The 144,179-nt window shown below is 43.0% G+C and overlaps 4 protein-coding genes and 1 non-coding gene across 9 annotated transcripts; all 5 read left to right on the top strand.

The window, feature by feature from the left end:
• The first annotated feature begins 3,387 nt into the window (after positions 1 to 3,387).
• LOC115179981 (ATP-binding cassette sub-family C member 9) lies at positions 3,388 to 66,735 on the top strand. Of its 4 annotated transcripts, none has more exons than XM_029741805.1 (42): positions 3,388 to 3,698; positions 4,479 to 4,520; positions 5,669 to 5,843; positions 9,457 to 9,665; positions 10,749 to 10,870; positions 11,097 to 11,263; positions 11,531 to 11,666; positions 11,848 to 11,954; positions 17,931 to 18,116; positions 22,373 to 22,537; positions 23,025 to 23,180; positions 25,421 to 25,555; positions 25,818 to 25,980; positions 26,707 to 26,747; positions 26,878 to 27,020; positions 27,205 to 27,313; positions 28,537 to 28,644; positions 30,167 to 30,239; positions 31,830 to 31,935; positions 33,327 to 33,362; positions 34,406 to 34,444; positions 36,514 to 36,615; positions 37,459 to 37,543; positions 37,759 to 37,839; positions 40,222 to 40,359; positions 40,606 to 40,731; positions 41,018 to 41,120; positions 41,210 to 41,655; positions 43,932 to 44,095; positions 44,882 to 44,951; positions 45,579 to 45,736; positions 45,872 to 45,964; positions 46,736 to 46,838; positions 47,088 to 47,198; positions 47,898 to 48,018; positions 50,599 to 50,729; positions 53,093 to 53,171; positions 55,742 to 55,850; positions 58,837 to 58,940; positions 60,147 to 60,280; positions 61,502 to 61,564; positions 65,491 to 66,735. In XM_029741805.1, the coding sequence occupies exons 3-42, from the start codon at positions 5,766 to 5,768 to the stop codon at positions 65,626 to 65,628; spliced, it is 4,938 nt and encodes a 1,645-aa protein (XP_029597665.1). In that variant the 5' UTR covers positions 3,388 to 3,698; positions 4,479 to 4,520; positions 5,669 to 5,765; the 3' UTR covers positions 65,629 to 66,735. The 4 variants fall into 4 exon arrangements, with proteins under 4 accessions (XP_029597665.1, XP_029597662.1, XP_029597664.1 ...); XM_029741802.1 differs by having other exon boundaries at positions 9,524 to 9,665; XM_029741804.1 differs by lacking the exon at positions 3,388 to 3,698 and having other exon boundaries at positions 4,303 to 4,520; positions 9,524 to 9,665; positions 17,934 to 18,116.
• A 4,188-nt stretch (positions 66,736 to 70,923) lies between these two features.
• LOC115180340 (ATP-sensitive inward rectifier potassium channel 8) lies at positions 70,924 to 77,656 on the top strand. Its single transcript, XM_029742356.1, has 3 exons — positions 70,924 to 71,273; positions 73,427 to 73,633; positions 76,395 to 77,656. The coding sequence occupies exons 1-3, from the start codon at positions 70,924 to 70,926 to the stop codon at positions 77,101 to 77,103; spliced, it is 1,266 nt and encodes a 421-aa protein (XP_029598216.1). The 3' UTR covers positions 77,104 to 77,656.
• Positions 77,657 to 82,056: 4,400 nt separating this feature from the next.
• LOC115180647 (U4 spliceosomal RNA) lies at positions 82,057 to 82,197 on the top strand. The gene has a single exon (XR_003873122.1). It is a non-coding gene; the product is annotated as a U4 spliceosomal RNA (small nuclear RNA).
• A 1,496-nt stretch (positions 82,198 to 83,693) lies between these two features.
• LOC115180552 (N-acylneuraminate cytidylyltransferase) lies at positions 83,694 to 96,919 on the top strand. Its single transcript, XM_029742724.1, has 8 exons — positions 83,694 to 84,466; positions 85,424 to 85,566; positions 86,102 to 86,257; positions 86,762 to 86,895; positions 89,203 to 89,297; positions 89,700 to 89,871; positions 93,351 to 93,516; positions 95,539 to 96,919. Exons 1-8 carry the CDS (start codon positions 84,246 to 84,248, stop codon positions 95,751 to 95,753), a joined length of 1,302 nt encoding a protein of 433 aa, XP_029598584.1. The 5' UTR covers positions 83,694 to 84,245; the 3' UTR covers positions 95,754 to 96,919.
• Positions 96,920 to 105,475: 8,556 nt separating this feature from the next.
• On the top strand, positions 105,476 to 118,217 carry LOC115180553 (N-acylneuraminate cytidylyltransferase). 2 transcript variants are annotated; one of them, XM_029742727.1, is made up of 9 exons: positions 105,476 to 106,078; positions 107,689 to 107,831; positions 108,705 to 108,860; positions 111,253 to 111,383; positions 112,101 to 112,195; positions 113,481 to 113,652; positions 115,139 to 115,304; positions 117,292 to 117,535; positions 117,576 to 118,217. In XM_029742727.1, exons 1-8 carry the CDS (start codon positions 105,858 to 105,860, stop codon positions 117,504 to 117,506), a joined length of 1,299 nt encoding a protein of 432 aa, XP_029598587.1. In that variant the 5' UTR covers positions 105,476 to 105,857; the 3' UTR covers positions 117,507 to 117,535; positions 117,576 to 118,217. The 2 variants fall into 2 exon arrangements, with proteins under 2 accessions (XP_029598587.1, XP_029598585.1); XM_029742725.1 differs by having other exon boundaries at positions 105,477 to 106,078; positions 117,292 to 118,217.
• The last annotated feature ends 25,962 nt before the right edge of the window (positions 118,218 to 144,179 follow it).

Below are 144,179 nucleotides of genomic sequence, written 5' to 3' on the forward strand. Positions count from 1 at the left end.
CACAAATTCACAATTTTCTGACAACTCCAAGCATTGATTATGCAAGAATGGGCTGCCATCAGTCAGGATGTGGCTCAGAAGGTAATTGACAGCATGCCAGGGCGGATTGCAGAGGACTTGAAAAAGAAGGGTCAACACTGCAAATATTGACTCTTTGCATCAACTTCATGTAATTGTCAATAAAAGCCTTTGACACTTATGAAATGCTTGTAATTATACTTCAGTATTCCATAGTAACATCTGACAAAAATATCTAAAGACACTGAGGCAGCAGACTTTGTGAAAATTAATATTTGTGTCATTCTCAAAACTTTTGACCAGGACTGTACACACACACACTCACACACACACACACACACACACACACACACACACACACTCACACACACACACACACACACACACACACACACACACACACACACACACACACACACACACACACACACAGAGAGAGAGAGAGATGCACACACACACACACACACACACACACACACACACACACACACACACACACACAGAGAGAGAGAGAGATGCACAGACACACACACCAGAGGAGGCAGGTTGGAGGAGCTATTGGAGGATGGGATCATTGTAATGACTCATGAGTCATGGAACGGAGTAAAACACATTGTTTTCCATGTGGTTGATGTGTTTGGTACCATTCCATTGATTCCATTCCAGCTATTACAATGAGCCTGTCTTCATATACCTCCTCCCACCAGCCTCCTCTGACACACACACACACACACACACACACACACACACACACACACACACACACACACACACACACAGTAAGAAAATGAGAAATGACCCATCAAACTCTTTTCGGGTTGTTGAGATGAGTATAATTAATTTGTGGACATTCCTAATGACTTTTTCTCTTAGTTATTCTCAATGATATTGGACCACCACAGAGATCAGTAATTACAATCCAGCCTCTGTGTGCTGCTGTGCATGTTAAAGCATTAAAACCAGCAGGTAGGAAACCACTGATGAAGGTCATTCTCCACCAGAGATCAAAGCAAAATCAGAGATGAATCACCTGGTGCATCCCAAACGGCAGCCAGCGCCCATCTAATGAATCTCCTGCACTTAGCCTACCTTTTAAAAGCTTTATGAAAAGATCACCTATTGAGAGTGAGAGGACCTTTTTAATAACGGCCTAATACTCCACCAGGGGTTTCTACCTGATCCAGACAAATTGATACTGACACACCATCAAAACAAAGCAAAACGAGCACATCCTCAAAGATCCTAAATCCTTCTATTAATATGGATAACAGACTATAATCTCTCTGGGGGAAATGTAGAATATATTTCTTTGAAATCAGATAAAAAGCTTTCCAAGATACAGCAGACGTGTATCTCTTAATCCTCCTTAAAAACCAGAGGAGCTTTCATTCAAACAAAAAGGGTTAGAGGGTTACACACACACATACACACACACACACACACACACACACACACACACACACACACACACACACACACACACACACACTACGGGTATGGGGGCTAAGAGGAGGAGTTAAAATAAGACATGTTCCCAGAGTGTGAGTTTTATGGAGTTCTCAGGCTACTGAAGTGGTGTGTGTGTGTGTGTGTGTGTGTGTGTGTGTGTGTGTGTGTGTGTGTGTGTGTGTGTGTGTGTGTGTGTGTGTGTGTGTGTGTGTGTGTGTGTGTGTGTGTGTGTGTGTGTGTGTGTGTGAGAGAGAGAGCGAGAGAGAGCGAGAGAAAGAAGGAACAGTGTTTTCTTGGCTGAGGCAAGCAGGATGGTTGGTACTGATTCAGTCATGAGGGTACAGAGAGGGTCAGTAGCCTACATGAGGGTACAGAGAGGGTCAGTAGCCTACATGCGGGTACAGAGAGGGTCAGTAGCCTACATGAGGGTACAGAGAGGGTCAGTAGCCTACATGAGGGTACAGAGAGGGTCAGTAGCCTACATGAGAGTACAGAGAGGGTCAGTAGCCTACATGCGGGTACAGAGACGGTCAGTAGCCTACATGAGAGTACAGAGAGGGTCAGTAGCCTACATGAGGGTACAGAGAGGGTCAGTAGCCTACATGAGGGTACAGAGAGGGTCAGTAGCCTACATGCGGGTACAGAGAGGGTCAGTAGCCTACATGAGGGTACATAGAGGGTCAGTAGTCTACATGAGGGTACAGAGAGGGTCAGTAGCCTACATGCGGGTACAGAGATGGTCAGTAACCTACATGAGGGTACAGAGAGGGTCAGTAGCCTACATGAGAGTACAGAGAGGGTCAGTAGCCTACATGAGGGTACAGAGAGGGTCAGTAGCCTACATGAGGGTACATAGAGGGTCAGTAGTCTACATGAGGGTACAGAGAGGGTCAGTAGCCTACATGAGGGTACATAGAGGGTCAGTAGCCTACATGAGGGTACAGAGAGGGTCAGTAGCCTACATGAGGGTACAGAGAGGGTCGGTAGCCTACATGAGGGTACAGAGAGGGCCAGTAGCCTACATGAGGGTAAAGAGAGTTATGGTGTGTGTGTGTGTGTGTGTGTGTGTGACAGGGTTGATTATGCTTCCACTTGCCACTGCAGAAATATGTATTAAATGTTTATGTACAATAGTTGTATTATTTGGTTCAGTTAGATGTCAATAAGGTGTTATGTCATTGGCTACAGGTGCAGATAGGGGGAGGTCCACAGATACCCTAATGAAATCATTCCTTGGTCTATCGCAGGAGAAACCAACATCTTGACCGTTAGACCAAGATGAAATTTGTTTGGGCCGACACTGATTTTAAAATCGCAGGACTACCTCGTCACGTGACCATGAACAACCATGACCGACTCATATCAGCTACATGTGTTTGTGTCAGAATCAGGTTTCCGTTTAATTAGGGTAGCAGTCATAACTCATTACTGTCAGTGCCCAGGGTAAGACATGGTCATCTATGATCATTTAATATCACTGTTATAATAAAGCATTATGGAAAGGCCGATCATGGCAACTGGCATAATAATGAATAGCCATGAACCAGAGGCCTATGCAGGAGACAGCGAGCAAGTGTTGTCTGCAAGAAATAGTCTGCTCAATCAGTAATCTTAACCAGGAGAAATCAGTCATCCATTAATGAGGAAACCTGGTCACTGTGTAGCCTGGTGTAGACTATTACATAATTCAACAATGTAGCTTATATCTGCATATTATCACACTGATAATGCAACGACATAAATTCATATTTGCTGCTGTTGGTTGCTTTATGTCTGTCGGCGTAATGGGCACGTGATCCATCCATCATTTATTACCAATAAACGTTTTATTTTACCTTAACGAGAACAGAACTGTCTGAAACATTTACCTACATAATTTGGGTAAAACGGCGGAATAAAACACAACCGTTAAGTGATCGCTCCCGGTTTTTTTTAGGTGACCTAAATAACGTGATATTGTTTTTACGCACTCCTCTGTCTGAGTGATATTTCTGCAGAAAGCCACGTCTATCCACCGTGTACGAGTGGACGCAATAATCATACGACGCTGCTACTGATGATGCGAGCGCAGATCTAATGGAATGAATGAATTCGCTTCAGAACGGCAGCGTCCTCCATTGCATCGTTTCACAAATCTCACCAGGAGAAAACCAATGACCGGCCAACACAAGACATCCCACAACAGGACGCGTCTAAAAAACTGACGGAACACAGCGGAGCGGTAGATAAGGGTAAGTAATGCGGTTAGCCTACTAACTGCATGCATGGTCTCAGAAAGACTAATATTTATTTCATTTGACTCGGTCTGATGATAATATTCACACATTGTCATGTCACATGATGTGTACCCCTTGTCATCTGTAAACCGCGCACCTAGAGATATGAAACGGTTCCAAATGATACAATGATTAGTATAGAACACGAAGTTCTTTTGCCTACAATAATTGCACATTCCTAAGGTCAATGACAAGTGCTTACTTCACATATAGGTCTGATTCATCGTTGTAACTGCTGACCGCATACATCAGTAGCCTACTGGTTCATTGCACCTAACAATAGAATTGTAGCCTAGAGGTCAGTTGTAGACTTGCCTATCCAAGGTCCTCCCATGTCCTTGTAGGAGACATGTCAAGTCCAAGTATAAACTATATGGACAATGCGTATATTTATATTCAGTCACAAAATACAGTTTGTGTGTTCATAAAAAAATATGTGAATATTTACTTAAGACTTTGCCTAAAAAATGTAACCCTCTTAAAAATATGAATCTGTTTTATAAAACCGCACCCTTACGTTGTAGCCTGCTACAGTATGCCTACCACTCCTACACATGTACCTTACCCCACCACATGGTTGGTGGTGGAACCTAGCCGCAAGGGAAGTTTGCCTCACCAGACTTGGTCAAGTTTTGAAATCCGATAGGGGGGAGCAGTATGGCCAGCTGATGCGCTAAAAGGCTAAAAATAACCACCTCCAATAAATGCTGTGTGGTTACTGTCTCCAAAAACCAGGCGACCTGAATGAAACCGCGTCAATAAGGACACTTCTCTGAGGTAAGCTACATTGATCTCTATTATTATTCTGTTATGGCCGTGTATGCTATGTTGTGCCATGTGTTCAGCTACAGGGTCATTTAACTCATAGGAGAGGTCTGAAAACGACTCTCCTGTGAGTGTTGTTGAGTTCTTATCAGAATAACTGTCGGATAACTACTTTCCAGCTTCAATTTGACAACTCCTTGTATAATATGCAGTTTGTATAAAAGCCCTATAGAAATATTTAACCTATGAATGTTAACATCGTTTGGCAACATTTGCTTGTTTAATTATTTCATGTGATCGGCTCCATTATTTTGAGAGCCAACAGGACTTTTATTTAGAAAGGGCAGGAATAAGATGAGCAGCTTTGGATGTCAGTAATGCTTCTCTAGAATAATCCGCAACCTTCTCTATCATCAGACTAGATCATTCCTTATCAAGGTGTACCATCATTTCATGTCTTGAACAACAGAATAAAGCAGAGGTATATTTGTGTAGTAAGATATTCCAGTTTGACTTGTGGCGACAGTGTTGTGCCTTGAAGAATTGGTGTCGGCAGCTGGATAACAGTGCACCGCTGTTACTGTCAGTGTTGTCAACCATGTCAACAGAGGTTAGTGAGGTGTCTGTTGTCAAGGACAGGCATTAACACAAATGACATTAGAAAAAGTCAAGTCTTGGGAAATAGTATGGTGTATTCCTCCCTTTAATGATTATTGATCCATGGAAACTCTCTAAGCAATGTTTATTTTAAATGTTTTATTTAACCTTTATTTAACTAGGCAAGCCAGTTAAGAACAAATTATTATTTACAATGACTGCACACCAAAAGGCCTCCTGCGGGGACAGGGGCTGGGATTAAATATATATATATATATATATATATTTTAAAAAAATAGGACAAAACACACATCAAGACAAGATGCCACAGCACTACATAAAGTCTCTATATTGAAAGCACCGTATCCGTTGGCTAATGTTATTTGAATCGTAAAAGCACTTTAGTCTTACTAATGTATCCTGTGTTTTTTAAAAGCTGATTCACCTTTAAAAGAGCATTACGGTTAGACCACTTTCATTGTTTACCTCTCTATTGTCCAGCCACTAGACTGGCTAGTGCTCCTGACTTGACTGACAGTTTTGGGGCTTGGATCCTCCCCCAGGCTTCTCTGGACCAATAAGGTGGCATGGCTGGCCTGTCGTTCTGTGGCAACAATGTGACCAAGAATGCCTACAGTGTGGATACGGGGATGTTGAACAATGGCTGCTTCGTGGACGCCCTCAACCTGGTCCCTCACGTCTTCCTGCTCTTCATCACCTTCCCCATCCTCTTCATTGGTACGTGGACCATGCATAGTCCTTTACCTTCATAATGTGTGTGTGTGTGTGTCTGTGTGTGTGTGTATATGTGTGTGTGTGTGTGTGTGTGTGTGTGTGTGTGTGCACGTGCGTGCACGTGTGACCACTTTTAATCCTAGAGATCACACAGAACACTGATCTCTAAAGGTTTAACAGAAACAGGGACAGAATAGGCCCAGAGGGGAACACAACGGGATCAGGAGACAGAATAGAGTCAGAAGGGGAGAGAATAGGCTCAGAAGGGGACAGAAAAGGCTCAGAAGGGGACACAATAGGCTCAGAAGGGGACAGAATAGGTTCAGAAGGGGACAGAATAGGCTCAGAAGGGGACAGAATAGGCTCAGAGGGGGAGAGAATAGGCTCAGAAGGGGACAGAATAGGCTCAGAAGGGGAGAGAATAGGATCAGAAGGGGACAGAATAGGAACAGAAGGGGAAAGAATAGATTCAGTAGGGGACACAATAGGCTCAGAAGGGGACAGAATAGGTTCAGAAGGGGACAGAATAGGCTCAGAAGGGGACAGAATAGGCTCAGAAGGGGAGAGAATAGGCTCAGAAGGGGAGAGAATAGGATCAGAAGGGGAGAGAATAGGCTCAGAAGGGGACAGAATAGGAACAGAAAGGGAGAGAATAGGCTCAGAAGGGGAGAGAATAGGCTCAGAAGGGGAGAGAATAGGCTCAGAAGGGGAGAGAATAGGATCAGAAGGGGAGAGAATAGGCTCAGAAGGGGAGAGAATAGGCTCAGAAGGGGAGAGAATAGGCTCAGAAGGGGAGAGAATAGGCTCAGAAGGGGAGAGAATAGGCTCAGAAGGGGAGAGAATAGGATCAGAAGGGGAGAGAATAGGATCAGAAGGGGAGAGAATAGGTTCAGAAGGGGACAGAATAGGATCAGAAGGGGAGAGAATAGGCTCAGAAGGGGAGAGAATAGGCTCAGAAGGGGACAGAATAGGTTCAGAAGGGGACAGAATAGGATCAGAAGGGGAGAGAATAGGCTCAGAAGGGGAGAGAATAGGCTCAGAAGGGGACAGAATAGGTTCAGAAGGGGAGAGAATAGGTTCAGAAGGGGACAGAATAGGCTCAGAAGGGGGCACAATGGAAAGAGATATAATTGCTTTAGCTCTGATGGTCTGTGTTTGTGTTTGTGTGGGTGATTATGTGGGTGTGTGCGTGACAATCCCAAAGCAACATGATTCAAGGATGCCTTTGGTAACAGTCCTTTCATCCCCCACACATGCTCACCAACAGAAAGCAGTATTATGTTGCTGCACTATATTCAAGCCACTGTCATCCCCCACACATGCTTTACCAACAGAAACAGTATTAAAATGCTGCATTATATTCAAGCTACTGTCATCCCCCACACATGCTTCACCAACAGAAACAGTATTAAAATGCTGCATTATATTCAAGCTACTGTCATCCCCCACACATGCTTCACCAGCAGAAAGCAGTATTAAGATGCTGCACTGTATACAAGCTACTTTTCATTCTTTCTGAGCTTTCAGTCTCACCGTTCAGATAAAGCCTTGAAGCAAGCATAACCCCTACTGACCACAGACTGGTTTAATCAATTCCACTGTTACAGATTCACAGTCCTGTGTAGAAGATAGGAAACTCTGTGTAAAGCCCTATGATTAATATTGTGTCAGACATTCAGCACTGGTCTGTACGTGGGGTGGCAGGTACCCTGGTGGTTAGAGCGTTGGACTAGTAACCGAAAAGTTGCTAGATCGATTCCCTGAGCTGACAAGGTAAAAATCTGTCATCCTGCCGCTGAACAAGGCAGTTAACCCACTGTTCCTAGGCTGTCATTGAAAATAAGAATTTGTTCTTAACTGACTTGCCTAGTTAAATAAAGGTAAAATAAATAAAAAATGTGTTCTTCATTGATCTGCTGGCTGTCAGTCTCATTTTCACCAGTCAACATAAAGCAGCTTTCCCCAGACCACAGAACAGCTGGTTCGACTCCTGGCTCTGGCCCAGACTTTATCTAACTGAGCAGGAGGACTGTGGGACTGTGGGATTGTGGTCTCTGAGTTGTTGTGGGACTGTGAGAAAACATAGAAAAACACATTTTCTTGAAGAACAGGTCAGATGCAAAATTTGGTAACAGAATGACGGCACCAACAGCACAAGCCATTATTCTGTTTCCAAACTTTGCATCTGCACTGGTGTAAAAGTGTTTTAGTAAAATGTTCAGTGGATGTTGTTAAAAGTAGTCCTTGTGCATATAAGGGTATGGTTTATTCAACTTGGCAATCATTGTTTTTTGTTTGACATACATTTTAAAGTGAAAAATCTGACTCTCAGCATCACTCTCTTATCGTGTAATTTCCCCAATCACATCAATTTGGCTAGCTAACAGCTAACAGCTAACAGCTAACAGCTAACAGCTAACAGCTAACAGCTAACAGCTAACAGCTAACTTTACGTGGATATATTAGCTAGCAAATTATCTCTAAATATTGTTTGATTTACTTGCCAGATGTAGTGATGAGTGTCAGACAGACAACTTCACCAGGACGATTTTAGACTCAAAATATAGGCTACTAGCCGATTTCAAGCTCTTTCCAAAAGTCTTCTCTGATGAAGTAAGCTAAAAACACACGTTCTTTCATTAGCTAGTTAGCTACATGCCGAATCGATATGCTACCCTCACGTACTGTAACTGAAATGACATTAACTATGTTTACTAATGGTGAAAAGTATGTAGTTACTGACTGTGTAACTATAATATGGAGCTAAATGTGCACATCTAAAATGAATAGGTGATCCTATTACAACCAAATTTACTTGGTAACATGCAGTTGGCAATTCCTTGAAAATGGCATGCAGTTGTCAATGGTTTGTCAAAGCAGACAAACCCAACGTTCTGCACCTTAACACAACGTTTATGGATAACCATCTATTGTTGTGTTGTTCTAGAAGGCCTACTCTGGGGAACTGACTGGGTGTGTCTGTTGCTCGTCTGCTTAATGGGAATGGCTCTGACTAAACAGCCCAGTCCCTGAGGAAAACATTAATTGATGCTTCCTGGTCAAATCTTTGTGTGTGTGTGTGTGTGTGTGTGTTTTATTTCTGTGTTACTGTATGTTCTGAGTGTTTGCTTTGACCATTAGATTTAAAGGTTTACAGACAGTTAAAGTTGACCATTAGTCTTAAAGGTTTACAAACAGTTAACATTGACCATTAGTCTTAAAGGTTTACAAACAGTTAACGTTGACCATTGGACTTAAAGGTTTACAAACAGTTGACCATTGAGGGCACTTGCCAAAGTTGCCTGCATTATCCAAGAGTCACCCAGAACATCCATGACTTTCATTGTTTGGCAGGAAAACCTTAATAATGCAGAGTGCTTTAGAATGAACTGCTGTGTTTATCTGTTTACTTCATATGTTACTGATTTATAGATTACATGACAAATAAAGTTATCATTAATGTAATCCTTTGGATTACTCCAAATGAGTAAATTCATTACTTGGATTACTTGTGGATTACTTTACTGCCCAACCCTGTGTGTTTGCATGTTCGTGCAGGCGTTCTTAGGCGTGTGTGCTTATGTTCCTGCTTATCTGAGTGTGTGTGTTCTCCTAGGCTGGGGCAGTCAGAGCTCTAAGGTTCAGATCCACCATAACACCTGGCTCCACTTCCCTTCCCCTAGGCTGGGGCAGTCAGAGCTCTAAGGTTCAGATCCACCATAACACCTGGCTCCACTTCCCTGGACACAACCTGCGCTGGATCCTCACATTCACTCTGCTGTTTGTCCACGTCTGTGAGATCGCCGAGGGGATCGTCTCCAACAAGTAAGAACCCCCCCTAAAACTACTTCCTGTTACCAAAGAGGTAGTCTACTGTGGAAAACGTAACATTAGTAGCTGGCCAGAAGCCAGTGTTCACATGAGATTTTGTTCTGGGTTGCTGAGATGACAGAAGAAGCGTTATTCCTCTCTGTCATTGTTGTATCCTAAAATGAATGGCTCCCAAGTTTCTGGTGCAGTGAACTATTGAATTTCCTTGCTTCCCTCCAGACCAATGTTTATAGAAAAATTAGACCACTGTCCCTCAAAATAACCCCATTCTCCAGTTTATCCAGACTGCAACCAATAAGATCCTCCAAAATTCTGCAGTAACACAAGCTATGATCGGAGACAATTTTTGGTTGCATTTATTGGTTGTATTATTGACTGTATGTTTTATTTATTCCATGTGTAACTCTGTGTTGTTGTATGTGTCGAACTGCTTTGCTTTATCTTGGCCAGGTCGCAGTTGCAAATGAGAACTTGTTCTCAACTTGCCTACCCGGTTAAATAAAGGTGAAATAAAATGTTAAAAATAAACATCGCCTGATTCATCACAAACCCTGCATCAAAACCTGTTGATTGCACAACGTGCTTATTTAGTGGCTGAAGCCAGCAGCTTCCTTCCATGAACAGTTTCAGTGTCGCCCAAAATTTGATACAAATATATATTTTTTTAAATTGGGGGGAACAAAAATTTTAAGAGTACAGATTATTGTATGGTACAGTATACAAACGTTTTTGAGAAGGATCATTTGAAAAATACAATTGTGTTGATTAAATGTATTTATTGGTTTCTTTTAATTTGAAAAGAAGGTTATTTGTTGATGTAAAAATCGAAATGTACTGATTTTAAGCTTGTGTCATTAGATCTGGGGTGGGGTTGTGATAAATTATTGCGAAAAATGGGGTCCCCAGAAATTCTGGCGAAAAAGATTGCGTCCCCGCTGAAAAAGTTTGAATGCCACTGGGTTAACTGTATGAAACTGAATACAATGCCAACCTATAAACCAGAGATACGCTATGCATACCAAAGTGACTTTGTTTCTTTGAATATTGATGCTATCTCCTGTCTCTCTATCCTTTCAGACAGATGGACACCAATCACCTCCACCTCTTTATGCCAGCGTTTATGGGTTTCATAGCAGCCACTACATCTGTGGTGTACTACCACAACATAGAAACCTCCAACTTCCCCAAACTACTGCTGGGTGAGTCAAAATGATACCATCAGTGCATTCATTACTCCAAATGAACAGTTAGTGTTTGAGCAGCGCTGAATTAGCCTCCCTTTGCTGCAGTAGTTTAGAGGTTATGGCAGATGGCCCAAACACAGTTAGCTACACATGAACCGTTCTGCTGTAGATAATAAAGTATACTTGTAATACATCTCTGGGAAAAGTAGTGCACAAAGTGACCAACCTCCTCCTTCCTCAGCTCTGTTTATCTACTGGGTTCTGGCGTTCATCACCAAGTCCATCAAGCTGTGGAAGTTTGCAGAGTACGGTGTTGGAGTGCTGCACCTGAGGTTCTGTATCACAGCCCTGCTGGTCGTTCTGTACGGACTCCTCATGGCTGTAGAGATCAACGTCATCAGGGTCAGGGTGAGTTAGAACACTGGTGGGCTGACTGCTTCCTGGGTCAGGGGTCATAGAGGTTCTATATGAAGAGAAGAAGGAAGAGGAGGATGTGATGTGGTGTACTGATGTGATCTGATAGCAGATGCATGGTCTTTATTTCAGCCCCTGTTGGCTTTTTACTTTTTTACCTGGTGTGTGTGTGTGTGTGTGTGTGTGTGTGTGTGTGTGTGTCTCCCTCTGTCTTTGTGTATGTGTGATCATCTCTGTCTGTGTGTCCTGGTGTCCATGCAGAGGTACGTGTTCTTCGCCAACCCCCAGAAGGTAAAGCCTCCAGAGGACCTTCAGGACCTGGGCGTGAGGTTCCTCCAGCCCTTCGTCAACCTCCTCTCCAAGGCCACATACTGGTGGATGAACCCCCTGATTATAGGTTTGTTTCCTAGGTTCCTTCCTTCCAGGAGTTTTTCCTGGCCACTGTGCTTCCGCTTCTGCAATGATTACTCTTTGGGATTTAGGCTGGGTATCTGTAAAGTACTTTGTGACAGCTGCTGATGTAAAAAGGACTTTGATTGATGTACAATTATTTTGATGGATTGATGGCTTGATCACAGGAGCCCATAAAAGACCCATTGAGCTGAAGAAGATAGGCAAGCTCCCCATCGCCATGAGAGCCCTCACCAACTACCTGAAGCTCAAAGACGCCTACGAGGATCAGAGGGTGAGTGGAGGAGGGAGTGACAGAGTTTCATATTCTGCTTCTGACAGTGACATACCATTCAATGGATCCCCAGTGCAGTGACATACCATTCAATGGATCCCCAGTGCAGTGACATATCATTCAATGGATCCCCAGTGCAGTGACATACCATTCAATGGATCCCCAGTACAGTGACATACCATTCAGTGGATCCCCAGTGCAGGGACATACCATTCAATGGATCCCCAGTAATGCTGAGCAATTAACTGACATTTCGATAATTTTTCGTTTTTTTAAACAACTAATTGCTTGACGTCCGTTCAATAATTTGAATTCCATTTCGTTCGTTTTTTTTCTTTGTGAGTTCGATGTGCAGTTTCTGTAGAGATAAATCAGATCAAGCCTGAGCTGTGCGATGTAGTAGGGAGTTGTAAATTCCAACAGGCCAATATTCTACACAGTTTAGCGCAGAAAACATGGTAATTAACTACAATGATCATAATTCATTGCGCTCCCGCTTAAACATGTCCGGTCTGTGCGGAGCAGACATGGAGACGGAAAGAAGAGAAAACACTATCTAGAGGATAGAAAACAGTTATCCTGATAATACATGATCTAGAGGATAGAAAACAGTTATCCTGATAATACATGATCTAGAGGATAGAAAACAGTTATCCTGATAATACATGATCTAGAGAATAGAAAACAGTTATCCTGATAATACATGATCTAGAGGATAGAAAACAGTTATCCTGATAATACATGATCTAGAGGATAGAAAACAGTTATCCTGATAATACATGATCTAGAGGATAGAAAACAGTTATCCTGATAATACATGATCTAGAGGATAGAAAACAGTTATCCTGATAATACATGATCTAGAGGATAGAAAACAGTTATCCTGATAATACATGATCTAGGGGATAGAAAACAGTTATCCTGATAATACATGATCTAGAGGATAGAAAACAGTTATCCTGATAATACATGATCTAGAGGATAGAAAACAGTTATCCTGATAATACATGATCTAGAGGATAGAAAACAGTTATCCTGATAATACATGATCTAGAGGATAGAAAACAGTTATCCTGATAATACATGATCTAGAGGATAGAAAACAGTTATCCTGATAATACATGATCTAGGGGATAGAAAACAGTTATCCTGATAATACATGATCTAGAGGATAGAAAACAGTTATCCTGATAATACATGATCTAGGGGATAGAAAACAGTTATCCTGATAATACATGACCTAGAGGATAGAAAACAGTTATCCTGATAATACATGATCTAGAGGATAGAAAACAGTTATCCTGATAATACATGATCTAGGGGATAGAAAACAGTTATCCTGATAATACATGATCTAGAGGATAGAAAACAGTTATCCTGATAATACATGATCTAGGGGATAGAAAACAGTTATCCTGATAATACATGATCTAGACCAGGGGTGTCAAACTCAAATACCCAGTGGGCCAAAATGTAAAACCTGAACAAAGTCGCGGGCCAACATTGAACAAATGAACCTTTTAATATGGACCCAAACAAGTTTTGCTTTAACACTGAATATGGAACAAGCATCGCTTATTACCATACAATATATAATTTAATAGTGGAGACATGCAAAATCGAATTTCAAATGAAAAAACACATCAATGGCATTCATTTATTAAATAAATAAAATTTAAATAAAAATCGTATGCCTCTTCTATTTGCAGCCTTCTGATTTAAATACCAAAATAAACTTTTTCCACTGGCTAATAATTTTACAAATAAAATGATAATAAATCAATCAACCATTCAAGCCCATGCCTTGTAGCAAGAAAAAGTGCACAAAGAAAACGTTAATTATTGCACACTGATCTAATCTGATGTGCCCATTTTCGCCATTTTTGGGAAGGGATAGCGCGCTGACATGAATCCTACAGACGAAGAACCATATATGTGACAATTTTTCCATTTTAAGATAATCAGTTATTTTTATATTATTAATTGTGTGTACCACATTAGGTGTTTTATGGTTGACAAATAATTCACCATACTCATATCTTCCAACAACAATTGATATTTTTTTGTTATTTCAAAAAATACTTATTTTATTGCTGTTTTAATTTTTAGAATGTGGAAGAACAGTATATCTCCAGCGATGATTTCAGTTTGTGGAAGAACAGTATATGTGACATTTTGCATGACACTTGTAAGATGTCCTTTTTTAACACCTGATATGATGTTTTAAGTACTTTTAAGTACAGATGCCCTTCATGTAAATAACTTAAATGCAATATGTAGTTAATTAATTTGTATGGAGGTTCATTTAAAGGTGGTCTATCAACTTTAGCACTGATGACTTTTCTTAAAAGTTGAGTCATGAAATCTTAATCTCATTTAAAATGAAGCCCTCAATGTGAACATACCATAGAATAACTACAAAAATAGAATACAATTAAATTAATTCAATCAAAAGAAGCACAACTTGTACATATCAAATATGGATCAATGTGATGTGCCAATATGCATGTCCATTATGCAGGTCCCTAAGGTCAATATTACAAAACGTTCAGAAAACCATTCTCTTTGCGTTTAACACTATGATCAGCAATTAAGTTTTGAATTGCGTTAAACCCATGCTAAAGGCAATAAATGTCCTTCTGTACTGAGGTGACAGCAGTAAATAAGTTAACTGCTTAGAGTTAATGCTAAATGTGGTAACAGAGAGATGTACTGTATATTGTAATGAATAAAAAAAGGGAATCATTAGGATATTTTATTGTTAGAACAACATGTTGCATGTTGATGGGATGTTAGTAAACTATTTTCTGTGCAATACCTGTGACTTTTAACCACCTCACTGAGGTGATCTGTAGTCCAGCTGGTCGCTTGAGGACAGAATCTGGAAGGTGCCTGAAGTCTTCACATTGCATCCTCATCACCTTGAATGGTTTCGCTGGTTGTGCTTCAAGTATCATCTTTGAAACATCATCAGGTGTATGAAGGACTGACTCCTTGCACCTCTTCTCGATGGTGGCAAAAGATCGATCACAAGGAAGAAAAGAATGACCAGAGACCATGAGCTTCTGCTCAACTTGGGTAAAGTAACCCATAGAGACGAGCATCGACATCAGATTGAGCATCCGCCAGTTGTTATTCTGCCCACAGCATCTGTCACTGAAGATGATCAACTTGCGCACCTCTGGTTTGGTGAGTGGCGTGAATTTTGTCTTCACCCACTTCAATATGCAGCTTGCTACCTCAATGGACCCTCGGTGTGCAATCCCCTCATGCCAAACACACATGTATGCAGGATCTTCTTTTCCAAGTTCCTGGATGCAAAGGTTAAAATTTGACAGCTGCCGCTGATAGTAGACATTGGAGTGGGTCAGATTAGGGGTGTACATCACCCCCTATAGATCCACAGAAATGACATGGCAGTCAGCATTGGCTTTAGCCCACTCAGTGTCACTTTGAAGCTGTGTGTAGGCCTTTTCGGCTTTTCGATGGTGCAACTCACTTTCAACTGCAATCTTCCTCTTCTCCTCTTCAGATGTTGCTGCTGACATCTTAGTGAAGAATGCGTCACATTTGCCACAGGTGTCACTCCTGGGTTGGCCGAAATTGAGACTGCTGTTTGAAAATGTCCCTATAAACCCAGAATTTTGCAGATGATGTGGTATTCTTCTCTTTGTAGAACATATACATTTATTGATAGTAAAACATATACTGTAGCACATTCAGGGTATTGCTTGATCAGGACCCCCATCTTTCACACACTCCCAACCTATACACAGAATGAGTTTGTATTGCACCATTGTGTAACACTGCACTTTTAGAGTTAACGTTAATGTACGTATCATTACTGTCAAAGTTAAACTATGCAAGTGTTCAATATAGCTATTATAATAGGAGTTTTGTCCTATTTCTAACCTGTTCTAAGCCGGAGAGAATCAACGCTTGTTGTTTCTCGTATGGGACAGTGTAGAAACTGTTGAACAGATGCAGCTTGCGCTCATCAGTCAACTTTCCACAATCCTTTCTGCACGTCGTGGAACACGCTCTTCCCTGCAGGATACAGTGTAACGTTACATATAACTAGCTAGCTACTGTAGCCATGTCGAATCATCCGGTGGATGGACAAAAAGTAGCTAGCTATGTTTCTTCTATAATCTAGCAATAACATTTGTAACGATAGTGTATAAATTAGTAGCCAACGAACTTTAGCTAATATGTTTTCTCTATAGTTACAAATTAGACAACCCAGAACATACATGTTAGTTACTGTACTCTATAGCTAGCTAGCTTGATTGTTTGATATACGGTTCTTCCACATACCTCTTTTGGACAGCTTTTCACAGTTTTTTCTTGACCCTTACGATTTGTATAGGGTTTTCCCGCATTCCGTAAGATCTTCCTTTGCCTGTCTTTCCATTCTTTTAGTTTTGTTTTACGTTTCTTTCCCACATTTCGGCGATTTTCATCAGCAACAGAAAAGTTGTGCGCTTATCCGTCCATTCTGAGTGGTGCACATAAACGGTTATTCCACGAGAGCTGTTTTTTGAAAAATGTCACATATACGGTTCTTCGTCTGTAGGATTCAGTTGTAGCGTCTATGTTGCTATGACTACTGTCACAGAGGACAGGGCGTTTCTGGGTCCTGTCCTGATTGGCGCGCGAAAACAACAGCAGAGCATTATGGGATTCGTAGTATTAGCGGTGAATGCGCTGTATAATACCGGCGGGCCAGCTCCAGTAGTAATTTGGTATTGTCTCGCGGGCCAAATATAATTACCCCGCGGGGCCAGAGTTTGACACCCATGATCTAGAGGATAGAAAACAGTTATCCTGATAATACATGATCTAGGGGATAGAAAACAGTTATGCTGATAATACATGACCTTGAGGATAGAAAACAGTTATCCTGATAATACATGATCTAGAGGATAGAAAACAGTTATCCTGATAATACATGATCTAGGGGATAGAAAACAGTTATCTTGATAATACATGATCTAGAGGGATAGAAAACAGTTATCCTGATAATACATGACCTAGAGGATAGAAAACAGTTATCCTGATAATACATGATCTAGAGGGATAGAAAACAGTTATCCTGATAATACATGATCTAGAGGATAGAAAACAGTTATCCTGATAATACATGACCTAGAGGATAGAAAACAGTTATCCTGATAATACATGATCTAGAGGATAGAAAACAGTTATCCTGATAATACATGATCTAGAGGATAGAAAACAGTTATCCTGATAATACATGATCTAGAGGATAGAAAACAGTTATCCTGATAATACATGATCTAGAGGATATAAAACAGTTATGCTGATAATACATGACCTTGAGGATAGAAAACAGTTATCCTGATAATACATGATCTAGAGGATAGAAAACAGTTATGCTGATAATACATGACCTTGAGGATAGAAAACAGTTATCCTGATAATACATGATCTAGAGAATAGAAAACAGTTATCCTGATAATACAATGGATCCCCCGTGCAGTGACATACCATTCAATGGATCCCCCGTGCAGTGACATACCATTCAATGGATCCCCCGTGCAGTGACATACCATTCAATGGATCACCCGTGCAGTGACATACCATTCAATGGATCACCCGTGCAGTGACATATCATTCAATGGATCACCCGTGCAGTGACATACCATTCAATGGATCACCCGTGAAGTGACATACCATTCAATGGATCCCTGCTTTAATTGAATTAGAACATTCTGATCAGATTCTCTACAGTTAAAACTCTGTGTGTTAGATATATTACACTTGTATCCTATACACATGTCAAGCCCAGGATAGGTTTGAATACATCTCTAAAGACTGTCCATTATAATATAGTCTCGCAAACCAGACTCTGTAATCAGGGAGTCTCATCTTCACTCTGAGGTTCATTGTAGTGGAACTGTCCTGTGTGGTTGTAACCCTTCCATCCCCCATCCCTGTCCCTCCCCCTCCTAGCAGAATGCCGAGGACCCAGAGAAGGCTCCATCCATCTGGCGTTCTATGTACCGGGCGTTTGGCCGACCCATTCTCCTCAGCAGTACCTTCCGTTACCTGGCTGATCTGCTGGGCTTCGCCGGGCCGCTCTGCATCTATGGCATCGTCGAACATCTCAACAAAAAGCCCGTCAAGGAAGGGAGTGTGGTGTGTATGTGGCTGGAGTTGACAGGACTGCATAATAACATAACTGCCTCGTCAACGTTGGACCCCGTGTTTTTTGCTACACCATAATTACTGTTCCCATCAGCCCATAACTCTGCTCCTGGACCATAATTACTGTTCCCATCAGCCCATAACTCTGCTCCTGGTACCATAATTACTGTTCCCATCAGCCCATAACTCTGCTCCTGGTACCATAATTACTGTTCCCATCAGCCCATAACTCTGCTCCTGGACCATAATTACTGTTCCCATCAGCCCATAACTCTGCTCCTGGTACCATAATTACTGTTCCCATCAGCCCATAACTCTGCTCCTGGTACCATAATTACTGTTCCCATCAGCCCATAACTCTGCTCCTGGTACCATAATTACTGTTCCCATCAGCCTATAACTCTGCTCCTGGAGCATAATTACTGTTCCCATCAGCCCATAACTCTGCTCCTGGACCATGATTACTGTTCCCATCAGCCCATAACTCTGCTCCTGGAGCATAATTACTGTTCCCATCAGCCCATAACTCTGCTCCTGGACCATAATCATAATTACTGTTCCCATCAGCCCATAACTCTGCTCCTGGATCCCACCACTCAGAATGTACGGATAAGCGCACAACTTTTCTGTTGCTGATGAAAATCGCCGAAATGTGGGAAAGAAACGTAATTACTGTTCCCATCAGCCCATAACTCTGCTCCTGGTACCATAATTACTGTTCCCATCAGCCCATAACTCTGCTCCTGGCACCATAATTACTGTTCCCATCAGCCCATAACTCTGCTCCTGGTACCATAATTACTGTTCCCATCAGCCCATAACTCTGCTCCTGGTACCATAATTACTGTTCCCATCAGCCCATAACTCTGCTCCTGGTACCATAATTACTGTTCCCATCAGCCCATAACTCTGCTCCTGGACCATAATTACTGTTCCCATCAGCCCATAACTCTGCTCCTGGACCATAATTACTGTTCCCATCAGCCCATAACTCTGCTCCTGGTACCATAATTACTGTTCCCATCAGCCCATAACTCTGCTCCTGGTACCATAATTACTGTTCCCATCAGCCCATAACTCTGCTCCTGGACCATAATTACTGTTCCCTTCAGCCCATAACTCTGCTCCTGGTACCATAATTACTGTTCCCATCAGCCCATAACTCTGCTCCTGGACCATAATTACTGTTCCCGTCAGCCCATAACTCTGCTCCTGGACCATAATTACTGTTCCCACCAGCCCATAACTCTGCTCCTGGACCATAATTACTGTTCCCATCAGCCCATAACTCTGCTCCTGGACCATAATTACTGTTCCCATCAGCCCATAACTCTGCTCCTGGACCATAATTACTGTTCCCATCAGCCCATAACTCTGCTCCTGGACCATAATTACTGTTCCCATCAGCCCATAACTCTGCCCCTGGCACCATAATTCCTGTTCATCCCTCCTATGTTCTTATGTCCCGTCCATTACAGCTCAAGTGATTCAATTTGATACAGCAGACGTCTTGTTTGTGTGACACATTCCTCCATGTTGTTGTGACTGTTGGCTAGTTAGCTCCATAGAGATAAATAGTTTATTATATAGTTAGCTCACTGTCTGACGCTGTGGGTTGTGTCATCGACATCATACCGCCATGAGGGCGCAGCAGGGTGGTCTGCTCATCTTCTCATGATGACTCACTTCCTCTGTGATGTCACGAGGCGTCGACAGCGCCATTGTTCCCAACCCTGTCCCTGTCCCAGCCACCACGTCACCCCCATTAGACCAATTATATTATAGACACAAATGATCACACAGCATATTTCACACCCTCACACACACAGATACAGAAACACACACACACTTTCCTCAACTAACTTTTAAAGGAACACCAGAAATCCATTTAGGACACAGAAATAAACTATCCTGGGACCTGTGGGGAGTCAGCAGCACTGAACTGATGAACTAAGGTAGAGCATCATGTTAGAGGGATGAACAGAGGAATGTCTCTCTAAAGTAGAGCATCATGTTAGAGGGCTGAACAGAGGAACGTCTCTAAAGTAGAGCATCATGTTAGAGGGCTGAACAGAGGAACGTCTCTAAAGTAGAGCATCATGTTAGAGGGCTGAACAGAGGAACGTCTCTAAAGTAGAGCATCATGTTAGAGGGCTGATCAGAGGAACGTCTCTCTAAAGTAGAGCATCATGTTAGAGGGTTGAACAGAGGAATGTCTCTCTAAAGTAGAGCATCATGTTAGAGGGCTGAACAGAGGAACGTCTCTAAAGTAGAGCATCATGTTAGAGGGTTGAACAGAGGAACGTCTCTAAAGTAGAGCATCATGTTAGAGGGCTGAACAGAGGAACGTCTCTAAAGTAGAGCATCATGTTAGAGGGCTGAACAGAGGAACGTCTCTCTAAAGTAGAGCATCATGTTAGAGGGCTGAACAGAGGAATGTCTCTCTAAAGTAGAGCATCATGTTAGAGGGCTGAACAGAGGAATGTCTAAAGTAGAGCATCATGTTAGAGGGCTGAACAGAGGAATGTCTCTCTAAAGTAGAGCATCGTGTTAGAGGGTTGAACAGAGGAACGTCTCTAAAGTAGAGCATCATGTTAGAGGGCTGAACAGAGGAACGTCTCTAAAGTAGAGCATCATGTTAGAGGGCTGAACAGAGGAACGTCTCTCTAAAGTAGAGCATCATGTTAGAGGGCTGAACAGAGGAATGTCTCTCTAAAGTAGAGCATCATGTTAGAGGGATGAACAGAGGAATGTCTCTAAAGTAGAGCATCATGTTAGAGGGCTGAACAGAGGAATGTCTCTAAAGTAGAGCATCATGTTAGAGGGCTGAACAGAGGAACGTCTCTAAAGTAGAGCATCATGTTAGAGGGCTGAACAGAGGAATGTCTCTAAAGTAGAGCATCATGTTAGAGGGCTGAACAGAGGAATGTCTCTAAAGTAGAGCATCATGTTAGAGGGCTGAACAGAGGAACGTCTCTCTAAAGTAGAGCATCATGTCAGAGGGGTGAACAGAGGAATGTCTCTCTAAAGTAGAGCATCATGTTAGAGGGCTGAACAGAGGAACGTCTCTAAAGTAGAGCATCATGTCAGAGGGCTGAACAGAGGAACGTCTCTAAAGTAGAGCATCATGTTAGAGGGCTGAACAGAGGAACGTCTCTAAAGTAGAGCATCATGTTAGAGGGCTGAACAGAGGAACGTCTCTAAAGTAGAGCATCATGTTAGAGGGCTGAACAGAGGAACGTCTCTAAAGTAGAGCATCATGTTAGAGGGCTGAACAGAGGAACGTCTCTCTAAAGTAGAGCATCATGTCAGAGGGGTGAACAGAGGCATGTCTCTCTAAAGTAGAGCATCATGTTAGAGGGCTGAACAGAGGAACGTCTCTAAAGTAGAGCATCATGTCAGAGGGCTGAACAGAGGAACGTCTCTAAAGTAGAGCATCATGTTAGAGGGCTGAACAGAGGAACGTCTCTAAAGTAGAGCATCATGTTAGAGGGCTGAACAGAGGAACGTCTCTAAAGTAGAGCATCATGTTAGAGGGCTGAACAGAGGAACGTCTCTAAAGTAGAGCATCATGTTAGAGGGCTGAACAGAGGAACGTCTCTCTAAAGTAGAGCATCATGTCAGAGGGCTGAACAGAGGAACGTCTCTCTAAAGTAGAGCATCATGTTAGAGGGCTGAACAGAGGAACGTCTCTCTAAAGTAGAGCATCATGTTAGAGGGCTGAACAGAGGAACGTCTCTAAAGTAGAGCATCATGTCAGAGGGGTGAACAGAGGAACGTCTCTCTAAAGTAGAGCATCATGTTAGAGGGTTGAACAGAGGAACGTCTCTAAAGTAGAGCATCATGTTAGAGGGCTGAACAGAGGAACGTCTCTCTAAAGTAGAGCATCGTGCACAGTGCCGGTGTCAGAGGGCTGAACAGAGAGTTTAGGCTGAAGTACTGCAGGCGTGCATTTCTGAGTGACATGGAAAATTCCTCACTCATCTCACACTCTCTCACTCTCTGTCCTTCTCTGTGTGTGACATGGTCTGGGTAGTGACGGGGTCTGGGTAGTGTCAGGTCTTACTTTTTACCATCCCCTACATCTGCTCTAACCTACTATCTGTGTGTGTGTGTGTGTGTGTGTGTGTGTGTGTGTGTGTGTGTGTGTGTGTGTGTGTGTGTGTGTGTGTGTGTGTGTGTGTGTGTGTGTGTGTGTGTGTGTGTGTGTGTGTGTGTGTGTGTGTGTGTGTGTGACTGTCTATCAGGTCCCCTATTTCGAGGTCTACTTCATGTCGTCCAACGAGCTGCTCCAGAATACATCAGTGCTGGCTGTTCTGCTGTTCCTGGCCCTGGTGCTACAGCGAACCTTCCTACAGGCCTCCTACTATGTCACCATAGAGACCGGCATCAACCTCCGTGGAGCCCTGCTGGTGACTGACTGGAGGATTCTGGGATTTGTAGGATACTGCGTTACCGATTCTCCATCCTTTACCCAAAGTGTTCACTTGTTCAGTCTCTGTCATAGATTTAAAAGCTTTAGGTTGGCGTAGTCATTGGCTGACGGGAGTTTCCGCCATTGTTCAATTCATGACGGGGAGTGGGGAGGTACAAAAATAAAGTGGAGAATTGGGACAGCCGTAGACAGTCACAGAGGTGGAGAATCTGGACAGCCGTAAACAGTCACAGAGGTGGAGAATCGGGACAGCCGTAGACAGTCACAGAGGTGGAGAATCGGGACAGCCGTAGACAGTCACAGGGTGGAGAATCGGAACAGCCGTAGACAGTCACAGGGTGGAGAATCGGGACAGCTGTAGACAGTCACAGAGGTGGAGAATCGGGACAGCCGTAGACAGTCACAGAAGTGAATGTACTGTATCTAATAGGTTGCTAATGTCCTCTGTCCTGTCCGTTTCCTAGGCGATGATCTACAACAAGATCCTTCGTCTATCCACCTCTAACATGTCCATGGGAGAAATGACCCTGGGCCAGATCAACAACCTGGTTGCCATAGAAACCAACCAGCTCATGTGGTTCCTCTTCCTGTGTCCCAACCTCTGGGCCATGCCAGTGCAGGTGGGTTTTGACTAGATAGAATTCAGCTTATGTCGAAATTGTCAACAGTGTGTGCAACTGGTTAACTGAAGTCAGGTGCAGGAGAGCAGAGATGAGTGAACAGGCACACTTTATTTGGCAGAAGGAAAACAGTTGGACGCAACTGCGTAACGACACTCCCGCCAAAGGCAAAAGCGAATAGCGCACTCGTCACACAAATAATGTACAGCATACAATACCACAGGTTCCAAACAAGACCCGGCGAGAAACCAGCATAAAGCGCCACACAGGACACGTAACGAACAATTACACACACAGAAATGGGGGGAACAGAGGAAAATGTACACGTAGAGTGATGAGGGGATGTAAAACAGGTGTGCGGAAAAACAAGACAAAACAAATGGAAAATGAAAGGTGGAGCGGCGATGGCTAGAAGACCAGTGACGTCGACCGCCGAGCGCCGCCCGAACAAAGAGAGGAGCCGACTTCGGCGGGAGTCGTGACAGAAATGTACTTTTCGTAGCAGGTTAGGAGAATTTACGCAGTAGGTTAGAATAATTAACATATCAGGTTAGGAGAATTAGGTTAAGGTTAGGAAAAGGGTTAGGGTTAGCTAAAATGCAACATTATCAAAAAACTAAATCTAAATCTTAATCTAAAGAAATCAGCCAAGACCTCTACAAGCCAATTGTAGACCTCCACAAGTCTGGTTCATCCTTGGGAGCAATTTCCAAACGCCTGAAGATACCACGTTCATCTGTACAAACAATAGTACGCAAGTAGAAACACCATGGGACCACGCAGCCTCTACAGATGAACGTACTTTGGTGCGAAAAGTGCAAATCAATCCAGAACAACAGCAAAGGACCTTGTGAAGATGCTGGAGGAAACAGATACAAAAGTATCTATATCCACAGTAAAACGAGTCCTATATCGACATAACCTGAAAGGCCACTCAGCAAGGAAGAAGCCACTGCTCCAAAACTGCCATAAAAAAGCCAGACTACGGTTTGCAACTGCACATGGGGACAAAAATAGTACTTTTTGGAGAAATGTCTTCTGGTCTGATGAAACAAAAATAGAACTGTTTGGCCATAATGACCATCGTTATGTTTGGAGGAAAAAGGGGGAGGCTTGCAAGCCGAAGAACACCATCCCAACCATGAAGCACTGGGTGGCGGCATCATGTTGTGGGGGTGCTTCGCTGCAGGACGGACTGGTCCACTTCACAGATTAAAATGAAGTGGTGATCCTAACTGACCTAAAACAGGGAATTTTTACAAGGATTAAATGTCAGGAATTTTGAAAAACTGAGTTTAAATGTATTTGGCTAAGGTGTATGTAAACTTCCGACTTCAACTGTAAGTGCAGGTGGGGCCATGCTGTTAAGATACAATCTAGCTGGACATAGTCTCTATGTATGATCCGGCCAACAACCTGATCTTAAATTGGACGCCAAAGCATGATTTTGTTCCAGAATATGGGTTAACAAGTATGTATTTTTTAAGCCATTATCTGCCAGTACCAATATGACCGTAATATTGTGCATCAATAATATATCCCTAATATATCACTAATATATCACTAATACATCCCTAATATATCACTAATATATCACTAATACATCCCTAATATAGCCCTAATATATCACTAATATATCCCTAATATATCCCTAATATATCCCTAATAACTCCCTAATATGTCACTAATATATCCCTAATATATCCCTAATAACTCCCTAATATCCCCAATAACTCCCTAATAACTCCCTAATAACTCCCTAATATATCCCTAATAACTCCCTAATATATCCCTAATAACTCCCTCATAACTCCCTAATAACTCCCTAATATATCCCTAATAACTCCCTAATAACTCCCTAATATATCTCTAATATATCCCTAATAACTCCCTAATAACTCCCTAATATATCCCTAATAACTCCCTAATAACTCCCTAATATATCCCCAATATATCCCTAATAACTCCCTAATATATCCCTAATAACTCCCTAATAACTCCCTAATAACTCCCTAATGTATCCCTAATATATCCCTAATACCTCCCTAATATAGCCCTAATATATCACTAATAACTTCCTAATAACTCCCTAATAACTCCATAATATATCACTAATATATCACTAATACATCCCTAATATAGCCCTAATATATCACTAATATATCCCTAATAACTCGCTAATAACTCCCTAATAACTCCCTAATGTATCCCTCATATCTTTGTGTTGTGTTCCTGCTCAGATTGTGATGGGCGTGATCCTGCTGTACTACCTGCTGGGAACCAGTGCTCTGATTGGAGCTTCAGTCATCGTGCTGCTGGCTCCAGTCCAATACCTGATCGCTACCAAGCTGGCTGACACCCAGAAGAGCACCCTGGTGAGTCACCCTCTGTTCACGTTGAGCCACTCAGGTTGAACACTGCCTGCACCAATCCCTTAGATCGTAGTTTCACTGTCACTTTAGGTATGAACCTGCAAGCTTTACCATGAATAAATAGCCTACATTTGAGTGATTTCAGTTATTTTCTGTATATGTATATGATAAGGAAACAATAGCCTTTAAAAACAGTTGAAATTAGAAAATATTTATATTATTTTGTAGTTTAAATCTTCACTAAGGCATCGCCCTCTTCTGACAGGACCAGTCTACGGAGCGTCTGAAGAAGACCACAGAGATTCTGAAGGGGATCAAGCTGCTGAAGCTGTACGCCTGGGAGAACATCTTCTGTGACAGTGTAGAAGATACCAGGGGCAAGGAGCTCACCAGCCTCCGCACCTTCGCCCTCTACACCTCCATGTCTAGTGAGACACACACACCTTCGCCCTCTACACCTCCATGTCTAGTGAGACACACACACCTTCGCCCTCTACACCTCCATGTCTAGTGAGACACACACACCTTCGCCCTCTACACCTCCATGTCTAGTGAGACACACACACACCTTGGCCCTCTACACCTCCATGTCTAGTGAGACACACACACACCTTCGCCCTCTACACCTCCATGTCTAGTGAGACACACACACACCTTGGCCCTCTACACCTCCATGTCTAGTGAGACACACACACACCTTCGCCCTCTACACCTCCATGTCTAGTGAGACACACACACACCTTGGCCCTCTACACCTCCATGTCTAGTGAGACACACACACCTTGGCCCTCTACACCTCCATGTCTAGTGAGACACACACACCTTCGCCCTCTACACCTCCATGTCTAGTGAGACACACACACCTTCGCCCTCTACACCTCCATGTCTAGTGAGACACACACACCTTGGCCCTCTACACCTCCAATAAGAAACACACCCCTCCTCTGTTACTTTATAATAGATATCACATCCTTTCTTTTGAGCTGTGAAGTCACCTTCATTTTGTCCAGTAAGACACTCACACTGCTTATATTCTATATTCCTCATTTATATTTGGGGCTCAGCTTGACTTAAGTGCTTTGACGTTTGAAAATGTCTTTGTTCTCTCTAAATGCTCTCTGTTGTTACAAAATATGACCTCTTTTGCTCCCCAGTTTTCATGAATGCTGCTATCCCCATCGCTGCTGTGCTTGTGGTGAGAGTTCTCATCATTCCTGTATCCTGCAGGCCATTTTTAGGCCAATTGTAGCTAGTGTTTTTCCAGCTCTGAAATCTGGTAACAATACCAAACTGAGTAACTGTGTGTCCCTTTGTGTCCCTGTCAGACGTTTGTCAGCCACGCCCTGATCAACAAGTCCAAACCCAGCTCCTCGGAGGCCTTCGCTGCTCTGGCCCTCTTCCACATCCTGGTTACCCCACTGTTCCTGCTCTCCACCGTGGTCCGCTTCGCAGTCAAGGCCATGGTCAGGTGAGAGGCCTACTGAGGACGCCCAGGGATACTGAATACTGGATAGCTACCAGCTAGACAATCTGCTGGGATCTTATGTATCATAGAAGGGTTATTTATGTGTGTGTGTGTGTGTGTGTGTGTGTGTGTGTGTGTGTGTGTGTGTGTGTGTGTGTCTGTGTGTCCTATCATGTCCTATCCACAGCGTCCAGAAGCTGGGTGAGTTCCTGCAGAGCGATGAGATTGGCGATGACAGCTGGAGGAACGGAGACATGTCTGTGTCCCTAGAGGCCTGTAAGAAACACCCTGGGGCGGTGAGTACACACACACACACACCACCACTATTACCAAACACTGCCCCAATACAGGCCTGAGTCGTGTTTAGTAGGGCACACTGAAGCAAAATGGAAACTAAATGGTGTGTTTCGAGGTAGTCTCTTAGCGTTTCAGTCTGTTTATTCACTTTGGTCCCTAATGAACATGACCCAATGACTTATCTGTCCCTCTGCCAGAGCAGCTAATGCTAGCCATTCAGCCAGCACAGCACAGAGCCTAATCCAGGAGCTATTCATTTACACCCAGCATGGAATACAACTACTACTGTGTTACTACAGGGTTTAGACAGCTCCCAACACGGCTAATGGACTCATCAGGATGATATGATGGTTATGATGGTTTTCATCTGACCAAGTTTCAGATCCAACATGTGTTTCTAACTTCAAGCTTTTGGTGGAACTGCAGAGAAAGTGTCTGTTTGGCCAGAGCAGATCTGGTCTCTGTAAAAGGAGTAACTGTAACTACACACCGTGTCAATCTAGCAGCAGTGTTTCATGGGGAATCTCTCCCAGGAGTCGTTAAGTAGCTGGTTGCTGCTAGTCTCCTCATGTCTTCAGCTGTTCTCTGGACTTTGACAGGTTTATTTCTGTGTTGGACTCCTCAGAAGGAGTGGAGAGAGACAGAGACCAAGTGGTGGAGGGGTTAGTGTGAGATGGAGGAGCCATTTGTTTAGGGCTGAAGGAGGGAGGGAGGGAGGGATGGACGAAGGGAGGGAGGGAGGGAGGGATGGATGGAGGGAGGGAGGGAGGAAGGGATGGAGGGAGGGAGGGAGGGAGGGAGGAAGGGATGGAGGGAGGGAGGGATGGATGAAGGGATGGAGGGAGGGATGTCTTGGGGACGAGGGGTAGGGGATAAGAAGCTCCCTCTGGAGACAGTCTCAGTCAGGGTCTGAGAGGGGGTCCTCCCTGGAGGTTACAGCGGATGAGGGTTTATCACTGAATGCAATCCCTCTTTCTCTTTTTCTCACCCTCCCTTCATCTCCCTCTCCCCATTTCTGTCTTTCATTCAATCCCTCCCTCTCTCTCTCTCCCTCCATCTCTCCCTCCCTCCCTCTCTCTCTCCCCTCTCTCCCTCCCTCCCTCCCTCCCTCCCTCCCTCCCTCCCTCCCTTCCTCTCCCCTCTCCCTCCCTCCCTCCCTCTCTCTCTCGCCCTCCCTCTCCCCTCCCTCCCCATCTCCCCCTCCCTACCTCTCTCTCTCCAGACCAAGGCTATAAACAGGAAGCAGCCCCTGCTCTACCAGATGGACAGCTATGAGCAGCCAGCACGCAGACCACTGCGACCCAACGAGACTGAGGACGTGGCTGTCAAGGTCAGGGGTCAAAGTTCAACACCTCAACAAGCTCATTGGCCCTTCTTCTCAGGACCTGTGACACACACAGCACCACACACACTCGCTGACTGCATGCACGGACACAGGAACAGACACGTAGGCTATCAACTCACAGACAGGCTGTAGCTCACGTACATGTGCAGCCACGTGCACGCACGTAGACACATACACACGCAGAGGCTTCTGAGCTAGAGTCTGACAGTTGTCATCAAACCTTTACACTGGCCTTTTTGTCACATCCGCCCAGGTCATGTGACACCACAGATGTTACCACTGCCTATCTCTCACAGCAGATGTTTCATCTCTTGGCCTGTCCATTGTGTGAAACACACCCTGAGGAGAAGTCAACATTTACCGACGGTTTAAACTCTCAGGACCCACATCATGAGTCAGAGGCAGGGGATTCTCATGTGAACGGAGAACCCCGTGCCCTGTGTCATTAACTGACATGTTCTCAGCCCCTGTTCTGGTCTCTTTGGGGTCCACATCCTGTTGCTATCCCTGTGGACCCACAGCATTATTGTAGGCAGTCTGTTAATTAATGAGCTTGGGGGCAGCAGGAGGGTCCGAGGGTCAAATGAATGGGCTGCTGCTGTGTGTGAACCAGACAAATCTTCTTTCTCTGTTTCCTCTCTCATCTCACCCGCTTTCTCTCTCTGCCTCTCTCTACCTTCCTCTATGTTTCCAATCACCCCTTCTCTCTTCCTCTCTGTCTCCCATCACCCCTTCTCTCTGCCTCTCTCTTCCTCTCTGTCTCCCATCACCCCTTCTCTCTGCCTTTCTCTACCTTCCTCTCTGTCTCCCATCACCCCTTCTCTCTGCCTCTCTCTACCTTCCTCTCTGTCTCCCATCACCCCTTCTCTCTGCCTCTCTCTACCTTCCTCTCTGTCTCCCATCACCCCTTCTCTCTGCCTCTGTCTTCCTCTGTCTCCCATCACCCCTTCTCTCTTCCTCTCTGTCTCCCATCACCCCTTCTCTCTCCCTCTTTATTCCTCCCTCTCGCTTCTCTTCCATCTTATCCCCCCAACTCTTCCTCCCAGCTCACCCCTATCTTCCTCCACTCCCCCTCTACCTCTCTCTACCCCTATCCCTGCCTCCCTTTCAAGACTCCCCATCCCCTCTGGTCCCCACCCCCGTAACATCCGCTCTGTCTATTTACAAACTTAATTTACCAAGTCTCTTTTCTCAGCGGTAATAAGACGTCTGTCTTTCATTTTTAACTTGTATTTATTAGTTCTGTGTCACTGAATCTCAGATCTTGTGTGGTTTTGCTGTAGGGGATGAAAGGGGGGGCGATTACTGGCTATAATAAACAGTAGAATCGGACAAGACATAAAACACAACATAACTATGTAAACATGCTATTATATTTGCCTTAAAGATCTAAATGGTTAATTATTTCTATGTACACATACATATCTAAACCACCAGCTGGAGACCATAACATGTCCATGTCTAATGCTTTTCTGTCAGCCTGCTAATCCCACTGTTTCCTGTTCAGGTGAACAGTGGATTCTTCACATGGGGAAGCAACTTGTCAACGTTGTCCGACATCAACATCTGCATTCCAACAGGTAACCCGATCCTGCTGGGAACACTATGGCAACACCAGGCTGCGTCCTGTTTAGGAGGTCGTCGACAGCCAGTGTAGAATATCTAACACCAGCTGTGTGTGTGTTTGTGCGTGTGTGTGTGACAGTGTAGTAAATCTAACACCAGCTGTGTGTGTGTTTGTGCGTGTGTGTGACAGTGTAGTATATCTCCCTGCTATGACCTCATGGCCAGTGGCCCGTCAGATATGACAGCTAGTCTGCTAAGACAAACAGGATAGGCTGGTCCTGGTAGACCACTATTTGCTGCAGCTGAGGGAGTAGAAGCGTTATGTAGGATATGTGGAACAGAGGAGGCTGGTGGGGGGAGCTATAGGAGGACAGGGACATTGTATTGGCTGGAATGTAATAAATGGAACAGTATCAAACACGTCAAACATATGGAAACCACATGATTGATACCATTCCATTGATTCCATTCTATCCATTATAATGAGCCCATCCTCCTATAACTCCTCCCACCAGCCTCCACTGATGTGGAAACGTGACTGCTCTAAATTGAGTGTGTAAAGATATCCCAATATCCTATCCTACTTTTAAGCTTTACCCAGGGCTGTAACAGACATTATCAATGTCAGATTGATCAATCTGTTGTCTCTAATGCTTTATATAGTCTTCTTACCTTTATATAGTGTCTTCTTACCTTTATATAGTGTCTTCTTACCTTTATATACTGTCTTCTTACCTTTATATAGTGTCTTCTTACCTTTATATAGTGTCTTCTTACCTTTATATACTGTCTTCTTACCTTTTATATAATGTCTTCTTACCTTTATATACTGTCTTCTTACCTTTTATATAGTGTCTTCTTACGTTTTATATAGTGTCTTCTTACCTTTATATAGTGTCTTCTTACCTTTATATAGTGTCTTCTTACCTTTATATACTGTCTTCTTACCTTTATATACTGTCTTCTTACCTTTATATAGTGTCTTCTTACCTTTATATAGTGTCTTCTTACCTTTATATAGTGTCTTCTTACCTTTATATAGAGTCTTCTTACCCTTTATATAGTGTCTTCTTACCTTTATATACTGTCTTCTTACCTTTATATAGTGTCTTCTTACCTTTATATAGTGTCTTCTTACCTTTATATAGTGTCTTCTTACCCTTTATATAGTGTCTTCTTACCTTTATATAGTGTCTTCTTACCTTTATATAGTGTCTTCTTACCTTTATATAGAGTCTTCTTACCCTTTATATAGTGTCTTCTTACCTTTATATAGTGTCTTCTTACCTTTTATATACTGTCTTCTTACCTTTATATAGTGTCTTCTTACCTTTATAGAGTGTCTTCTTACCTTTTATATAGTCTCTTCTTACGTTTTATATAGTGTCTTCTTACCTTTTATATAGTGTCTTCTTACCTTTATATAGTGTCTTCTTACCTTTATATAGTGTCTTCTTACCTTTATATAGTGTCTTCTTACCTTTATATAGTGTCTTCTTACCTTTATATAGTGTCTTCTTACCTTTATAGAGTGTCTTCTTACCTTTATATACTGTCTTCTTACCTTTTATATACTGTCTTCTTGTCCTGTGTCTGATCTCCAGGTCAGCTGACCATGATCGTTGGCCAGGTGGGTTGTGGGAAGTCGTCCCTGTTGCTGGCCATGCTGGGAGAGATGCAGACCCTCAGTGGAAAGGTCTACTGGAGCAAGTGAGTGGTACCAACCAGCATAAGCTACATGTTAGAAGGTCTATAATAGGGTGTACATCTCTGGGGTCCTCATATTTATTAGGTACTGAACATGCTGAGGTCCACTCAAATACCAAGATGGACACACATTTAATTTCCTCTTTATCCGTCTCAATCTCGTTTTGGGATCGTTGTGTCTTTCTGGAGTTGACTATCTGTCAGACTCGTCCATTAAGTCCATTTGAAATGGCTGTTTCACTGTGCTTCTCCACCAATGCTAATCAAAGCCTTCATCTGTGGAATAAGAAGCCATTCCACCCTCCATCTTGTTGGTCCTGTATATTGTTCTTCCTGTGTCCTGGTTGTGTCTGTCTCTGTGGCTGTGGTTGTTATGGAAGGAGAGCTGGCTGCTCCTCTGTCTCTCTGTACATCGCTCACTGTCTGCTTGCTGGTGTCAGCTTTGCCTGAACTTTGACTGTCTAACATCATCTATCTATCTACTCATCTCTGTAACACAACCTCACAGTCACCATCACTTTTAAAACTGGACTTTTCCATTTTCAACTCTCTGTCTTCACATATCTCTGTTATTCATATTTTCACAACAAAACAGAAAATCTATGTCCATCTCCTAGGGCCAAATCTTAATTTGAGATCTGCACTCATATTAATGTACGTTAATGTCAAATTAAGATTGGGTCGTCTGTGATGTTGTGGAGATGGATCTCTGATTAGCATTCATAGTATTAGCATTTAGATTGAAACCTGAGAGGAAGAACAGACACATGCTAATTGCTAACGAACTGGGCGTTGTGGTATTTTCTTGCCAACAACATATTGGCTGGGAGTTAGCGTGATTACTTGTCCAGGAAGTGTTCAATTGTATAATTGAATTAGATTTGATTGGGTTAAGTCTTTGTTTGGTTTATTGGATGAATAATACACTTCTGACTGGAAGGTTTTCATTTTGAGCTAGATTGAATGAAAACAGTGGTATTCGTTTGTTGTAGGTTTAGTAACTGTTGATTTCATTGTTCTCCATTAAGTCACAGCCTGTTAATAAGCTGTAATATACCCTATCAATCTATTAAACACTTCTCTCCCTTCATACACTGCTATGAAACATGGTCCATATAGTTCTTTAAAGTTCTCTGTGATACTGATGGTGTACCACAGTTACCATTAGAACCACTATGTCTCCTCAGTCTGTTTAGAACCATAACGGCTGCTCTTCTTCGCAGTAATCCAAAAATGAAATTGACCTGCCAAATAAAGTCCACTCTTATGTGAGCGAACGAAGGTGCCAGTCAGTACCATAGCAGAACAGGTAGTCATCACGGGCCGTAGACACTAACCTCAGCCTTGTCTGTGTTCTGTCTTCTTCTGTCGTGGTTGTTTTCTATCTAAATCAGACTGCCTGTGAGTGAGATGCTGCACGAGGCCAACAGGTATTTTCTCCCCCTGGGGTTCACTCTTCCCATCTCACCCCTGTACACTACATTCTACATTTACAAGTCAGTTGGCTATTAGTTGACCATATCAATCATTTAGGTCTCAACACTTAAGTCATTTGGCTATTAGTTGACTAGTTGAATCATTTAGGTCTCAACACTTAAGTCATTTGGCTATTAGTTGACTAGTTGAATCATTTAGGTCTCAACACTTAAGTCAGTTGGCTATTAGTTGAATAGTTGAATCATTTTGGTCTCAACACTTAAGTCATTTGGCTATTAGTTGACCATATGAATCATTTAGGTCTCAACACTTAAGTCAGTTGGCTATTAGTTGAATAGTTGAATCATTTTGGTCTCAACACTTATTAAGTCATTTGGCTATTAGTTGAATAGTTGAATCATTTAGGTCTCAACACTTAAGTCAGTTGGCTATTAGTTGAATAGTTGAATCATTTAGGTCTCAACACTTAAGTCGTTTGGCTATTAGTTGACTTGTTGAATCATTTAGGCGGGCTAGTTTTGAATAAACACCAAATATGTGAAAGGACTAGTGGCCCCAAGGACTGGGTTGAGAATGGTTGATTTAGCAGACGCTGTTATCCCCACTGAATCCCACCCTCATGTAGACCTACATCATTCTAGGAGAAGCCATAACACTATTAGAGCAGACAGTGCCCTGGGCCTGAGACAATGACAGTATCATGACAGTATCATGACAGTATCATGACAGTATGCCTGCACTGTTGAAGGAGGTCATTCTGTAGATAACGCTGGATTACATTGACTCTTGGCTCTCTGTCAAAATTTCTTCGCCCCGATACACAGTTTTAGGGCTGCCCTACAAAGCAGGGCTTTACTGTAAGGACACTTCTGCTAGGTTTACATTTGAACACACATATGCAACTCTGTACACACACACACACACACACACACACACACGTGTGCAGTTCAGCTCTTCATGTGTAAAGGAAGGTGAAGTCGAGGTGGTTGTGTCTATCTGGCTGTACGGACTCTAACACATTGAACGTGACTTGCAGTTGTTTTGAGACGGACGGGTCTTTTGAAGAAACCAGGAGGTACCCCTTTTTAAACTTCCTCTGAAGGGACCCTGCCGTCACCCCCTTCCTCCATTCCCCTGCCATCATTCCCTATATCCCTCCCTCAATCCCTCCATTCCCCTGCCATCATTCCCTATATCCCTCCCTCAATCCCTCCATTCCCCTGCCATCATTCCCTATATCCCTCCCTCAATCCCTCCATTCCCCTGCCATCATTCCCTATATCCCTCCCTCAATCCCTCCATTCCCCTGCCATCATTCCCTATATCCCTCCCTCAATCCCTCCATTCCCTGCCATCATTCCCTATATCCCTCCCTCAATCCCTCCATTCCCCTGCCATCATTCCCTATATTCCTCCCTCAATCCCTCCATTCCCCTGCCATCATTCCCTATATCCCTCCCTCAATCCTTCCATTCCCCTGCCATCATTCCCTATATTCCTTCCTCAATCCCTCTCTTCCCCTGCCATCATTCCCTATATCCCTCCCTCAATCCCTCCATTCCCTGCCATCATTCCCTATATTCCTCCCTCAATCCCTCCATTCCCCTGCCATCATTCCCTATATCCCTCCCTCAATCCCTCCATTCCCCTGCTATCATTCCCTATATCCCTCTATCAATCCCTCCATTCCCCTGCCATCATTCCCTATATTCCTCCCTCAATCCCTCCATTCCCCTGCCATCATTCCCTTTATCCCTCCCTCAATCCCTCCATTCCCCTGCCATCATTCCCTATATCCCTCCATCAATCCCTCCATTCCCCTGCCATCATTCCCTTTATCCCTCCCTCAATCCCTCCATTCCCCTGCCATCATTCCCTATATCCCTCCCTCAATCCCTCCATTCCCCTGCCATCATTCCCTATATCCCTCCCTCAATCCCTCCATTCCCATGCCATCATTCCCTATATCCCTCCATCAATCCCTCCATTCCCCTGCCATCATTCCCTTTATCCCTCCCTCAATCCCTCCATTCCCCTGCCATCATTCCCTTTATCCCTCCCTCAATCCCTCCATTCCCCTGCCATCATTCCCTATATCCCTCCCTCAATCCCTCCATTCCCTGCCATCATTCCCTATATTCCTCCCTCAATCCCTCCATTCCCCTGCCATCATTCCCTATATTCCTCCCTCAATCCCTCCATTCCCCTGCCATCATTCCCTTTATCCCTCCCTCAATCCCTCCATTCCCCTGCCATCATTCCCTATATCCCTCCCTCAATCCCTCCATTCCCCTGCCATCATTCCCTATATCCCTCCCTCAATCCCTCCATTCCCTGCCATCATTCCCTATATCCCTCCCTCAATCCCTCCATTCCCCTGCCATCATTCCCTATATCCCTCCCTCAATCCCTCCATTCCCCTGCCATCATTCCCTTTATCCCTCCCTCAATCCCTCCATTCCCCTGCCATCATTCCCTATATCCCTCCCTCAATCCCTCCATTCGTCAGTCATGGTGATCATTGAGTTGTTACTAGCTGGTCGTGGAGTGAGTCGTGGAGTGTTTGTGTGCTTCCATGCTGGGAGTCTGGGTCTGAAGTAACTGACTGAAAAGGCAGTTATAGGGATAGAGATATATTTTGACACTGTGGATTCGCCTCCACAGTATGTTTTCAACAGGAGACAATAGGAATACTGTACACAAAGAGACCAACATCCTGGTCAGTGTGCATGACCCATAGCTAACGTCTTCATTCTCTCTTTCTCTTATATCGTGCAATTACTCAGCCATTAATAACCAGCTAAGGCTAACATATGGAGGTGGGAGCACTGGTACACAATGGTACACAAAGCACTGTGCCTTCAGACACATAATGCTCTTATCCTCAAGCATATCCTTTGGGTCTTTGGGTAGTTCTGCTGCACATCCAACAAGATCAACAAACTGGACTCCCAGCACATTGTTGTTATTTTGGTTCAACTCTTCCAGCTCATCATTAACCTGTGTTAGAAACCTAAACCCACTTCCCCCACTCACCGCTTGATGTGCCTCAGTGTTGACGTCCCAAAGATTACCCGCTCCCCTACCTCCATGTTTGTAGTTTCAGCTCTCTGTCTTCTGCCTCCATTTCCCATAATGCCTCAGTAAGAACAGGTACTCTGTGGGCTACGCTACCCAGAAGTCTTGGCTGCTGAATGCCACCGTGGAGGATAACATCACGTTTGGCAGTCCCTTCAACAAACAGAGGTAAAACACCACTCTACTCTAACCTACTTTACTCTTACCCTACTCTACTCTACCTTACTCTACTCTACCCTACTCTACTCTACCCTACTCTACTCTACTGTACCCTACTTAACCCTACTTTAACCTACTCTACTCAACCCTACTCTAACCTACTCTACTGCACTGTACGCTGCTCTACTGTACTCTACTCTAACCTACTCTACTCTACTCTATTCTACTCTACTCAACCATACTTTACCCTACCCTACCCTACTCTACTCTACTCTACTCTACTCTACTCTACTCTACTCTACTCTACTCTACTCTACTCTATTCTACTCTACTCTACTCTACTCCACCCTACTTAACTCTACTTTAACCTACTCTACCCTACTCTACTCTACCATACCATACCCTACTCCACTCAACCCTACTTAACCCTACTTTAACCTACTCCACCCTACTCTACTGTTCTCTACTCGAACCTACTCTACTATACTCTATTCTACTCCACCCTACTCTACCCTACTCTACTCTACTGTACTCTTCTTCACTGTATTCTCTACTGCTCCTCAACACCCTTCATCAATGTAATTAAGACTAGACCAATGTTTGTGTTTGGTTAATTCACTTGGTCATGCATCAGCTGAGATGTACTTTTAATGACACTAATTAGATGGTCCATCAGATTGCTATCACTCTTGATGCTTCTTGAGGCTGATGCTGGCTTATATCTCTTCTCTGATGAGGACTGTTTGGCTGTGCTGTTGAATCCCTTAGTATCCAAGGCAGCCATGTTTCTAACTGTGTCTTGATAGAGGGTGTTGTCTGTCTGTCAGTCTGATGCCCTGCTGTGTGTCTCAGATACAAGACTGTGATTGACGCCTGCTCCCTGCAGCCTGATGTAGACCTCCTGCCCTTCGGAGACCAGACGGAGATCGGAGAGAGGGTACTGAAACACTGGCTAAATTATTACACTATTATAATCACCTCATTATTACTGTTGTTTTTTATCACTGTCTATTCTTATCTTTTTGGGCACAAGCCCCATCTCTTACCTCAGACACATTGACATATTTTACCAAGAACTAGCAGTGAACAGTGATTTGTGTCAGATTCCTTGTGTACCTGGCTACTCTTCTTAACGGTGTGTTTTTCTCCCAGGGCATCAACCTGAGTGGAGGCCAGAGACAGAGGATATGTGTGGCTCGGGCTCTCTACCAGAACACCAACATAGTCTTCCTGGTGAGTCAATGAATGATAAAGTGCTTTATCTATTGACTTCAATAGAAGATCAATTTCCTATTGAGTTCACTGGAAGAGGCTAGAAGCTCTCCCTCAAAGATGCCTTCTCAGAATAGTCAGACAGAGCCAGGGTTCTCTTTGTGTTCTAGGGTGTTCTCTAGGTGTTCTAGGGTGTTCTCTAGGTGTTCTAGGGTGTTATCTATGTGTTCTAGGGTGTTCTCTAGGTGATCTAGGGTGTTCTCTAGGTGTTCTAGAGTGTTCTAGAGTGTTCTCTAGGTGTTCTAGGGTGTTCGCTCTGTGTTCTAGACTGTTATCTAGGTGTTCTAGGGTGTTCTCTAGGTGTTCTAGGGTGTTATCTATGTGTTCTAGGGTGTTCTCTAGGTGATCTAGGGTGTTCTCTAGGTGTTCTAGGGTATTCTAGAGTGTTCTCTAGGTGTTCTAGGGTGTTCGCTCTGTGTTCTAGACTGTTATCTAGGTGTTCTAGGGTGTTCGCTCTGTGTTCTAGACTGTTATCTAGGTGTTCTAGGATGTTCTCTAGGTGTTCTAGGGTGTTCTCTAGGTGTTCTAGGGTGTTCTAGAGTGTTCTAGGGTGTTCTAGGGTGTTCGCTCTGTGTTCTAGACTGTTATCTAGGTGTTCTAGGGTGTTCTCTAGGTATTCCACAGTGTTTTCTGTGTTCTATGGTGTTCTCTGGGTTTTCTAGGGTGTTTTAGGGTGTTTTCTCTAGGTGTTTTAGGGTGTTCTCTAGGTATTCTAGGGTGTTCTAGGGTGTTCTCTAGGTGGTATAGGGTGTTCTCTATGTGTTTTAGGGTGTTCGCTCTGTGTTCTAGACTGTGTTATCTAGGTGTTCTAGGGTGTTCTCTAGGTATTCCACAGTGTTTTCTGTGTTCTATGGTGTTCTCTGGGTTTTCTAGGGTGTTTTAGGGTGTTTTCTCTAGGTGTTTTAGGGTGTTCTCTAGGTATTCTAGGGTGTTCTCTAGGTGTTATAGGGTGTTCTAGGGTGTTCTCTATGTGTTTTAGGGTATTCTCTAGATGTTCTAGGGTGTTCTCTAGGTGTTCTAGGATGTTCTCTATATGTTTTAGGGTGTTCTCTAGGTGTTCTAGGGTGTTCTCTTGGTGTTCTAGGGTGTTCTCTAGGTGTTTAGGGTGTTCTCTAGGTGTTCTAGGGTGTTCTCTAGGTGTTCTAGGATGTTCTCATGGTGTTTTAGGGTGTTCTCTATGTGTTCTAGGGTATTCTCTAGGTGTTCTAGGGTGTTCTCTAGGTGTTCTAGGGTGTTCTCTAGGTGTTCCAGGGCGAGCCAATTAGAGCCAAAGACAGGGACACCCTTTTCTATTCCCTAAACAGTACACTGCTTTTGGGACAGTGTGTGCATAAGGATTGAACTATATCGGGAATAGGGTGTGATTTCAGAGGCAGCCAGGGAGATCCAGGGAGGGCCAGCCAGCCTCCCTCTGTATGGGAGCGGGAGGAGCAGCAGGTGGGATGGATCTCTGTCTGCAGGCCTCTCTTGTAACCATACCATACTGCTGACAAGAGTTGTCATGCCGTTTACAGGAATCCCTCTGCTCTGCCATCTGGCCTGGCTAGCCATACACACACACACACACACACACACACACACACACACACACACACACACACACACACACACACACACACACACACACACACACACACACACACACACACACACACACACACGTAATCACACACACTTTCCCGTCTCTCGCTGCTACAGACAACTCTATGTCCATCTACATCCCATTTCTTCCTACTCCTGTGTGATGTCATCATGTGTTTGTGTTCCCACATCATTTCCTGTGGCAGCTGTTAATTAGATGTCTAACCCCGCCCCTGATACAGCATCTCTGTCATGGGATAGGAACAGGCACGTTTCTCCATACGTAGCTCAGCTCACACTGACAAATGTGCCAAATAAGGAAATACCACTCTAAAGTGCTGTATTAATACACAGTGGGACGGCAGAGTGAACACCCAGCTAGAAGCAACATCTATTAGCTAAGGACGTCTTTATGACGTCTTGCCTCCTAATGAGGTGTCTATCATGCTGTGTCTGATGATCTCAGACCCTCTGCCCTCAGGACTGTTTACGTGTCTCAGTGCTGTACAGTATAAAGACTAGTTCATCCTAGGGTATTGGTGTTTATTCAGGTTCCGGGGTCCTCTGGGAGCTAGGTTTGATTGACTGTATGTTCTGAAGTCATCTGAGACCTGTGAATTAAACGTGCTGTAACTTAATATGAATAAAGGATGATCTGTTAAAAAAACATAATTTAATCCACGTCTTTCACTCCGATACGCTCTGATCTAATTGGATCGTCCATGTTGTCTCTGACCCCTGATCTCTGACCTTTACCCTCAGGATGACCCGTTCTCAGCGCTGGACATCCACCTGAGTGACCACCTGATGCAGGAGGGCATCCTGAAGTTCCTACAGGATGATAAACGCACTGTGGTCCTGGTCACACACAAACTGCAGTACCTCATCCATGCTGACTGGGTGAGCATCCCAACAGTCTTCTGTGGATTCCTCTCTCAATGTACTCTACTATTTGCACCGGGTCTGTATTCATAAAGCATCTTAGAGTAGGAATGCTGCTGATATAGGATCAGTTTTTCCTTTTAGATCATAATAAAGAGTATTACACGGACGGGGCAGGGGGACCTGATCCTAGATCAGCATTCCTACCCTGAGACGGTTTCTTTATAAGGGTCCTGATTTTACACTGTTCTCTCTGTGTCCCAGATCATAGCCATGAAGGATGGCTCAGTGCTGAGGGAAGGCACTCTGAAGGACATTCAGACTCATGATGTAGAGCTGTATGAACACTGGAAGACCCTGATGAATAGACAGGACCAGGAACTAGAGAAGGTCATATTCACTTCTTTCTCTCCTACTGACAGACTGTCTGTAACAGAGGAGGCTGGTGGGTGGAGTTATAGGAGGACGTGTAGGAGCTCATTGTAAAGACTGGAATGGAATAAATGGAATGGAGCCAACACATGGAAACAACGTGCTTGACCATTCCATTTATTCCAGCCATTACAATGAGCCTGTCCTCCTGTAACTCCTCCCACCAGCCTCCTCTGGTCTGTAATGTGTAGTGTAGCTAATTTACCTGCCAACCAACCAAACAACAGTTGTATCTGTACTGCAGGACACTGAGATTGATAACTGTCAGACTGCTCTGGAGAGGAAGACCCTGAGAAGAGCTTTCTACTCCAGAGAGGCCAAGAACCAGGTCGACGATGACGAAGAAGGTGAAATGCATTGCCAACACTGTCTCTCATACAAGTTAAGTTCTATTACGACATGTGACAATAATCCCTCATTCTCTCGTCCCTGACAGAGGAGGAAGAGGAGGAGGAAGATGACGACAACATGTCGACGACCACCAGTCGGCGCTCTAAGATCCCGTGGAGGGTGTGCTGGCAGTACCTGTCCTCTGGTGGCTTCCTCATGGTCTTCCTCATGGTCTTCTCCAAGCTGCTGAAACACTCCGTCATGGTCGCCATCGACTACTGGCTGGCTGAATGGACTGCTAAAGGCAATGTCCCAGTCAATGGGACTGCTTATGGCGATGTCCCAGTCAATGGGACTGCTTATGGCGATGTCCCAGTCAATGGGACTGCTTATGGCGATGGCCCAGTCAATGGGACTGCTTATGGCGATGGCCCAGTCAATGGGACTGCTTATGGCGATGCTAATGGATATGCCCCAGACTTTGGAAATGTTACAAGAGACTTTGTCAATGCCTCTGCAGCAGCTGTCTTCTCCAATTGGACAAACTCAGCGGTGAGATATGAACACCTTTCACTACCAGTACTCAGTGTTAGTGGCAGTGAGTAAGGCCTGTTGAAATCCTGTTGTCTGACAGAATGTGTCTTTGTGGTGTATTATGTGGTTACTAGGCTGGTCAGCCTGACTCCTACTATGTGTTTTTGTGGTGTATTATGTGGTTACTAGGCTGGTCAGCCTGACTCCTACTATGTGTCTTTGTGGTGTATAATGTGGTTACTAGGCTGGTCTGCCTGACTCCTACTATGTGTCTTTGTGGTGTATTATGTGGTTACTAGGCTGGTCTGCCAGACTCCTACTATGTGTCTTTGTGGTGTATTATGTGGTTACTAGGCTGGTCTGCCTGACTCCTACTATGTGTCTTTGTGGTGTATTATGTAGTTACTAGGCTGGTCAGCCTGACTCCTACTATGTGTCTTTGTGGTGTATAATGTGGTTACTAGGCTGGTCAGCCTGACTCCTACTATGTGTCTTTGTGGTGTATTATGTGGTTACTAGGCTGGTCAGCCTGACTCCTACTATGTGTCTTTGTGGTGTATTATATGATTACTACACTGGTCTGCCTGACTCCTACTATGTGTCTTTGTGGTGTATTATGTGGTTACTAGGCTGGTCAGCCTGACTCCCACTATGTGTCTTTGTGGTGTATTATGTGGTTACTAGGCTGGTCAGCCTGACTCCCACTATGTGTCTTTGTGGTGTATTATGTGGTTACTAGGCTGGTCAGCCTGACTCCTACTATGTGTCTTTGTGGTGTATTATGTGGTTACTAGGCTGGTCAGCCTGACTCCTACTATGTGTCTTTGTGGTGTATTATGTGGTTACTAGGCTGGTCAGCCTGACTCCTACTATGTGTCTTTGTGGTGTATTATGTGATTACTAGGCTGGTCAACCTGACTCCTACTATTTTACATTTACATTTATGTCATTTAGCAGACGCTCTTATCCAGAGCGACTTACAAATTGGTGCATTCACCTTATGATATCCAGTGGAACAACCACTTTACAATAGTGCATCTAAATCTTTTAAGGGGGGGGGGGGGGTTAGAAGGATTACTTTATCCTATCTCAGGTATTCCTGTGTCTTTGTGGTGTATTATGTGGTTACTAGGCTGGTCAGCCTGACTCCTACTATGTGTCTTTGTGGTGTATTATGTGGTTACTAGGCTGGTCAGCCTGACTCCTACTATGTGTCTTTGTGGTGTATTATGTGGTTACTAGGCTGGTCAGCCTGACTCCCACTATGTGTCTTTGTGGTGTATTATGTGGTTACTAGGCTGGTCAGCCTGACTCCCACTATGTGTCTTTGTGGTGTATTATGTGGTTACTAGGCTGGTCAGCCTGACTCCTACTATGTGTCTTTGTGGTGTATTATGTGGTTACTAGGCTGGTCAGCCTGACTCCTACTATGTGTCTTTGTGGTGTATTATGTGGTTACTAGGCTGGTCAGCCTGACTCCTACTATGTGTCTTTGTGGTGTATTATGTGGTTACTAGGCTGGTCAGCCTGACTCCCACTATGTGTCTTTGTGGTGTATTATGTGGTTACTAGGCTGGTCAGCCTGACTCCCACTATGTGTCTTTGTGGTGTATTATGTGGTTACTAGGCTGGTCAGCCTGACTCCTACTATGTGTCTTTGTGGTGTATTATGTGGTTACTAGGCTGGTCAGCCTGACTCCTACTATGTGTCTTTGTGGTGTATTATGTGGTTACTAGGCTGGTCAGCCTGACTCCTACTATGTGTCTTTGTGGTGTATTATGTGATTACTAGGCTGGTCAGCCTGACTCCTACTATGTGTCTTTCTGGTGTATTATGTGATTACTAGGCTGGTCAACCTGACTCCTACTATTTTACATTTACATTTAAGTCATTTAGCAGACGCTCTTATCCAGAGCGACTTACAAATTGGTGCATTCACCTTATGATATCCAGTGGAACAACCACTTTACAATAGTGCATCTAAATCTTTTAAGGGGGGGGGGGGGTTAGAAGGATTACTTTATCCTATCTCAGGTATTCCTGTGTCTTTGTGGTGTATTATGTGGTTACTAGGCTGGTCAGCCTGACTCCTACTATGTGTCTTTGTGGTGTATTATGTGGTTACTAGGCTGGTCAGCCTGACTCCTACTATGTGTCTTTGTGGTGTATTATGTGGTTACTAGGCTGGTCAGCCTGACTCCTACTATGTGTCTTTGTGGTGTATTATGTGGTTACTAGGCTGGTCTGCCTGACTCCTACTATGTGTCTTTGTGGTGTATTATGTGGTTACTAGGCTGGTCTGCCTGACTCCTACTATGTGCCAGTGTTTATCATCCTGTGTGGAGCGGGGATAGCCCTGTGTCTGATCACCTCTCTGACCGTGGAGTTCCTGGGTCTGTCTGCTGCTACCAACCTGCACCACAACCTGCTCAACAAGATCATCCACGCACCTATCAGGTACCCACGACACACCCCACCCATCAGGTACCCATGACACACCTCACCCATCAGGTACCCACGACAAACCTCACCCATCAGGTACCCATGACACACCTCACCTATCAGGTACCCACGACACACCTCACCCATCAGGTACCCATGACACACCTCACCCATCAGGTACCCACGACACACCTCACCTATCAGGTACCCACAACACACCTCACCTATCAGGTACTCACGACACACCTCACCCATCAGGTACCCACGACACACCTCACCTATCAGGTACCCACGACACACCTCACCTATCAGGTACCTACGACACACCTCACCTATCAGGTACCCACGACACACCTCACCTATCAGGTACCCACGACACACCTCACCTATCAGGTACCCACGACACACCTCACCTATCAGGTACCCACGACACACCTCACCTATCAGGTACCCACGACACACCTCACCTATCAGGTACCCACGACACACCTCACCTATCAGGTACCTACGACACACCTCACCTATCAGGTACCCACGACACACCTCACCTATCAGTTACCCACGACACACCTCACCTATCAGGTACCCACGACACACCTCACCTATCAGGTACCCACGACACACCTCATCCACAGATTCTTATACTCTTTATGACATCATCCGTGTTTAAATAGAAGGGAACTGAATATAGTTGAACCAGAAAGAATGTGTTGAATAATTTATTAATTATAAACATTTTCACATTTTATATATTTTTCAGACTAATATTTGAAATAATGTATATTTTGAATCTCTTTTCAGATTCTTTGACGTGACCCCCTTGGGTCAGATCCTGAACCGTTTCTCAGCTGACACCAACATCATAGATCAGGTGATTCTGAAAATGATGTTCACCCTCAGTAGACTGATCTGTTGACTTATTTCAGTCAGGAGTATTAGGGTAAAGTACCCGAGCGGTTAAGAGCGTTGGGACAGTAACCAAATGGTCGCTGGTTCAAATCCACAGCCGACTAGGTGAAAAATCTGTCGATGTGCCCGTGATCGAGGCACTAAAACCTAATTTCTCCTGTTAGTCGCTCTGGATAAGAATGACTGCAAAATGCCAAACATTTAAATGTTAAATGAGTACTGTGGGAATCCTCTACTCAGGAAGCTGTCATCTGTCTGATGAAGGATCTGTCTTTGGCCATGGTGTGATTGGACAGACTCCAGTGCTGCTCTCCAGCTGGGCTTGCCCTGAGTGGCCTTAAGATTACAGCTCACACAAATATTAAGAGTTTGTCAGTCATTTGCAGGCGTCAGAATTAGTCTACTGTTGAGATGAGTCCACCTCCCACGTCATTATATTACGTCCCTCAGGTGACCTCAGATGGTTAAAGAGGACGACATTGAGGTCCAGAGCGTAGGTCAGAAATGTAGCACTGACATGATACTATCTCCTCCCTCTCTCTCTTTCTCTTCCTCTCTCTCTCTCTCTCTCTATCTGCCCATTCTCCAGCACATCCCTCCTACCCTGGAGTCTTTGACCCGCTCCACTCTGCTCTGCCTGTCAGCCATCGGGGTCATAGCGTTCGTCACCCCAAGCTTCCTCATCGCTCTGATTCCTCTGGCTGTGTCCTTCTACTTTATACAGAAGTACTTCCGGGTCGCCTCAAAGTGAGTTCACTGGGCAGACCTGGTCCATTTCAGCTCAATGTAGTTTCCTTTACACTATCAGAAAAAGTATATATTCCACGTGCTTTTCGTCTCTGTTTCCACATTGTCCAGACTTTTCTTCATTTTCTCTCTCAGGGACCTTCAGGACTTAGATGACTCCACCCAGCTTCCTCTGCTCTGCCACTTCTCTGAGACTGCAGAGGGACTCACCACCATCCGAGCATTCAGGTCAGTGTACCATACACACACACACACACACACACACACACACACACACACACACACACACACACACGTGTGACAGAGTGGAAATTTCGCCCAGAGCATCGTTACACAACATACTCAAGAAGCACTTATAGGTTTTAGGAAGGCAGTAACTCTGTACTTAGCCATCCGAAACTCGAAACAAAGTGGTGGATTTGTTGACACTGAAGGTTAGTTCCTTTGCTTATATGTAATATTGGTGTGAATTAAACAACTTGAATCCCATCTAGAACTCTTCCAACCCATCCAGAACCATTCATTCATGGAGGAAGGAGGATATCACAAACCCAAATCTTTCTCTTGATCCAGAATTACATGAATCCCACTCTAAACAGTTCACAAACGTTCCTCCTTTTCCCCAGAATCGTGGTAATGCAACATTAAACAGCTCTCACGGTTACTACCCCTCAGACAGCCTCTTCCTCCCTGAAGACTTCCTCATCTTGGCAGCACCGTGGCTTCTCTCTCTTTCTCTCGTGGTCCAATGTTAGATGTCACTTAGCTGTGTAGCAGCCATGGTCCAACTCACATCATCAGGTACGATGGTCCAGTCCTGAAACAATCCCACTTCAGTGTTTGTCTAACGGAGGTGTTTCTATGAACCATAACCAGGACTGGGACCTGCAGACGTGCGGGCTAACACAGTCTAGACGCCGGGTTCAAACCTGGTCACATTTTCAGATGGGAAAGAGTCTGGTAGGTATAAGCTATATTTATTTTCCATTTGTTCTTCAGACATGAATCTCGATTCAAGCAGAAGATGCTGGAGCTGACAGATACCAACAACACAGCCTACCTGTTCCTCTCTGCTGCCAACCGCTGGTTGGAGGTCAGAACGGTGAGAGAATATTCATGTCCACGATTCAACCATGACATTATTAATACCACATGGGACTATTGTAATACTAATGGTATCCTACTGAATATTCAACACAATACTCCCTGGTTTCTTATCACACTGAGCTGCAGAATTAGAAGAAATTACTTTTTGAGATTAGAGTTAAATGCTGTGTTGAATTCACAACTTCAAATTCTCTCTCTCTCTCTCTCCCTCTAACTATCTTATCTGTCTCTCTTTCTCTCCCAGGACTACCTGGGTGCTGTCATTGTGCTAACAGCAGCAGTAGCCTCAATATGGAGCTCTGGCAAGAACCTTCCCTCTAGCATGGTGGGGTTAGGCCTGACCTACGCCCTTACAGTGAGTCAACGTCTCCCCAATGTCACCTAAACATGAACATACCCACAGCACAGAAACAACGTACAGGATCAACTTCCTCAGATGACAATCTTTTTAATAACAGGCCCTTATTCACCTGGATCTGAGTGTAGTTGTATTGCCCATTCAGACGTTTACAAGATGTCAAGGCAGCAAGTATTTAGACAACGTATTCAGTAGACCATTTATGGAACTGTACAGAGAAGGACTGCATCAGTCACATTAATGAGAGGAGTATTGTTGCCAGTCCTTCGTAGAGAAGGGATATTTTTAATAGATGGATTGTATTCCTCTCCCACTGCCAGAAGATGTGAAACAATAGAAGCTGTATTGTCCTCAGCATTCATCTTTGTTTTTACTGTAACAAAAAGCCACAGTATTTTTTTCTGTAGGCTTATCACTCCTCAGAGAGCATAGCCCATCCACGACTCTTCTCCAGAATACTCTCTTCTGACTCATCAGCCTTTTATGTATTCTTCTCAACCATTAAATACCTTTGGTTAACCTCATATTGTCCAAGGCAATGAGTAAAAAGACTCCCACTCAGACATATTACAATAATAATAATAACAATTATTATAATTAATAGTATTATTAATAGTAGTATTATGTCTATACCTATTTATGACACTTCATAGAACATGTAAGAAATATATATTGTGTTTACCTCTCGTTACCCAGGTGACCAACTACCTGAACTGGGTGGTGAGGAACCTGGCTGACTTAGAGGTCCAGATGGCTGCTGTCAAGAAGGTCAACAGCTTCCTGAGTACAGAGTCTGAGAACTACGAAGGCTCCCTGGGTAAACTAAACACACTCCCACACCAAATGCTGCTTCCCAATACCCTGGAGTCTCTTGTGACAGAAGCTGGACAGTGCCCACGCAAGATTTGGTTTAAAATAGTCAGCAGTAAATAGAACAGGGTAATGGAATCCTGCTGAAACACACAGTTCCAAATATGATCATCATCTCTGCTCATGCTATTTGAAAAGTTCCTCACAAAATGAAATCCATAGATGTTCAACTAAGCACTCTCCCATGACAGACTGTAGCTGGCCAGTGTGCTGCACAATTTGGTTCTGTGTTCCGAGATCAAATCAAATCAAATACAATTGTATTTGTCACATGCGCCGAATACAACAGGTGTAGACTTTACAGTGAAATGTTTACTTACAAGCCCTTAACCAACAATGCAGTTAAGAAAAATACCTACAAAAATAAGAAATAAAAGTAAAAAATAATTAAAGAGCAGCAGTAAAATAGCAGTAGCGAGGCTATATACAGATTAAGTATATAGTAAAGGGGCAGCAGGTAGCCTGGTGGTTAGAGCGTTGGGCCAGTAACCGAAAGGTTGCAAGATCGAATCCCTGAGCTGATGAGGTACAATTCTGTTGTTCTCCCCCTGAACAAGGCAGTTAACCCACTGTTCCTAGGCCGTCATTATAAATAAGAATTTGTTCTTAACTGACTTGCCTAGTTAAATAAAAATACATTTAAAAAAGTAAGCACTGATTGAAGCTTCCATTTATCAAGTGTCTTCTCCAACATGTAACAGCGAGGATGGCTCAACATAGTCTACACATCTATAAGGACTATATTTAAAAATCCATGGCAATAGAACAGTCAACTGCACATGGCAACAATCTGACAGTATGGTAATGTCTTCAGATTTGCAGTATGGGGCAGAACGACTTGACACATACAGTGTTTCTCCTCCCGAATTCCAACATAATTTCTCTAGTGTGTCTCTGTGGAGTTTACAATAGTCCCGTTACGGGTCTCCTTCCAAAGCAGCATGGAAGTTTAAGTGATGTGCTGTTGCCATGGCGATGTTAAAAAAGAAGAGAAGGGGTCATGTCTCTTGGGGGAGGAAGATAAGAGGGCTAGAACTAAGGGAGGAGGAGGGGGGAGAGAGTTGATGAGGAACAACTAGGAGGTGAGATTGAAGAGGGAGGAGAGGAGAAGGAGGAGAAGGGGGGAGAGAGTTCTTGTGGAACAACGAGGAGGTGGGATTAAAGAGAGGGAGGAGAGGAGGAGGAGAGGGAGGAGAGCTTCTAGAGGAGGAAGAGATGGATGAGAGGGAGGAGAGAGTCCCCCATCTCTAGAGCCGTGGCCCTGCTAGAGTCCTGTGGTTAAAGAACCCCTGCCAGAGTGGGCTGTCCTCCTACACTGTGACGTAATGGAAAGTTTGGCCCTGATAGCAATACAACGATAATGAGTGGAGCTTGTCCAAGCAACGAGCTGTCATCTTGCCCTGTTTTATCATCCTTCCCTTTGATTCATTTAGTCCTTTTGTTTCCTCTGCGTCCGTTCGAAGCCCTTAAGTCATGAGGAGAAAACCACCAACCCTTATTTTAAGGACTGCATGCATGGTTTTAGCAGTAAAACACAGACTACTTTTGAAGTAACCAAATGCTGCAGTCTAAACACACCAGAGCCTGGTCACAGTAGGAAGAGTGGTCCTGAGTAGCACTTAGGGCACCACCTTTGACAAAGAAACCTCTGTTTACTGCATCGTCAGTTGTGTGACTGTCCCCAAATTCACTACTGTATGACTGTCCTGGATGTCCTACTGTATGACCGTCCTGGATGTCCTACTGTATGACTGTCCTGGATGTCCTACTGTATGACTGTCCTGGATGTCCTACTGTATGACTGTCCTGGATGTCCTACTGTATGACCGTCCTGGATGTCCTACTGTATGACTGTCCTGGATGTCCTACTGTATGACTGTATGACTGTCCTGGATGTCCTACTGTATGACTGTCCTGGATGTCCTACTGTATGACTGTCCTGGATGTACTACTGTGTGACTGTCCTGGATGTCCTACTGTATGACTGTCCTGGAAGTCCTACTGTATGACTGTCCTGGATGTCCTACTGTATGACTGTCCTGGATGTACTACTGTATGACTGTCCTGGATGTCCTACTGTATGACTGTCCTGGATGTCCTACTGTATGACTGTCCTGGGTGTCCTACTGTATGACTGTCCTGGAAGTCCTACTGTATGACTGTCCTGGATGTCCTACTGTATGACTGTCCTGGATGTCCTACTGTATGACTGTCCTGGATGTCCTACTGTATGACTGTCCTGGATGTCCTACTGTATGACTGTCCTGGATGTACTACTGTATGACTGTCCTGGATGTCCTACTGTATGACTGTCCTGGATGTCCTACTGTATGACTGTCCTGGATGTCCTACTGTATGACTGTGCTGGATGTCCTACTGTATGACTGTAGGCTATAACTAGGGCCCAGAGTTTTTCTGTTCGTGCCAAGGAAAAACTGCTAGCCCTAGTTATTGTGTGTGATCACAGTATATAATTACACATCACATTCATGTTTTGTTAATGGTGGACTATATGTGTTCTTTCCAGATACCTCCCAGGTCCCCGAGGACTGGCCCCAGCATGGAGAGATAAAGATCCAGGATCTGTGTGTCCGTTACGACCCCCTTCTGAAGCCTGTCCTCAAACACGTTAATGTCTACATCAACCCTGGACAGAAGGTAAGTAACAGCCCTGTGTCTTAATGCAACTGTGAGATGGTACATTGTTGCTGTAGCTTCAATAAAGATCACATTTAGGGAGCTAAGCAACCCTGGACAGAAGTCACACCTGCTCACAGAGCCCTCCCTTAACGCAACTGTGACTTCACACGTTGTTCCTGACTATATCGCTGAATAAAGATCACATTTGAACGCAATGAAAGCAGTGAAAAGCAAGTGGCCGTTTACTTTCTGTTTGAATCACAGCCCTGTGCCTAAACTCAACTGTGAGTTGACACATAGTGAAGAAACGTACTAGTTGGTCGCGGCGACTCCGTATGGCATGCGTCTTCCAGCTTTCAGCACACACATGTCCGTTCTCTCAGGGCAGTGTTACTGTATCTCAGCAGACTCCTGCTATCTGACCTGACTGATGAGGCTGCTTCACTTCTGCTGTGGGGAGCCTGAATGCAGATACACAGGTAGAGAGAGATACCCAGTCCAGAGCAGAGAATCAGAGATACAGAGCTACTAGAACTCCTTCTCAGACCGTGTTCTTCAGTCCTGGTCCTAGAGAGACACGGGTTGTGCAGGCTTTTGATCCAGCCCAGTACCAACACACCACAGGAGGTTGGTGGCACCTTAATTGAGTAGAACGGGCTGTTGGTAATGGCTGGAGCGGAACAGGTAGAATGGTATCAAATACATCAAACACATGGTTTGATGCCATTCCATTGACTCCATTCCAGACATTATTATGAGCCGTCCTCCCCTCAGCAGCCTCCACTGCAACACACATTATTCAACTGATTGAGTAGTTGAATCAGGTGTGTTAGTTGATGCTGGGCTGGAACAATAGCCAGGACTGAAGTAGGTGTTCTAGTATCTCTCTTTGACTCCGTGCTCTGTAAGCAGGGCTGGATATTAGGTATCTCTCTATCTGTGTATCTGTGAGTGCTCTGTAAGCAAGGCTGGATTTTAGGTATCTCTCTATCTGTGTATCTGTGAGTGCTCTGTAAGCAGGGCTGGATATTAGGTATCTCTCTATCTGTGTATCTGTGAGTGCTCTGTAAGCAGGGCTGGATATTAGGTATCTCTCTATCTGTGTATCTGTGAGTGCTCTGTAAGCAGGGCTGGATATTAGGTATCTCTCTATATATGTATCTGTGAGTGTTTTATAAGCAAGGCTGGATATTAGGTATCTCTCTATCTGTGTATCTGTGAGTGTTTTATAAGCAAGGCTGGATATTAGGTATCTCTCTATCTGTGTATCTGTGAGTGTTTTATAAGCAGGGCTGGATATTAGGTATCTCTCTATATATGTATCTGTGAGTGTTTTATAAGCAGGGCTGGTTAATATGTATCTCTCTATCTGTGTATCTGTGAGTGTTTTATAAGCAAGGCTGGATATTAGGTATCTCTCTATCTGTGTATCTGTGAGTGTTTTATAAGCGGGGCTGGATATTAGGTATCTCTCTATCTGTGTATCTGTGAGTGTTTTATAAGCAGGGCTGGATATTAGGTATCTCTCTATCTGTGTATCTGTGAGTGTTTTATAAGCAGGGCTGGATATTAGGTATCTCTCTATCTGTGTATCTGTGAGTGTTTTATAAGCATGGCTGGTTAATATGTGTCTCTATATCTGTGTATCAGTAACTGTGTCTTATAACCATTCCAGGGCTGGATATTATGTCTGGAAGAGCATGATGAGTTTAGTGTCTCCTGCTGAGCCTCAATTTCTACAACCACCCTGTATTCCCCTTTTAATCTGACTCAGTTTAGATATCACATTAATCCTCATATACTCAAACATCTTAAATCTGGGGATATAAACCCTTAGTGGAGAGGCCTGGCTGTGTGTGTGTGGTGTCTTTGACCCAATGAGAGAAAACGTGAGTGTGGAACTGTGTAATTCGGTCCAGATCTAAGAATAGTAATGTACTGTGGTTGAGTGTGAGGCTGACCGCGTGTTTATGGGTAGCTCCATCTTATACAGTAAGTACACTGTAAAAAATACAGTCCTGTTGTTTTTAAGAACATTTACTGGCAGCCAGTTACGTGTTAGTTACTGAAAAAAAGGGACACTATGTTACTGTAAACTTTACAGTAATGTACTGTTAAACTAAAGTTTCTGTAGGACTCTGAGTTTTACCTTGTGAGGAAAAACTCCTAGTCCTGTTCATGAGAGTAGAGGGCCAAGCTGACAGATTGTGTCTCCCACTGGCTTGTAATGCACAGGAAAAAAAAAAAATGTATGAAATTGTATGAAATGTATGCATTCACTACTGTAAGTCGCTCTGGAAAAGAGCGTCTGCTAAATGACTAAATGTAAAATGTAATGTAATAACTAATCAATCCCCTCTTTCTCCCTCTCCTCTCTCTAGGTGGGCATCTGTGGACGCACAGGAAGTGGAAAGTCCTCCCTCTCTCTGGCCTTCTTCAATATGGTCGATGTGTTTGAAGGTTAGTCTGTCTCTCCTGTGATTCAGGTGTAGAAGGCCTCTGAAGCTGTGGACAGGAGCCTTGATGCTCAGGCCTGGCACTCGTTACACAGCTCCCTCAAAGTGACTGTCTGGTTTTATATTACAGTAGATTGAAAGAAGTGGTTGTACAAAACCCTCTCACAGTCCTCCTCACAGTCCTCCTCACAGTCCTCCTCACAGTCCTCCTCACAGTCCTCCTCACAGTCCTCCTCACAGTCCTCCTCATAATCCTCCTCACAGTCCTCCTCACAGTCCTCCTCATAGTCCTCCTCACAGTCCTCCTCACATTCCTCCTCATAGTCCTCCTCACAGTCCTCCTCACAGTCCTCCTCACAGTCCTCCTCATAGTCCTCCTCACAGTCCTCCTCACAGTCCTCCTCATAGTCCTCCTCACAGTCCTCCTCACAGTCCTCCTCATAGTCCTCCTCATAGTCCTCCTCATAGTCCTCCTCACAGTCCTCCTCACAGTCCTCCTCACAGTCCTCCTCACAGTCCTCCTCATAGTCCTCCTCACAGTCCTCCCCATAGTCCTCCTCACAGTCCTCCTCACAGTCCTCCTCACAGTCCTCCTCATAGTCCTCCTCATAGTCCTCCTCATAGTCCACCTCACAGTCCTCCTCACAGTCCTCCTCATAGTCCTCCTCATAGTCCTCCTCACAGTCCTCCTCACAGTCCTCCCCATAGTCCTCCTCACAGTCCTCCTCACAGTCCTCCTCACAGTCCTCCTCACAGTCCTCCCCATAGTCCTCCTCACAGGCCCTCCGACTCTTTTTCAGTAGGGAAGTGCTAGTGGACATAACATGACTATGGTGACTGCAACCAAACGCTGACACCAAAGGTCAAACTATTTCCTTGACCTTCCTGTCCCAAAGTGCCCTTTCAAAAGTCAGAGGGAGGCTGATGTTATAATATGGTAGTTAGTTTGAGTGGAGCTGTGTTTATTCTCATCTGATAAAGGGAAATAGGTCCTCTGCTGAAATCCATAGCCTCCTTTTAGTTTCCTGTGTTTACACAGTACGGCCCTGTGGTCACTGTCATCCTGACATCCTATGATGATGTCATATTTAGTTGTCCTTTGTACACAACTTTCTGCAGGGGGCCTGTTATTGTTAGTATGCATATCTCCAGCCTCTGGCCAAATGCCATAAATAGAATAATCAAAACATAATGTTCTGGATTCATTTTCCTACGTTGAACATCAGTTTGTCAGAATCCATTGATAAACAATCATAGGATAATATTCAGGTTTTACTCTGCCTGAATAATCTTTGTATTTACACCGCTCCTAGTCAGCCAAGTCAGACAAACCAATCTTTCACCAAACCCAACAATACATGCTCTCTTTCCACACGAGCACTGCTGCCGCAGACAAATGTATTATACTTAACAATGAATGAAGACACATTTGTTCCCAGTGTCCCCTTATAAAGGCAGAGGGAGCGAGCTTGAACACTACGATGTTGACTGTAGTCGTACTAATAGACTCACCAGTGGACATTCTTGGGAAGATAATGTCCCCAGAAATAGACTAAATAAATAGAGTAGAAACATGAAATATGTTCAGTGAGTAATGATAATAAATGTGATGTTCAGTTTACTTGTGTATTCTCCTACAATATACAGAACAGAATGGCATCAACAACCAGACCATATATGCTTTGATGCTCTCTCTCTCTTTCTGTATCTCTCGCTCTCTCTCTGTCTGTCCGTATCGCTCTCTTTCGCTCGCTCTTTATCTCTCTCTGTCTGTATCCCTCTCTCTTTCTCTGTCTGTATCTCTCTCTCTTTCTCTGTCTGTATCTCTCTGTCTCTCTGTATCTCTCTCTGTCTCTTTGTCTGTATCCCTGTCTCTCTGTATCTCTCTCTGTCTCTTTGTCTGTATCTCTGTCTCTCTGTCTGTATCTCTCTCTCTGTCTGTATCTCTCTCTCTCTCTGTCTGTATCTCTCTCTCTCTCTCTGTCTGTATCTCTCTCTCTCTCTCTGTATCTCTCTCTCTCTCTCTGTCTGTATCTCTCTCTCTCTGTCTGTATCTCTCTCTGTCTGTATCTCTCTCTCTCTGTCTGTATCTCTCTCTCTTTCTCTCTCTCTGTCTGTATCTCTCTCTCTTTCTCTCTCTCTGTCTGTATCTCTCTCTGTCTGTCTGTATCGCTCTCTCTCTCTGTCTGTATCTCTCTCTCTCTCTGTCTGTATCTCTCTGTCTGTATCTCTCTCTCTGTCTGTATCTCTCTCTCTCTGTCTATCTCTCTCTCTCTGTCTGTATCTCTGTCTGTCTGTATCTCTCTCTCTCTCTCTCTCTCTCTGTCTTTCTGTATCTCTCTCTCTCTCTGTCTATCTCTCTCTCTCTCTCTCTCTCTGTCTGTCTGTATCTCTCTCTCTCTCTGTCTGTCTGTATCTCTGTCTGTCTGTCTGTCTGTCTGTCTGTCTGTCTGTCTGTCTGTCTGTCTGTCTGTCTGTCTGTCTGTCTGTCTGTCTGTCTGTCTGTCTGTCTGTCTGTCTGTCTGTCTGTCTGTCTGTCTGTCTGTCTGTCTCTCTCTCTGCATCTCCTCTCAGGGCAGATCATCATTGATGGAATAGACATCTGTAAGTTGCCCCTTCAGACCCTGAGGTCTCGTCTGTCCATCATCCTCCAGGACCCGGTGCTGTTCAGCGGATCCATCCGGTACGTTGGCTACGTGTAGAACCTTAGAATGTTAGAACCCTTACCAGGACACTGTACGTGCAGTGAAGAACCAGGTGTGTGTGTGTCTGTGTGAGAGCCAGCCAGTGTGTGTGTGAGCCAGTGTGTACTTGCAGTGAAGAACCAGGTGTGTGTGTGTCTGTGTGAGAGCCAGCCAGTGTGTGTGTGAGCCAGTGTGTACTTGCAGTGAAGAACCAGGTGTGTGTGTGTCTGTGTGAGAGCCAGCCAGTGTGTGTGTGAGCCAGTGTGTACTTGCAGTGAAGAACCAGGTGTGTGTGTGTCTGTGTGAGAGCCAGCCAGTGTGTGTGTGTGAGCCAGTGTGTACTTGCAGTGAAGAACCAGGTGTGTGTGTGTCTGTGTGAGAGCCAGCCAGTGTGTGTGTGAGCCAGTGTGTACATGCAGTGAAGAACCAGGTGTGTGTGTGTCTGTGTGAGAGCCAGCCAGTGTGTGTGTGAGCCAGTGTGTACTTGCAGTGAAGAACCAGGTGTGTGTGTGTCTGTGTGAGAGCCAGCCAGTGTGTGTGAGCCAGTGTGTACATGCAGTGAAGAACCAGGTGTGTGTGTGTCTGTGTGAGAGCCAGCCAGTGTGTACGTGCAGTGAAGAACCAGCTGTGTGTGTGTCTGTGTGAGAGCCAGCCAGTGTGTGTGTGAGCCAGTGTGTACGTGCAGAACGTTAGAACCAAGATACTGGGTCAGCACCACGTGCTCTGGCTGTTGACAATCACAGACATGCAACAAGAACTCGCCCAGAAGCTGACATAAGAGACACATTATTGCGAGCACACACACACACTCACACACACACACACACACACACACACACACACACACACACACACACACACACACACACACACACACACACAGGCAGTGAAGGATCCAGTGTAACACAAGCAGACAAGGCCAATAAACAGTAACTTCCTCATGTCTCTCAGTGGAGAAATAGATCAGTAGATTATAATCAGTGTATAATCAATGTATAATCAATGTATAATCAATGTATAATCAATGCCACCTTTGTTTACACACAGCGACTGCCATGAGGACTACAGTGTTGTGGGTTAGAAGTTGAACAGATAACCGTCTGCCTACACACGGGTAGAAAACAACTTTAGTGTTCTATGATATATTGTTCAGAAGACAATAACAGAACAGTAACAGTGGGCCTAATTCAGTTTACTTTATGAAGTAAAAATGAAGCTATACAAATGTTTGGTTAAAATATGAAACTCCTCAGCAGATGTCATGAAAGTTCATCCCGCTCCCAGGACATTGGATAGTCTCTCTCTGCTCTCTCTCTCTCTCTCTCTCTCTCGTGCCACAGCTTGAAGATGTTTGGAGTATTAGCAGATAACTGAGCTGCTGTGTTTGTTATAAAACACAAAGAGCCTGTGGTGTTTATTTAGAAAGACGTTCTCGTCCCGATAAGAAATAACAACCCATCCAATGTGGCAGTAAGTGAGAGGACCGTGCGCTGAGCCAGCCCGTTGCCATGGCGATGTTTCCATGAACAGAGGCCTTGGGTGATTGGTCCTACAATAACAGTGTGTCGATGGCAGTTAGAGAGAGACAGCCAGAGCTACTAGAGATGCCTCACCATGGTTAACGATTGCCACATCATTAGACCCAGTGGAACAGTTGTAGTACGAGATAGTGTGGCAGTGAGTGAGGATTCCCTCTGGCTGTGTGCTGCGGGAGTTTTAGCTAAGAGGATGGGCCCCAGTCCAAACACTGGGCCATTGCCTGTTATGGTCATCCACAGACAGCAGTGGGTTCTCTCTCTCCTGCCTGGTCTCTCCCTGTCTGTTTGTCTCTCTCTTCCTCTCTTTCTCTCTGTCCCTCTCTGACTCTCTCTCTGTCCCTCTCTCCATCGCTCTCTCCGTCGCTCTCTCCGTCGCTCTCTCCGTCCCTCTCTTTGTCCCTCTCTCCGTCCCTCTCTCTGTCCCTTTCTGTCCCTCTCTCCGTCGCTCTCTCCGTCCCTCTCTCCGTCGCTCTCTCCGTCCCTCTCTCTGTCTCTCTCCGTCTCTCTCTGTCTCTCTCTGTATTTCAGAGAGTAGCTGTAGTGATGTAATGTCTCCCTGGCAGGTTTAACCTGGACCCAGATAGTACCTGTACTGATGTAATGTCTCCCTGGCAGGTTTAACCTGGACCCAGATAGTACCTGAACTGATGTAATGTCTCCCTAGCAGGTTTAACCTGGACCCAGATAGTACCTGTACTGATGTAATGTCTCCCTGGCAGGTTTAACCTGGACCCAGATAGTACCTGTACTGATGTAATGTCTCCCTGGCAGGTTTAACCTGGACCCAGATAGTACCTGAACTGATGTAATGTCTCCCTGGCAGGTTTAACCTGGACCCAGATAGTACCTGTACTGATGTAATGTCTCCCTGGCAGGTTTAACCTGGACCCAGATAGTACCTGTACTGATGTAATGTCTCCCTGGCAGGTTTAACCTGGACCCAGATAGTACCTGTACTGATGTAATGTCTCCCTGGCAGGTTTAACCTGGACCCAGAGCGTACCTGTACTGATGTAATGTCTCCCTGGCAGGTTTAACCTGGACCCAGATAGTACCTGTACTGATGTAATGTCTCCTTGGCAGGTTTAACCTGGACCCAGATAGAATCTGTACGTATGTAATGTCTCCCTGGCAGGTTTAACCTGGACCCAGATAGTACCTGTACTGATGTAATGTCTCCCTGGCAGGTTTAACCTGGACCCAGATAGTACCTGTACTGATGTAATGTCTCCCTGGCAGGTTTAACCTGGACCCAGATAGTACCTGTACTGATGTAATGTCTCCCTGGCAGGTTTAACCTGGACCCAGATAGTACCTGAACTGATGTAATGTCTCCCTGGCAGGTTTAACCTGGACCCAGAGCGTACCTGAACTGATGTAATGTCTCCCTGGCAGGTTTAACCTGGACCCAGATAGTACCTGTACTGATGTAATGTCTCCCTGGCAGGTTTAACCTGGACCCAGAGCGTACCTGTACTGATGACAGACTGTGGGAGGCGCTAGAAATCGCCCAGCTGAAGAACATGGTCAAAGCCCTTTCTGGGGGACTGGGTATGTGTCTGCCTGCCTGCCTGCCTGCCTGCCTGCCTGCCTGCCTGCCTGCCTGTCTGACTGACTGTCTGCCTGTCTGTCTGTCTGTCTGACTGTCATATCTAGGGCTGTAATACTGGGAATCCAACAACTGGGATTTGGGGAAAGTGTTTGGAATTTGGCAACCTGCAACCACACAATCTGGCAACCTGCAACGACACAATCTGGCCAGCTACAACCACACAATCTGGAAACCTGCAACAACACAATCTGGCCACCTGCAACCTCACAATCTGGCCTCCTGCAACCTCACAATCTGGCCTCCTGCAACCTCACAATCTGGCAGCCTCAAACCACACAAACTGGCCACCACAATCTGGCAACCTGCAACTACACAATCTGGCAGCCTGCAACCACACAATCTGGCAGCCTCCAACCACACAATCTGGCCACCTCCAACCACACAATCTGGCCACCTACAATCACACAATCTGGCAACCTCCAACCCCACAATCTGCCACCTACAATCACACAATCTGGCAACCTGCAACCACACAATCTGGCAACCTCCAACTACACAATCTGGCCACCTACAACCACACAATCTGGAAACCTGCAACAACACAATCTGGCCACCTGCAACCTCACAATCTGGCCTCCTGCAACCTCACAATCTGGCAGCCTGCAACCACACAATCAGGCAACCTCAAACCACACAAACTGGCCACCACAATCTGGCAACCTGCAACTACACAATCTGGCAGCCTGCAACCACACAATCTGGCCACCTCCAACCACACAATCTGGCCACCTCCAACCACACAATCTGGCCACTTCTAACCACACAATCTGGCAGCCTCCAACCACACAATCTGGCCACCTCCAACCACACAATCTGGCCACCTCCAACCACACAATCTGGCCACCTACAACCACACAATCTGGCCACCTCCAGCCACACAATCTGGCCACCTCCAACCACACAATCTGGCCACTTCCAACCACACAATCTGGCCACCTCTAACCACACAATCTTTGGGAAAGCATATTGGAGGGAAAAACTAATCAGAGAGTATGCTGCTAAAATGTGAGATTTCAGAAAGACGATTGCCTTAATAACAACTGTGTGTGTGTGTGTGTGTGTGTGTGTGTGTGTGTGTGTGTGTGTGTGTGTGTGTGTGTGTGTGTGTGTGTGTGTGTGTGTGTGTGTGTGTGTGTGTGTTCCAGACGCGGTGGTGACAGAGGGAGGGGAGAACTTCAGTGTGGGTCAGAGGCAGTTGTTCTGTCTGGCCAGAGCCTTCGTCAGGAAGAGCTCCATCCTCATTATGGACGAAGCCACTGCATCCATCGACATGGCAACGGTGAGCTCACACACCCTAACAGCCATGTACCCTCCATCACTAGCTCTTTAGTGACATTATGATCATATGTTTCATTTTCTGCTCTTTCATTTTTTACAGACAGATCTATGACATTACTTTCACCTCATATGGGTACAAACATAAAGCACAAGTATAATGTCAGATACATTATAAAAACACAAACCAGACATCTTTATATTTGTCCTCCTATTACGCGTTTATTATTTGAGTTGCCAGGGTTACATATGACATTCATTATTGAGCCCTGTACATAGAGGTTTGGTCAATAGCAGAACACACGTCCATGTATTTCAACCAGCCACATACTCTTCATTAGGCCACCAGTTTGGAAATGAAGCACTGATTTCCATTAAAGCCTGAATCCTTAGTTGCTATATCCATTTCTGGACTTATAAATGATATGTACCCATTGATTCTTAAAGAACATAACTGATAAATGCCTCATGATCTTAGTTCAAGTGTCGTACCCCATCAGAACACAAAATATAACCTTGTTTTACTCCAATGTTTGTAAACGATGTAAATGTAAACAAACACTGTATAGCCTCAAAACATGTTTACAACTAGAATGTTGATATGATGGATGGTCAGTCCGTGCGTCCACAGCTCTGTCTATGTATTTGAGAGGGATTCCATTCTCCAGCCCCATCCTGAGGCTGGGAGAACACGTTGTTATTGTTTCATTTAAGGATTCTATCTTTAGGGGCAGTTTTGTTGCGATTGTTGCGCAACAGTGAGGACCGTCACTCTCCTCCAGCCTCTCAGGTTTCAGTCCGGAGGCATGCGTAGTTCATAGCTCCAATCCCTGGCAGTTTATATATAAATTACTGGCAGTTTAAATATAGAGTGTGCGACTCTCTTTATTTGTTTTTTTATAGGGACAAGCAGGCCAACATCAATCTGAGGTCATTACGGTCACAGCCGTAGCATTAACCTTTGACCCTGACAGGTACACTCTATCAAACTACCATCACACTGATGCAGACAGCGAAGAGGGGACAGCACTCACAGTGTAGTGACATTGCTGTGGAGTGTATATGGCTGTATCTAAGACTGTGCTCCAGATGACACACTATTCCCTATAAAGTGCACTAAGAGCCATAGGGCTCTTGTCAAAAGTAGTGCACTATGCAAGGAATAGGGTGCCACTTGGTCCACGACCAAAAGAGCTGACCTACATGTCATTTCTCACCCCTATAGGAGAATGTCTTACAGAAGGTGGTGATGACAGCCTTCGCCGACCGAACAGTCGTCACTATTGCAGTAAGTCTGTTACAGCCTGTAGGTCATTAGGTGGAAAGGTCAGATCTAGAAGTTATTCTCTGTATAGATGTGGAGACTCCTCTTGGTCTGCTCTCTCTCTCTCTCTCTCTCTATGGATCAATCATTGGAGAAAGCATAGAGACTAGGACTAGCTGATTTCTCCTAGCTTTTAGATTTCCTCCTCTCCTTCATCCTATCTTTCCAATGTCTCCTGTTTCATCATACTGTACCTCTGCTTCTCATATCTCCAAATGCTTCTCATATCTCCAAATGCTTCTCACGCCTCCAAATGCATTTACGGACCGATTCAGAGTTGAGATAAGGCGCAACTCGAACATTCCTGTAAATAATTGATTGATGACAGTGGGAGACTGATGAAAATTCAAGTTAAGAGTGCTGCAGATCTCAACTCTGAATCGACACGTTAGCCTCTCGAGACTCAAACAGCTTGTCTGCTGTCCTTCCTTCACCTGTCTTCTTTTCCTTGTTTTCCCTGTCTGTCTGTCCTTGCTCCTCTCCTTCTGTCTTCCCATCTATCCTTTGTTCCTTCTCTCCGTTCTGGCACCCAGCACCTGGTGTCCTCCATCTTGGAGGCTGAACAGGTGCTGGTGTTCTCCGCGGGGCAGCTAGTGGAGTGTGACTCTGCAGTCAACCTGCTAGCACAGCAGGACAGCCTCTTCAGTGTCTTAGTGAGGACTCACAAGTAGGCCCTGTCCCACCCTGCCTTCCAGGCCTCTACAGCCTCCCGGGTTGGTACTGCATGCTGTCTGAGACCACTGTCAGGGGGTTAAAGAGATACTACATCTAATCTGTCTGGGGGTTAAAGAGAGATACTACATCTAATCTGTCTGGGGGTTAAAGAGAGATACTACATCTAATCTGTCTGGGGGTTAAAGAGATACTACATCTAATCTGTCTGGGGGTTAAAGAGAGGGATACTACATCTAATCTGTCTGGGGGTTAAAGAGATACTACATCTAATCTGTCTGGGGGTTAAAGAGAGATACTACATCTAATCTGTCTGGGGGTTAAAGAGAGGGATACTACATCTAATCTGTCTGGGGGTTAAAGACGGTTACTACATCTAATCTGTCTGGGGGTTAAAGAGAGGGATACTACATCTAATCTGTCTGGGGTTAAAGAGAGATACTACATCTAATCTGTCTGGGGGTAAAGAGAGGGGTACACATCTAATCTGTCTGGGGGTAAAGAGAGGGGTACTACATCTAATCTGTCTGGGGTTAAAGAGGGATACTACATCTAATCTGTCTGGGGGTTAAAGAGGGATACTACATCTAATCTGTCTGGGGTTAAAGAGATACTACATATAATCTGTCTGGGGGTTAAAGAGAGGGATACTACATCTAATCTGTCTGGGGGTTAAAGACGGTTACTACATCTAATCTGTCTGGGGGTTAAAGAGGGTTACTACATCTAATATATCTGGGGGTAAATAGAGGGGTACTACATCTAATCTGTCTGGGGGTTAAAGAGAGGGATACTACATCTAATCTGTCTGAGGTTAAGGAGGGATACTACATCTAATCTGTCTGGGGGTTAAAGAGATACTACATCTAATCTGTCTGGGGGTTAAAGAGATACTACATCTAATCTGTCTGGGGGTTAAAGAGATACTACATTGAATCTCTGGGGGTTAAAGAGATACTATATCTAATCTGTCTGGGGGTTAAAGAGATACTACATCTAATCTGTCTGGGGGTTAAAGAGAGATACTACATCGAATCTCTGGGGGTTAAAGAGAGATACTACATCTAATCTGTCTGGGGGTTAAAGAGAGATACATCGAATCTCTGGGGGTTAAAGAGATACTACATGTAATCTGTCTGGAGGTTAAAGAGGGATACTACATCTAATCTGTCTGGAGGTAAAGAGAGGGGTACTACATCTAATCTGTCTGGGGGTTAAGGAGGGGTACTACATCTAATCTGTCTGGGGGTTAAGGAGGGGTACTACATCTAATCTGTCTGGGGGTTAAGGAGGGGTACTACATCTAATCTGTCTGGGGGTTGAAGAGAGGGATACTACATCTAATCTGTCTGGGGGTTAAAGACGGTTACTACATCTAATCTGTCTGGGGTTAAAGAGAGATACTACATCTAATCTGTCTGGGGTTAAAGAGATACTACATGTAATCTGTCTGGGGGTTAAAGACGGTTACTACATCTAATATGTCTGGGGGTAAAGAGAGGGGTACTACATCTAATCTGTCTGGGGTTAAAGAGGGATACTACATCTAATCTGTCTGGGGGTTAAAGAGATACTACATCTAATCTGTCTGGGGGTTAAAGAGAGGGATACTACATCTAATCTGTCTGGGGGTTAAAGACGGTTACTACATCTAATCTCTCTGGGGGTTAAAGAGATACTACATCTAATCTGTCTGGGGGTTAAAGAGGGTTACTACATCTAATATATCTGGGGGTAAAGAGAGGGGTACTACATCTAATCTGTCTGAGGTTAAGGAGGGATACTACATCTAATCTGTCTGGGGTTAAAGAGATACTACATCTAATCTGTCTGGGGGTTAAAGAGATACTACATCTAATCTGTCTGGGGGTTAAAGAGATACTACATCTAATCTGTCTGGGGGTTAAAGAGATACTACATCTAATCTGTCTGGGGGTTAAAGAGATACTACATTGAATCTCTGGGGGTTAAAGAGATACTACATTGAATCTCTGGGGGTTAAAAAGATACTACATCGAATCTCTGGGGGTTAAAGAGAGATACTACATGTAATCTGTCTGGAGGTTAAAGAGGGATAGTACATCTAGTCTGTCTGGGGGTAAAGAGAGGGGTACTACATCTAATCTGTCTGGGGGTTAAGGAGGGGTACTACATCTAATCTGTCTGGGGGTTAAGGAGGGGTACTACATCTAATCTGTCTGGGGGTTAAGGATGGGTACTACATCTAATCTGTCTGGGGGTTAAAGACATGGGTACTACATCTAATCTGTCTGGGGGTTAAGGAGGGGTACTACATCTAATCTGTCTGGGGGTTAAGGAGGGGTACTACATCTAATCTGTCTGGGGGTTAAGGAGGGGTACTACATCTAATCTGTCTGGGGGTTAAAGAGGGATACTACATCTAATCTGTCTGGGGGTTAAAGAGGGATACTACATCTAATCTGTCTGGGGGTTAAGGAGGGGTACTACATCTAATCTGTCTGGGGGTTAAAGAGGGATACTACATCTAATCTGTTTGAGGATTAAAGAGGTTTACTACATCTAATCTGTCTGGGGGTTAAAGAGGGATACTACATCTAATCTGTCTGAGGGTTAAAGAGATGGGTACTACATCTAATCTGTCTGGGTGTTAAAGAGAGGGGTACTACATCTAATCTGTCTGGGGGTTAAAGAGGGATACTACATCTAATCTGTCTGAGGGTTAAAGAGAGGGGTACTACATCTAATCTGTCTGGGGGTTAAAGAGAGATACTACATCTAATCTGTCTGAGGGTTAAAGAGAGATACTACATCTAATCTGTCTGGGGGTTAAAGAGGGGTACTACATCTAATCTGTCTGGGGGTTAAAGAGAGGGGTACTACATCTAATCTGTCTGGGGGTTAAAGAGAGGGGTACTACATCTAATCTGTCTGGGGTTAAAGAGGGGTACTACATCTAATCTTAGCAGTTGACTCTTGTGGCTGTGAGATAAGACTAAAGGAAAATACATTCATGTATCTGTTATTTTTTCTCAGCACAGTTTCTCTCTGTCTGTCTGGCTACATTACAAATCAAAGCTGCATTGCATCCCTTCCTATTTTTTTGTGTAATTAAACAATCAATCGAATGTAATGTAATGTGTGTGTGTGTGCGCGCGTGTGTGCATGCGTCTATGTGTGCGTGCGTCTGTGTGTGCGTGCGTCTGTGTGTGCGTGCGTCTGTGTGTGTGTTCATGCAGCATCGTGTCCACACCATCCTGGAAGCTGACCTGGTGATCGTGATGAAGCGAGGGAACATCTTAGAGATCGACAAACCAGAGACCCTTCTGGAGAACGAGGACGGCATGTTTGCTTCCTTCGTCAGGGCTGACATGTAGGCTCACACACTGTCAGCCAGCACACCATCAGTCAGTCTATCTATCAATTAATCCGCCGCCTCAGTGTTTCCCACAATGCTTAGGTGGGGCGCAGAGTTCCAGATATTATTACCATTATTGACTGAAGCTCATACTGTAGGTTTTAGACGGGGGAAATGGAGCCAGGCCGGTTGACCACCTCCACTTGGTAATGGTAGGGGAAACACTGCTTCCCAAAGCACCACTGATGGCCTTCTTGTGTTGATTATTGGTAATGTATTAGTTATTGAGTGAGTGATTGATTGATTGATTGAATGAGTGACCTATTAACTTGGTCGTGTAAGGATCACAATCGGTCGTATAATATGATTACAATTTTACAAAGCTTTACTTAAATGTTTTACGTTTAAATGATATCTTTTGTTACACTTATTACTAGATGATGTATGTATATGTATATATTTTACACCATTATTCATAGGTAAGCAATAAGCAGGTATACTGTAGTATTACTACATTGGTACGAACACTGTAGGGTATATCGCTGGAGCATTTTTAGCCCGGTGACCCTTTGTCTGTCTGATTAGATGCGATGCTGACTGAACCATGGGACTGTGGACATTTAGTGGTCACTGACTCCTCTTTGAAAAAGGACAGCTTTCACCCAATGGGTGTTCTCTAAAGGACTGAATCTTAATGTGCACGCCTAACTTCAACTTATACAGAACTGGTGTACTGTAAACCATACATTCATGTCAAGATGTATGTGAAAACTTGGAGTTATGCATGTTGGTGTTAAGTTAAGATCCAGCCCTAAATGATAAGGGAAGATTCCGCTTTCTTCTACCTACCATAAGCCAGGCCAGCGTTAGTTTCTACCATACATGGTGCTGGCTGGTGTAATTGGTAAGGAAAGTGGTTTATATTTTCAGTATTAAACCTGGTTTCTGGGGAGCTGTGCCACTGTCCCACTGTCCCACTGTAGTACCTGAATATTTATAGTTATTTTGCATATCGAACAATGAACATTTTATATTGACTTCTTTGTATTGTATTATAGCCTGAATGCCAAACTGATTGTTGTAAGGTACACTTTGAAGAATTTCAGTATCTGTTTTTACCACCCTACTGCTGTTTTGTTTTGTTTGTCAGTGTAAAGCGGTTTCTCATCTCAAGAAATTCGTTTTTAATTAATTCTTCATTCTTATTCAATCCCAAACTCATGACCCAGAATTCCTGCGCTACTTTCCTTACACACGTGTGGATGTTTTCCCACTCATGTTTTCAACTCAAGACGCCCTCTCTATAATCTATGAATGGATAGGCGTCTTCTAGCCTGGTTGAACAAGCCTGAACCATTGTTTCGTTTAGCTTGGATTCCAGGCTAGGTGTCTCCCCTCAACCTCCCTACTCTCCATTGTATACATTATAAGTGAGTAGCAGCTAAGTATATTTAATGTAGCTTCTGCTGTGGCGGGGGTCCATGTAAAGGCCAAAGGTCAACAACATGGCCCCTATAGTGTGGCTGCTATCCTTCACCAGAGTTGTCTTTTTATGGGCAAGCAGCACTTTGGAGTCAGTCAGTCTGTCAGAAAGTGTGGAGACACAACACTCACCCCTCTCTAGAACGATGACATCATAAGAGCAGAATGACTATAGATATAGAGCACTGTTAAACAGTTGAAGTCGGAAATTTACATACACCTTAGCCAAATACATTTAAACTCAGTTTTCACAATTCCTGACATTTAATCCTAGTAAAAATTCCCTGTTTTAGGTCAGTTAGGATCACCACTTTATTTTAAGAATGTGAAATGTCAGAATAATAGTAGAGAGAATTATTTATTTCAGCTTTTATTTATTTCATAACATTCCTAGTGGGTCAGAAGTTTACATACACTCAATTAGTATTTGGTAGCATTGCCTTTAAATTGTTTAACTTGGGTCAAACGTTTCAGATAGCCTTCCACAAGCTTCCCACAATAAGTTGGGTGAATTTTGGCCCATTCCTCCTGACAGAGCTGGTGTAACTGAGTCAGGTTTGTACACCTCCTTGCTCGCACACGCTTTTTCAGTTCTGCCCACAAATGTTCTATGGGATTGAGGTCAGGGCTTTGTGATGGCCACTCCAATACCTTGACTTTGTTGTCCTTAAGCCATTTTGACAGAACTTTGGAAGTATGCTTGGGGTCATTGTCCATTTGGAAGACCTATTTGCGACCAAGCTTTAACTTCCTGACTGATGTCTTGAGATGTTGCTTCAATAGATCCACATAATTTTCCTACCTCATGATGCCATCTATTTTGTGAAGTGCACCAGTCCCTTCTGCAGCAAAGCACCCCACAACATGATGTTGCCACCCCCGTGCTTCACAGTTGGGATGGTGTTCTTCGGGTTGCAAGCCTCCCCCTTTTTCCTCCAAACATAACGATGGTCATTATGGCCAAACAGTTCTATTTTTGTTTCATCAGACCAGAGGACATTTCTCCAAAAAGTACAATCTTTGTCCCCATGTACAGTTGCAAACCGTTGTCTGGCTTTTTTATGCCAGTTTTGGAGCAGTGGCTTTTTCTTTTCTGAGCGGCCTTTCAGGTTATGTCGATATAGGACTCGTTTTACTGTGGATATAGATACTTTTGTACCTGTTTCCTCCAGCATCTTCACAAGGCTGTTGTTCTGGGATTGATTTGCACTTTTCGCACCAAATTACGTTCATCTCTAGGAGACCGAATGCGTCTCCTTCCTGAGCGGTATGACGGCAGCGTGGTCCCATGGTGTTTATACTTGCATACTATTGTTTGTACAGATGAACGTGGTACCTTCAGGCATTTGGAAATTGCTCCCAAGGATGAACCAGACTTGTGTAGGTCTACAATTATTTTTCTTAGGTCTTGGCTGATTTCTTTTGATTTTCCCATGATGTCAAGCAAAGAGGCACTGAGTTTGAAGGTAGGCCTTGAAATACTTCCACAGGTACACCTCCAATTGATTCAAATGATGTCAATTAGCCTTTCAGAAGCTTCTAAAGCCATGACATAATTTTCTGGAATTTTCCAAGTTGTTTAAAGGCACAGTCAACTTAGTGTATGTAAACTTCTGACCCACTGGAAATGTGATACAGTGAATTGTAAGTGAAATAATCTGTCTGTAAACAATTGTTGGAAAAATTACTTTTATCATGCATGAAGTAGATGTCCTAACCGACTTGCCAAAACTATAGTTTGTTAACAAGAAATGTGTGGAGTGGTTGAAAAACTAAGTTTAATGACTCCAACCTAAGTGTATGTAAACTTCTGACTTCAACTGTATAGTCTAGGAGAATGACATTGGAGATGAGTGGTAAGCTATTGTCCCTGTGATGAATTTGAAGGCAAGGCTGTGGTGTGTAAGGCTATCTGACTGTCTGTTAATCCTATACTTCTAAAAAACGGTTCCAGAAGGGTTCTTTGGCTGTTCCCATAGGAGAACCCTTTTGGTTCCAGGTAGAACCCTTTTGGATTCCATGTAGAAGCCTCTGTGGAAAGGGTTCTACATGGAACCCAAAAGTGTTCTACCTGGAACCAAATAGGTTCTACCTGGAACCAAAAATGGTTCTTGAAAGGGTTCTTCGGTGGCCGATTTTGTCTTGAGCGGATGGTCGGGAACATAATTACAAATAATTTGTAGACTGCAAATTCACCGCTAGAAGCCCAAACAGATATAATGTTTAACTAAAACAGAATAATTTTCAACCTTGCTTACATTTGTATACGATCACGTGTCTCTATTACAGTATGTGTAATAGAGGGGAATAGTTGGGAATAGATGTCTTAAATAAAATCACTTGGAGCTGATTTCCTGTTTATTTTTTAGGGGGGGTTGCTCAGAAAGCTTGGGGGGCCAAATAAAACCACCCGCAGGCCAAATTCGGCCTACAGGCCGCCAGTTGGGGAATCCTGTTCTATGGGGACAGCCGAAAAAAACTTTTTAGGTTCTAGATATAAACACACAGCAGCGTTGCAGTTCTTGATACACTCAAACCGGTGCGCCTGGCACCTACTATCATACCCCGTTCAAAGGCACTTAAATATTCTGTCTTGTCCATTCACCCTCTGAAATGGCACACACACACACAATCCATGTCAATTGTCTCAAGGCTTACAAATCCTTATTTTACCGGTCTCCTCCCCTTCATCTACACTGATTGACGTGGATTTAACAAGTGACATAAATAAGCAATTATAGCTTTCACCTGGTCAGTCTATGTCATGGAAAGAGCAGGTGTTCTTAATGTTTTGTACACTCTACTTATAGATCTATAGTAATTCAGACTGCAGATATCCTTGATCCATATCACAGAGATTATATCATCTTCTCTGCTTTTACTATTTATATTTTCAATGTGCACAGATATATATGTTCAAATATTATCAATAATAATCAATATAATTCCGAAACTGCAGGTTGTCTTTTTCCATTTTATTGTGGGCTTGTGTCTGTCTTATATGTACATTGTGTATAATTAACAGATGTTTTAAATATAGACATAGTTGATCATTACACTGTGTGCCTACCTTTTTTACACTTGAACTGATAATAAAAATGTGCTTTGAGTTAAAAGTGCTTTTTGAGTTTAAAATGCTCACACACACACACACACCACACCTCCTCGCTTACTAAATGGCGCCATCTCTTGGTCATCAATAGGAAGCGGACCTATCCTAATAATTCATCCCTATAATAATGTAATAACACAGCAATAATTAGCTTACTGTTGGAAAACAAGTCATTTTTCTATCACACTTGCCTTGTTTAAAAATAAAACATCAATGATATTTTAATTTGGACCCAGTAATGGGATGGTTTAACCATTACCTCAAATACCGGTATTGATTAATTAACTAAACATAATTTCCAACGGGTACACATATATTGTTTTGCTTTTAAATCAATAAAACAAAAACACAATATAGAAGTAATTACTGGGGTTTCCTCTTTGTTGAACAAAGCCAGCAGTGCATTGCATCCCGCCCATAGAGTGGAGCAGCTACGTCAAGAGAATTTGGGATGCGCCCTGGGTCTGTGACTGCCTGGAAACTCACCCGTCAGTACAACTTTTTGGAAGTGGCGCTGGAGCTCCTCGAACAGCTACCAACCATTATGTGATAGAAGTTAATTGAAATCAAGTCGATGAAAAACTTAGCAAAATAATACGAATTTATCCAACTTTTAATCATGTTTTACGCAAGCTGACAGGAGAATTACGCACGACTAAAAAAACACTTCGGTTTACTGAAACCATCCGACTCTTTTCCTCTATTGCAAATGCAGTAAGGATGTTGGCGAGAAAAAGCATCATCCCGGAGGAGTTCTCCCTACCGGGGCTTGCTTCGAGGATCCACCGCAAACCAGTGTTCAGGGACCGGGTGAATAAAGCCCGCTTCATCGCCAAGAGCGGATCCTGCAACTTGGCGCACAAGAACATCCGAGAACAGGGAAGATTCTTGCAAGACGTCTTCACGACTCTGGTGGACCTGAAATGGCGCTTCACCCTGGTCATCTTCACCATGACTTTTCTGTGCAGTTGGCTCCTCTTCGCCATGTGCTGGTGGCTCGTGGCCTTTGCCCATGGAGACCTTGTACCCAACCGCACGTCTGGCATTGAGCAGTGCGTCACCAACGTCAAGTGAGTAGTATAGTAGAGGCTCTATACATATTTTGAACTGTTGATGTTTGGATATTTAACTTGTATATATTTCTGTATTTGGTGTGTAAACTTGGGTATTTTAAGGGCGGGAATAAATTATATGGATTTATTGGGGACTTTTTGTGAAATGATTACATATACTCAGTTCTATAATAACTTTGCTATTTTCTGTGATTACACTGTTACAGTTATATGATAGAGCTCCTTGCCATAGAAAAAAGGATTTTCCTTCAAATTATAAGGAACTTAAAGGGATACTTTGGGATTTTGGCAATTTGAAGCCCATTATCTACTTCCCCAGAGTCAGATGAACTCATGGAAACCATTTTTATGTCTCTGCATCCAGTATGAAAGAAGTTGGAGGTACTGTAGTTTCGTGAGCAAATGCTAACTAGCATTAGTGCAATGACTGGAAGTCTATGGTATTATTGTTTTATTCCTATGTTTGTAAACAAAGTCAATGTAAACAAACACTATAAAGCCTCAAAACGTGGAAGTAAAGTATGTAGCCTTACATGAGCTTTGGCGTGTGTGAGCAGGAAGTATGAGGCAGCTTGATGTACAAGTACAGGATGCTAGTCTATCACAAGGCCTTACCCCCAATCTCCCTAATGCTGAGTTCTAAGCAGACACATCAGGTCCCATTTTTACAGTATTTGGTATCGAGCTCCCAACCTTCCAATCTCAGGGTGGACACTCTAACCACAAGGTCACTGAGACACGGTTTAAACTACAATTTTGATATCATGGATGGCCAGTCCTTGCCTCCATAGCTCTGTCTATGAATTTGAGAGTGGTTCCATTTCTCAGGCCCCATACCTCAGCTTTTTACCCAAACAGGGGAGTGTAGCATGCTTTGTTATTGTTTCAACTGCTGATTGGCTATTTACATACATATTGCGCTCATTATTTAGTCCTCTGAGATCAGTGGTTGTAGGGGGATGCAGATGAGGACAGCAAGCCATAGGAAACCACACTGCCTGTCCAGTAGCTTCCTGCTCCTCTGACCCCTGTGACCTCTCTACCCTCACCACAGATGTAAGATCAGGTCTCTATCCTCACCGCAGATGTAGGATCAGGTCTCTAAACTGCTATTACAGATGTAGGATCAGGTCTCTACACCGCTATTACAGATGTAGGATCAGGTCTCTACCCTCACCACAGATGTAGGATCAGGTCTCTACACCGCTATTACAGATGTAGGATCAGGTCTCTACACCGCTATTACAGATGTAGGATCAGGTCTCTACCCTCACCACAGATGTAGGATCAGGTCTCTACATTGCTATTACAGATGTGGGATCAGGTCTCTACACCGCTATTACAGATGTAGGATCAGGTCTCTACACCGCTATTACAGATGTAGGAGAAGGTCTCTACCCTCACCACAGATGTAGGATCAGGTCTCTACATCGCTATTACAGATGTAGGATCAGGTCTCTACACCGCTATTACAGATGTAGGATCAGGTCTCTACCCTCACCACAGATGTAGGATCAGGTCTCTACATTGCTATTACAGATGTGGGATCAGGTCTCTACACCGCTATTACAGATGTAGGATCAGGTCTCTACACCGCTATTACAGATGTAGGATCAGGTCTCTACCCTCACCACAGATGTAGGATCAGGTCTCTACATTGCTATTACAGATGTAGGATCAGGTCTCTACCCTCACCACAGATGTAGGATCAGGTCTCTACATTGCTATTACAGATGTGGGATCAGGTCTCTACACCGCTATTACAGATGTAGGATCAGGTCTCTACACCGCTATTACAGATGTAGGATCAGGTCTCTACCCTCACCACAGATGTAGGATCAGGTCTCTACATTGCTATTACAGATGTAGGATCAGGTCTCTACCCTCACCACAGATGTAGGATCAGGTCTCTACATTGCTATTACAGATGTAGGATCAGGTCTCTACCCTCACCACAGATGTAGGATCAGGTCTCTACACCGCTATTACAGATGTAGGAGAAGGTCTCTACACCGTTATTACAGATGTAGGAGAAGGTCTCCACAACAAACATCTGACCCTTGACCAATATTTACGTCCAACGTCTCCCTCCTCTTTAACTCTCATGTCCTCTGACCCCTGACCTTTGACCCTCTCTCTCTGCCCTGCAGGTCATTCACCTCAGCCTTCCTGTTCTCCATCGAGGTCCAGGTGACCATTGGCTTTGGCCACCGTATGATCACAGAGCAGTGCCCCACGGCCATCGCCGTCCTCATCTTCCAGAACATCGCTGGCCTCATCATCAACGCCATTATGCTGGGGTGCATCTTCATGAAGACAGCCCAGTCGCACCGCCGCGCCGAGACGCTCATCTTCAGGTAGGATGGTAGCCTACAGGTTAGATTAAGTTGGAGAGGTGGGCCAGCAACAGTGTAGGCTGAAGGTGCCCCTAGATGCTGATCTTGGGCCAGTTTAGCATTTACCCCACTAATGGTAAAGGTTAGGATTGGGGAGCAGAAGCTGATCCTAGATCTGTACCTAGGGAAAACTTCACCCTGGAGAGGTAGAGGATAAAGAGAGGCGGGCCAGCATCCGAAGGGTTGCCGCTTCGAATCCAAAGGCCCAACTGGAAAAATCTGGTGCATGGTAGGGCTGCACAATTAATCGAATTCACATCGAAATCACAATATCCATATCGCAAGAGAGCCGTATTTCATGCAATATATGAGATGCCACTAAACCGTGTGTATAGTCCGTTTTTATAGTTTACTTTGTTTGTAGTCTCTCCCTCTCCTCTTGTGGCTGTTTCCCACACACACTTAGCCCCACCCCTTGTCAATCACGCAGAGCAGTTCCTCCTCCACGCTGTTCGATTCTCTATAAGGTTGCATGCTAGATTAGATTGTTAGATTATTTGCTCATATCATGCAGCCCTATTATATCCATATCATGTAGACCTAGTATATCCATATCATTCCACCCTAGTATATCCATATCATGCAGCCCTAGTATATCCATATCATGTAGACCTAGTATATCCATATCATTCCACCCTAGTATATCCATATCATACAGCCCTAGTATATCCATATCATATAGCCCTAGTATATCCATATCATTCCACCCTAGTATATCCATATCATACAGCCCTAGTATATCCATATCATGCAGCCCTAGTATATCCATATCATGCAGTCCTAGTATATCCATATCAAACAGACCTAGTATATCCATATCATACAGCCCTAGTATATCCATATCATACAGCCCTAGTATATCCATATCATGCAGTCCTAGTATATCCATATCAAACAGACCTAGTATATCCATATCATACAGCCCTAGTATATCCATTTTAAACAGACCTAGTATAGCCATATCATACAGCCCTAGTATATCCATATCATGCAGCCCTAGTATATCCATATCATGCAGTCCTAGTATATCCATATCATACAGCCCTAGTATATCCATATCATGCAGCCCTAGTATATCCATATCATGCAGTCCTAGTATATCCATATCAAACAGACCTAGTATATCCATATCATGCAGACCTAGTATATCCATATCATGCAGACCTAGTATATCCATATCATACAGCCCTAGTATATCCATATCATACAGCCCTAGTATATCCATATCATACAGCCCTAGTATATCCATATCATACAGCCCTAGTATATCCATATCATACAGCCCTAGTATATCCATATCATGCAGACCTAGTATATCCATATCATACAGCCCTAGTATATCCATATCATACAGCCCTAGTATATCCATATCATACAGCCCTAGTATATCCATATCATACAGCCATAGTATATCCATATCATGCAGACCTAGTATATCCATATCAAACAGACCTAGTATAGCCATATCATATAGCCCTAGTATATCCATATCATACAGCCCTAGTATATCCATATCATGCAGCCCTAGTATATCCATATCATACAGCCCTAGTATATCCATATCATGTAGCCCTAGTATATCCATATCATATAGCCCTAGTATATCCATATCATGCAGCCCTAGTATATCCATATCAAACAGACCTAGTATATCCATATCATTCCACCCTAGTATATCCATATCATACAGCCCTAGTATGTCCATATCATGCAGTCCTAGTATATCCATATCATGCAGCCCTAGTATATCCATATCATGTAGCCCTAGTATATCCATATCATATAGCCCTAGTATATCCATATCATGCAGCCCTAGTATATCCATATCATGTAGCCCTAGTATATCCATATCATACAGCCCTAGTATATCCATATCATATAGCCCTAGTATATCCATATCAAACAGACCTAGTATATCCATATCATGCAGCCATAGTATATCCATATCATATAGCCCTAGTATATCCATATCAAACAGACCTAGTATAGCCATATCATATAGTCCTAGTATATCCATATCATGCAGCCCTAGTATATCCATATCATGCAGCCATAGTATATCCATATCATATAGCCCTATTATATCCATATCATGCAGCCATAGTATAGCCATATCATATAGCCCTAGTATATCCATATCAAACAGACCTAGTATAGCCATATCATATAGTCCTAGTATATCCATATCATGCAGCCCTAGTATATCCATATCATGCAGCCATAGTATATCCATATCATATAGCCCTATTATATCCATATCATGCAGCCATAGTATAGCCATATCATATAGCCCTAGTATATCCATATCAAACAGACCTAGTATAGCCATATCATATAGCACTAGTATATCCATATCATGCAGCCCTAGTATATCCATATCATGCAGACCTAGTATATCCATATCATACAGCCCTAGTATATCCATATCATTCCACCCTAGTATATCCATATCATACAGCCCTAGTATATCCATATCATTATCCTAGATACTGAAAAAGAGTTGTAAAGTTTGTGTCTCTATGCCCCAGATCCAGAGAACGGATTTTGAATGGTCAAAGTTTGAGGGTTTTGTACACATGCCATCTCCTGCTGTTGTGCCCTTGAGCAAGCCCTCAAATCTGATCCAGGGGGTACACTCTGGCTGATAAATCTGTAAAGAAAATGTGATCGGTAAAGAAAATGGACAATAAAGTTATCTTTTCTTGTCTTATCTTATTTTCAGCCGCAACGCTGTCATCGCCGTGCGCAACAATCGCCTCTGCTTCATGACCCGTGTGGGCGACCTCCGCAAGTCCATGATCATTGGCGCTGCTGTCCGCCTCCAAGTGGTACGCAAGACCACCACTCCCGAAGGCGAGGTCATCCCTATCCACCAGATCGACGTGCAGACGGAGAGCGCCGCGGCGAGTAACTCCATCTTCCTCTTGGCGCCACTCATTATCTGCCATACCATCAATAAGGAGAGTCCGCTGTACGACCTGTCGGCCATGGAGCTGCAGTGCAGCGACCTGGAGGTGATTGTGATCTTGGAGGGCGTGGTGGAGACCACGGGCATCACCACCCAGGCCCGGACCTCCTACGTCACCGAGGAGATCCAGTGGGGTCACCGCTTCGTGCCCATCGTGACCGAGGAGGACGGGGTGTACTCGGTGGACTACTCCAAGTTCGGGAACACGGTCAAGGTGGCGACGCCGAGGTGTTCGGCCCGCGAGCTGGACGAGAAGCCCTCCATACTCATCCAGACGCTGCAGAAGAGCGAGCTGAGCCACCAGAACTCACTGAGGAAGAGGAACTCAATGAGGCGGAACAACTCCATGAGGAACGGCGGCGGGAGCTCCGGCACCATGCGGAGGAATAACTCGGTCCTCACCGTGCCCAAAGTGCAGTTCCTCACCCCTGAGGCGGTGGGCCAGAACATTGCCGTCACATGACACGAGGCCTGGCTCCCATTGGCTGTCCTGCTCTTCCTGGGTGGGACCTCCCATGTTTATCCTTTGGCTCAGTTAGAGCTGACTCTGGTCCTGTTCCCCACACTCTGCCACATATACAGTAGTCAATGCTATACCTGACACACACAATGCCCTGTTATAATTATTGTTGTGAGGAAGGATTTAACCTGTTTTAGTTACTGATTAGTGTCTCATTTTCAGTCTGGTTCTTTCCAAGTGCCTTTGCCTTTGTCTGGTTCTAAGGTGTAATAGGCATCCACAAGTTGTACTTTATGATGTAAATGCCTTTACACATGTAATAGCTCTTTATATTGCTTTGTACTGAATTCTGTACTCATCACTAAATCCATGTGATTATTTAATAGTTTAATGTTACCGTGACAAAATAACATATTATTACAGATGATAATGACCAACTCTTGCCTAATAGTAGAAGAAAAGTATGTTTTGATATCAGCTGCAACATGTATTACACACCAACCTTGTGCCTCATTCTTATCAAAACCTTTAATAAAGCATTTGCGTCAGTACTGTATGAACATTGTACTGTTTCTGGAAACTGTCACAGTAAATAGAGCCCCTATAAAACTGATTGTTTTGGCTTAGATTGGAACATTTTCCCCTCAAATTGCATCTAAATTATTGGACAAATGTGTATTTTCACTGTGATGATTCAATAGCACTTAGAAATCAAAGTGTGGGAAATCTGTATACATGTATTCTGTTCACAAGCAATTGGCCTCTTGATGAAATATAAAAAAAGTGACAATCAAGTTTATCAAAGAATAATTTGTTTCACAGGTTAAATATATAAAAAGATACGTGTAGCTGTTTTTTTGGTTGCGTCATCGCATTATCAATCGAGCGGTCGTCAATTATTGTTACCACAGCCATAAAGTCATAAACCCTGCCTTTCTACAATTTCGCTTCTTAAATGCTGATTTTATAACTAACCTTATGCCTTGCCTTAAATTAGGTTCATTAAATTAAGCTCATTTTTGCTTTAAGGAATTTTTACGATATAGGCAATTTTGACTTCGTGACTGTGGTAACTAGTGGAAACACAATCGGTCGAGCACGTACAACAAAGTTGTGACTTGTTGCAGACAGGTTTAGAAACGGATGTACAGAACTCTGTTTGTTGTGGGTGGAGACAAAGATGCTGGAGCAGAAATAATTAGGGAGTAGGATATCTCGCTTTCTTTACTGTCTATGGGGGACGTTCTACAACAACACTTGACTTTGCAGAGATTGGAGTGATGCATGCTAAATATGCAATGTTTGGTATACATATAAAACCTGCAATATATAATAATTTAAAACGTGAATTGAGAAGCCCCATCCGATTCCAGGTGAGTATTGCGCAAAAATCTATACAAAATGCTTTATTCAGTTTCGTAACATCAGCTAGCTAGTGTTAGCTAGCCAGACAGCGACTAGAAGAGTGCGCGCCAAAATGAAGTAGGCCGAAGCCTAGAGAAAATATTTGGCCTGTCCTACACTTGCCTGGAAACCCGACATTGAATTCTGGGTTGGGCAGAAATGTAAGACGCAGAGGAAACTTTTCTGATTCAAACACTAATTTCTGGTTTCCAGGCAAGCCCTAAGGCAATAAAGGCTACACCTGAGGGCTGCAAGAATAATGTGTAATGTGTTCAACGGAATTACTTTATTTTAAAGATGCACTATGTACACTGAACAAAAATATAAATGCAAAATGCAACAATATCAAAGATTTTACTGAGTTACAGTTCATCTAAGGAAATCAGTCAATGAAAATAAATTCATTCGGCCCTATTCTATGGATTTCATATGACTGGGAATACAGATATGCATCTATTGGGATGTAGGGATGTGGATCAGTCGGTATCTGGTGTGACCACTATTTGCTCATGCAGCGCAACACATCTCCTTCGCATAGAGTTGATCAGGGTGTTGATTGTGGTCTGTGGAATGTTGTCCCGCCGTGTGAAGTTGCTTGATATTGACGGGAACTGTAATCAATGTGTGCGCTGTCGTACACATCGACCCAGAGCATTCCAAACATGCTCAATGGGTGACATGTCTGGTGAGTATGCAGACCCTGGAAGAACTGGGACATTTTCTGCTTCCAGGAATTGTGTACAGATCCTTGCGACATGGGGCCGTGCATTATCATGCTGAAACATGAGGTGATGGCGGCGGATAAATGGTACGGCAATGGGCCTCAGGATCTCATCACGGTATCTCTGTGCATTTAAATTGCCATCAATAAAATGCAGTTTCTCGACCGTGTAAATTGGGGCCATGTCTTTGCAGATGTAAGTTGTAACAGCAGCCGTTACCTCCTTCCATCTTCGTGATTCTTTGCCATATGGTGTGCCGTGGGCAAAAGCCTCTTGCAACGTCTGAGTCGGGGGTTTGTTTTGAGCATTCGACTGTACTTTTTGGGGTCTCATCCGTACTTTCTCCTTACTGTTTCACATGACTGTTGCGTAGGTGGTAAAAAAGGTTAGTGGTGTTTGAGCCTGTTGTCGGGACCGGCCTGCGGCATATTTTGCAGAGGACGGTTTTCTGGTCCGAGTCAGACTTTTCATACCCAAACCACGTCCATCTGACAGAAGTAGCCCCTCTTTTAGGTACGAGCTCCTTGTCTCTGTGCTCTGGGTCACGTTCACTCTCCTCCATGTTTGTTTGTGTTTCAAATTTCGCAAAGCGTTGTCCACTTTACAAAATATTGGTGTAAAGAGTGATTTGCGACACAACGAAATAAACGATAGAGCATAACATGAAACGATAGACGTTTTCTATCGTCACACGATATATATATATCGTCATATCGCCCAGCCCTATTTGCAACTACAGTTGAAGTGTTTTCTATTTACCTTTTTAGATTTTATACATTAATATTTTATATTTTGTTACATGCTTAATTGAACATTTGCACAAAGGTTCTAAACAAAAGGAGAAATAATCAAATATGAGTCAGTACATTTTATTTGTTGAGTATAATTTAAAATGTAATAAGAAATAGGCCTTTACATGTGGTCATTTTATATAAACTATTTATTAACTGAATTTACAGAAAATGTGCTATATCGGGATATGTATCGTTATCTGGATATGAAATTACCTATATCAGGATATGAGATTTTGGCCAACTACATGTTGCGTTCATATTTTTGTTCAGTATAGAAATTGCTCTGCCATTTCCTGGTTGCCAAAATTCTAATAGTTTGCCTAATTTCAGTTTATGTGACAAAACAAGCAAGTATAGTGTAGAAAATCATTTTACCATCTAAACCGCTGTGAAATATATTTTCCATAATCCAAAATATTGTATTTTCAGCTGTTTGTAGCTGCTGTACAAAACAAAGTGAAGGACACCAAATGAAACGTAGGCACGGGTAGCATAGAAATAGTGCACATAGAACAGATCTACCCCTTCTTAGACTTGCTTTCAATGATATATCTATAACTCACATTTCTATGTGAATTTGGTTGGGTCACCCAAAAAGTTACATATTGTAGCTTTAATGCATTTATCCTTATTAACTAACATGTTTTCTTACCTATGCTGCTAAATAGCTAGCTAGCTAGGTTTGTATGCCAATTTGAGGTTTAAGTTAGCCTAGCTAGCTAACTAGTAAAGATGGGACCCTGAAGACTATTCCCAAGTTATCTCAACAAAATAATAGGCAGAGAAAACACTTGGTAGCTATTAGTACTACACTTTACATGGTTCTTAATGAATTATCTTCATATACAACAGTGTCCTTGTGTCTTTACCACCGAATGCCAACTGTATTGGACTAGTTATTTCTCTCAACCAGCTCACAGTCTCACTGTCAGAATTAGACGTCCATGTTTCTACAAGGTCACATTTCTAAGTTGTTCCAAACGTCACATTTCAAAGTGTTTAAGGTTAAGTTTAGGCATTAACTCCAAATTCTTAAGCTTAGACATTAACTCTGAATGGTTAAAGTTTGGAATAGGCTTAAAACAAAAATATCAAAAAACAATTTGCAACCTTTGGCTCTTTGGAATCAGAGAAAGATGCTTAACCCCTCTGCCATCCGTCCACAACGCCCTAGCAACGCCCTAGCAACGCCCTAGCAAAACCAAAACCCACGTGAAGGTAACAGTGCTCACTGTTGCCCCTAGTGGCCGGGTACCAGGTCATCTCCCGACAACAGACATGGATGGACGGTTGCACTGGCAGATTTTACTACAGTGGGCCTACTGCCTAATGAACATTCAAGGCAAATGCCTCCATCTGGTGGTGCAAAGTGAAACGTCTCCCTGGTCCACACAGCTCCCCGGTCCAGTTATTGGTATGTGTAGTAAGGCTGTGTAGAAATGTAAAATATTCCAATGGAATAATAGCACCAATCTCTGACTGCAAATATTCAAAAGTTGGAATATTGCCACCGTACTGTTGCCATCGTACTGATATCTGATAATGCCATCATACAATTCTCTACTACTGTTCTAAACATTTCCACATCTTGTTAGGATCCGACTGGAAACTGCCTGCAGATCAGATCAGTGCAATCCGACATTTACATAACAATTGGTTAATTCTATCCGCAATCCTTGGGACGTCCCTACCTTAAACGTCTAACCCTAACATTAACCCCATTCGCTTACCGTAACCCGTTTAAATTTCAACTTCAATGGGGCAGGGACGTCCTAAGGATCTGAAAAGCACAATCCCATGAGAATGGTATGTTTCACATCCCATCATGCATTGCGGTGTGATATATCTACATTTTTATTTTTAAAATACAAACTATGCACACCTCGGTTTATCGAAACGTTTTGGACACATTTCAATCATAATATATTACTATTGCACACAAATTAGCACCACAATGTACCGTGACGTTATTATGAACCGTCTTCGTGAATTATATCTTCTGTGGTGGCTACCTTGCCTTTTTCAAGATTTGAATCAGCTTTGCGCAGTGGCAGTATCGTAGCCTATGAGGTCTATCCGAGGCGCGATTATTGCTAGTTGAAAACTTTACCCAATACCCCGCCGTGACGACTTGAAATATAGTCGGCATTGGCAATTTTTGACGGTCTCTAAGGAGACTGATTTGCCTGTTCAAATTAAGTTATGCAGTTAGGTTATGCATTAAGTGTGTATTTGTAATATGAGATGTGTTATCTCTGCACTTCCATGAAAATACGAATTGAACGTTTGAATTACATGCAGCGTCGAGGTCTATTCCCAGTTATGCTACATACATCAGAGTGATTTGTATCTAGTGGGCGTGCGAGTTTGTAGACAGTTTGTACATTATCGAACTATGTCTCCGACTTTGGAACTAGTTCAAACTGGTCTGGTTTCCCATTGATAATATTGTCTGTTTTTATTCCCGCTGTTCACCGGCAGTTGGTTTTATGTTGCTACTACTGAGTGAAAGCAGGAAAAAGAAAAGTACCCAATTGTCATACTTGAGTATAAGTAAAGATACCCCAAGAGAAAATGACTCAAGTAAAAATGAAAGTCACCCACTAAAATACAACTTCAGTAAAAGTATTTGGTTTTTAAAAAATAAATGTAATTTGCTAAAATATACTTAAGTATCAAAAGTACAACTACAAATCATTTCAAATTACTTACATTAAGCAAACCAGATAGCGCCATTTTTTGTATTTACGGAAAGCCAGGTGCACTCCCAACGCTCAGACATTTTACAAATTAAGCATGTGTGTTTAGGGAGTCCGCAGGGATGACCAGGGATTTTCTCTTGATAAGCACGTGAATTTGACCATTTTCCTGTCCTGCTAAGCGTTCAAAATGTAAGGAGTACTTTTGGGTGTCAAGGAATATGTATGGAGTAAAAAGTACAATATTTTCTTATGGAATGTAAAGTAAAAGTAGCCAAAAATATAAATAGTAAAGTACAGACCCCCCAAAAAACTACTGAAGTAGTACTTTAACGTTTTTTGAATGTATTCTACAGTGGTAGATTAAACACTAGAATAATGAACCAGATATTTCACCGGATGTATACAATGTAATGTGAAGCGTTTGGCGTTTCCACTCACTACCAAATATGGTGATGTGAGGAAGCCCAGTGCCCTGCAGTGGGTGTATATGGATTTTTGCCGAAATTCTGCACATTTACTAATTAATGAAGCTAGTAATGGGGAAACGAAGCTTCCTGAAGCATTGAGCATTTCCATACAATTGTGTCGAAAATAGGTTAATTACACGAGGCTTTGATCAACATAGTGTACACTAGTGGCACCTGCTGGTCAAAATAAGCCTTTTCCTATTCTACCGAAACGAATACCAAACCAATCAGGTGGTTACTCGACAAAACACATATTTGGAGGTCATTGATAACGTGTTTCCGATAAAGCGATACAATATCGGCACACTGCTTAACGATTTCGATGCATGACTCCGAGCTCCCGGTATCAGAAGTATCATCTTATCGCCATAGATTTTTATGTTTCCAAAACTATAAATCAGTAAAGTAGTAGACTTTACCCTTTGCAAACGTTTCTAAAAATGGTGTTGTTTATGAGGGCAAGGGGGAACTGAGTTATTGCACACGCGCACTGCACAGAGTTGTCGTTCCATCTGGAAGTAGTAAATACTTTACCGTAAGTACTGCTGTTTGGTTGGCTAGCGCAATTGAATTGTTGTCTATGATGAGTACATTTCCATTATTTTGTGCAATATTGAAACCTGGAGTTCTATGATTGAGAAGACATTGGACATGCTTCTACCATTTTGCACCTCAGGTATTGTCGTGTCGATAATATTGATAGCCATCATAGGTTTTTACGCATTGACCTCAATCATTACGGTACAATTCTATGTTGACGTTCTTTCTGATTTCGTAGCCACAATGAAATATCATAATACGCCACTTTTTCTGTGTATAAATGTAATATTTGTAGGATTAATAGGCCGTCCTTCACACAGTGTAATCAGTAGTATATATTGTAACCTAAATACCTAGCTAGCTACAGTGAGTTAGAACACAAGAAGTAGCTAGCTAGATTCATCAGCCGACTGCTACACATAGCTAACGCTACTAATTAGTTAGCTAGCTAAGTTACAGTGATACCGCCACGTCTTCTTATCATCCTCCCACTCGGCTACTGAGTGACCCTTTACAATGGCTGCTGCTAAAAAACGTACGCGATCGAGCATCGAAGATGTGATAGACAGAAAAGCAAAGGTTTTCAAAGACAGCGGTGAGAAGAGACACATCGCAGCCCTGATCCTCGCGAGGGGAGGCAGTAAGGGGATCCCCCTGAAGAATATCAAAATGTTAGCCGGTGTCCCCCTCATTGGATGGGTTCTGAGAGCTGCAGTGGACTCCAAACAGTTTGACAGGTAATTCAGTTCAATCTAATAGTCAAATGTCTTTTAATCGAACTACTGTATACGGAGTTGCTTTGATAGAATCTTGGTAGGCTAGCTACATACAACCCACATCAAAAAATACTAATATACTATGATATTAATACCATAGTATTCACTGTAGTGTTTTTGCGGACTTTACTGTATTATACACTGTAGTGTATTATTTACAGTTAACTATAGTATATATTGTACTAAAATAACTAGTATATACTATAGTAATTCATGTAGTGTTTTTGCAGTCTAGTATTTACTATAGTGTTTTTGTTTTAAAATCTTTGACATAGAAGTGGTGGCTTTCTCTCCTTACTAGAGAAATACTAAAATAGTTAATTTTCCATAGCCTGTAGGTAAATAGGACTGGGGTGTGAACGGATAGGTCAGTACTTCTGCCCTTTTCTAATTGTAGGGAACACAGTACATGGGCTATACTTGGCATGTAGGTTTCTCACTTATGAAGTGACACAAATTGGGATATGGAAGAGGTGAATGGGCAGGGTAAATGCAAATTGCTGTAGTATTTACTATAGTTAAAAAGGGTAGTGTTTTGCAGACTACCGTCGCATTTACTAGTGTTTTTTTCTCTCCAGGTACTACTGTAGTATTTACTATAGTATTAAACAGTATACTACAGCATTCTCTACTAAGTACTACACATGATCAAGGGATACTACAATATACTACAGTTTATTACAGAATTCTATAGTAAGTACTGTAGTATTCTATAGTAAACTGTAATATTTTTAATTGTGGGAAAGCATGTTGACATTCTTATTTTGGGTGCATGGATAATATTGTTATTTGAAAGTTAGTGTACTGTCTCTGAATGAACCCCATGTTTTGGGCTTGGCCACACAAGACTGGCTTGCACTGATGTAGCCTACTTGTTACAAAGCCTGAGGAATCAACTTCTTCCGTTCTTTCTCCCAGTGTGTGGGTATCAACTGACCATGATGACATTGAGAAGGTAGCGAAGGCATGGGGAGCTCAGGTTCACCGCAGGAGCCCAGAGGTGTCCAAAGACTCCTCCAGCTCTCTCGACACCATCCAGGAATTCGTCCGATTAAACCCAGGTAGGGGGTGAACGTCAAGTGTATTTCCTTGATTTCTCGTGTCCTCTCTCCTTGCCTCCTTCTCAAAATACATTAGAGGAGGAGATCTGAGTGGAGGAAGCTCAGATCTTCTGCTCCAATGTGCTGTTAGAAGGAGACAAGGAGGGAGGCGTGAGGAAGATTCTCTGTGGTTGGTTATAATTTATTGTGACAGAACCCTGTCTTTGTAATGACTGTTTGGCAGCGCTTTGTTATAGATGTCAGCCATTAATGTATATGTACAGAACTCGTTTAGCCACTAGCTTGACTAAGGATCTGGAATGGTATGTATCAAGCATCTCAGAGTAGGAATGCTGATCTTGGATCAGGTCCCCCCTGTCCATGTAGTCTTATTTGTTGTGATCTATGAGGCAACATTTGGGATTATCCCAATAAAGTGGGACCCACTCCATAGCTTCAATTGACAACAGTGGCAGCATATACAAGACTATTCAAATCTCCTACTGTTTCTCATACTCTTCTGGTATCTCATCGTCTGCTGTGTGTTGTCCTCCAGAGGTGGATGTGATCTGTCACATCCAGGCCACGTCTCCCTGCCTGCACCCCTTCCACCTGAAGGAGGCCCTGGAGATGATCACCAAGCAGGGCTTCACGTCCGTCTTCTCCGTGGTCCGACGACACCACTTCCGCTGGCAGGAGGTGAAGAAAGGAGGTACGGTATAGCCATGTGTTATGTTTAGGACCTTACACTTAGGCACGGTTTCCCGGATACAGATTAACCCTAATGCTGGATTAAAAAGCAAGATCAATGGAGAATCTCCATAGAAAATAATTTGTAGTTCAGGATTAGGCTTAATCTCTGGGGGAAAAAACACCCCTAGGCTACTTTATAATTCCATCCCTTTAGAGTTGTGTGTATTAGGTAGTTGTTGTGGAATTGTTAGATTACTTGTTTGTTAGATATTACTGCACTGTCGGAACTAGAGGCACAAGCATTTCGCTACACTCACATTATCATCTGCTCACCGTGTGTATGTGACCAATAACATTTGATTTGAAGTAGGGTCAGGAGTTTTTCCTGACCACGTGACTGTATCACAATAGAGAGGTGGGGGTGTGATTAAACAAGTGAGTTTTTCTCCTGACCAGGTTATAACTAGAAACCAGTCTATTTCCTTTCAACTCATAAGGATTATGTGTTCTCTCTCCTCTCCAGGTAGAGTAGCCACCCAGCCTCTCAACCTGGATCCATCCAACAGGCCCCGGAGACAGGACTGGGATGGAGAGCTGTGTGAGAACGGGTCATTCTATTTCTCCACCAGAGCCCTTATAGAGGAAGGTGTTCTGCAGGTAACTGTCACCGTGCCCATAAAGGGAACCATATTCACAAAGCGTCTCAGGAATGACTGCTGATCTAGGATCAGTTTTCCCTTTTCGATTGAAAGAATAGTGAGGAGACCATCAGAACTTCACTTCAACTTCTTTAGTACCATGATGTACGCAGGAAAATACACACAGGGATGATAATGAGAGAATTATAAACCTGTTGATTTAATATAATAACATATGTTGTTTAGCAGATATGCCATTTTTATCCAAAGCGACTTAGTCATGTGTGCATACATTATACGTATGGGTGGTCCCAGGAGTAGAACCCACTACCCTGCCGTACAGCGCCATGCTCTACCAACTGAGCTACAGAGGACCACAGGAGTAGAACCCACTACCCTGCCGTACAGCGCCATGCTCTACCAACTGAGCTACAGAGGACCACAGGAGTAGAACCCACTACCCTGCCGTACAGCACCATGCTCTACCAACTGAGCTACAGAGGACCACAGGAGTAGAGCCCACTACCCTGCCGTACAGCGCCATGCTCTACCAACTGAGCTACAGAGGACCACAGGAGTAGAACCCACTACCCTGCCGTACAGCGCCATGCTCTACCAACTGAGCTACAGAGGACCACAGGAGTAGAGCCCACTACCCTGCCGTACAGCGCCATGCTCTACCAACTGAGCTACAGAGGACCACAGGAGTAGAACCCACTACCCTGCCGTACAGCGCCGTGCTCTACCAACTGAGCTACAGAGGACCACAGGAGTAGAACCCACTACCCTGCCGTACAGCGCCGTGCTCTACCAACTGAGCTACAGAGGACCACAGGAGTAGAACCCACTACCCTGCCGTACAGCACCGTGCTCTACCAACTGAGCTACAGAGGACCACAGGAGTAGAGCCCACTACCCTGCCGTACAGCGCCGTGCTCTACCAACTGAGCTACAGAGGACCACAGGAGTAGAACCCACTACCCTGCCGTACAGCGCCGTGCTCTACCAACTGAGCTACAGAGGACCACAGGAGTAGAACCCACTACCCTGCCGTACAGCACCGTGCTCTACCAACTGAGCTACAGAGGACCACAGGAGTAGAACCCACTACCCTGCCGTACAGCGCCGTGCTCTACCAACTGAGCTACAGAGGACCACAGGAGTAGAACCCACTACCCTGCCGTACAGCGCCATGCTCTACCAACTGAGCTACAGAGGACCACAGGAGTAGAACCCACTACCCTGCCGTACAGCGCCATGCTCTACCAACTGAGCTACAGAGGACCACAGGAGTAGAACCCACTACCCTGCCGTACAGCGCCATGCTCTACCAACTGAGCTACAGAGGACCACAGGAGCCTTCCTCCTTTAATTGTCACACAAGACTGCCACTTGATTGGTTAATATACACTGTGGGTAGGCTACATGCAAAATATAAGTGACGTTTGTACATACAGGAGAAGATGAATCATATCTAGAAAATTATAGAATTGTATTATTATAGAAACGGGTCTGATAGTAGGCAGGGTAAACCATGGGGTTTGTGGAATAAGACCCAAACTAGTTTGCAGCTGCTTGATGAGGAACAATAGAGCGTTCTGAATGATCTTCAACACCAGTCTGTAGGCTCTGGAAGTATATGTGAAGGGATACATTCTCTGTAAGTGAATTGCATTTCAGTCATTGGTCGTCACGTTTATATTGCAGTCTGTCCATTTCAGCCAGTTAGCTGTTCTGTCTCGGTGAACATGTTGCTTTTGCCACTGTGTTTTCAGTATTCTGCTGTTATTAAAGTTTAAACAAGGATCGGTTATTAAGGCCTCATCAGCCTGGTTATTAGTTGGTCACAGGTCACAGTCACTCCATTTATTTTTGCATGTTCAGCATAGGAGAGCCTGTAGTGTGTGTGTGCGTGTGTGTGTCTAGTCCATCCAAACTTAATCCTCTTGGATATGTGTGTGAAAGAGAAATTCCTCTTCATTAGTTTATTAGTAACATTCCCCAACAATATCACTCTGTATGCAGTAGTGACTATGATATGAACAAATATCCACTTCTAACACGATCACAATGACTAAGATGATATGGACAGGGAGGACCTGATCCTAGATACAGGCCCAGATGTTTACTCTGCTGCTGGTGGTGACAAAGCTTATTCCCCTCAGGGGATCAATAACGTTTATTCATTCAGTGGATCTGAGCCTGACTAGAAACAACATACACACTGAGAGATGGACTGATCTGTGATACTACTAGATATTCTATTGTCAACTGGTGTTGTTTTAAATGCTAATAGAAATGCCCTTTGTGTTGTTGTCTTTCTCAGGGGGGGAAGTGGGCTTATTATGAGATGCTGCCAGAGTACAGTGTGGATATTGATGTGGATATCGACTGGCCCGTTGCAGAACAGAGAGTACTGAGGTAGTCTGAAATCAATGACCTAGTGTGAAGTTCTATCTCTCTCTCTCTCTCTCTCTCTCTCTCTCTCTCTCTCTCTCTCTCTCGTAAAGTGTTTATTTGCATGCTCTTGAAATATAATTAGATTTTGTGGTAAAGCAACATAATGAACAATGCTGTAACACAGAGGAGTGGTTGTCCAAATGTATTTCCCTGTGTGTGTTGTTTCTCTCCAGGTTTGGTTACTTTGGTCTGGACAAGCCTGAGGTGTATTTCCCTGTGTGTGTTGTTCCTCTCCAGGTTTGGTTACTTTGGTCTGGACAAGCCTGAGGTGTATTTCCCTGTGTGTTGTTTCTCTCCAGGTTTGGTTACTTTGGTCTGGACAAGCCTGATGTGTATTTCCCTGTGTGTGTTGTTTCTCTCCAGGTTTGGTTACTTTGGTCTGGACAAGCCTGAGGTGGTGCGTCTGCTGCTGTGTAAAGTCTCAGGCTGTCTGACTGACGGCCGCGTCCTCATCTCTGTCTCTGGAGAGGAGATGGTCTCAGTCAACACCAGAGATACTATGGGTATCCGCATGCTGCAGAGAGAGGGGGTGGAGGTACAGACACTGTACATACAGAACGTATAGAACACACACACACTGACACACACACTGCAGAGAGAGGGGGTGGAGGTACAGATACTGTACATACAGAACGTATAGAACACACACACTGCAGAGAGAGGGGGTGGAGGTACAGATACTGTACATACAGAATGTATAGAACACACACACTGCAAAGAGAGTGAGTGGAGGTACAGATACTGTACATACAGAACAAACACACTGCAGAGAGAGGGGGTGGAGGTACAGATACTGTACATACAGAACAAACACACTGCAGAGAGAGTGAGTGGAGGTACAGATACTGTACATACAGAACAAACACACTGCAGAGAGAGTGAGTGGAGGTACAGATACTGTACATACAGAACAAACACACTGCAGAAAGAGTGAGTGGAGGTACAGATACTGTACATACAGAACAAACACACTGCAGAGAGAGGGGGTGGAGGTACAGATACTGTACATACAGAACAAACACACTGCAGAGAGTGGGGGTGGAGGTACTGATACTGTACATACAGAATGTATAGAACACACACACACTGACACACACACTGCAGAGAGTGGGGGTGGAGGTACAGATACTGTACATACAGAACGTATAGAACACACACACACTGACACACACACTGCAGAGAGAGGGGGTGGAGGTACAGATACTGTACATACAGAACGTATAGAACACACACACTGCAGAGAGAGGGGGTGGAGGTACAGATACTGTACATACAGAATGTATAGAACACACACACTGCAAAGAGAGTGAGTGGAGGTACAGATACTGTACATACAGAACAAACACACTGCAGAGAGAGGGGGTGGAGGTACAGATACTGTACATACAGAACAAACACACTGCAGAGAGAGTGAGTGGAGGTACAGATACTGTACATACAGAACAAACACACTGCAGAGAGAGTGAGTGGAGGTACAGATACTGTACATACAGAACAAACACACTGCAGAGAGAGTGAGTGGAGGTACAGATACTGTACATACAGAACAAACACACTGCAGAGAGTGGGGGTGGAGGTACTGATACTGTACATACAGAATGTATAGAACACACACACTGCAGAGAGAGTGAGTGGAGGTACAGATACTGTACATACAGAACAAACACACTGCAGAGAGAGTGAGTGGAGGTACAGATACTGTACATACAGAACAAACACACTGCAGAGAGAGTGAGTGGAGGTACAGATACTGTACATACAGAACAAACACACTGCAGAGAGAGGGGGTGGAGATACAAAGATAATGTGATGAATGTATAGAACACACACACTGCAGAGAGAGGGGTGGAGATACAAAGATAATGTGATGAATGTATAGAACACACACACTGCAGAGAGAGGGGGTGGAGATACAAAGATAATGTGATGAATGTATAGAACACACACACTGCAGAGAGAGGGGGTAGAGATACAAAGATAATGTGATGAATACTGGTGATTCATTCATTGTATTTTTTAAAAGATCACATATGATCACACAACATTTGAATGGTTTATTTCATAAATTCGACATTACAAAATATCAATGGCAACCGATGCTGAATTGTTTGACACATTTCACATAAATGCACTATGCACAATGAAAAAACAACAACTTTAAAATGCATATATTTTGTAAAACGGTCAGTTCTAAGGGTAAGAGAGGTGGTAGTCCCTAGCTCACTGGTTGAGCAGCCTAGTCATGCATGATACTGGTTGAGCAGCCTAGTCATGCATGATACTGGTTGAGCAGCCTAGTCATGTATGATACCGGTTGAGCAGCCTAGTCATGTATGATACCGGTTGAGCAGCCTAGTCATGTATGATACCGGTTGAGCAGCCTAGTCATGTATGATACGGTTGAGCAGCCTAGTCATGTATGATACCGGCTGAGCAGCCTAGTCATGTATGATACCGGCCGAGCAGCCTAGTCATGTATGATACCGGTTGAGCAGCCTAGTCATGTATGATACCGGTTGAGCAGCCTAGTCATGTATGATACTGGTTGAGCAGCCTAGTCATGTTTGATTCTGGTTGAGCAGCCTAGTCATGTATGATTCTGGTTGAGCAGCCTAGTCATGTATGATACTGGTTGAGCAGCCTAGTCATGTATGATGCTGGTTGAGCAGCCTAGTCATGTATGATGCTGGTTGAGCAGCTTAGTCATGTATGATGCTGGTTGAGCAGCTTAGTCATGTATGATGCTGGTTGAGCAGCTTAGTCATGTATGATGCTGGTTGAGCAGCCTAGTCATGTATGATACCGGTTGAGCAGCCTAGTCATGCACAGACTTATTCTAAAATGTACTCAGTACTTTGTTGAAGCACATTTGGCTGCGATTACAGCCTCAAGTCTTCTTGGGTATGACGCTAAAGCTTTCCATTCTTCTCTGCAGATTATCTCAAGCTCTATTAGGTTAGATGTGGAGTGTTGCTGCACAGCTATTTTCAGGTCTCTCCAGAGATGTTAGATCGGGTTCAAGTCCGGGCTCTGGCTGGGCCACTCAAGGACATTCAGAGACTTGTCCCGAAGCCACTCCTGCATTGTCTTGGCTGTGTGCTTAGGGCTGTTGTCCTGTTGGAAAGTGAACCTTTGCCCCAGTCTGAGTTCCTGAGCGCTCCGGAGCAGGTTTTCATCAAGGATCTCTGTACGTTTCTCCGTTCATCTTTCTCTCGATCCTGACTAGTCTTCCTGTCGCTGAGAAACATCCCCCATGGCATGATACTGCTACCACCATGCTTCACCGTAGGGATGCTAGGCTACCCGGTGTCCCTTGTCTGGCTTTGTGGCAGTATTAAAGATGCATGACGTTAGGTAAAACCTTGTCTGGCTTTGTGGCAGTATTAAAGATACATGAAGTTAGGTAAAACCTTGTCTGGCTTTGTGGCAGTATTAAAGATACATGACGTTAGGTAAAACCTTGTCTGGCTTTGTGGCAGTATTAAAGATACATGAAGTTAGGTAAAACCTTGTCTGGCTTTGTGGCAGTATTAAAGATACATGAAGTTAGGTAAAACCTTGTCTGGCTTTGTGGCAGTATTAAAGATACATGAAGTTAGGTAAAACCTTGTCTGGCTTTGTGGCAGTATTAAAGATACATGAAGTTAGGTAAAACCAGTTAGGTTTGCTTTGCTAAGCTCTTAACAGAACAGGATGTTTCACACCGTCTGCTCCTAGATTTAGGCCGTAGTTTATCACTGAAACCACCGCCCATTAAACACACACAGGATACTATTTACTCCGTCATGTGACTTTATTAGTTTGAGTTTCATCATACCCTCTAAGAACACATCTCAAATGACATCCTTATACACATTATTGACCTGAACCGTGATGTGCTGGCTAGGCTGTTTTCTTCTCTCACTGTCCTTTCCAACACGGTTCCAGAAACTATGGTGGATGTGTAACCAGGCCATCCCAGAACAGTTCAGTTTGTCTCAGTGTGAAACATTTATTTTATTGTCTTTCCTCCAGGTGATCTTGATCTCGTCCGGTGAGGACCCTGTGACCAAGGCCCTGGCTGACAAGCTGTCCCAGAGGACAGGCTGCGAGGTCAAGCAGCTGGGAAAGGACATCCAGTGTGAGGTCAAAGCCATGATGGACGACAAGGATCTGGACTGGAAGGAGGTCGCCTATATGGGTAAACTCACTGTTCTTTTCAATAAACAATTTACTACTGCTACTACTACAACTACTACTACTGCTACTACTACTGCTACTACGACTACTACTACTGCTATTACTGCTACGACTACTACTGCTACTACTACTACTACTACTACTACTACTACTGCTACTACTACTGCTACTACTACTACTACTGCTACTACTGCTACTACTACTACTACTGCTACTGCTACTACTGCTACTACTACTACTGCTACTACTACTACTGCTACTACTACTACTACTACTACTGCTACTACTACTACTACAACTACTACTTCTGCTACTACTACTACTACTAGTTAGTTATATAGCGCAGTTTGAAATATAGTGGAATCTCAAGGTTCTTAACATTATATTTTGAGTAATACTTGTGCATTCATGTCAATCAAAACGTATGAAGATCTTTATTTGGAGCCCTTCTGAGATGGAAAGGTAGAATAGGCTCGATAACTCCCAGGAATGTGACCGTAGCAGAGGTGTTTGATAACCACGTATCAATGAAACTATCAGACAGTAAATGTCAACAGTGAAGTTTGAACCTGCAGGTTGAACCTGATTGTGATTGGCATGGTGACCATACTATATATACCCTGTTATGGAACAGTATCTCCTCATTCTGTGTTTCACTCCTCCTTATCTCTCTCTCCATCTTCTCAACCCTTCATCTTTCTCCTCTCATCCCTCTGTTCTCTCTTGCCAGGAAGTGATTGTAAGTTCTTCACTCATAAATAACTTGTCTGATTAAATAGCTCCTCTATTAGTAAGGAGAGACAGGGGGAAACTGTCTGATTAAATAGAGTATCTATTAGTAAGGAGAGACAGGGAGAAACTGTCTGATTAAATAGAGTATCTATTAGTAAGGAGAGACAGGGGGAAACTGTCTGATTAAATAGAGTATCAGTAAGGGGAGGCAGGGGGAAACTGTCTGATTAAATAGCTCCTCTGTTAGTAAGGAGAGACAGGGAGAAACTGTCTGATTAAATAGAGTATCTATTAGTAAGGAGAGACAGGGGGAAACTGTCTGATTAAATAGAGTATCTATTAGTAAGGAGAGACAGGGGGAAACTGTCTGATTAAATAGAGTATCTATTAGTAAGGGGAGGCAGGGGGAAACTGTCTGATTAAATAGAGTATCTATTAGTAAGGGGAGACAGGGGGAAACTGTCTGATTAAATAGAGTATCTATTAGTAAGGGGAGGCAGGGGGAAACTGTCTGATTAAATAGAGTATCTATTAGTAAGGGGAGGCAGGGGGAAACTGTCTGATTTAAATAGGTCCTCTATTAGTAAGGGGAGACAGGGAGAAACTGTCTGATTAAATAGAGTATCTATTAGTAAGGAGAGACAGGGAGAAATTGTCTGATTAAATAGAGTATCTATTAGTAAGGGGAGACAGGGAGAAACTGTCTGATTAAATAGAGTATCTATTAGTAAGGAGAGACAGGGAGGAATTGTCTGATTAAATAGAGTATCTATTAGTAAGGGGAGACAGGGAGAAACTGTCTGATTTAAATAGCTTCTCTATTACTATTACTAAGGGGAGACGGGGGGAAACTATTTTGTATATTTTATTCAGAGTCCAGTTTTGGTTAAGTGATCATTTGTATTTCCCCTCTGCGTGTATACTAGACTACCACTGCAGAAAACTACTGACATTGTTCGGAGTTAATTTGCATGCCACTGCCAGTTACTGAATATTTATGGTTAAGGTGAGAAAGTAGGTGCCAGCAGTCAATCCTGGAGAACTTGGGATTCAATTTCAATTGAATAAAATGTTGTTGATTTCTGTAATTCAAATTCTATGATTTCCCTAAGCCCAAAATCAGAAACTATATAAAAATAAATATTATTATTATTTTTGCATGTTGCATATTTTTGCATGTTTTTGTTATGTTTTTGCAACATACTAATTAATCATCCTAAGAATACTTCAAGAACCACCTTATGAACACTTTAATAGAAAAATGTCATCCCTCCATCTCTCCCTCCTACAGGTAATGATGCACCAGATGTTGACTGTCTGAACCTGGCTGGGCTGAGTGCAGTACCCCGGGACGCCCCAGTGGTGGCGATCAACGCTGCTAAATACTCCTGCCACAGTGCTGCAGGCCTGGGGGCTGTGAGGGAGTTTTCTGAACACATCCTGCTGCTCAAGAAGAAGGCCAAGTCTCAGATGGAACAGGACCGCATCCACAGAAATACATTCTAAACTCTAGAATGTGTTCTAAAGTCACAGAAATACATTCTAAACTCTAGAATGTGTTCTAAAGTCACAGAGATGCATTCTAAACTCTAGAATGTGTTCTAAAGTCACAGAAATACATTCTAAACTCTAGAATGTGTTCTAAAGTCACAGAGATCCATTCTAAACTCTAGAATGTGTTCTAAAGTCACAGAAATACATTCTAAACTCTAGAATGTGTTCTAAAGTCACAGAGATCCATTCTAAACTCTAGAATGTGTTCTAAAGTAGGGATGGGCATTAGAAATAATATCATGACATTTTTTCGGATATCCGGATAGTTTTAAACGTGGACACTTGTTTGCTGCGCAGCCTGCATGACTCGGGAGATGCTGTGGGGACAGGGACCAGGGGTGTGTGACAAAGGAGGGAGAGAAAAAGTAGCCACTGACTCACGCTAGTTAGACACTTGTAAATGCTATAGGTTATCTATCATCCAATATGGCAGTGCATGTCTTTACTGCATCAAATCAATGCCAAGATGCTAATTCTGTCATTTTAATTCTGTCATTTTAATTCAACTTTTAATTCATTGATTAGAGATCTCCCACTTCACGTTGCTACACATGGAGCCTCTGACTGTAGTGTCAACAACAGCAAGTTAAGTGAAACCTGTGTAGGCTAATACTGTTGTGTTTTTTAAACTATATTCACATTTATGTGACGTTTTATTAAATTAAGAATTCCAAATATCATGAGTGTAGAAATGTCACATAGATAATTTTATTCAATAAGATGAAGCCTTGTCATTGTTAAAATAGGCCTGTGATTTATTTGAATTAATACTCTCACAAGTATTTGAATACTAATGTCTGTTTGAATAACTGCCCATTGCTAGTTTTTCAGGTTGTCAGATCAAGGTAGTTTGGGTTTTATCGCTACAGGTTGTGTTGACAAAAATCTATGTCTTTACTTTAAATGAAGTAGAATACAGGAGGCCTTTAATTTACTTGAGATTGATTGTTTTTCTCTCCACTTTTTAATGTTCTGTCTGCATTTTGTGGGGAAAGTATTAGGACATTGACTTGGAGTTGCACTGAGATTCTTGTTGGTTTGGGTGTTTACTTTTGTATTATGCCTGCAATTTGTTTGTAAAATTATATATGATCATAAAGGTAAGAAACACTTTCTTATTCCCCTGCTTTAATCTGAACTATTCTAGAAATGACTTTAGCCTTACACCTTCAAGATTGTGGTATGGAGTTATAGCTGATGGGGGGTTCACATACATCTTGCCACCAGATGGCAGTCTAGCGCCTCATCAAACCTCAGTTGGAGGAAAGAACGAGATGACAACATTAACCTCGTACAACCATCAAGAAGTCTCACATGCTTTCCTGTTCAGGCGTTCACTCAGTTGTAGCAAGATCCAACCAAATACTGGTAAAACAACACACGTGATCATACAGTATAAGATATGTTTCTTCATTTATAGCATTGTGTGGCGATTTGCATCTATCCATGTTGCAGAGATCAGGATAGCCAGCAAACGTGTGGCGAGCTGGCATTTGTCCCAGAACTATTGATTTGGTTACATACATTAGTGAGAAAATTGACAGGGCAACTCAGTGCTTGGAGAGGAAACATCCAAGTGGATGAGAGGGCATATGAAACATGGCTTCAGTTCATCAGAAGAGTTGACACTGGTAGTGGAGTGGTCATCCCCTCTTAATCAGGGAACAGGAGGTGACTTGGCTGTAAATACAAATAGCAGATACATTCCATTACAGCAGCTCCATCATAGGTTTGGGAAACAAGTTTCTCCATGAAGTTAAACTTGGACATCTCAGAATTCACAACGTGAAACACGGGCTGCGCGTCTCGCCCACATGACGCATCAAAGTAGGCCAAGAAACATTCCTGAATAAAGTCCTGATCATCGACATACCTGACGATAACTAACAACTGCGAGGGCCAGTTTGTGGTTTCATCCATTTGCCATGCAAAACAATGGAGTATTAACCTATTTGAATGGATGATGCGATGGAAGCCTATCAAATTATTCTGAAATGGTATTGACATCCCAGAGGAGACAGAAACGTCCATATGGCTCAGCAAGTAAAGCATTGTACAGTGCAATTACCTCTGCTAGATCAATGAAGCTCACTGGATGTATAAATATGAAGCTTGGCGTTTAAACTCACTACCAAATATGGTAGTGAGAGGAAGCCCACTCACCAGTGGGAGAAGATGAAACGAGGTGGATTTTGGCCTACATTCAGAAAAATGTCTCATCGATTAAACACTTTCTCAATACAGTTTTATGTTCCCAAAACTAGAATCTGTTACGAACAGAATGGACTAAGTTTTGTGGACTTTAGCCTTTGCCAAAGTTTTTAAAAATCGCGTTGTTTAGAAGAAGAGCAAAGTCGAATTGTGCACACGCGCATTTCACAGAGTAGGCAGTCCCTAACGGAAATATGCAGATGTAGCTAGGACGGGCCAATAGGATCTCGCTAGCTCATGCTTGGCTCTGCCCACCTCCTTGCCTGTTCTGCCCACTATGACTAATCTGTTCCCATTGGAAACGACAGTCTGTGGTCTATCTTAGTTTAGTTATGAAGAATCTTTGCTGGTACTATAGGTAGCTAGCTAGCTACTTGCTACTAAAGTTAACAGGGCAAATTTCAATAAATGGCACTAACTCAACGGAAAAATAATTTTATAAAACCAAGTAAACAATATATAATCGACCTCTGTGTCCTGTAGTTTGAAAAAACACATTTGAATTGAATAATATGTGCTATCACTATTCACAATCTATCCAACAATGTCACCAACGCACCAGGCTTCTACGTTTTTATTTTATTTTTATTTCACTTTTATTTAACCAGGTAGGCAAGTTGAGAACAAGTTCTCATTTACAACTGCGACCTGGCCAAGATAAAGCAAAGCAGTTCGACACATTCAACAACAGAGTTACACATGGAATAAACAAACATGCAGTCAATAATACAGTAGAAAAAGTCTATATACAGTGTGTGCAAATGAGGTAGGATAAGGGAGGTAAGGCAATAAATAGGCCATGGTGGCAAAATAATTACAATATAGCAATTAAACACTGGAATGGTAGATGTGCAGAAGATGAATGTGCAGGTAGAAATACTGGGGTGCAAAGGAGCAGGATAAAGAAATAAATACAGTATGGGGATGAGGTAGTTGGATGGGCTATTTACAGGAGCAGTGATCTGTGAGCTGCTCTGACAGCTGGTGCTTAACGCTAGTGAGGGAGATATGAGTCTCCAGCTTCAGTGATTTTTGCAGTTCGTTCCAGTCATTGGCAGCAGAGAACTGCAAGAAAAGGCGGCCAAAGGAAGAATTGGTTTTGGGGGTGACCAGTGAGATATACCCGCTGGAGCGCGTGCTACGGGTGGGTGCTGCTATGGTGACCAGTGAGCTGAGATAAGGCGGGGCTTTACTTAGCAGAGACTTGTAGATGACAAGTGAATCATGCATAGTACTAGGTTCATTCTCTAATCTTTTGATTGGATGGACAACATGTCAGCTCATACTGCAAAAGCTTTGATTGGTTGGAGGACATCCTCTGTAAGTTGTCATAATTACCATTTAGCTCTATGGAAGGGGTGAGGAGCACGAGCCTACTAGATTTTGTATTGAAGTCAATGTAGCCAGAGGAGGACGCAAAATAACTGTCTCCTGGCTACACCGTGGTGCTATCCTAGTGGGTTCTGTTGAGACTAATGTAGACCTTCATTGCAAAACAGTGCATTTTTATCAGGTATTGGGTGACATTTGAATACATTTAAGTACAGTTTTATCTAAAAATGCTAACTTTTTTGTTTGATTTTTATTATTTCTCTGAAATTCACTGAGTAGGATGGTCCTCCCCTTCCTCATCTGATAATCATCCACTTCTTATGAAGGGGAATATCAACTCAGAGTTTCTAGTTGTGATGGTTGTTTAGCAACAAAACCAATGTGTGTGCAATTATGGGGCAAAACAGACAGGTTAGATTGTTGACAACATGTAAACTATATTTAGTCTCGAATGTTTATTGAAAACATAAATACATTTGCAAAACGAGGACTTGTCTCTCAAATACATTGTTACAGTTGTTGGTTGGTTAGCTAGCTAGTGAATTTGAGCCATATTAGCATATTTGTTTTCTTTTGGAAAAGTTTTTATTATTGCATTTCCTTTAAAAACAGCTCATATATATATTTGTACATCATGTTATAAACACAAGAATGGTATAAAAGCATAAAACACAGCATTTGAATATTACATTTAAATTAGTTAAAAAGTACATATTGTTAAAAACAATAGAAACAACCATGAATAAAAGTAATTTTTCATGTAAAACATCCAATCTGTAAAAGCCATTTAAAATGTGTAGAAATGATTTAACAAAAGTAAAACATTTCTAAGACATGAAAACATGTTCAAAAAGTCACTTTGTTAAAAAGCTGTCTTCGGTCCTTTGTACAGGAACGGGGTGAGTCCTTATCAAACTCGCCTCCTCCTGCTCTTCCGAATCAATAACTATCCTGTCTTTCGGGGCCCAGAGGAGCTCCCTCCCCTAGGTACATCGCCCTAGGCGCCGCAGCGCTGTCAAGCCGTGGCCGCCGGGACCTTGGGTGTTGTGGGGGACCCTTCGCCTGGGGTCGAGGCCCCCTTTCTTCTGTACCACCCCAGGGCTTCCGTGGCTACCTTGGTCACTGCCTGAGGGGTGGCCTCTACTCGTTTCGCTACCAGCAGGTTGCGGGAGGACCACAGTGCATCCTTCAGACACGTGAGGGTGGGCCAGAGCTTGGTGAAGGCCTTCGGTGGAATAGGCCTCCGGCCCACCCCATACAGCACGAGCTGGGGCGTTAAGTCCTCCCCTGCTGGCAGACATGGGGGGGATCAGGAGGCCTGCTTCCTTCCACAGGTCCCTGGCGGCTCTGCACTCCCAGAGCAAGTGCCTCACTGACTCATCTTGGCCGCAGCCTGGTCGGGGGCACGCGGGTGTCTTCGCCATGCCCTGGGAGTGCATAACGGCCCTGACTGGGAGGATCTCGTGGGCAACCATCCAGGACCACCACCGCCATATTAGCATAATGTGACATCAGTCAAAACACCTCAAAAGAAGACATGGTATCAAGAACAACATAAAACGAGCCACCTACGATTCCCCACATGGCAGTTTCTTGTCATGGTTGTGAACTATCTGGTCATCCAGAATCACAACAACACCTGGCCTTCTGCCCCATTGAGGGAGTTCTATTAACTTGAGCAGCGGTGCACCGTTCTATGGCCCGTGGCCGTGACGGGCAAAAGCGGTGTGGGAGGAGCGTGCTTTTCAAACCCAACAGTAATAGATCTGCTCCAGTCGGTCATGTTTCCTGAATCACAAATCACACCCTTCACCTCGGCCCTCCATTTGCGCTTTCACTATATGCATAAGTGTCCCAAAGTTGAGGGAGTGAAATTATGGAGGGTGTAGGGGCTAATTAGACCACATTCAGAACAATGAGCCAGATATTTCACTGGATGTATAAACATTTGATCCCAATATAGTTTCCTGTTCCCAAAACGAATATATGTTATGAACAGAGTGGACTAAGTTTTGTAGATTTTACCCTTTGCCAAAGTTTTACAACATTGGGTTGTTTAGAAATAGTGCATGGGCGAATTGAGTTATTGCACACCTCACAGAGTAATTGTTCTCTAAAGGAAATATGCAAATGTTTGCTAGAACGCGCCAATAGGCTCTCGCTAGCTCGTGCTTGACTCAGCCCCCCTCCTTACCTGTTTTGCCCACTATGACTCATGTGTTCCCATTGGAAAGGACAGGCTGTGGTCTATCTTGGGTTAGTTATACAAATCTTTGATTAGACCCTCCGATAACCACTTCCACCGATCCAGCAATGCTGCCAGCTTCAAAGCGAAGTGGAATCCCATGTGTTATTGTTTTTAGTGTGCACAATTTCACACAAAAGAATGGAGAGGCGTGCCTAATAAAATGTCACGTGGATTTGTTTGTCCTATTTCGAGACTTGACACATGTAAAAGATGAGGATTATATCTTGTAAAACGACAGGGGGGATTTGTTCAATTGAATTTCATGCTTGTTGTATTATTTCAAATTGGAACATGAATTGACTCATTCAAGTAAGGAGTGTGTCCCAAAATGGATGGGTTTATAGACCCCCACAGTGGGGCGGCAGGTAGCCTGGTGGTTAGAGCGTTGGGCCAGTAACCGAAAGGTTGCTAGATTGAATCCCTGAGCTGACAAGGTAAAAATCTGTCGTTCTGCCCAACAAGGCAGTAAACCCACTGTTCCTAGGCCATCATTGAAAATAAGAATTTGTTCTTAGCTGACTTGCCTAGTTAAATAAAATGCATACACCCATAAAACCTAGCGGTCAAACAGGGACATTTTTCTCATAGAGCATTTTTGAAACACTTAAAATAAGGGCTGTTTCGTGTAGGCTTACCCTGGCGTGAAGTTTTGATAACCATGCAAATCTCTCTCGGTCAAGGAGACTTTTATCAATATATTTGTCTCTTTTTACTCTCAGATTCAAAAATGCCAATTTGCATCAAATCCTACAAATCCTACAGATCCTTGCAGGCTTCTGCACGTCGTCTCTAGCTGACACCTTTGCTAACATGTATTGTGTCACTTTAAAACTTGCACAAGACAGTTAGTTCACTGCAGGACCGTCACCAGAGTTTCATAAAATTCGGGGCTGAGGGGTTTGTGGGTCCGAGAAAAAACTAGCCTTTTCTAAAAATCATTTCCTGCAATTCTACATGACTGGAGACATTACAATAATATTTATTTATACCACACAAATGATCGAAATGACAAACTACTCTGACATTTACAGACTGAGATCAACAAAACGAACGACCCATGTCTTAAATGCAACCAATATCATAGGCCAATGAAAAGAGTGAATACACAGATTTTACACTTACAATATGAGTAGGAAATTATAGTCCACCAACTTTCCAGTGGCACTCACCTATTCAAACAGATTTTTCCCGCAATTGTATTTTGAAATATTGTGAAATACCTTCTAGCTGCTGCATGTTGTTCATTGACAGCCACAACTCAACAATCATCTGTTTTATATTTGCTGTGCAAGATGCCCAATTGCAGGATTCCTGACTGTAGACTCGGCCTATGTGCTCATAATGTGACAAACAAAACACAATCTAAAGCAATAAGCTTTTGATCCTCTGTGGCTAAATTATGCTGCTGTAGTATTTGCAATTATTTAATTTATTTATAGAGGAGTAATTATTTAATTTGGCAAATGTATTTAAATGTATCTGCAGCACTTCCAGCATCCCTTCCTGCAGCGATATGTTTTCTTCCAAGGCCAAATAAATTAAACACTTATTATTATTCATTCAACCGATTGTGGTCAGTAACCCCATATGAGGTTATTGTGTAGTTAGACCTACTGTTAAAATAATATTTAAAATAATAATCTATCAACAAGTAGCCTACAATTAGGAGAATATATTCAGTAAATCAATGAAGCCAATAGTGGTTTCAGCTATATTGTTATTGAAACGATGTAGGCCGTATGAGCTTTTAAAACAATAAAAACATATGTCAAGTGACTTGAATAGCCTATGGTAAAAGTGTACAAATGTGTATTCGCATCAGTAGCCAAAGTGACTGAAATGCATCAGAAAAGTATTGGAAAGTTCAGGAAAACATCAGGGAAGCTTATCAGGTAGGCTATAGGCCTAATGTGTGTGTAGAGAAGATCTGCATTGCTTTAAATTGCGAGACTAATGATCATGAGCACTCACATCAACTTAGCTAACATTTCCAAGCCTAATTATAACCACATATCCAAACGGAGATTCAGTGAAAACTAAAATCTGACATTGATTGATTTATCAAGATGAGTTTCCATGCTTGTCTCAAAGCAGCGAAATGACTGACCCAATCAAAACGGTGCTGGAATTATCAGCTGACCATAGGCTTGACATATATTATAACCAGGGTGTAGTGGTATTCTGTTAGGAGCCCTATTAAGCCATCCTTTCTGAATGAAAGTTTGTACCACATGAAGCCTATTGGTTAATTAGAATATACATACAATGCATCATCCAAATTGCATGATTGCCTATGCCTACACATACTGTAAGTGGCGAAAGGAACATTTTATATATATTTTTTTATCCTAAAACACCAAATTAGGCCATTAGGCCTTATCATAAATTAGGCCATCATCAGTGTCAATCGTGAATGATAATTATTCACGTTTTACAGGTTAAATGTCCATGCTGCATGCAGCCAACCATTTAATCCCAATCAGTTTCATGGGGATATGCATTTTGATCTTCTTGAATGATGTAAGGGTGGCTAACCGGCCTAACTAATTGAATTTTAGAGCAGATGGAGTTAAACACAACCACAGCATGAGAAAAAAAATACATTTCAGCACAATCATCCTACATTGTCATAAGGAATGACATGGTATTTTTTTATAACAGTAGCCTGACTTTATCATGCTATTATATTCGGTTTGTTATGTAAAATACTAATGAATCATTAAGTGATCTTGCGAGACATAGCACTGCACCAGCACCCCTGATTATAACGATTGGATGACATTGGAAGCTTCACCTAATCAAAGCTCTATGAACTAAGTGGTACAATTTCTTTTACACAATTGCAGCAGCAGAGCAAAAGATTTGGGACTGACCCAAAATCATTCTGGGCGTCCTGGTGATGTCCATGGTTCACAGAATTGTCGATTCGGCAGTCTCGTCCAGATCATCATGGCATTTGTAGTTCTTTATGATAGCCACATTACCAGCTAGCGTTAGCATTTCATTTTTGGGAGGTAAATACAGGCGACAATATTGATCAAAGTCACCTTGTCCTAGAGAGATTTACACGGTTATTCAAATGTCATGCCAGGGTAAGCCTACATGAAACACAGGCCTTATTTTAAGTGTTTCTAAAATCCACTATGGGAAAGATGAACGGGGAAAATGACTGGAACCGTTTCGTTGTTTAACCGCTAGGTTTTATGACATCTTTACATTTTAGTCATTTAGCAGACGCTCTTATCCAGAGCGACTTACAGTAGTGAATGCATACATTTAATTTTTTTCTTCTCCGTACTGGAGAAACACCATGCTCTACCAACTGAGCCACACGGGACATGACTCATGTTGTGGTACTCTATTCATACCCTAGTCTCTCTCTGGGAGTTTAGTCAGCAACACGTTTGTAGGGGTGAGGGCATGGTTTGGGATTTAACGGCATGTCAACAAGGCAGCATGGTGCATCGTGCAGAAACATACATCTCTTTTCCATAAAATATATGTTCGAATTTCCGAACCAATTTTAAATAAAAAAGCAATGACTTTTGCATGTGAAAACATAATCCTACTCATTCCCCCTCGTGCTTTAACTAGTCTAGGCTACGTCACTCTCGTTTTGAGCGGATTTTGCCGCGTTCACATACTAATCGGAACTAGTTAACTCTGACATTTCCGACTTGCTACCTGGTTGTAGTTATACACCTGCCACGTTCAACCGTTTAACAAATCGGACATTTCAGAGTTTCCTAGTTCCGACTAGCACATGAACATGGCATTTGAACCTGGCTCACGCCCGGGAGGCAGCCCGGTTCCAAAATTAATGCAATCATGTTTTACCCAAAGTAAACTCCTCCGACCTGGGAAACCCGGGTCAGATGATCGAATCCCCTCATTGAAGCGCGATCATCGTTTTCTTGACATTGTCAGTTAAGCCGTTGCCAGAGTAAATTCAGAAAATAGTTCAACTGAAATGGTTACTATGGCAACAAAATGAAGCGTTATTGAAATTACCTCAGAGTAAAGATAGCAGGTCTTCGCCTCTTTTTTTTTACTATGTACATGTAACATTTGTAGGATTTCCTTCACACAGTGTAAGCCGTAGTAGGTCATGTAAACTAAGTACGTAGCCAGCTAGTTACAGTGAGTTAGAACGCAAGAAGTTGCTAGATACTTCAAACGACTGCTATCCATCGCTACCGCTATTAGCTACATTGAGACTACCGCCACGTCTTGACAAGACTCTTGTCTGCCTACTGATCCTTTCAATGGCTGCTGCTAAAAAACGTACTATATCGGGCATCGAAGATGTGAGAGACAGAAAAGCAAAGGTTATCAAAGACAGCGGTGAGAAGAGACACATCGCAGCCCTGATCCTCGCGAGGGGAGGCAGTAAGGGGATCCCCCTGAAGAATATCAAAGTTCTCGCCGGTGTCCCCCTCATTGGATGGGTTCTGAGAGCTGCAGTGGACTCCAAACAGTTTGACAGGTAATTCAGTTCAATCTAATAGTCAAATGTCTTTTAATCTAGCTACGGTATATGGACTTGCTCTGACGCTTTTGTTAATAGTAACGTTAGTTAGCTGCACCAAATGCATGTTACATTCTTGTTTTGGGTACACTGATATTTTTGTGATAGTGATAGTCAATGTTGCCTATGATGGTGCATCTGTCATAACCAGTGGAGAAAGTACAGTAAGACTTGCCAAACGTCAATACACTTGTTGGTGTTTTGTGTAACAGATGTCTCTCTTTCCATTCACCACTGTTTGGAGGTTGGAAATATGTTGCGTGTGGATGGGATTGTAAAGGATCCCTTTGCATATGATATTTTGACAATCAGATGCAAACATCATGGCTGGTTGTGTTTATGCCACAATAAAAGGTGATACATTTTAAAAGTCAAATGACAAATCTTTATGACTAGGCCCACAGAGATGCTATTGAATGAATAGAGATTCTAAATATAATTATATGATTAGGACCCACGGCCGGCACATCTAGAGCGGAAGTTTGACTAGGGCGGCATTTCCCGAGCTAAACTGACCAAGACGCACCCACAACAACACATAACACCTCACATTATTCTGCCCAAAAACAATGATACTTTGCTATTCTATCCCATTTAATTGAGCTTTTCACTTTCTGAAAAGAGAATATGATTAAACTCAGCCAGCTTTTAGGGAAGCAATTATGTTTTTGAGTTAAGCAACGGATGAGTTGCCGGCTGTTAAAGCTAACGTTTTTCGTCTTCGTCGAGCCTCTGTCTGGATGGAAAGGTAACTTTTGAAACGGCCATGCTTAGATTCATAAGGGTGTCTAATATTTAATGATTTGGAAACAGTAACCGTTTCGTTGCAAACAAGACACTCTGGTTTGATATTGGAGAAATTTGGTAAGAATACCTATTCCTCTGTCCATTCTTCCTGGAAACTTCTATTTGCATTTCCACCTTTCTTTTGAAACTTTTTCAGTGACATTTTGTCTTGATTGCAAGGTGTTTTACCCCAATCAACGCACAAAGTAAAATAACAAAATAATTTAATAGAGACATTAGTGATTTTATCAGTGTAATCAGATTGAAAATATTAGGATATGTTATTGACATTATATAGCCTAGTAACCAGATGTGTTAAAATGAGTTTAATTTGTAGTGTAATCATGAATGGGGCCGCTATTATGTTCTGTTCTACCAACTATTAGCTGAGAAAAAAACTGGCCTAAGGCCAAACCTATTGCCAACCCCTGCATTACACTATTCTACTTTTTGTCTTGCCTAGGGCAGCAGAACGTCCAGAGCCGGTCCTGTTAGGCCCATACATTGTTTTAGTACAAGCATGTTCACACATAGGAGGTTCCAAACTGGGAAGAAATGACATCTACTTTAACTCCTGGTCATAACTATACATTATTAACTGTTTGTTGTGTAAATATGTATACCCATGTCAGATTCTCATTGAGAGAGTTTGTCTGAAAGTTAGTGTACTGTCTCTGAATGAACCCCCTGGTTTGGGCTTGGCCACACAAGACTGGATTGCACTGATGTAGCCTACTTGTTACAAAGCCTGAGGAATCAACTTCTTCCGTTCTTTCTCCCAGTGTGTGGGTATCAACTGACCATGATGACATTGAGAAGGTAGCGAAGGCATGTGGAGCTCAGGTTCACCGCAGGAGCCCAGAGGTGTCCAAAGACTCCTCCAGCTCTCTCGACACCATCCAGGAATTTGTCCGATTAAACCCAGGTAGGGGGTGAACGTCAAGTGTATTTCCTTGATTCCTCATGTCCTCTCTCCTTGCCTCCTTCTCAAAATGCATTAGAGGAGGAGATCTGAGTGGAGGAACCTTTGAGAAGGAGCCGAGGAGGGAGGCGTGAGGAATCAAGCTAGCTTGGCTAAGGCTCTGGGACGGCATGTATCAAGCATCTCAGAGTAGGAATACTGATCTGGGATCAGGTCCCCCCTGTCCATGTAGTCTTATTTGTTGTGATCTATGAGCTAAATCAGCACTCCAACTCCGAGACACGTGAAACATACGACCTCCAGGGCCGCAGAGCATGCTGCTGTTTTTCCTTCCTCCTTTTTAATCAGAACCTGAGAACACCAGTCTGGGAAACATGGTCTGACTCACCAATCTCCAGCCAATCAGTGACAGTTATTGTGCCCCCTGCACAGTTGTGCACCCCTGATCTTGCTCACATGATAATTCTCACATGCTATTTTCTTTTAATTCAATTTCTAATACCATAACCCTAATCCCAACCCTAGGAAAGTGTTGCATATCAATCAGTCAATCACATTTCTTTATAAAGCCCCTTTTTACGTCAGCAGAAGTCACAAAGTGCTTATACAGAAACCCAGCCTAAAACCCAAAAGAGTAAGCAATGCAGATGTAGAAGCACGTCTGGTGTTAACAGAGTTTCAGGTGGTAGATTGTTGATAGAGTGAGAGCGGCTATAGACAATCCATGAATAGGGGGCTATCCAAATGAAGTGGGACCTACTCCATAGATACAGATGTCAACAGTAACCATGTAGATTTATTCATGTCATATCATATGTGGCTACCTGATTAAATAATGGATAAATCAAATATCTTTTGTGTTGTGTTGTCCTCCAGAGGTGGATGTGATCTGTCACATCCAGGCCACGTCTCCTTGCCTGCACCCCTTCCACCTGAAGGAGGCCCTGGAGATGATCACCAAGCAGGGCTTCACGTCCGTCTTCTCTGTGGTCCGACAACACCACTTCCGCTGGGAGGAGGTGAAGAAAGGAGGTACGGTATAGCCATGTGTTATGTTTAGGACCGTACACTTATTATCAGTTAGTTAACTGGAGAGGTTCCAACAAACTTAATGTACAGGTCTGTCAGGAGATCTGAAGGGTCAGTCCCTTCACTTGTCCTTTAAACTGCTGCACAAGTTTCCTAAGCATGACTAAGCAGACACAGATACAAGGAATTAGTATCAGGGTGGGAGAGTGAGAGAGGCTATTATCTTGTATCTAGTTCCTCTTCTGCTTGACCCGCACCCTGTGAACAAACCATAAGCACATCGCAACTTAATAACACAAAACAACAATTCTCATTGTCAGACAGTTTACAGAACATACCAACCTTGAGAAAGAACACAATGTGTACAGCATATAACATTTTCCAGTACACTGCCTGAGGAAAAACTCTCCCTCACTTTATAAGTAGGGTCAGGAGTTTGTCCTGACCATGTGACCAGAGCCAGGAAAAACTCTAGTGCCCTAGATGTTTTGTGTTTGAAATCACCTACCCATCATATCTTGATGTAAGATGCTAATGCTCAATGATAAAGGATTGTGTTTATAAGAGCGTCTGCTAAATGACTAACATGTACAGTTGAAGTAGGAAGTTTACATACACTTAGGTTGGAGTCATTAAAACTTGTTTTTCAACCACTCCACAAATTTCTTGTTAACAAACTATAGTTTTGGCAAGTCGGTTAGGACATCTACTTTGTGCATGACACAAGTAATTTTTCCAACAATTGTTTATAGACAGATTATTTCACTTATAATTCACAATTCCAGTGAGTCAGAAGTTTACATACTAAGTTGACTGCCTTTAAACAGCTTGGAAAATTCTAGAAAATTATGTCATGGCTTTAGAAGCTTCTGATAGGCTAATGGACATAATTTGAGTCAATTGGAGATGTACCTGTGGATGTTTTTCAAGGCCTACCTTCAAACTCAGTGGCTCTTTGCTTGACATCATAGTAAAGTCAAAAGAAATCAGCCAAGACCTCAGAAAAAAATGGTAGACCTCCACAAGTCTGGTTCATCCTTAGGAGCAATTTCCAAATGCCTGAAGTACCACGTTCATCTGTACAAACAATAGTACGCAAGTATAAACACCATGGGACCACGCAGCCGTCATACCGCTCTGGAAGGGGACGCGTTCTGTCTCCTAGAGATGAACGTACTTTGGTGCAAAAAGTGCAAATCAATCCCAGGACATCAGCAAAGGACCTTGTGAAGATGCTGGAGGAAACAGGTACAAAAGTATCTATATTCACCGTAAAACAAGTCCTATATCGACATAACCTGAAAGGCCGCTCAGCAAGGAAGAAGCCACTGCTCCAAAACTGCCATAAAAAAGACAAACTATGGTTTGCAACTGCACATGGGGACAAAGATTGTACTTTTTGGAGAAATATCCTCTGGTCTAATGAAACAAAAATAGAACTGTTTGGCCATAATGACCATCGTTATGTTTGGAGGAAAAAGGGGGAGGCTTGCAAGCCGAAGAATACCATCCCAACCGTGAAGCACAGGGGTGGCAGCATCATGTTGTGGGGGTGCTTTGGTGCAGAAGGGACTTGTGCACTTCACAAAATAGATGGCATCATGAGGTAGGAAAATTATGTGGCTATATTGAAGCAACACCTCAAGACATCAGTCAGGAAGTTAAAGCTTGGTCGTAAAGGGGTCTTCCTAATGGACAATGACCCCAAGCATACTTCCAAAGTTGTGGCGAAATGGCTTAAGGACAACAAAGTCAAGGTATTGGAGTGGCCATCACAAAGCCCTGATCTCAATCCCATAGAAAATTTGTGGGCAGAACTGAAAAGGCGTGTGCGAGCAAGGAGGCCTACAAACCTGACTCAGTTACACCAGTTCTGTCAGGAGGAATTGGCCAAAATTCACCCAACTTATTGTGTGAAGCTTGTGGAAGGCTTCATGAAACATTTGACCCAAGTTAAACAATTTAAAGGCAATGCTACCAGATACTAATTGAGTGTATGTAAACCTCTGACCCACTGGGAATGTGATGAAAGAAATAAAAGCTGAAATAAATCATTCTCTCTACTATTATTCTGACATTTCACATTCTTGAAATAAAGTGGTGATCCTAACTGAGCTAAGACATGGAATTTTTACCTGGATTAAATGTCAGGAATTGTGAAAAACTGAGTTTAAATGTATTTGGCTAAGGTGTATGTAAACTTCTGACTTCAACTGTAAATATAGTACCTTTCACAAGCACATTACATGGAAGTAACTCCATCCACCACTAATCACTGTGTATCACAATAGAGAGATGAGGGGTGTTTAGACATTCGTTTTTCTCCTTACCAGGAAGTAGTCTGGTTTCTAGTTATTACCTATAACATTGATTATGTGTTCTCTCTCCTGTTCAGGTAGTGTAGCCACCCAGCCTTTGAACTTAGACCCGTCTAACAGGCCCCGGAGACAGGACTGGGATGGAGAGCTGTGTGAGAACGGATCTTTCTACATTTATACCAGAGCGACGACAGAGAGAGGCCTGCAGGTAACTGGCACTATACCCCATCAGGGCCCATAGTCACAAAGCGTTTCAGGATAGGAGTAATGGTCTAGGATCAGTTTTCCCTTTTCAATCATTATGAATACGTCTATATGGACAGGAAGGACCTGATCCTAGATCAGCAGCCCTACTCTGAGACACTTTATGAATACAGGTTCTGATGTGTTGTTACGCTCTGACCTAGGAGAGCTGTGTTTTCTCTGTTTAGTTAGGTCAGGGTGTGATAGGTGGGTGGGCATTCTATGTTTTGTTTTTCTATGTTTTGGCCGGGTATGGTTTCTAATCAGAGGCAGCTGTCTATCGTTTGCTCTGATTGGAAGCCATACTTAGGCAGCCTGTTTTTCCCTTTGTTTTTGTGGGTAGTTGTTTTCTGTTTTGTTTAAGGACCTGACAGAACTGTTGGCTGTTGTTTTGTTTTCTTTGTTTAAGTGTTTTCATTAAAAGTAAAGATGAGCACTCAACACGCTGCGCCTTGGTCCCCTTTATACGACGCTGTTAGATGTGTATGTCTGTTGCTGGTGGTGACAAAGCTTATTCCCCTCAGGGGATCAATAACGTTTATTCATTCAGTGGATCTGAGCCTGACTAGAAACAACATACACACTGAGAGATGGACTGATCTGTGATACTACTAGATATTCTATTGTCAACTGGTGTTGTGACTGCTAATAGAAATGCCCTTTGTGTTGTTGTCTTTCTCAGGGGGGGAAGTGGGCTTATTATGAGATGCTGCCAGAGTACAGTGTGGATATTGATGTGGATATCGACTGGCCCGTTGCAGAACAGAGAGTACTGAGGTAGTCTGAAATCACTGACCTAGAGTGTGAAGTTCTATCTCTCTCTCTCTCTCTCTCTCTCTCTCGTAAAGTGTTTATTTGAATGTTATTTGAATGCACTTTAAATATGATTCGATTTTGTGGTAAAACAACACAATGAACAATGCTGTAAAACAGAGGAGTGGTTGTCCAAATGTATTTCCCTGTGTGTGTTGTTTCTCTCCAGGTTTGGTTACTTTGGTCTGGACAAGCCTGAGGTGTATTTCCCTGTGTGTTGTTCCTCTCCAGGTTTGGTTACTTTGGTCTGGACAAGCCTGAGGTGTATTTCCCTGTGTGTGTTGTTTCTCTCCAGGTTTGGTTACTTTGGTCTGGACAAGCCTGAGGTGTATTTCCCTGTGTGTGTTGTTTCTCTCCAGGTTTGGTTACTTTGGTCTGGACAAGCCTGAGGTGTATTTCCCTGTGTGTGTTGTTCCTCTCCAGGTTTGGTTACTTTGGTCTGGACAAGCCTGAGGTGTATTTCCCTGTGTGTTGTTTCTCTCCAGGTTTGGTTACTTTGGTCTGGACAAGCCTGAGGTGTATTTCCCTGTGTGTGTTGTTTCTCTCCAGGTTTGGTTACTTTGGTCTGGACAAGCCTGAGGTGTATTTCCCTGTGTGTTGTTCCTCTCCAGGTTTGGTTACTTTGGTCTGGACAAGCCTGAGGTGTATTTCCCTGTGTGTGTTGTTTCTCTCCAGGTTTGGTTACTTTGGTCTGGACAAGCCTGAGATGTATTTCCCTGTGTGTGTTGTTCCTCTCCAGGTTTGGTTACTTTGGTCTGGACAAGCCTGAGGTGTATTTCCCTGTGTGTGTTGTTTCTCTCCAGGTTTGGTTACTTTGGTCTGGACAAGCCTGAGGTGTATTTCCCTGTGTGTGTTGTTCCTCTCCAGGTTTGGTTACTTTGGTCTGGACAAGCCTGAGGTGTATTTCCCTGTGTGTTGTTTCTCTCCAGGTTTGGTTACTTTGGTCTGGACAAGCCTGAGGTGTATTTCCCTGTGTGTGTTGTTTCTCTCCAGGTTTGGTTACTTTGGTCTGGACAAGCCTGAGGTGTATTTCCCTGTGTGTGTTGTTTCTCTCCAGGTTTGGTTACTTTGGTCTGGACAAGCCTGAGGTGTATTTCCCTGTGTGTGTTGTTTCTCTCCAGGTTTGGTTACTTTGGTCTGGACAAGCCTGAGGTGTATTTCCCTGTGTGTGTTGTTTCTCTCCAGGTTTGGTTACTTTGGTCTGGACAAGCCTGAGGTGTATTTCCCTGTGTGTGTTATTCCTCTCCAGGTTTGGTTACTTTGGTCTGGACAAGCCTGAGGTGGTGCTTCTGCTGCTGTGTAAAGTCTCAGGCTGTCTGACTGACGGCCGCGTCCTCATCTCTGTCTCTGGAGAGGAGATGGTCTCAGTCAACACCAGAGATACTATGGGTATCCGCATGCTGCAGAGAGAGGGGGTGGAGGTACAGACACTGTACATACAGAATGTATAGAACACACACACTGCAGAGAGAGGGGGTGGAGGTACAGATACTGTACATACAGAATGTATAGAACACACACACTGCAGAGAGAGGGGGTGGAGGTACAGATACTGTACATACAGAATGTATAGAACACACACACTGCAGAGAGAGGGGGTGGAGGTACAGATACTGTACATACAGAATGTATAGAACACACACACTGCAGAGAGAGGGAGTAGAGATACAAAGATAATGTGATGAATACTAGTGATTCATTCATTGTATTTTAAAAGATCACATTGGGAGCGGAAAACAGTGACAGACAGGTGTTACTTTATTTTTTTACGACTGCTACCACAAATGAATGTATTGTCTGTGTTGTATTGTCTATGTTGTATCGTTTATGTTGTATGGTCTATGTTGTAATGTCTATGTTGTATTGTCTATGTTGTAATGTCTATGTTGTATTGTCTATGTTGTTATAGGAATTTCCAGCTGAACAAAAAGGAGAGCAGTCATTGGTAAAGTCAATCAAAAATCATTCTGGTTTATAAAAGTTGCAACAGGGAGACAGACACCTCAAGCCCATAAGCAGAGAAAATGTATCTTGGGAGACAGACCCTTTCTATCCTAATCAGACAGCACCACATGTTCTGTAAACACCAGCCCAGAGGCTTGTGGGAAGACAAAACAAAAGGCAGTGACTTGTCCAGCTGCTACAGAATCAACCTTGTTCACACAATGTCAATACAATACAACAGTGAATAATCAGTGTGTCCTCAAACCTGGTACCTCCAGTCTGGTGTTATTCACTATCAACAGATAAGACAATAGTCCATAACATTCACTATCAAGTCTAGTGACCATCAACCTGCACCTTGAATGTCACAAACAACACTGGGAATGATTTGTATTACAGAACTCTAAATACTGTATGTTAAACATTGTGTTAATCACTCTGAACTGAATATGAACTGATATTTCCTCATTACACTCAGTCTGTACAATACATAGAAAATACACTACAAAACAGAGCTCACATAGAAAACAGAGCTCCCATACAAAACAGAGCTCACATACAAAACAGAGCTCACATAGAAAACAGAGCTCACATAGAAAACAGAGCTCACATAGAAAACAGAGCTCCCGTACAAAACAGAGCTCCCGTACAAAACAGAGCTCACATAGAAAACAGAGCTCCCATACAAAACAGAGCTCACATACAAAACAGAGCTCCCATACAAAACAGAGCTCACATAGAAAACAGAGCTCACATAGAAATCAGAGCTCACATAGAAAACAGAGCTCCCGTACAAAACAGAGCTCCCGTACAAAACAGAGCTCACATAGAAAACAGAGCTCCCGTACAAAACAGAGCTCACATAGAAAACAGAGCTCCCATACAAAACAGAGCTCCCGTACAAAACAGAGCTCCCGTACAAAACACAGAGCATAAACATTTGTTTTGTTCGGTCTCCTCCAGGTGATCTTGATCTCGTCCGGTGAGGACCCTGTGACCAAGGCCCTGGCTGACAAGCTGTCCCAGAGGACAGGCTGCGAGGTCAAGCAGCTGGGAAAGGACATCCAGTGTGAGGTCAAAGCCATGATGGACGACAAGGATCTGGACTGGAAGGAGGTCGCCTATATGGGTAAACTCACTGTTCTTTTCAATAAACAATTTACTACTGCTACTACTACAACTACTACTACTGCTACTACTACTGCTACTACGACTACTACTACTGCTATTACTGCTACGACTACTACTGCTACTACTACTACTACTACTGCTACTACTACTGCTACTACTACTGCTACTACTACTGCTACTACAACTACTACTACTGCTATTACTGCTACGACTACTACTGCTACTATTACTGCTACGACTACTACTATTACTACTACAACTGCTACTACTACTGCTACTACTACAACTACTACTGCTACTACTACTGCTACTACTGCTACTACTACTACTACTACTACTGCTACTACTACTGCTACTACTTCTATTACTGCTACTACTACTGCTACTACTTATACTACTACTACTACTACTACTAGTTAGTTATATAGCACAGTTTGAAATATAGTGGAATCTCAAGGTTCTTAACATTCTATTTTGAGTAATACTTGTGCATTCATGTCAATCAAAACGTATGAAGATCTTTATTTGGAGCCCTTCTGAGATGGAAATCAAATAAAATGTTATTTGTCACATGCGCCGAATACAACAGGTGTAACCTCACAGTGAAATGATTACTTACAAGCCCTAACCAACAATGCAGGTTAAAAAATTAAAAAATGCCTAATGAATAAGACTACCTAATACACACAAATGTAAAGGGATGAATATGTACATATAAATATATGGATGAGTGGGCGTAACTGGAAATACTGGTGGTAATCTTTGATGCCCGGATTCTGAACTCGCCACACAGAGATATTGAGATGTTCAGTCATTCCATTCAACACTAATGATGCGGATTGTTGGGCATGTGAAAACATTTGTGTTGATCTATCAAGGTTGAGATCGAAAGCTGCATTCATATCTGCCCCTATGACCTATTCGTACTCAGCAGGTGCATAGATAGACACAAATGCAAATTTCTTTCCATATATAGACGTGTAAATGTAAGCTAAGTAGCCTGAAGTATCCTTGCTAGTCTTTTCGATAACTAAAGTTATATTCCCTTTAATCAAAATAACCGCGTCTTTGGACTTAGAGGCTCCACTAGTCGAAGCAACAACTTTATACACCTTATCCTGTAAGCGGTGGATAAAAACGAACAAAATAACAATAACGAGGCTATATACAGGGGGTACAGGAGTCAATGTGCGGGGGTACAGGTTAGTCGAGGTAATTTGTACATGTAGGTAGGGGTAAAGTGACTATGCATAGATAATAAACAGTGAGTAGCAGCAGTGTACAAAACAAATGGGGGGGTGTCAGTGTAATTAATCTGGTTGCCATTTTATTAATTGTTCAGCAGTCTTATGGCTTGGGGGTGGAAGCTGTTAAGGATCCTTTTGGTCCTAGATTTGGTGCTCCGGTACCGCTTACCGTGGGGTAGCAGAGAGAACAGTCTATAACTTGGGTGACTGGAGTCATTGACCATTTTTTGGCCTTTCCTCTTTCCACTATTATATAGGTCCTGGATGGCAGGAAGCTTGGCTCCAGGGATGTACTGGGCCGTTCGCACTACCCTCTGTAGCACTTTACGTTCAGATGCCGAGCAGTTGCCATACCAGGCGGTGATGCAACCGGTCATGGTGCTCTCGATGGTGCAGCTGTAGAACTTTTTGATGATCTGGGGACCCATGCCAAATCTTTTCAGTCTGCTGAGGGGGGTAAAGGTGTTGTCGTGCCCTCTTCACGACTGTCTTGGTGTGTTTGGACCATGATAGTTAGTTGGTCATGTGGACACCAAGGAACTTGATACTCTCGACCCGCTCTATTACAACCCCATCGATGTTAATGGGGGCCTGTTTGGCCGCCTTTTCCTGTAGTCCACGATCAGCTCATTCTTAGAATACTTCCATAACCACCTTATGGACACTTAAATAGATTTAAAATAAAATTAAAACATATCTCACACCTCCATTTCATCCCTGCATCTCTCCCTCCTACAGGTAATGATGCACCAGATGTTGACTGTCTGAACCTGGCTGGGCTGAGTGCAGTACCCCAGGACGCCCCAGTGGTGGCGATCAACGCTGCTAAATACTCCTGCCACAGTGCTGCAGGCCTGGGGGCTGTGAGGGAGTTTTCTGAGCACATCCTGCTGCTCAAGAAGAAGGCCAAGTCTCAGATGGAACAGGACCGCATCCACAGAAATACATTCTAAACTCTAGAATGTGTTCTAAAGTCACAGAGATCCATTCTAAACTCTAGAATGTGTTCTAAAGTCACAGAGATCCATTCTAAACTCTAGAATGTGTTCTAAAGTCACAGAGATCCATTCTAAACTCTAGAATGTGTTCTAAAGTCACAGAGATCCATTCTAAACTCTAGAATGTGTTCTAAAGTCACAGAGATCCATTCTAAACTCTAGAATGTGTTCTAAAGTCACAGAGATCCATTCTAAACTCTAGAATGTGATATAAAGCGGTCATGGGCAAACTTTTTGGCTTGAGGGCCAAACAGATTTTTTGGGGACCGATTTGTTTGTCGAAATCTATTTCTGTGCCAGAAAAAGGGCAGTTATTTTAAAATATATAGGTCCATTATACTAGATACTTTCTATCTCGTTTTAGACCTTCATGACGAGAAGTGTTTTTTTACCCAGAATAATAATTTCCCGGCAAAAAAGGAGTTGACAAGAAAGCAGTAACAGACTGACACTCAGGATATTGTATTCTAAACTGCATTCTATCATTCAGACAAAGTGACAATAAAGCTTATTATCATCTCTACTTTCTCTGGAGTTCTAGAAACAAGTATATTTACTCACTTTCATGTTCTTAGCTCAGGCTGAAATGGTTTTTACAGGTTGTCAGGTCAGTGTAGTTTGGGTTTTATATCACTACATGTTGTGTTGACAAATACAGTATGTACTTTAATTGTCTTTGTTTTAATGAAATGAAGCATATACACTGAGTGTATAAACATTATGAACACCTGCTCTCTTTTTGACAGACTGACCAGGTGAAATCTATGATCCCTTATTGATGTCACTTGATAAATCCATCAGTGTAGATGAAGGGGAGGAAACAGGTAAAAACGTTTTTAAGCCTTGAGACATGGATTGTGTGTGTGTGCCTTTCAGAGGGTGAATGGGAAAGATAAAATATTTAAGTGCCCTTGAACAGGCTCTGGTAGTAGGTGCCAGGAGGACCGGTTTGTACTGAGAACTGCAACGCTGCTGGGTTTTTCACACTGAACCGTTTCCTGTGTTTATCAAGAATGGTCCATGAACACAACTGTGGGAAGCATTGGAGTCAAAATGGGCCAGCATCCCTGTAGAACGCCTTTGACTCCGTGTAGAGTCCATGTCCTGACGAATTGATGGTAAGGGGGGGTGGGGGGTGGTAATATCTCTATATTAGGAAGGTGTTATTAATGTTTTATACGCTCAGTGAATATGTGTGTGTGTGTGTGTATATATATATGAGGCATTTAATCAGATTGATTGTTTTTTAATGTATGTTCTTTATATGTCTTAGAATGTAGTAGGACATTGGTTTGAGTTGCTTTGACATTCTTGTTGGTTTTATGGTTTACTATTGTACTGTATTTTCCTGCAGTTTGTTTATTAAATGTTATATGATGTTCTCATAAATGAAAAGAAAACTAGATAAATATACTGCTCAAAAAAATAAAGGGAACACTTAAACAACACATCCTAGATCTGAATGAAAGAAATAATCTTATTAAATACTTTTTTCTTTACATAGTTGAATGTGCTGACAACAAAATCCCACAAAAACAATCAATGGAAATCCAATTTTTCAACCCATGGAGGTCTGGATTTGGAGTCACACTCAAAATTAAAGTGGAAAACCACACTACAGGCTGATCCAACTTTGATGTAATGTCCTTAAAACAAGTCAAAATGAGGCTCAGTAGTGTGTGTGGCCTCCACGTGCCTGTATGACCTCCCTACAACGCCTGGGCATGCTCCTGATGAGGTGGTGGATGTTCTCCTGAGGGATCTCCTCCCAGACCTGGACTAAAGCATCCGTCATCTCCTGGACAGTCTGTGGTGCAACATGGCGTTGGTGGATGGAGCGAGACATGATGTCCCAGATGTGCTCAATTGGATTCAGGTCTGGGGAACAGGCGGGCCAGTCTATAGCATCAATGCCTTCCTCTTGCAGGAATTGCTGACACACTCCAGCCACATGAGGTCTAGCATTGTCTTGCATTAGGAGGAACCCAGGGCCAACCGCACCAGCATATGGTCTCACAAGGGGTCTGAGGATCTCATCTCGATACCTAATGGCAGTCAGGCTACCTCTGGCGAGCACATGGAGGGCTGTGCGGCCCCCCAAAGAAATACCACCTCACACCATGACTGACCCACCGCCAAACCGGTCATGCTGGAGGATGGTGCAGGCAGCAGAACGTTCTCCACGGCGTCTCCAGACTCTGTCACGTCTGTCACGTGCTCAGTGTGAACCTGCTTTCATCTGTGAAGAGCACAGGGCACCAGTGGCGAATTTGCCAATCTTGGTGTTCTCTGGCAAATGCCAAACGTCCTGTACGGTGTTGGGCTGTAAGCACAACCCCCACTTGTGGACGTCGGGCCCTCATACCACCCTCATGGAGTCTGTTTCTGACCGTTTGAGCAGACACATGCACATTTGTGGCCTGCTGGAGGTCATTTTGCAGGGCTCTGGCAGTGCTTCTCCTGCTCCTCCTTGCACAAAGGCGGAGGTAGCGGTCCTGCTGCTGGGTTGTTGCCCTCCTACGGCCTCCTCCACGTCTCCTGATGTACTGGCCTGTCTCCTGGTAGCGCCTCCATGCTCTGGACACTACGCTGACAGACACAGCAAAACGTCTTGCCACAGCTCGCATTGATGTGCCATCCTGGATGAGCTGCACTACCTGAGCCACTTGTGTGGGTTGTAGACTCCGTCTCATGCTACCACTAGAGTGAAAGCACCGCCAGCATTCAAAAGTGACCAAAACATCAGCCAGGAAGCATAGGAACTGAAAAGTGGTCTGTGGTCCCCATCTGCAGAACCACTCCTTTATTGGGGGTGTCTTGCTAATTGCCTATAATTTCCACCTGTTGTCTATTTCATTTGCACAAGAGCATGTGAAATGTATTGTCAATCAGTGTTGCTTCCTAAGTGGACAGTTTGATTTCACAGAAGTGTGATTGACTTGGAGTTACATTGTGTTGTTTAAGTGTTCCCTTTATTTTTTTGAGCAGTGTATATTGTGTCATGGAGTCATTATCTAATGGGACAGTTGACATACACCTTTTCACCATCAGAGGGTAGCCTAACGTCTCAGTTGAAGGACACCCATTGGACAGCCTAACGCCTCAGTTGAAGGAAACCCATTGGACAGCCTAATGCCTCAGTTGAAGGAAACCCATTGGACAGCCTAACACCTCAGTTGAAGGAAACCCATTGGATAGCCTAACACCTCAGTTGAAGGAAACCCATTGGACAGCCTAACGTCTCAGTTGAAGGAAACCCATTGGACAGCCTAACGTCTCAGTTGAAGGAAACCCATTGGACGGCCTAATGCCTCAGTTGAAGGAAACCCACTGGACAGCCTAATGCCTCAGTTGAAGGAAACCCATTGGACAGCCTAATGCCTCAGTTGAAGGAAACCAATTGGACAGCCTAATGCCTCAGTTGAAGGAAACCCACTGGACAGCCTAACGCCTCAGTTGAAGGAAACCCATTGGACAGCCTAACATCTCAGTTGAAGGAAACCAATTGGACAGCCTAATGCCTCAGTTGAAGGAAACCCACTGGACAGCCTAACGCCTCAGTTAAAGGAAACCCATTGGACAGCCTAATGCCTCAGTTGAAGGAAACCCATTGGACAGCCTAATGCCTCAGTTGAAGGAAACCATTGGACAGCCTAACATCTCAGTTGAAGGAAACCCATTGGACAGCCTAATGCCTCAGTTGAAGGAAACCCACTGGACAGCCTAATGCCTCAGTTGAAGGAAACCCATTGGACAGCCTAACGCCTCAGTTAAAGGAAACCCATTGGACAGCCTAATGCCTCAGTTGAAGGAAACCCATTGGACAGCCTAATGCCTCAGTTGAAGGAAACCATTGGACAGCCTAACATCTCAGTTGAAGGAAACCCATTGGACAGCCTAACGCCTCAGTTGAAGGAAACCCATTGGACAGCCTAACGTCTCAGTTGAAGGAAACCCATTGGACAGCCTAACATCTCAGTTGAAGGAAACCCATTGGACAGCCTAACGCCTCAGTTGAAGGAAACCCATTGGACAGCCTAACATCTCAGTTGAAGGAAACCCATTGGACAGCCTAACGCCTCAGTTGAAGGAAACCCATTGGACAGCCTAACATCTCAGTTGAAGGAAACCCATTGGACAGCCTAACGCCTCAGTTGAAGGAAACCCATTGGACAGCCTAACGTCTCAGTTGAAGGAAACCCATTGGACAGCCTAACATCTCAGTTGAAGGAAACCCATTGGACAGCCTAACGTCTCAGTTGAAGGAAACCCATTGGACAGCCTAACGCCTCAGTTGAAGGAAACCCATTGGACAGCCTAACATCTCAGTTGAAGGAAACCCATTGGACAGCCTAACATCTCAGTTGAAGGAAACCCATTGGACAGCCTAACGTCTCAGTTGAAGGAAACCCATTGGACAGCCTAACGCCTCAGTTGAAGGAAACCCATTGGACAGCCTAACGCCTCAGTTGAAGGAAACCCATTGGACAGCCTAACGCCTCAGTTGAAGGACAGACAGGGATTTCAATTGCATACTCCTCGCTTCCTCTCTTCTTTCCAAAACCCATTGGATGAGAAAGCCAGAAGTTCCACCGCCTCTAACCTTCTCCAATGGGTTTTGAGAAGGAGTATGCAGTTGAGATCTTCCCAGGGATGACAAAATGCCCCTGGTCATTAGTGAGTTTAAGTCAGAACTGTTATAATTAAATATCCACAGTATGGGCCCATGGGGCTATGGATAAAAGTAGCTGCAACACCCTCAGCACCCTATTATGTCTATAGATATAAATTGCACAAAAATTACTGTATATGTATATACATGTATGTTTTGATGCATTCTTCTCTCTTTAGTTAACCCATCTGCCCTTCATCCACACCGCATTTATTGACTCTAAACCCGAATGCCCCATGGATATAACCGCAGCGACTGCAGGATATGAGTCAAACTGCGCATCATTAATATTCATGTGTTTCAGTCTATATGCATTTATTGACAATAGCCTATATGTCAGTGATGATTGGTTACTCAAAACAAAACCCTTAAACAAGGTATGTTTACCCTGAATATAACATGTGCACACCACATTACGATACAATACAACAAACTACTAGCTGTAGATGTTGCACTAATAAGCCATATAGGGGTTTTAAATAAGTGCTGCCAGTTCACGATGGGGTCCATCAACCACCATCGTAGCAAAGCCCTGTGTGTGAAACGTTTATGACATGTTTTGTTTCCTTCAACTGAGGCGTTAGGCTGTCCAATGGGTTATGTAAAGACAAGATTAAATCAAGAATAGTGTGACGGGTCACTATATTAGAATATCACTTGTGAATGATATATAATCACTTGCAGTGGTGTAAAGTATTTAAGTAAAAATACTTGAAAGTACTACCTAAGTAGTTTTTTGGAGTATCTGTATTTACATTACTATTTATATGTAACTTTTACTTTTACTTCACTACATTCCTAAAGAAAATAATGTACTTTTTGCTCCATACATTTGCCCTGACACCCAAAAGTACTCGTTACATTTTGAATGTTTAACAGGACAGGAAAATTGTTCAATTCACGCACTTATCAAGAGAACATCCCTGGTCATCCCTACTGCCTCTGATCTGGCGGACTCACTAAACACACATGCTTCATTTGTAAAGATGTCTGAGTGTTGGAGTGTGCCCTGGCTGAAAAACAAGAAAATGGTGCAGTTTGGTTTGCTTAATGTAAGAAATTTGATATAGGTATATTTTAGCAATTACATTTACTTTTGATACTTAAGTAAATGTAAAACCAAATACTTTTAGACTTTTACTCAAGTAGTATTTTACTGTGTGACTTTCACTTTTACTTGAGTAATTTTCTATTAAGGTATATTTCATTTTACTCAAGTATGACAATTGGGTACTTTATCCACCACTGATCACTTGGGATTGATGCCCAGCTTCAGGCAAACAGCGCATGCTTTTCTTGCGACCATTTCAAGTCACACGTAGCCTAGCCCATAGGCCTGTATGTTTTGATAAGGTTTGTATCACAACTAAAGTGGCCAAATAACTTGACACATTAATCCAATTTACAACAGGTGTAGAGCTTAACTGGCATTCATACGCAGCGCATGACTTTCAAGTTTGGGGAAGAAAATTTTCGCCATAAAAATGCATCTTTATAATAAAAGCGTTACATGCATAATCGCATTTGTGGTCACTTTTGATAATGGTGTTTTCCTGCTAATGGAACATTCGCGCTTATAGCCTACTGCTGTGTATGTATTGCTGCGCTTATAATGAAGAAATAGCCAGAATAGGTCAATTTCAATTTTTTTACTATGGGGGATAGTAGATTGACAGGCTAGTGCTTTTGCGTTAGGGAATTATAATTATTATATTCAGCCCAAGGGCACAATTGTCACTGGCCGCAAAAGGCATGGATTTATTTAGGGGGCTTTACGGCCACACAAAGGGGATGAAGCCGGGAAATTCGAGGCATTATCAAGTGCTTATCAAATTGTGAAGGAGAGACTGATGAAGTGTGTACAGCCTGCGCAAAAAACAAAGCAGAGCTCATGCCTTTCAAGTGACTTTTTTCAAATCATCATTAGAGTCAAATCATGAAGCCTTAGGATGTATTAAAAATCAAAACATATTAGGCCAACATTTGTATCACAATTAAAGTTACATAACTGTAAGCATATAAGAGTACCTGTTTTTTTGTTAACCGCTCAACAACGAATAGCCGCGTGTGCGCATTCCCTCAAATAATGTGCGCATTCCCCCCTTTGTATTTTATTCAGCTATGTTCAATTGTATTCTTCATATTATAAAGTAATACCATGGAATACTAAAATAATCTCAAATCAAATGTAATGTGTCACATGTGACTATTAAAACAGGTGTAGACCTTACTGTGAAATGCTTACCTACAAGCCCTTAACCAACAGTGCAGTTCAAGAAATAAAGTTAAGAAAATATTTACTAAATAAAATAAAGTAAAAATTAAAAAGTAGAATTACATAACAATAACGATGCTATATACAGGGGGCCAGGAACCGAGTAAATGTGCGGGGGTACAGGTTAGTCGAGGTAATTTGTACATGTAGGTAGGGGTAAAGTGACTATGCATAGATAATAAAATGATAAACAGTGAGTTGCAGCAGTGTAAAAACAAGGGGGGGGGGGGGGGTCAATGTAAATAGTCCAAGTGTCCATTTGATTAATTGTTCAGCAGTCTTATGGCTTGGGGGTAGAAGCTGTTAAGGAGCCTTTTGGACCTAGACTTGGCGCTCCGGTACCGCTTGTCATGTGGTAGCAGAGAGAACAGTCTATGACTTGGGTGGCTGGAGTCTTTGACAATTTTTTGGGCCTTCCTCTGACATCGCCTGGTATATAAACTCACCAAAAAAAGAAACGTCCCTTTTTCAGGACCCTGTCTTTCAAAGATAATTCGTAAAAATCCAAAAACTTCACAGATTTTCATTGTAAAGGGTTTAAACACTGTTTCCAATGCTTGTTCAATGAACCATAAACAATTAATGAACATGCACCTGTGGAACGGTCGTTAAGACACTAACAGCTTACAGACGGTAGGCAATTAAGGTCACAGTTATAAAAACTTAGGACACTAAAGAGGCCTTTCCACTGACTCTGAAAAACACCAAAAGAAAGATGCCCAGGGTCCCTGCTCATCTGCGTGAATGTGCCTTAGGCATGCTGCAAGGAGGCATGAGGACTGCAGATGTGGCCAGGGCAATAAATTGCAATGTCCGTACTGTGAGGCGCCTAAAACAGTGCTACAGGGAGACAGGACGGACAGCTGATCATCCTCGCAGTGGCAGACCACATGCAACAACACCTGCACAGGATTGGTACATCTGAACATCACACCTGTGGGACAGGTACAGGGTGGCAACAACAACTGCCCGAGTTACACCAGGAAGCACAATCCCTCCATCAGTGCTCAGACTGTCCGCAATAGGCTGAGAGAGGCTGCACTGAGGGCTTGTAGGCCTGTTGTAAGGCAGGTCCTCACCAGTCATCACCGGCAACAACGTCGCCTATGGGCACAAACCCACCATCGCTGGACCAGACAGGACTGGCAAAAAGTGCTCTTCACTGACGAGTCACGGTTTTGTCTCACCAGGATTTAGAGGTGGAGGGTCTGGGGCGGTTTGTCACAGCATCATCGGACTGAGCTTGTTGTCATTGCAGGCAATCTCAACGCTGTGCGTTACAGGGAAGACATCCTCCTCCCTCATGTGGTACCCTTCCTGCAGGCTCATCCTGACATGACCCTCCAGCATGACAATGCCACCAGCCATACTGCTTGTTCTGTGTGTGATTTCCTGCAAGACAGAAATGTCAGTGTTGGCCAGCGAAGAGCCCGGATCTCAATCCCATTGAGCACGTCTGGGACCTGTTGGATCGGAGGGTGAGGGCTACGGCCATTCCCCCCAGAAATGTCCGGGAACTTGCAGGTGCCTTGGTGGAAGAGTGGGGTAACATCTCACAGCAAGACCTGGCAAATCTGGTGCAGTCCATGAGGAGGAGATACACTGCAGTACTTAATGCAGCTGGTGGCCACACCAGATACTGACTGTTACTTTTGATTTTGACTCCCCCTTTGTTCAGGGACACATTATTCCATTTCTGTTAGTCACATTCTGTGGAACTTGTTCAGTTTATGTCTCAGTTGTTGAATCTTATGTTCATACACATATTTACACATGTTATGTTTGCTGAAAATAAACGCTGTTGACAGTGAGAGGACGTTTCTTTTTTTTGCTGAGTTTACATTCTTCATGTTTGCTTTCCCTGCCCTGTAAAGTTACCATTGTGCACTTCATTTTCATAGTGGAAATATTGCCTATTAGCTTTATTTGATGCTGCTATACATTCTCATGTCATAAATCGTCAGGACATCCATTTCAAAAGTATTTTTTAAACAACATTTTATTTGTATCAATGTTCAATATTGAAACAAAGACTCCACTGACTGAATATATTGCTATCAAAGATTTTAATATGATCAAGTGTCATACACATTATTTGCATGTCTGCTTCACATCCCTTAATGTAAAAAACACATGAAGTAAAAAAAAAAACTATTTTTCATGTGATCACGTGATCTTGTTTGAAGTTAATGTGAAAACGTGATCACGTGAAGTGTTCCAAAAATTGCTGGAAAAAAAGTTAAATTATGTTTTTTATGTAAGGGACATAAGATATTTCTGGACAGTGTCACTGCTTCCTCAGGCTCACTACCATGAAACTTCATATTTACAATGAATGTTAGCATCTAAAAGCACAAGTTATATGAAAGAAGATAAATCAATTTACAATCATTTTACACAATAAATCAATTTATAACATTTTAGATGTATGAACAATCAAAACATCTTCTTTTTAGGATAATAATCCAGTAACCTAAAACATTCATTGGTGGCACTTTCATATTTTTCCTCAAACTTATGTGAGTGCGCACTGTCATGGAGCTTTTAAATTGGGGAATATTTGATCAATGCCCGGCAATTTGGAGATCTTCTCCATCAGTTTCACAACCTGCTGATGGCCTTTTTCTCTGTTTCTGAACACATGATAGATCTTCTCCATCAGCTCCATCACCTGACGACGGTCTGGGTCAGTGTTTCTGAACACATGGTACCTGTTCCCACAGAGCTCAACTATCTGTTGAAGATGAGGGTCTGACTGGATGAACATCTCTATGTTCATGTTTTTCAGGTCCTCTCCATGAGTAAAGAGGACAATTGTTTTATTGTTGCCTTTAATCTTAAAGTCTTCTTCCAATTCATTTAACATCACTCTCTTGCCCTCTGTGAATCTGCCAATTTTAATCACCAACAAGTACACACTAATCCCAGTCTCACAGTAATTACTGCAACACGTAAGCTGTTCATCTTTTTGAACATTTTCATCAAAGAAGTCAGGGGTATCAATGACCCGAACCTCTGTTCTTGAAAACTTCATATTTTCTACTTGGAACTCTTTGGTGACTGGTACAGAGCTTCGAAATGATTTAAACATGTCTTTTTGCAGGATTGTGTTGCCACTAGCACTCTTTCTGGTGCCTGCCTGTCCAAGTAAGACAATGTTCAAAATGTTGCCGGGCTGCTTTTACAGTTCTCTGGTCCTGGTTCTCCTACTGCTCCAATACCTGGCACCTCACTATCCTGTTGACTTTGACCTGAGAAAACAGTAAGAGGTTCAATGCACTTGGATAGAAATGGGCATTTGAAGACAGTACTTAGTAACTTTATGTTACGACGTGTGGACGATCATGATTGTGCTCTTTACCCATGGTGATAAACTTGGGAGTCAAACATTAAGTACCTTCATATCTGATGGCCATGAGTGTGTTCGAGCAATTATAAAACGCTATTCTGGCAGATTCCATTTTTTCGACAATACAAGTGGAAGTAGAGGTCAAGTTGTTGAGCTGATCAAGAAGATTGATGGTGGCAGTAGCTGGAGGAGGGTAAAAACCAACACAGTAGCTACAGGAGCCCCCCCCCCCAAAAAGGAAAATAAAATAAGTTTGAAGACATCATCCAGGAATTGTATTCACAAAAGACAAACATTATAGGCTGACAGACTGATTGAGCTCCTAGGTTGCAGTAACACACAAATTAAGTTAGGAATAAAAATATAGAATTGGAGCATAATATCACTCTAAAATATTATATTTTTATGATATTATTGTTAATATTATAATATTTTGAAATTAATGAACATGCTATATATACTGTGAGCAAAACACTGATTTGTAAATTCAGAAAGAAAAACAAAGTTTGCTATTCACAACTATGGTTTGTCAATTCATATATAGGCTACACCTTATCTGAATGACACAAACAGTGAATCTGACAAACATGGCTTTAAAGTTTATTTTGCTGTCTAGTAGATGAACGATAATGCACTGATGTTTTATGTTATTATGATGTAATGTTTTATGCATATCAACCATGACCACCGATTTGAACTATGACCCCTAAAATGCTGATACTGCACTCTGCCTTTGTATGACCTTAAACAACTATATGGGTAATGCAAAAGGAAAGCAAAGCACAGTATCTATAATCTAAATGTTGATCCAACTTTCTTGTTTGTGTTTGAGGGAAACAGTTGTAGAGTTCAAACTACATTCCAACTGTTTTAATGGTTTTACATAGTTATGTTTTCATGTTTTGAATGTTGTATTGTCATAACCCTCAAGCATTTGTTCACCATAAGGTAAGATCTATTTCATAATGGAGAATGTTTATACTTTTATTGCATTTATTGATTGTGCCATGTTTATGTTGGTGATAACTGTGTCATTGGCTGTCTCATGGTGTGTGTGTGAGGGTGTGTGTCATGATCAGGATGGTCTGAACTCAGAGCCCGATAGAATTCCAGGGAAAACCTCAGTAACTGCAGTCAAAACACGGTGGAACAAAGCCAGAGCGCAGTACCTTCAATTAGTAACTTCACATACTGCTATTTGCTTTGGTTTTTACTTGGATTTTGTAGTTATCTAAAAAAATGTGACATTATATTTTTACTGAAACAGAAGATATTTGAACCTGGACACTTCGTCACAATATAAAACGGATACTAAAGACCCTAATTTTAGTTTTAACTCAATTTTGACCAAATGTGTTTTTACTACAGTCTGCAATTGTATGGCAGAATAGCTGTGCACATAATCCTAATACCTCTTCATGTCCTACATTACACTCCACTACAATATTTTGATACACAACAGAATAGAATAAGAAGTGAGTATAGGCAATGCCCACTGAAGAAAAAGTGGGTATAGGGCGTATACCTGCGAATAGCCTCCACTACAGCACTGGCCCTTTGTGTTTTACAAAAGTGCACTCTCCAACATGAGTGCGCCGATATTACGGTTGCTGTCCTTTCATCATCAAGAGCCTGTCACACACTGAAGGTCCAATAGGGTTGTCATTGCGCAAACATGTCTATAATAGATAGACTTTTACAATTTCCCCGTCTCAGTGAACACGGCAACTTTCCAACCATTTACCCAACTCTTCCCTACTAGCGAGTCAAGGAAATTCTGACAAAGTTTGAGGATATTCTTCAATGAAAGTAAAGGACAGTAATGTTACAAGTAAAGTAGGAATCCCAGGTTTCAATCGGTAATAAGATATGTTTCAAGAAAGGAATGCATTCGGAAAGTATTCAGACCCTTTGACTTTTTCCACATTTTGTCACATTACAGCCTTGTTCTAAAATTAATAAAATAATACAAAATTCTCATCAATCTACATACAAAACCTCAAAATGCCAAAGCAAAAACAGGTTTAGTGATTTTTTTTAAACAAATGTATTAAAACTAAAAACAGAACCTTATTTACATAAGTATTCAGAACCTTAGCTATGAGACTCGAAATTGAGCTCAGGTGAATCCTGTTTTCACTACATTGTGCATCCTGTTTCTACAACTTGATTGGAGTCCACCTGTGGTAAATTCGATTGATTGGACATGATTTGGAAAGGCACACACCTGTCTATAAGGTCCCACAGATGACAGTGCTTGTCAGAGCAAAAACCAAGCCATGAGGTCAAAGGAATTGTCCATAGAGCTCCGAGACAGGATTGTGTCAAGGCACAGATCTGGGGGAGGGTACCAAAACATTTCTGCAGCCTTGAATGTCCCCAAGAACACACTGGCCACCATCATTCTTAAACGGAAGAAGTTTGGAACCACCAAGACTCTTCCTAGAGTTGACCGCCTGGCCAAACTGAGCAATTGGGGGAGAAGGGCTTTGGTCAGGGAGGTGAACAAGAACCCGATGGTCACTCTGACAGAGCTCCAGAGTTCCTCTGTGGAGATGGGAGAACCTTCGAGAAGGACAACCATCTCTGCAGCACTCTACCAATCAGGCCTTTATGGTAGAGTGGCCAGATGGAAACCACTCCTCAGTAAAAGGCACATGACAGCCCACAAAAGGCCCCCAAAGGACTCACAGACCATGAGAAACAAGGTTCTCTGGCCTGAATGCCAAACGTCACGTCTGGAGGAAACCTGGCACCATCCCTACCGTGAAGCATGGTGGTGGCACTACAAGTTTTACATTTCCATGGGATCAAATTAATCCTACATCTGTACAACTGAGACATACAAAGGAATTAAAGACAAAAAGTGACTTGTGATTGAGTGATGTATCTCAGGTTAATCTTTGTCAAAAAGGAGAGAATGAAAGTAAAATGGAAATTCCTGAACTGATATGTAGGTATACAGGGCCTGTTATGAATCACCTGATATGAATCTGGTTATCAGATGGATCTATTGTGTGTGTCTGCATCATGAAAGAAGTAAATACTTTTTCTCCATCTCAGTTTTTTTGGTCTAGAGCGATTTCCTTCAGTGCTTTATGTCTGAAGGCCTGTAAATAGCTCATAAAAAAGAAAGTGGGGTTGAATTGCTCCATGACAACTCAATAAACAGTCATTGATTCCAAAACATTCCAAAACATTTGCCATCAAAAGATTGAGAGGGTGACTATAAGTTAACAGAATAAGTGTCATGAAAGACTCAAAATGTCAGACAGTGATTCAGATGTCAAAGCAAATACTGGACAACAACAACTAAGGATAGTTCTACTACTCACTTCCTTTGGCCGCCTTTCCTTCCAGTTCTCTGCTGCCAATGACTGGAACGAATTGCACAAATCACTGAAGCTGGGAGTCTTATATCTCTCTCTCTAACTTTAAGCATCGGCTGTCCGAGCATCTTACCGATCACTGTACCTGTACACAGCCAATCTGTAAACAGCACACCCAACTACCTCATCCCCATATTGTTATTCATCCTCTTGCTCTTTTGCACCCCAGTATCTCTACTTGCACATCATCATCTGCACATCTATCACTCAAGTGTTAATGCTAAATTGTAATTATTTTGCCTCTATGGCCTATTTATTGCCTTACCTCCCTACTCTTCTACATTTGCACGCACTGTACATAGATTTTTCTATTGTGTAATTGACTGTACGTTTGTTTATGTGCAACTCTGTGTTGTTTTTGTCGCACTGCTTTGCTTTATCTTGGCCAGGTTGCTGTTGTAAATGAGAACTTGTTCTCCCTGGCCTTCCTGGTTAAATAAAGGTGAAATAAATAAATAAATAAATACTCTATCCCAACTTGTCAAACCTTTTATGTTCACAGCATTTAGGAACGTTTAACAGCATTTTCTGTTTCCATCACACCTGTCATTACTTTTTAATGCGACAGGTAGTTTGCATAAAGTAACTATTGGCTCTTACAGTATATGATGAGTACTGCCATCTAAATATACAGAGTACCAGCACCCACAATGACTACCAGCACCTATTTCAGTCCACTTCCAGCACTGGTTCAATGTCGCCAGTAGCTCAAACTGTCAGATGACTTTGTTTGGGAAAGGTGTAGTGGTTTTGTAGAGTGCTTTATGAGGCAGCTCAATAACAGGCCTATAGACTTCTTATATCTCTCAGATATAGGACAGACACTTCTAAACAAATTTCCTTTAGATTTTTGGGGGGGACTATCTGTTGTTCCATGTAGTGAATCTGGCCTGATAATTTAGCTAATAAACCACAAAGTATAAGCATTTTAAAGTGAAATAAGTCTTCCTAAATATGTATGTCTGTCAGTAGCTTTATAAAAGATTATAAATGCACAGTGACTTCAATAAATGGAAAGACTATTAATACAATAGTATAATACACACAGCAACAAACTATACTTTTGGCAAGTCGGTTAGGACATCTACTTTGTGCATGACACATTTAATTTTCCCAACAATTGTTTAAAGACAGATTATTTCATTTATAATTTACTGTATCACAATTCCAGTGGGTCAGAAGTTTAAGTACACTAAGTTGACTGTGCCTTTAAACAGCTTTGAAAATTCCAGAAAATGATGTCATGTCTTTAGAAGCTTCTGATAGGCTAATTAACAGAATTTGAGTCAATTGGAGGTGGATGTATTTCAAGGCCTACCTTCAAACTCAGTGCCTCTTTACTTGACATCATGGGAAAATCAAAAGAAATCAGCCAAGACCTCAGAAAAAACATTGTAGACGTCCACAACTTTGGTTCATCTTTGAGAGCAATTTCCAAACTCCAGTAGGTACCACGTTCATCAGTACAAACAATAGCACACAAGTATAAACACTATGGGAACACGCAGCCATCATACCGCTCAGGAAGGAGATGCGTTCTGTCTCTTAGAGACTAATGTACTTTGGTGCGAAAAGTGCAAATCAATCCCAGAATAACAGCAAAGGACCTTGTGAAGATGCTGGAGGAAACAGGTACAAAAGTATCTATATCCACAGTAAAACGAGTCCTATATCGACCTAACCTGAAAGGCCACTCAGCAAGGAAGAAGCCACTGCTCCAAACCGCCATAAAAAAGCCAGACTATGGTTTGCAACTGCACATGAGGACAAAGATCGTACTTTTTGGAGAAATGTCCTCTGGTCTGATGAAACAAAAATATAACTCTATGGCAGGACCCAAAGGGCTGACATTTTTGATGCTTCTCTTACTAAGGACTTAGACTTGGCCTGTGACGTAGTGTCCCCATGAGTGATAGAACATTGAGCCAATCAGCACAATGCTCCTATTTTCTGCTGGCTTGCCCCACCGCCACAAAAAGCACTGAGCTAGGCTGAAACACCTGCATTTTGGAGCTGCCTAACTCTGGAAAACAAAAAAAAGAGACCATGTTTGTAAACTTTTTACATAGTTTGCAAACTGATATGTGACACTTATTAATGCCAAAATAACATGCAAAAAAAGGAATAATGATAATAATAATGTATTTTTTTTTTAAATTTAATTTTTGCAAAAATGCATTTGTTCCATTGTTAACATTTTTGTTGGTGGACCAGTCTTTGAAGGTATTCACAAATTAAGGAGGAGGGCTTTAAGCATCCTCTTCACAAACTCAACAAACCCTGCTGGCTTATCAACTTCAACTCTCGTTTCAACCACATGGAATGCAGCCTAACCCGAAACTGCTGTGAGAATCTACCTCTCTTGTTATTAAACCTTTGTTTCCTCATATCTCTCAGAACATTAAAGACTAAAAAGAACATTGCGAGGCTCTGGCCTTGTGCAAGGACCCTTAAATTCTGATGCAGCTTGGTCCTAGCACCGGTCCTAGTACATTCTTACTTAACAGTATGTTGTAAATAGTATGTATTATGGTTAGTACACAGTAGCCTATGCAGTTTTAGTAAGTATTAGGCAAGACAGATTTAGGACACAGCCTCTGTACTAGTCTAAAGACAGTTTGTGAAGGACTAGTTGGTACGTTCCAAGATGGCTGCTCCACTTAGGACTATAACAGCCATTTCTGATTCGTCAAATTTGATAAAACTCGGCAGGATTGTAGAACCCACCAACAGTAACTGGCACTACAGATGTATTTGAGCCAGTTTGCTACAGCAGGAAAATAATCCTGCAGGAAAAGGAAATGGGAATTATTATGTGGATTACAATTAATGTGCATTTTTATAGGGGTTGATACATTTTTCATCAGGGACATTTTGACATTTTAAAGTGGAAAATGCTCTCCTGCACCAGGGTGATCAAATTAAGATCCTACATCTGTACAATTAGGCCTACTTCTTCCTAGGGCCGGCGATATGGGCGGCCAAATAGTAGGCTATATGAATATACTTTCTAATTTACCTCATAAAAACAGAATTTCTGTGTGTTCCATCCCATTTGGCACAAAAAGTCTGCCATAAACAACAAATGTGCCCACTCTGGTCTTGGAACGTGCACTATAGATGGATGACTTGGCACAGGATATATGTGCAACATCACAATCACTACTCTTCAAATGAAATGAAATGAAATTTTATTGGTCACATACACGTGTTTAGCAGATATTGCGGGTGTAGCAAAATGCTTGTGCTTCTAGTTCCGACAGTACAGTAATATCTAGCAGTTTCACAACATATACCGCCCAAAAACACGTAAATCTAAGTAAGGAATGGATTAAGAATATATATATATATATACATATATGTCAGAGCGGCATTGGACTAAGATACAGTGGCATAGTATAGAGTACAGTATATACATATAAGATGGGTGATGCAATATTTACAAACAATTAAAGTGACTAAGATACTGTAGAATAGTGATTCCTAATCTATGTCTATAGGCAGCAGCCTCTGATGTGCTCCCTCTGCTGCTTCCTGAAGTCCACGATCATCTCCTTAGTTTTGTTGATGTTGAGTGAGAGATTATTTCCCTGGCATCACACCTCCAGAGCCCTCACCACCTCCCTGTAGGCTGTCTTGTCGTTGTTGGTATTCAAGCCTACCACTGTAGTGTCATATGCAACTTGATGATTGAGTTGGTGGCGTGCTTGGCCACGCAGTCATGGTTGAACAGGGAGTACAGGAGGGGGCTGAGCACGCACCCCTGTGGGGCCCCAGTGTTGAGGATCAGCAAAGAGGTGTTGTTTCCTACCTTCACCATCTGGGGGCAACCAGTCAGGAAGTCCAGGACCCAGTTGTATAGGGCAGGGTTCAGACCCAGGGCCTCGAGCTTGATGATGAGCTTGGAGTGTACTATGGAGTTGAATACTGAGCTATAGTCGATGAACAGCATTCTTACATAGGTATGCCTCTTGTCCAGATGGGACAAGGCAGTGTGCAGTGTGTTGGCGATTGCATCGTCTGTGGATCTATTGGGGCGGTAAGCAAATTGAAGAGGGTCTGGGGTGGCAGGTAAGGTGGAGGTGATATGCTCCTTGACTACTATCTCAAAGCACTTCCTGATGACAGAGGTGAGTTCTACGGGGCGATAGTCATTTAGTTCAGTTACCTTTTCTTTGTTAGGTAAAGGGACAATGGTGGCTATCTTGAAGCATGTGGGGACAACAAACTGGGATAAGGAGAGATTGAATATATCTGTGAACACACCAGCCAGCTGGTCTGTGCATGCTCTGAGGACACGGCTAGGGATACCATCTCAGCCGGCAGCCTTGCGAGGGTTAACACACTTAAATGTCTTACTCACATCGGCCATGGAGAAGGAGAGCCCACAGTCCTTGATAATGGGCCGCGTTGGTGGCACTGTATTATCCTCAAAGCGAGTGAAGAAGGTGTTCATCCTGTCTGGAAACAAGACGTCGGTGTCCGCGACGGGGCAGGTTTTCCCATTATAATCCGTTATTGTCTGTAGACCCTGCCACATACGTCTCGTGTCTGAGCCGTTGAACTGGGACTCAACTTTGTCCCTATACTGACGTTTAGCCTGCTTGATTGCTTTGCGGAGGGAATAACTCCACTGTTTGTATTCTTCCATATTCTCAGTCTTCTTGCCCTGGTTAAATGTGGTGGTTCGCATTTTCCGTTTTGCGCGAATGCTCCCATCTATCCACGGTTTCTAGTTAGGGTACAGTAGGTTTTAATAGTCAGTGGGGACAACATCTCCTATGAACTTCCTGATAAACTCATTCACCGTATCGGTATATGTATCAATATTATTTTCTGAAGCTACTTTGAATATATCCCAGTCCGCGTGATCAAAACAATCCTGAAGCGTGGATTCCGATTGGTCAGACCAGCGTTGAATAGTCTTCACCACGGGTGCTGCCTGTTTGAGTGTCTGCCTATAGGAGGGGAGGAGCAAGATGGAATCGTGGTTCGATTTGCCAAATGGAGGGTGGGTGAGGGCCTTATATGCATTCTGGAAGGTAGTATAGCAATGGTTGAGGGTTTTAGCAGCGTGAGTACAACAATCAATATGTTGATAGAATTTTGGGAGCCTTGTCCTCAATTTGCTTTGTTAAAATCTCCAGCTACAATAAATGCAGCCTCAGGATATGTGGTTCCCAGTTTGCAAAAAGTCCAGTGTTCTTTGAGGGTCGCCGTGGTATCTACTTGGGAGGGATATAGACCGCTGTGGCTATTATTGACGAAAATTCTCTTGGGAGATAGTACGGTCGGCATTTAATTGTGAGATGGTCTAGGTCCGGTGAACAGAAGGACTTGAGTTCCTGTATGTTATCACAGTTACAGCATAAGGCGTTAATCATAAAATATATATCTCCACCCTTCTGCTTCCCGGAGAGATGTTTGTTTCTGTCGGTGCGATGTACTGAGAAATGAACTGGCTTTACCGAGTCAGACAGTATATCTCGAGAGAGCCATGTTTCCGTGAAGCAGAGTATGTTACAATCCCTGGTGTCTCTCTGAAAAGCAACTCTCGCCTTGAGCTCATCAATTTTATTATCCAGAGATTGGACATTAGCGAGTAAAATACTCGGGAGTGGTGGGTGGTGTGCACTCTTCCTAAGTCGGACCAGAAGACCGCCTCAAGTACCTCTCCTTTGCCAGGCATTGTTTTGGGTCAGCCTCTGGAATAAGTTTGCCATCTCCGTCGGCGCCATTATTCTTCAATGCGTCAGTCTGACAAAGATGGAGAGAGGTCGTAATGGGGGTACTGACCCCTTGTTCAATACTCAGTGTTACAGCTTATCAGATCCCAAACATAGAGCAGTATTTAACTGTATGTAGCCCTGTTATTGAGCTGTCTCATCAAGCACTCTACATAACCACCACTAGGGGGTCACCTTTACCTTACAAAGTCATCTGAAAGTTTGCGCTATCCACTACATCAAAACCTTCATGACACATTGCCTGCCATGTGTTTCTCTACATGAACACAGCACAGGTTAGACAATATAGAGACAGTCTAACCCATGTTTACAGGGACGGGAGTAACTGAAAATACCAGAGGAGATACCTGAACTGACAACAGTATGAGAAAATGTGCTGAATCACTTGGTATGTAAACAAAGGCGTTTAATGTGCGTGCCTCTTGGTCACAGCACATACTTTCTCCATCTTGATAATAGTTTCCTGTGCTGAAGAAAGTTGTGCATACTGAATCGATTGGTAACTTGATTAGAGAGCAGTTATGATGGCTCTTACATTCATTTGAATGCAGTTTGAAAAGTAATGAGGATAGCTGAGGTGGGACCAAGTCACTATTATTTGAGTAATAAGCAAGTCTCAAGTCACAAGGTCCGAGTCTCAAATTGAGTCCCAAGTAGAACGGGTCAAGACTCAAGTCAAGTCCAAGTCGTGCATTCTCTAAGAGGTCAAGTCTAAAGTCAAGTAAAAACAAAATATATACATGCAACGACTTGTTCAACTACAAATCTTTGTCTATTTATTGAGGCAACCAGACAGCCCTTTACGTTATTTTGTTTTCCAACACATTTTGATTAGCCTATGTAATTGTAAAGTAGGGACCTTGTAGCAGTTGTAACAGCATGATTTCAGCAGAAGGCAAGGCAGGTTGACATGCTCAGAGTGTAGATGGATTACCAAGACCTGTAAATACAATGGTGAAAGCGCCATATCATACAAAATATACAAGTAGATTTACCAAATATACATGGGCAATAGCCCAAAATGTCATCGCCGTGTGTGTAGGTGGCAAGGAAGTCAGGCGCAGGAGAAACCAACTTGGTATAACTGGAGTTGTTCAATAAATAATAAACAAACACGAACTCCAAAACCAACGTACATAAAAATAACATGAGTAAAACTACCCGTAGCTCACCAATACAAAAATACACGAAATCAATAACAAACAAAACAATCTCGGACAAGGACATGAGGAAAAACAGAGGGTTAAATACACAACATGTAATGAATGGGATTGGAAACAGGTGTGTAGGAAAACAAGACAAAACCAATGGAAAATTAAAAATGGATCAGTGATGGCTAGAAGACCGGTGATGTCGATCGCCGAGCACCGCCCGAACAAGGAGGGGCATCGACTTTGGCAGAAGTCGTGACACAAAAGAAATAGACAGGACAGGTTAAGCCTGATACAATCTGAACGGACACAGATAGAGGGCAAGACTGTACAGCATCCCCTTAAGAAACCACATTGAATCTGTCTAACAGGAGCTCAAACAGGTAAATTGATTCTTCAGGTCGGAAAGTCGGAGCTCTACAAAGAGGCCTGTTTACCCAAGTTGGAATTCCGTGTTTCATAACCGTTCAAATCGATTTTACCCTGTTGGAGGTCAGTTGTTTTGAACGCGGTGACAGACACACGGAAGTTTGACATAACCCAGGAAAGCAAAATATGAACAAAGGAAACCATACATTGAATTAAACAAACAGAACTTCTACCTCAAGAATCTTGCGAATTTTCATGTGCACTATAAACATCGCGCTCACTCAGAACAGGGCAAAAAATGGTTGGTTATAAAATGTAAAATGTATTGTAGGTCTGTCAAACATGAAACATACATGTCTACATGTTGCAATAAACGGAATGGGGTTGGCAGTTTTGTGAAGTACTTAAGTAAAAAATACTTTAAGGTACTACTTAAGTCGTTTTGGGGGGTATCTGTACCTTACTATTTATATTTTTTCCAACTTTTACTTCACTACAGTACATTCCTAAAGAAAATAATGTACTTTTTACTCCATACATTTTCCCTGACACCCAAAAGTACTCGTAACATTTGGACATTAAAAGTGTCCAATTCACACACTTATCAAGAGAACATCCCTGGTCATCCCTTTTGCTTCTTATCTGGCGGACTCACTAAAAACAAATGCTTTGTTTATAAATTATGTCTGAGTCTTGCCCCTGCTATATGTCAATAAAAAATGAAAACATTGGGCCGTCTAGTTTGCTTAATAGAAGGAATTTGAAATGATTTACACTTTTACTTTTGATACTTAAGTACATTTTAGCAATTCCATTTACTTTTAATACTTAAGTATATTTAAAACAAAATACTTTTAGACTTTTGCTTTTACCGTCTTTACATAAGTATTCAGACCCTTTGCTATGAGAATCTAAATTGAGCTCAGGTGTAACTTGTTTCCATTGATCATCTTTGAGATGTTTCTACAACTTGATTGGAGTCCACCTGTGGTAAATTTGATTGATTGGACATAATTTGGAAAGGCATACACCTGTCTATATGAGGTCCCACAGTTGACAGTGCATGTCAGAGCAATAACCAAGCCATGAGGTCAAAGGAATTGTCCGTAGAAACCCGAGACGGGATTGTATCAAGGCACAGATCTGGGGAAGATCACTCTGACAGAGCTCCAGAGTTCCTCTGTGGAGAGGGGAGAACCTTCCAGAAGGACAACCATCTCTGCAGCACTCCAGCAATCAGGCCTTTATGGTAGAGTGGACAGACGGAAGCCACTCCTCAGTAAAAGGCACATGACAGCCCGCAAAAAGCACCTAAAGGACTCACAGACCATGAGAAACAAGGTTCTCTGGCCTGAATGCCAAGCGTCACGTCTGGAGGAAACCTGGCACCATCCCTACCGTGAAGCATGGTGGTGGCACTACAAGTTTTACATTTCCATGGGATCAAATTAATCCTACATCTGTACAACTGAGACATACAAAGGAATTAAAGACAAAAAGTGACTTGTGATTGAATGATGTATCTCAGGTTAATCTTTGTCAAAAAGGAGAGAATGAAAGTAAAATGGAAATTCCTGAACTGATATGTAGGTATACAGGGCCTGTTATGAATCACCTGATATGAATCTGGTTATCAGATGGATCTATTGTGTGTGTCTGCATCATGAAAGAAGTAAATACTTTTTCTCCATCTCAGTATTTTTGGTCTAGAGCGATTTCCTTCAGTGCTTTATGTCTGAAGGCCTGTAAATAGCTCATAAAAAAGAAAGTGGGGTTGAATTGCTCCATGACAACTCAATAAACAGTCATTGATTCCAAAACATTCCAAAACATTTGCCATCAAAAGATAGAGAGGGTGACTATAAGGTAACAGAATAAGAGTCATGAAAGACTCAAAATGTCAGACAGTGATTCAGATGTCAAAGCAAATACTGGACAACAACAACTAAGGATAGTTCTACTACTCACTTCCTTTGGCCGCCTTTCCTTCCAGTTCTCTGCTGCCAATGACTGGAATGAATTGCACAAATCACTGAAGCTGGAGTCTTATATCTCTCTCTCTAACATTAAGCATCGGCTGTCCGAGCAGCTTACCGATCACTGTACCTGTACACAGCCAATCTGTAAATAGCACACCCAACTACCTCATCCCCATATTGTTATTTATCCTCTTGCTCTTTTGCACCCCAGTATCTCTACCTGCACATCATCATCTGCACATCTATCACTCAAGTGTTAATGCTAAATTGTAATTATTTTGCCTCTATGGCCTATTTATTGCCTTACCTCCCTACTCTTCTACATTTGCACACACTGTACATAGATTTTTATATTGTGTAATTGACTGTACGTTTGTTTATGTGCAACTCTGTGTTGTTTTTGTCGCACTGCTTTGCTTTATCTTGGCCAGGTCGCAGTTGTAAATGAGAACTTGTTCTCCCTGGCCTTCCTGGTTAAATAAAGCTGAAGTAAATAAATAAATAAATACTCTATCCCAACTTGTCAAACCTTTTATGTTCACAGTATTTAGGAACGTTTAACAGCATTTTCTGTTTCCATCACACCTGTCATTACTTTTTAATGCGACAGGTAGTTTGCATAAAGTAACTATTGGCTCTTACAGTATATGATGAGTACTGCCATCTAAATATACAGAGTACCAGCACCCACAATGACTACCAGCACCTATTTCAGTCCACTTCCAGCACTGGTTCAATGTCACCAGTAGCTCAAACTGTCAGATGACTTTGTTTGGGAAAGGTGTAGTGGTTTTGTAGAGTGCTTTATGAGGCAGCTCAGTAACAGGCCTATAGACTTCTTATATCTCTCAGATATAGGACAGACACTTCTAAACAAATTTCCTTTAGATTTTTGGGGGGGACTATCTGTTGTTCCATGTAGTGAATCTGGCCTGATAATTTAGCTAATAAGCCACAAAGAATAAGCATTTTAAAGTCAAATAAGTCTTCCTAAATATGTATGTCTGTCAGTAACTTTATAAAAGATTATAAATGCACAGTGACTTGAGTAAATGGAAAGACTATTAATAAAATAGTATAATGCACACAGCACAGTAAACATATCACTAATACACAACTTTGGAACTATGCACACTTCAAGCTTTTAGTCACAAGGACGCACAAAAGTGACCTAAAACAATCCTTTGTGACATTCATCTTCATTATTATAATCAAAGTTAGCAAATTCTACAAGCTGGATGGGAGTGTTTTCTTTTCCAATCCTGTAAGTCCTGTAGCGTCTTCCCTATCAGCTCTACTACCTGAGGACGGTCTGTTCAAGTGTTTCTGATCACACGGTACCCGCCCCCACAGGACCTCACTATTTCTTTAAGAGGAGGGTCTGCCTGTTCAAGAAATGTTTCTATGCTCATATGTTGCAGGTCCTCTCCATGAGTGAAGAGAAAATGGTTTTCTTCCGTACCCACATAACCAAAAGTATGTGGACACCTGCTCATCGAACATATCATTCCAAAATCATGGGCATTAATATGGAGTTGTTCCCCCCCTTTGCTGCTATAACAGCCTCCACTCTTCTGGGAAGGCTTTCATGAGGTCGGGCTCTGATTAGTGATGTCGGGCTCTGATGTTGGGTGATTATGCAGTCGGCATTCCAATTCATCCCAAAGGTGTTTGATGGGGTTGAGGTCAGGGCTCTGTGCAGGCCAGTCAAGTTCTTTCACACCGATGTTGACAAACCATTTCTGTATGGACCTCGCTTTGTGCATGGGGGCATTGTCATGCTGAATCAGGAAAGGGCCTTCCTCAAACTGTTGCCACAAAGTTGGAAGCACAGAATAATCTGGAATGTAATTGTATGCTGTGGCGTTAAGATTTCCCTTCACTGGAACTAAGGAGACTAGCCAGAACCATGAAAAACAGCCCCAGACCCATTTTTCCTCCTCCACCAAACTTTACAGTTGGCACTATGCATTGGGGCAGGTAGCGTTCTCCTGGCATCCGCCAAACCCAGATTCATCGGTCAGGCTGCCAGATGGTGAAGCGTGAATCATCACTCAAGAGAACGAGTTTCCACTGCTCCAGAGTCCAATGGCAGCGAGCTTTACACCACTCCAGCCGACGCTTGGCATTGCACATGGTGATATTAGGCTTGTGTGTGGCTGCTCGGCCATAGAAAACCATTTCATGAACCTCCCGACGAACAGTTCTTGTGTTGACATTGCTTCCAGAGGCAGTTTGGAACTCGGTAGTGAGTGTTGCATCCGAGAACAGACGACTTTTACACACTACGTGCTTCAGCACTCTGCGGTCCGTTCTGTGAGCTTGTGTGGCCTACCACTTCATGGCTGAGCCATTGTTGCTCCTAGACATTTCCACTTCACAATAACAGCTCTTACAGTTGACTGAGGAAAATCTAGCAGGGCAGAAATTTGATGAACTGACTTGTTGGTGCCACATTGAAAGTCTGAGCTATACAATAAGGCCATTCTACTGCCAATGTTCGACTATGGAGATTGCATGGATGTTTGTTCGAATTTATACACCTGTCAGCAACGGGTGTGGTCGAAATAGCCGAATCCACTTATTTGAAGGGGTATCCACATACTTTTTCACGTCTCTAAGAATAAACCTGTTAGTGCCAATTTTAGCATGCAAATCTTGGTGCGGCAAAAACAAAACATTGTGGGATGCATGCCAGCAAAGCCACTACACTACTCAACACTAAACAATACATTAATTGCACTGTAACGGTGACAAACGGTGCCCATAAACTGTTAAGGCCTACATAAAGCTCTCCCAACAGCAGAGTCCCAACACCAGTCCCAACACCTTACCACTGCTACACTTGGCTATCAGCGGAGCCTTGTCTGGCAGCGAAACAGTTCATTCAGCCTCATTTACTGCCTTTAAAAAAAATCATAGCTGATATGGCTGACTTGCTTAAACAAATGTGGCTTCTACTGACAATGGAGATGTACAAGCTATTGCATAAGGGGACGAAAAGCGGATAAGAGGCAATCCATAATTTTGATTAAGACATTAATGAGCGAGCAACGATAGATGTAGTCAATATAACTATTTGTTCAGCACTTTTGAAATGTACAGCGACAGAATTCAGAACATGGGCCGTTCTTACAGTGTTCTCCCTTTACACCAAGTCAGAATCGTTGAAAAGTAGGTTGACGACATCCGATCCTCGTTTGTTAAGTCAAACGACACCGCTGGTCCTGCTCACATTGCCCTACCCTATGCTTTGACCTCTTTCTCCCCTCTCTCTCCAGATGGAATCTTGCGACTTGTGACGGCCGGCCGCCCAACAACCTGCCCGCTTGACCCTATCCCCTCCTCTCTTCTCCAGACCATTTCCGGAGACCTTCTCCCTTAATGCACCTCTCTCATCAACTCATCCTTGACCGCTGGCTACGTCCCTTTCGTCTTCAAGAGAGCGAGAGTTGCACCCCTTCTCAAAAAACCTACACTCGATCCCTCCGATGTCAACAACTACAGACCAGTATCCCTTCTTTCTTTTCTCTCCAAAACTCTTGAGCGTGCCGTCCTTGGCCAGCTCTCTTGCTATCTCTCTCAGAATGACCTTCTTGATCCAAATCAGTCAGGTTTCAAGACTGGTCATTCAACTGAGACTGCTCTTCTCTGTGTCACGGAGGCTCTCCGCACTGCTAAAGCTAACTCTCTCTCC

The sequence above is a fragment of the Salmo trutta genome, chromosome 40 (genome assembly GCF_901001165.1).
Source record: "Salmo trutta chromosome 40, fSalTru1.1, whole genome shotgun sequence".
Classification (NCBI taxonomy): Eukaryota; Metazoa; Chordata; class Actinopteri; order Salmoniformes; family Salmonidae; genus Salmo; species Salmo trutta.

Excerpts from the sequence above, each read along its gene's own strand:
- LOC115180552 (XM_029742724.1), top strand. The coding sequence starts at position 84,246 with ATGGCTGCTGCTAAAAAACGTACGCGATCGAGCATCGAAGATGTGATA. Across the intron at positions 84,467-85,423 it reads GACTCCAAACAGTTTGACAG|TGTGTGGGTATCAACTGACC; the intron begins GTAATTCAGTTC and ends TCTTTCTCCCAG. Across the intron at positions 89,298-89,699 it reads GCAGAACAGAGAGTACTGAG|GTTTGGTTACTTTGGTCTGG; the intron begins GTAGTCTGAAAT and ends GTTTCTCTCCAG.
- LOC115179981 (XM_029741802.1), top strand. The coding sequence starts at position 5,693 with ATGGCTGGCCTGTCGTTCTGTGGCAACAATGTGACCAAGAATGCCTAC. Across the intron at positions 11,264-11,530 it reads TCAACGTCATCAGGGTCAGG|AGGTACGTGTTCTTCGCCAA; the intron begins GTGAGTTAGAAC and ends GTGTCCATGCAG. Across the intron at positions 27,021-27,204 it reads GCAGTCAAGGCCATGGTCAG|CGTCCAGAAGCTGGGTGAGT; the intron begins GTGAGAGGCCTA and ends TCCTATCCACAG.
- LOC115180340 (XM_029742356.1), top strand. The coding sequence starts at position 70,924 with ATGTTGGCGAGAAAAAGCATCATCCCGGAGGAGTTCTCCCTACCGGGG. Across the intron at positions 71,274-73,426 it reads CAGTGCGTCACCAACGTCAA|GTCATTCACCTCAGCCTTCC; the intron begins GTGAGTAGTATA and ends TCTGCCCTGCAG. Across the intron at positions 73,634-76,394 it reads GCCGAGACGCTCATCTTCAG|CCGCAACGCTGTCATCGCCG; the intron begins GTAGGATGGTAG and ends TCTTATTTTCAG.
- LOC115180553 (XM_029742727.1), top strand. The coding sequence starts at position 105,858 with ATGGCTGCTGCTAAAAAACGTACTATATCGGGCATCGAAGATGTGAGA. Across the intron at positions 106,079-107,688 it reads GACTCCAAACAGTTTGACAG|TGTGTGGGTATCAACTGACC; the intron begins GTAATTCAGTTC and ends TCTTTCTCCCAG. Across the intron at positions 108,861-111,252 it reads GGAGGAGGTGAAGAAAGGAG|GTAGTGTAGCCACCCAGCCT; the intron begins GTACGGTATAGC and ends TCTCCTGTTCAG.